The 144179-nt window shown below is 42.4% G+C and overlaps 1 protein-coding gene and 1 pseudogene across 4 annotated transcripts; one reads left to right on the top strand and one right to left on the bottom strand.

Annotated features, from left to right (window-relative positions):
• Nucleotides 1–27746: 27746 nt before the first annotated feature.
• Nucleotides 27747–63241, bottom strand: LOC127195518 (40S ribosomal protein S2-like; annotated as a pseudogene).
• A 7100-nt stretch (nt 63242–70341) lies between these two features.
• Ppm1b (protein phosphatase, Mg2+/Mn2+ dependent 1B) lies at nt 70342–131548 on the top strand. Of its 4 annotated transcripts, none has more exons than XM_051160632.1 (6): nt 70342–70484; nt 106116–106975; nt 115241–115358; nt 116277–116388; nt 116823–116880; nt 130967–131548. In XM_051160632.1, the coding sequence occupies exons 2-6, from the start codon at nt 106130–106132 to the stop codon at nt 130970–130972; spliced, it is 1140 nt and encodes a 379-aa protein (XP_051016589.1). In that variant the 5' UTR covers nt 70342–70484; nt 106116–106129; the 3' UTR covers nt 130973–131548. The 4 variants fall into 4 exon arrangements, with proteins under 4 accessions (XP_051016589.1, XP_051016537.1, XP_051016665.1 ...); XM_051160580.1 differs by lacking the exon at nt 130967–131548 and adding an exon at nt 129811–130205; XM_051160708.1 differs by lacking the exon at nt 130967–131548 and adding an exon at nt 127956–129047 and having other exon boundaries at nt 106116–106258.
• The last annotated feature ends 12631 nt before the right edge of the window (nt 131549–144179 follow it).

The raw sequence follows: 144179 nt of genomic DNA, 5'->3' as shown, positions 1-144179 counted from the left end.
CTTGGGGTCCTCGTAAGCACCGGGAAGGGCAAATGGCGAGAAAGCCAATGGTGAGAACATTTTTAAATGGCTACCTGACATTTAAAAATACTTTCAAAAAGCTGTTTTGTTGGCACTCCATGGTACAGTGTATACTTAGCCAGTGGAAGGCCCTAAGTTTGAAAGGAAAGCTTTTTTTTTTTTTTTAATTGTTTGATAGATGAATACAAACAGCAACATGAACCACATGTACAGCGTCCTAAAACATAAGGTGATTGCTCTGGTGACGTGGCTCACAGTCTTGAGCAATGTCCACAACTCAGCAAGAACTTTTGATGGTTAACAGGCTCCAGTGATAAGTTGGGAATCATTTAACCTTTAGCCACCAGTCAAGCAATATTTGTTGAGCCTATATGGTCAAGTACAATGTGTAGGGCTCTACCCGCAAGCAGTTACCTGGAAGAGAGGAAAGGAAGGCAAGGAAGGATTGGCATTTACTGAGTACCATATGTTCTGTGTTTTTTTTTTTTTTTTTTTTTTTTTTTACTGTAAGATAAAACACCAGTAGGCTGGCTGGGTGTGGTGGTCCATGCCTTTGATCCCAGCACTAGGGAGGCAGAGGCAGGTGAATCCCTCCTGTTCGAGGCCAGCCTGGTCTACAAAAGAGAGTCCAAGACAGCCAAGGCTGCATAGTGAAACCCTGTCTCAGAAAACAACAACAACAAGGACAACAAAAACCCAGTAGGCTGGAGAGTTGGCTCAGCAACTAAGAACACTAGTTGCTCTTACAAGCGACCCAGGTTCAGTTCCCTGCACCCACATGGTGGTTTGTAACCCTCTCTCTAACCCCAGTGCCAGGGGATCTGATTCCCTCTTCAGACCTCCAAGGGCACCATGCACACACATGGCACACCTGCATATGTGTAAACAAACACTCATTCAAAATAAACAGAAACAACCGGGTGTGGTGGCGCACTCCTCCTGTAATCCCAGTACTCAGGAAGCAGAGGCAGGTGGATTTCTGTGAGTTCTAGGCCAGCCTGGTCTACAAAGCGAGTCCAGGTCAGCCAAGGCTACACAGAGAAACCGTGTCTCAAAAAGAAACAAACTAACTAAATAAAAAGTAAAACAGCGCTGGGCATGGTGGCGCACATCTTTAATCCCAGCACTCAGGAGACAGAGGCAGGTGGATTGCTGGGAATTTGAGGGCAGTCTGGTCTACAAAGCGAGCCTAGGACAGCCAAGGCTACACAGAGAAACCCTGTCTTGAAAAACCAAAAAACCAAAACAAAAACCAAAACAAAAACCAAAACAAAATAAAAACCAAAACAAAGAAAACAAAAACCCATCACTGTCACTCTAAAGTTGCTGTTATTGTGCCCACTTTTATTTATTTGTTAGTTTATTTTTTACCCAGAGCCTGTGCATGCTAGGCAAGCTCTCTACAACTGGGACACCGATTCCATTATTATTCCCACTTCACACACAAATTGACAGAGAAGCTAATTAATTTTCCCAGGGTAGCATAGGACATAGGAGATAGTTGCTTGAGCTCGGGCAGCTGGGTATGGTGGCACACAACAGTTGTAATTCCAGCACTTAGAAGGCAGAGACAGCAGATCTAAGAGTTCAAGGTCATCTTTAGCTGTGTTGTCAACTCAACGCCAGCCAGGCCACCCAGGCCACAAGAAACTCTAGCTAACACACAAGCAAAAGTAACACATAAGGGAAATTACAAAGTGAATAGTTTGTTGGCTGCTTCTGTTTATTCTTCTAGGTCCATTCTCCCTTCTCCACTCATAATGAGGCCCCAGAGTCCAGTGACCCTGGCCTCTGCTTGGGTGTACTCCCGGGGAATCCTGGTAAAGGGAAAAGGTCAGAAGCAGAACTGAGGTGTCACAGCCTCAGGCTGTCTCTGGCTTGTGGTCACAGCTGTTGTGAGGTGGACCCTAAACATGCAGGTCACACTCTGTAGGTTCTGGTTGACCACACCTCCCCGTCACCCCTGCTGTCCTATGGATGGTCATGTAGCTGTGGGTTCCCCACATCCTGCCCACACCTTTGTAAATGGCTCTTTGTTCAACTCTCTTCAAATTACCCCACTTGAGTGTCCCATCTGCTTCCTGTGCTGTCCTGGCTTAGTATAAATAGGAGAGTAGGGTGCAGAGGCATTCCTTGTGGGTACAGAGCTAGTCACAAGTGGATCAGGATGACCTCTCCTTTGAAGGACCTCAGGACACTTACTCTGTGAGTGCCACCGCAGAGTGAGGTCATCCCTTCAACCTGGAGTGTCCTGGAGCAAGACAAGCCACTAGGGCAACAGTTCTCAGCTTGGGTCTCCAACCCTTTTGGGGTCAACTGGTCCTTTCACGGGGGTCACCTAAGACCATCGGAAAACACAGATATTTGGGTAATGATCCATAACAGTAGCAAAATTACACTTATGAAGTAACAACAAAAAATGATTTTATGGTTGGCAGGGGGCGGGGGTGGCTGTGGGGGGGGGGGCGTCAGAACATCATGAGGAACTGTAGTAAAGGGCCGCTGCGTTAGGAAGGTTGAGGACCGCTGCTTTAGTGAGTCTATTGCCTAACAAATCTTTGCCTCCTCCAGGAGGTTGCACGGAAATAACAGAACGTGCAGAGTTCAAAGAGGTGAGCCCTACAAGCAAATTGCTTGCACCGAAACCCCAGTCCTTCCTTTTACCCAGCATGCAGAAGGGACACTCGCACGCACCGTGTGAACCTGGACAGTTACTTAGCTTCTGGCAGGCCCTTCGAACGTTTTCATGCCTGAGGCTTCTCACGCCTAAGGAGGGATGGATAATGAAGTTTCTAGCTTGTGTTACGGCCCTATTGTTAAGGGCTATCTGACACAAACATGCGAGCCGCTGAAGATGAAGAGGCAGATGAAGCATGCACAGCCAGGGGGGCTTAGCAAAGCCAGATGGTGCGTGCTGGAGCAGATCACCACAGCTTGCTGGCCCAGAAGAGAAAGGCTCAAAGCATGGGAGGAAAGGCTCCTTCTGAGACCTATTGGCTTCGTCTTGAATTACATAGCTAGACGGCACATGGTGTCTTTGCTTTTATTGCTGTGAAGAGACATCATGACCAAGGTAATTCTTTTTTATTTTATTTTATTTTATTTTATGTGCATTAGTGTTCTGCCTGCATGCATGTCTGTGTGAGGGTGTCAGATCTTAGAGTTATAGACAGTTGTGAGCTGCCGTGTGGGTGCTGGGAATTGAACCCCGGTCCTTCGAAAGAGCAGTCAGTGCTCTTAACCACTGAGCCATCTCTCCAAGCCCCCAAGGCAACTCTTATAAAGAAAAACATTTCACTTAAACAGTTTCAGAGGCTTAGAGTCCATTGTCACCAGGGTGGAAATCACGGTGGTACCCTGGCCGACTTCGTGCTAGAGAAGCTGGGCACTCTACATCCTGATCCACAGGCAGCAACCCCTGCTGTTAAGGCCGAAGTCCAACATTACCAGAAAGCCCTGAGCTTGGTGTAAAATGGAGGACTCCCATTGTTGGCGAGACTTCCTCTTCTCTGCCTGGGGGATCCCGGACCCCACATCTCCTACCTGAAGAATGTCATGTAGTCCTCAGGGAAATTACAGGTCCAACTCTCTTTCTCTCCACAAGAATACATTCAGCAAGCACCTGTGATTCCTGGAATGCCTCCCCATGCAAATAAGGCACTTCAGTCAATGATCTTTGCCCACTGTGGAAATCCCTACTCCCTCCTCAAAGTTCTACATAACCCTCCATCACCCCGAATAAAATTGACCTATCTCCCTGAAGCTGATGCTGGGAGGTCATTTCCACTCATGTTCACTGGCCACCGAAAGCCCAGTTTGTCGCTTCTGCTCCCTTGTTCCTGAGGACCGGTGGCCAATGACCCCAGGGCTGAGGGAGAGCCGCACTGAGCAAAGCTTGAGCATAGGAGAGGTCAAAGCCCACCCCAACACTGACATACTTCCTGTAACAAGGCCACACTTCCTGTAACAAGGCCACACCTCCTCCAATAAGGCCACACCTCCTAATAGTGCCACTCCCTGTGGCCAAGCATTTAAACACATGAGTCTACGGAGGCCAAACCTATTCAAACCAGCACACATGGAATAGGTGCCTGTCAGAGGAACAGAACAAATAAAGCTATGTTGGAGCTCACACTATAGACTGGGATGTAACTTAATGGTAGAACCCTTGCCTAGGCATGCAGTGGCTCTATGCGTGGCTTGCAGCACCAAATAAGTAAGTAAACACACAGAAAACAAACAAACAAAAACAAAATGGTCTCCTACTCCCCTCCCAACTCCCAAAGGGCTTCCCCATGCAGGTGTCATGTCTCCCTCTTGCATCACTCCCCTACATCTCTATGGGAATATTTCATCAGCATCAAAGATGCTGGAGTATTTTTAATTCTCCTTTCATTGTCCAACCCTCTTCCACTTCTCTGGTTCCCTTCACAGCTGAAGTTCATTTCAGAATCATCCGTAGACGTGGGTTCCTTCTGTTATCACTTCAACATGATTTATTATTGGATCAGTCCTGGCCACTCCCTGAATCTGGGCTCACCATCTCTGGCATGCTCCATAGATAGCTTTACCTAATGGTCTCCATCCTATCTGTACCAACTTCTCAGCCACCTTCGGCAATGGAGGACACTCCTCACGTCCACATGTCATTCTCCTTTGGCTTCTGTAGATCTCCTGGACCAAGAATCTTCTAGCCTGTCACGAATCGCCATTCTTGGACCGTCTATCACTATTGTGGGTTTTTCTGTCGGGGAGATCATCTCACCCATTCTTGGCAGTGGCTCCGAAAATGTGAAGACACTTCAGTTGCTGGGTGACCAGCCATTTGTGAGGAGGCTGGTGGAAGTGGGAGACGAGACGGGGCATATGTGAGGGGGGAAACACTGGAGCTGGTCCCCAGTGATCTCTAGGCTCCTACATGAATGACCTTATGCTCTCACAGTAACCAGATGGTAACATTCACCACCAAGCTTTTATGGTCAACAATCCTTAATATTTTATGAGGGAGGAAGTAGTATTAGGAACAGTGTGGGGTTTATTAATTTCCCTAGCCAGGGTCACACAAGGAGAGGCAATACCCCGATGAGCACCTTCCCCACAGGCGTACTGAGGGGTCTGTGCCAGTGCCTTCACCTGGTTCAATACTCCTTTGAGCAGCTCAAGATCATAACGGGCCAGAGCTTTGTCACAAGGGGCCATCACCTCTACCCTTCTCCATTTTGACTGGGCACCATGCTTCATCTTTGGCAGAGAAATGGCAGGTGCAGAGCCGCAGTGAGGAAGAGGCAAGCAAACACAGGAAGCAAAGCTGCTTTTGATCTTGCGGGCAGACTTGGCCACGCAGGTGAGAGTCAGGATTTCCCGCGGTGAAGCTCCTGTGAGGGCACCTTGTGTTAGGCTTCAGACTTCACGGATTCTACGTGCCACGGCACTATTCTTAGGAGCCTCCAAAATAAAACCCATTTGACGGTGTTTCCCATCCTTTCTTTCTGCTCCCCGAAGCAGCACCCAGGACCTCTGCTGACAGCTGTTTGGAGGGGGATGTGCCTTTACTACCCATCCGGGCAGTTTCAGAAAGTGGGGATTCTGTTCCTTTCCCACCACTGCCCCCCCAATCCCAAGCCATCAACCGACCACAGGTGCAACTTGAGTTATAATGGGGGTAGGTCCTGAAGAGATCACTAGAGGTTGAAAATACCATACATTGGAAATGCACTAATTTTATGTAACCAAATTCGTGTCCTTCCTCAGCTGTGCAGCATGCTGTGGAATAAGCGACAGTTGCCACCCACTCACGACCTTGTCGCTGTATGGGAGCTCACTATTACTGCTCAGTGTCAAGAAAGAGAAACCACACTACACATCATTAGCCTACAGAAAGATGAAAACTGAGTTTTATCTGTGTTATGCTACATAACTAGGGGAATTATGCAAATGTATTTGCACTCTCAGAGCCTTGATTTCCCCAACTGTAAAATACAAGCAATGAGCATCATTTTATTAAATTTTTTTGTTTTTGTTTTTTGTTTTTGTTTTTTGTTTTTCGAGACAGGGTTTCTCTGTGTGGCCTTGGCTGTCCTGGACTCACTTTGTAGACCAGACTGGCCTCGAACTCACAGCGATCTGCCTGCCTCTGCCTCCCAATTGCTGGAATTAAAGGTGTGCGCCACCACGCCTGGCTTATTAAATGTTTTAAAGTCAGTGTTTTGAGGGATCTGGTGCACATGATGGATGCTTAGTCCTTATTAGGGAGGATTTCCACATAAATCCCTTCTCTACAAAAAGAATTGCTATTTGCTTCTGACCCTTAGCACGCTTTCAGCCATGAGAAACAGAAAATCCAACCGGCTGTGGTGGCACACACCTCCAGTTTTAGCATTTGGGAGTCTGAGTCAGGAGATTCATCAATTCAAGGCCAATCTGGGCTATAAAATGAGATATTCTCAAAAGCAATACCAAATAAAACATCAACAGTAGCAACAAAGCAAGGCTGAAATGACCCTACAAAAACAAATGGGTAATAAATGGACAGAGCGAGAAAGAAAATCCTACCGAGACTGCCATAACTATAAGAAAGCATCCAGAATCTCTGCTGATAGCCTCACATTCTTAGTAAGAAATCTAGAGAAATCTTGAGGTAGCACAGCCACTGTGCTGCCTGATGCATTCTTGTCAATGTCACAGGAGTTACCTGTCCATTCGCCTCCCTGTTCCCTCTTCAATCTGTCGATTTTTATCTGCAGATAGTCATGATTTCATGCCTGGCATGGCTCTAATGTCATGTGGAAACAGCAACATCCAACTGCAGAAGGGCTGTTTCCATCTTTGTTTCTTACCCCCTTGTATTTACATTTCTTTCTTTCTTTGTTTTTTGTCTTTGCTTCCCCCCCCCCCCCCCCCCACTCCTGCCTTCTTCAGGGCAGGGTATCTCTTGAAGTCCTGGCTGCGCTGGACTCCCTTTGTAGACCAGGCTGGCCTTGAACTCACAGTGATCTGCCTGCCTCTGCCTCCTGAGGGCCAGGATTAAAGGCATGCGCCACCATGCCTGGCTAGATTTCTTTCCTTTATTCCACGTGTATGAGTGTTTTGTCTGCATGTATGTATGTGAACTGTATGTGTGTCTGGTCCCTATAGAGGTCAGAAGAGGGCATCAGATGGCCTGAAACTGGAGTTACAGATGGGATGACTAGCTATGTAATATTAGAAGAGCAGCCAGAGCTCTTAACCACAGAGCCATCTCTCCAGCCCCATGTTTGCCTTTTTAAGCAAGAGACACTTTTGAGAATCTCCCAGTAGACTCCTTCTTACCCCATTGATCAGAATTACCCTCATGTGCCCATGTTTGAGAAAGAGAAATATAATCACTTTACATTGTTGTTTTGATTGGGTGTGCGTGCTGAGGCGAGGAGGATATCTTGCGCCCTGCTCCTTGCCGGCGTCCAAAAACCTCTTCTGTGCTCAGGCCATAGAGTTTCATGTCAAACTTTACATATATAGAGTCAAAATGCCTGGGGTCTTGACTCCTAGGAAGAATCACCCAGGAAATGTCCTCTGCAGCGAGGGACTGAGATCATCACCGAGGTGCCTGGCCCAGGCTCGCCACCATGGATGGTCAGGAAGAACAGTTGCAGAAACAGGACTTGGCAAGAGGCGAGAAACGCCCCACGTTGCCCTGGCATTCAGCTCCCAATTACGATTCCAGAATTATTAGCTTTGATTCTGTGAGAAAGGAACACATCAAAGCCAGAATCCTATGAATTAAAATGTTGACTAATCGAGCTAATTATAGTTCAGTCATCTGAATTTTCACACAATGAACTGAGTTCTCATGAAAGCCTTTCCTTAAGCAGGCAGCTTTGATGATGTAGCAGCTATTTATGTCCTAGAATCAACCCCCCCCCACTTGGCTGGGGACTCCTCACTGGGGGTGCCTTTTGCCCACCCAAACCCCTGATGGATTCAACCCCACTTTCTTGAACACTAAGGCAAGCTCCATGGAGACAGAGATTATGAAGATTCTGGGAGCTAGACATCCTTCCTCGGGGGCTATCTAGCCAGCATGTCAGGATGTCACAGTGGCATTCTCATTTTTCAAGTTTATTCCAGATTTTTCAAATACTTGGGTAATTTACATAGCCTAATTATGCTTCGGGGAGTGTCTTCTCCCTTAGTGCGTCTTGGTTATCCAAGTGGTGTAATAACTTTAATCACAGTTCAGCTGTCCCTTGCTGAAGAGCTAGTAATGTAGACTAAGTGTTTGATGAGCTAGGGTGCTGAACTTGAGGTATAAAGCAGCTTCATCAAGAGAGAATTCACTCATTCCAAACACCAGTCAGGCACCAAGAAAAATGATGTATTCAAGCATCCGCTCTCTCCCTGCACTGCCAGGGACATTTGTGATGTCTGAAGACATTTTAGGGGTGGAGGGACCTGTTGTGAGCTGCTGAACATCTTGTGGCACACAGTCCACCTAGCAAAGTTGGGCGTGGTGGCACATACCTGGCACATCTGCTCTCAGGAAGCCGAGGCAGGGGGATTGCTTTGAGTTCAAGGCTAGCCTGAGCTACTTAGTAAGACTCCGCCTCACAGAACAAAACAATCAGCACCAACAAAATGCCCACAACGAAGAATTGTCTGGCCCAAATGTTGCTAATGTCAAGGCTGAGACTCCCTGTTGTATGAATCACTTTCCTATTGCTGTGATAAACTGCAATGACCAAGGCAGCTTCTAGAATGAAGGGTTATGGTGACAGAGGAATAAGAGCCCATCACTGTCACAATGGAAAGCTGGCAGCATGCACGCATAGTGGCAGGAGCAGTTGAGAGCCCATATCTCAAGCCACAAGCAGGAGAGACTACAATCTGGGGATGGCAGAAGGCTTCGAGGCCTCAAAGCCAGCCCCCAGTGATATACTTCCTCCAGCAAGGCCACACCTCTGAATCCTCCCCAGACAATGTTACCAACTCTAGGCCAATAATTCAACTGCCTGAGAATATGAAGGAACATCTTATTCAAATTACTACACGTATGTAATGGGGGAGGGTTTTCATTTATATTCATATGTATATTCATTTATGTTCTCATTATGTATCCAAAGTGACAGTATCTTTACTTAAAAGTGTTACCTTTTAAGTACCCATATTTGTGCAGACTGCTTTACACTTGGCATTTCCAAAAGAATGCTAGCAATAAGAAGTGAATTGAGCTAGGCGTGGTGGCGCACACCTTTAATCCCAGCGCTTGGGAGGCAGAGGCAGGCAGATCGCTGTGAGTTCGAGGCTAGCCTGGTCTACAAAGTGAGTCCAGGACAGGCAAGTCTACACAGAGAAACCCTATCTCAAAAACAAAAACAAAACAAAACAAAAAGAAGTGAATTGAAAGCCGGGTGTGGTGGGTCACATCTACAATCCCAGCACTTGGGAGGCAGAGGCAGGTGGATCTTTGTGTGTTTGAGGCCAGCCTGATCTACAAAGTGAGTGCAGGACAGCCAAGGCTGCACAGAGAAACCCTGTCTCGAAAAACCAAAACCAGAAAAACAAACAAACAAACAAAAAACAAAACAACAACAACAAGCAAAAAACAAAAAACTAAAAGGGAAGTGAATTGAAGCCAAGCAGTGAAGGCACACATTTTTAATCTCAGCACTCAGGAGTCAGATGCAGGTGGATCTCTGAGTTTGAGGCTAGCCTGGTCTACAGAGTGAGTTCCAGGACAGCCAGGGCTACATGGAGAAACCCTGTCTAGAAAACCAAACAAGCTAGCAAACAGAAGAGGACTGACATAAGATGAATCCTAGTCTCACGTCTTATGGGGGATGATTAATTCTTCCTCCTCAATTCTCTTGCGTTTGGGTCCTTGGAACTTGATTATGGTGACAGCTGATTACAAATGTACATGCTAACTAGTGAAGCAGTCTCCCTGGGGACTATTTAAAAGGATGTTAGAAAGGCTGGGGAGATGGCCCAGTTAGTAAGGTGGTTGGCATGCAAGCATTAGGACCATAGTTTGGGTCTTTAGGACTCATACAAAAGCCAGATACAGTGGTATGTCTGTAATTCTAGCACTGGTGGGGACAGACAGGTGGACCACGGAACTCATTTGCCTGCCCATCTAGGCAGATCAGCGCTGTCCAATGAGAGACCATGTCTGTAACAAGAAAACAAAAGTGAATATGTAAATAAATAATAAAGGGAAAGAAGTGAGGGGGATGACCACTGGCTTCCACACACTTGCGCACACAGGTGTGTGCATGCCCAAACATACACACACCCACATGAGCATACACATACACTCTGTAACAGTTTTTCTGTCCATTTGACACAAGCTAGGGTCATCTGAGAAGAGGGGACCTCAACTGAGAAAATGCCTCCATCAGATTGGCCTGTAGGCAAGTCTGTGGGACACTTTTTCTCCATTAATGATTGATACGGGAGGCTTTAGCCTGACGAGGCACAGAGGACCTTGTGCTCACAGATAAGCACCAGGAGAGCTGCAGTTATTAAACACACCGGGCTGTTCCTTCACAGGGAGGGCTGTATACCTGTTATCTGCCCAGAAGGCTGAGAGCAGCCATGGTTAACAGTCTGATGACCTTTGCTCTAACTGTGTGGCTGAGACCACACCAGACCCTCCCCCCATGCCACCCCCCTTATCCGTAGCTTGCTTTTCTCAGTCAATCTATAGAACCCCTCTTTATGGAAGGTGTCACGTGTCCTTTACAAAGAGTTTCGATGTAGTCACGTCTGACCTTTATCAAGGAGATTTATGTGTGTTTTTATTGTGCACACGGGACTGAGTTTATTATCACCAGGAAAGTTTTCCCCAAATTGTGCTGTGCGTAAATATGCCCAAAATAAACTGCTTGGGGTCAGACTCCTGAAGTTTGGAGCAACACTTGCTAGCTACTTAGTCAGTCGTGTTGAACTGAGCTGCCTTCCTGCTGCTGGTGTTCTTGTCGCTCTGCTGGCCTCGGTGGTTGCGGGGATTCCAGAGTTAGCCCACTATGGACACAGTTGATGCCATCCACAGTGGGCACATGGTCCTGGTATTATAAAAAAGCAAGCTTAGCTGGGTGTGATAGCACACACCTGTAATTCCAGTATTCAGGAGGAAGGCAGAGGCAGGAGAATCTCTGTGAGTTCAAGGCCAGCCTCGTCTACAAAAAAGAGTACAGGACAGCCAAGGCTACACAGGGAAACTGTATCTCAGAAAAAAACATAACAACAACAACAACAACAAGCAGACCTAGCAGCCTATGGAAAGCAAGCCGGGAAGCAGCATTCCTCCATCGTCTCTGCCTCAGTTCCTACCTCTGGGTAGGAACCTTTTTGAGTTCCTGCCTTGACTTCCCGCAGTGATGGACTGTGACTTGGGACTTTGTAAGCTAAATAAACCCTTTTCTCTCCAAACTGCTTTTGCTTATGGTGTTTATCACAACAATAGAAAACAAACCAAAACACACCATAAACACACACACACACACACACACACACACTCACACACAGGCACGCACTCACACACACACATGCAGTACACAGACACACATGCATACACACATCACACACACCACATGCATGCACACACACACATACACCACACACACATGCACACACACACCACACTCACACACACACACGTGCACACACACACACACACACACACACACACACACACTCACACACAGGCACGCACTCACACACACACATGCAGTACACAGACACACATGCATACACACATCACACACACCACATGCATGCACACACACACATACACCACACACACATGCACACACACACCACACTCACACACATACCACACACACACACACACACACACACACACGCACGCACACACAGAGGTGGATTTGCAGAACATAATTGACTAGACATGTTTTTGAGATAAAAACCTCTTATAGCTGAAGCGCACTTGAACTGATTCCTCTTTCTCTGCCTCCCAAGGGCTAGGACTACAAGCATGTGCCAGTATACCTGGTCTGGCTAGAATAATTTATTTACTTATTTATTTTTGCTCCTGGGTATTGGACCTAGGGTCTCGTACGCGCTTGGAAGTGATTTGCCACTGAGCTACTTTCTCAGTTTTTTTGTTGTTTTGCAGTGTAATATATAACAATAAGAAATTCTAAAATCATGCAACACTCAAGTACAAATGAAGAGCTCTATTAAACTTAGCAGTTGCCAATGCGTGTTTAAGTCCACTGTCAATCCCTAGGTCTCCTGTGTCTTGTTTCTCCTTTCTCATGTTTCTTGACGTATTTGGGGTTTGAAGTTAATTTAGCATTTTCAACACTCTCGTAACTGTAAAGACCTTCTGTCCCATTTTTTCCTTTAGAAGAAAGATCACTTTTCAAGTTTTTTAAATGAATAGATGCACACAATTAAAAAACCATAATAGTATTAAAAGACTAATAAATCCGGGGACAGGAGTGGGAACCCAAACTTGAGTTCTGGCTCTCAGAAGCCAAGGCAGGAGGACTGAAACTGAAGTCAGTCTAGGTTATATAACCAGACCTTGGCTTTAGGAGAGAAGGGGCTGGGTGAGCGAGAACGAGAGCAGGACCGGAAATTCAACAGTCTGATTTCTTTATTTCTTCTTTACATGCTGTCATAAGTTAAACATTACGCATACAAATTATTTCCTACATTACCAGTCTTTTTAAGTCTTCAAAGCCAGCTGGGTGTGGTGGTGCACGCCTGTCATCCCAGCAATCAGGGAGGCAGAGGCAGGCGGATCTCTGTGAGTTCGAAGCCAGCCTGGTCTACAAAGTGAGTCCAGAACAGCCAAGGCTACACAGAGAAACCCTGTCATATATATATGTACATATATATATTCAGAGCCCATGTAAAGGTAAAAGAAGGGAGTCGGCTCCACAAAGTTGCCCTCTGACCTCCCTCCATCCACATTTGTGCAGTTGGCGCATGTGCTCACTGCCCTGTACCCTACATAACACATAAACACAACAGTAAGTAAATAGTTTAAAGATAGATGTACTATTTTCCTATAACAGTAAAGGAGAATTCCACATTCTTCATCTACCCCTTTCATTTTCCTCTACCTTTCTTTCAAAACAATTTGTTTTTGCTAAATCAGTACCTAATGTTTACCCACGTAAACTACGTAGCCTACTGTGATTAGACTTGTCGCTTCTTGTGTACCATGAGGTTAATAATTGTCTTGTTTTTCATTAGTGACTACTTTAAATTTCTTCCTTTGCAGTCACCTTTGGCCAAAAAATACTGTACTTGTGACCTAATTTCTCTTTGCAAAGGCCAAATTTAGCTGACATTCTGAGATTTTTTTTTAGCCCCTGGATGCCACATCTACCTTTCGACTCACTGATAAAATGCCGCAGCCTAGAGGCACAGGCCATTTCCCATGATCAACTGCGTCTCCCCCAAATGGGTCATTTATTCAGTCAGAGGTTGCTTTTCACTTGAACACTGAACAGCAGTCAGCTTTATTAGCATGCACATGTAAATCCTGGCCACTTAACAAGGTTCAGGCAGGAGGATTGCGTGACCCTGAGAGATCAGGGTGAGACTGGGCAACACACACACACACACACACACACACACACACACACACACACACGCAGGCACACTAAATCGATCAAATTTATGAATAAAAATATATGCACAGTCAGCAGAGCGCTGCCTCGCAAGGGCTCCTCTCCAGAAGCCTGCTAGCTCCTAAGGTGCTGATCGCAGCACCCTGACTGAGCCGATTTAAGCTCTGGACTTTGGGGGGCTGGGGGGGAGGGTGTGCCTAATCACAGCAGCTTCCGGGTGGCGATTTGTGTTAGCCTGTTAAGCCTCTGTCTATCTCCCTTTCCCACTTTGGAGCGGAGGAGAGTGGAATTTCTTGTCATTCCAAACCTGAGGCATTAAGGATAGACGTTAAGCAGTCTACTTTGTAAAATCACCAAGCATCAAGATCCTCCCCCAAATCTACTATTTCAGCAAACCAGAGGCACCCACAGATAACCGCAACTCCCTCGGTTCGGGTTCGGTTTCTTCAGGTTTAGCTGTGGCTTTCTGGGCGACTCTGCTCACATCTCAACCTGGAACACGGGGCCTTTGTGAGACTGACACAGTCCACAGTCCGACCTCACAGAATTTAGTTTTACATTCAGAAATACACGAATCACTGGGATAGGAGAAATAGGAAGAGTACAGACCTCTCCATCTTCCAGGGATGCATGTCTCGTGTTTACTTTAAAAGGGCTCCAGATCTCTGAGCAAACAGTGCTTACTTGGGGCACGGGGGAGTGGCCCGGGGAAAGTTGGGATTAAAAATTAATTGTGCTCAGTTTTCAAATTAGATCATTGTAGGCAGATGGCTATGAATCTTAATATTATTTCATATTTAAAATTTTGAGGAGATTTAAACTCTATTATTTACCAACGGGGCAAATTATGAACTCACATTTCAGCTTGAATTCTAACTCATCACAAGTGGAATTACAGGCAAGGAAAACTCCACCAACCCTCATCAGCTGTAAAGAACCACACCAGAAGCCAAGCAAACAGTAGGGATCCCTGAGCTGTTTTTTAAGGCTTCTAATTTCAGGTATTCCAGCACTGTCTCCTTTGGGAGTGAATTGGGGTGCTCCACATTTTCACTCAGCCTCTTTGTCCTTTGTGGTCCTCGGAGCTGGACTGAGAGAGCGGCCTCCCACCTTCTACCCAACAGGCCCATCAGTATCAGGCGTCTACACAGAGGCCATCCTGTCCTGTAAGTAAGAAGTCAACCATGCTAGACCCACCATAGCTGTAGGGAGACACAGGAGAAAGAAAGGGAACTGGGAGGCTGTGTGTGTGTATGGGGGGGTACCCACAATTAGGATTCCAGGCTGGAAGGAACTCACCCAATCCCAGAGGCTGTCCCTACAGGTGTGTTCAATTCATTCACAACCCAGCACTCAGGGAAAAGAAGCCTGGGACAAGCAGTGAGACCAGGCCTATTGTGTGGGCAATGCCATATAACGGGGAGGGGGATGTGTGTGTTCCAAGCAGCAGCACTGGTGTATGAAGCTGAGGCAACAGAGTTGCTGTTCTGGAAGACCCGAGAATTCATGGAGTGCATCTGTAAATCAATGGGGGCACAGACTTTTTTTTTTTAAAGGGGGGGAGGGGGAAACGGTAAGAGCAAGTGTCCTGGTTATTCTTCTATTACTGTGAAGAGATACCATAGCCAAAGCAAGTCTTATAAAAGAAAGCTTAGGGGATTGCTTATAGTTTCAGAATTTTAGTCCGTTATCATTATGGTGGGGAGCATGGTGGCGTGCATAGTCCTGAAGCAGTAGGCCAGAGCTTTGCATCCTGATCTGCAGGCAGAGAGGGAGGGGGGGCTTGGCATGGGCTTTTGAAAGCTCAAAGCCCACCTCCAGTGACATTTCCTTTAAAAAAGACCACACCTCCTAATCCTTCCAATCTTTTCAAATAGTGCTATTTCCCTGGTGACTAAATATTCATCTATGAGCCTATGGGGGCCATTTTTATTCAAACCACCACAAAAAGACAAAACATCAGGATCCAGGATAAGATGAGGGGTAGAGAGCCCTCAAGTAAAGGGGAAAGTGGGTCTGCTTCTCGTGGTTACAACAGACACAGGTCTAATGCTCTCAGATTTACTGTCCTCTTGCCTCAGCTTCCCAAGTGCTGGGATATAAGCATGCATCACCATGCCTGGCCGCACTTACTGTGCTGTTGAAGTCAGTGACCACCTTGACTTCCATTTCTAGAATAGCCTTTTTGACTTCCAATTTTAGGTCTCCAATGCAGGACTTTATTTTTTATTTTTTATTTTTTGAGACAAGGTCTCTCTGCGTTAGCCTTGGCTGTCCTAGACTCACTTTGTAGACCAGGCTGGCCTTGAACTCACAATGATCCGCCTGCCTCTGCCTCCAAGTGCTGGGATTACAGGCGGGCGCCACCACATCTGGCTTCAATGCAGGACTTTTTCCTGGACTCCAGACTTTTATACCCAGCTGCTGCTACACAAAGAAACTTACTGTTTTGACCCACCTACACCTCTCTATATATTCTTTTTTCTTTCTTTTTCTTTCTTTCTTTCTTTTTTTTTTTTTTTTCTGAGACAGGGTTTCTCTATGTAGCCTTGGCTGTCCTGGACTCACTTTGTAGACCAGGCTTGCCTCAAACTCACAGTGACCCACCTGCCTCTGCCTCCTGAGTGCTGGGATTAAAGGTGTGTGCCACCACGCCCATCTCTATATTCTTTATCTCTAAGTGGGAGATGGAGTCACCTTGAGTTTTCCTTCTTCTCACTGGTCACATTTAGCCTTCTTCCGTCAGCAGCTTCCTCAGCAGCTATTGCTCCAGATTCTCCCCCAGGTCCCCCTTGCAGATTCTTTCCTCGTGTTCTATGTCCAATCACCATTAGCCTTCACCAGAACTCACGTCACAGCTGGTTCACTCTTCTTCCTTCCATTAGTCCTACTCTTCCTTTGTCAGTCCTTCCTCCTCAGTAAGTCTTTGATTTGATCTCTCTTTGTTTCCATTTTAACCACCCCCCCAGTAAGATTAAAAAAAAAAAAAAAGCAGATCACATACTTCCAACATACATCAACACAGAATATATATTAATTAACATTCTAAAAGGGAGTATAGTGGGGGAAGTTCTGGACCAAAACAAGGCCAAAACCAGGCAGGGCAAACTCCAGACTCTGCATCTCCATGTCTGATGTCAGAGCTCTCTTCAGGTGTCCCACTCTTTCCAGCTTTGTTGACTGCAGCACGTATCTCTCTGTCGGGCTGGCTCTACACACTGTGTCAGCAGCAGCCCTTGACACGCGTCCACAACTCTGGCGTCTCCAACATCTCGTGGTCTCCATTGCAATCCAGGCTTTGCCTTCACAGCTGCACACATTGGCCTTTCCTGGCTTCTGTGAAGAGATTCCCGGCCATGCCCTAGCTTCTTCGACTTTTCTTACCCACAGAGGAAGACTCCACCACCCTGTACCCTTGATTCCAAAGCCAGAGCCATGTGGCTGAAGCTGTCATTTTTGCTAGGCCTGGAAACTGGCTTCTACCTTGAATTACATTTGTGCATTGAATTATGTTTCCATTGCTGTTTAGGCCTAGGAAGTCTCTCAGGCCTTTCCCTTTCATAGACTGCAAACTTAGCTGGTCAGCTCTTGCCCTGAAGTGACTGCTCCCTTTATTCCATTTTTGAATCAAGCCTTTCCTAAAGCGTCTCATCTACTTGGGCACAGAGCTTGGCTCCAATATTATACCTCCTGGTGCTCTTTCTCTTCTCAAATTGTACCCATTGTATTTTCCTTCACCCTGCTTGCTCTTTTACGTTGTTGTTCGGCACAAGAGTGACCGCTAATAACCACGCAACACAGTCAATGCTAGGCCGTCTTGAAATTGTCTCTGTCAATGACATTAACCCCAAACCCTTTGATTTAATCCCAGGCAAATTCTCTAGTCAAGGGCAAAACCCAGCCACGCTCTTTGCCAAAATACCACAAGAATGGTCTCTAGACCACTCACTAATATTCTCGCCCCCACTGAAACCTCTTGAACAGGGCCTCCCTAGGGCAAATCTTCCTCAGCATTATTGTCTTCCATGATCCTACGAGGATAGCCGGTTAAGCCCCACCTAAAGTGTTCAACTGCTTTTCTGGTCCAAAGTCCTCCATATTTCTCCAAAAATATGTCACAGCTGGTACCCCAGATCCTAATAGCAACTTCTGTCTTGCTAAGGAGCAGCCCTGCAATGAGATGATGGGCTTTCGAATCACCAAGCCTGTCTGAAAGCCAAAACCTGAGGTGACATGTTTGTGCAAGATTCTCATCTCCAGGCCCCTGCCTCATCAGCTACAAAGTAGCTCCCACTTCCTTGTAGCTGTTGTGAGCTGTAATCTGAACCCTCCTGTGCTGAACCTGACCAGTTTGCCATGCATCATAGTGTCCGGAGGAAGAAAGAACAGGAAGAAAGGTGCAAATAGGCTTATGGGCTTGTGGTCAATCACAGGAGGGGGCCATGTGGGTCACCATGGCCTTGGCAGAGAGATGACAGAGCTAGGTGGGGCCAAGGTCAGATTGTGGGTCTAGAGATGAAATGTTCACTCTGAGAGGAGCCAGGCAAGGAAGACTGAGCACGAGTGCCAGTGCTCTCAGGGAGGCTGTGCATTTCGCTATGGCAAGCCTTTCCTGAAACTTGGTACTCTGCAGACTTGCCAAGTGCCCTAAGCTAGGACTGGGCACTAAGAATCACATTTTCACCCTCACTCTGGAGCCTTGATGATAATAGATGTGGGAGAGCCTAGCTCATTGTGGGTGCTGCCACGCCTGGGCTGGTGCTCCTGGGTGCTAGAAGAAAGCAGGCGGAGCCAGCCGTGGAGAGCAAGCCAGCCAGTGGTGCCCCTCCACAGCCGTGGCGTTGCCTCCTGCCTCCTGGTTCCTGCCCAAACGCCCTTCCATGATGGGCGTGATTGGGACACGTAAAGTGAAATAAACCCTTTCTCCCCCAAGTTACTTTTAATCACATCGTTTTTTGTCAGAGCAATGAAATCCCTAAGGCAATGACTAAATTGAAAACATCTAGTAATAACTGTAATACAGAAAAAGAAGATCTGGAAATACAGCTCAGTGGTAGAGCACCTGCCCGGCAGGTGTCGAAGCCAGGAATCCATTCCCAGAAAAACAACAGCAACAAATCGGCTGACATTTATTTGAAAACTACTTGGTCCTCTGCTCTGTGGATTTCCTATTTAAAAAAAAAAAAAAAAAAAAAAAAATCCACTAGCATATATAACGGAGCAAAGGGACTTCATGGTGACCTTTCCATAAATGCTTATAAATGTACTTTGATCATATTTGCCACCCCCATTACTCCCTGTTTTACCATAGACTTTGTGGATTTCTACAATCTGCATATTTGTTCTTTAAACAGTTCACCTCACAGTGGACAGGCGCTCCAAGGAGTGAGTTTATGACAAGGCTTTCAGGGACTGCTGATTTCTTTCTGTGTCCCCGCTTCTCCCTTGGCCCTGAAATGTCTGACCATGCAAACATGTCCAAATTTACCAATAGTTTGGGCCTGGGAGTTGGTAGAGTGCTTGCCCAGCATCCTGGGTTCAACTCTCAATACCATATAAAAGAGCACAATGGCGCATGCCTATGATCTCATTATTGGGGAGGTATACGCCAGAGGGTTAGAAGTTTAAGGACACCTCTGGCCCACAGTGACTTCCAGGCCAGCCCGGGCCACACGAACCCCTGGTTTTTTTGTTGTTGGTTTTTGTTTGTTTGTTTTCTTTTTTGGTTTTCTCAGATAGGGTTTCTCTGTGTAGCCATGGCCTTACTGGAACTTGCTCTGTAGTAACAGGCTGGCCTTGAATTCACAGATATTTGCCTGCCTCTGACCATGTGGCACTGCCACCCTGCAAGACTCTTTTATTTTTGGTTTTTTGAGACAGGGTTTCTCTATATTATCTTGGCTGTCCTGGACTTGCTTTGCAAACCAGGCTGGCCTTGAACTCACAGTGATCCACCTGCCTCTGCCTCCCAAGTGCTGGGATTAAAAGCGTGCGCCACCACACCCGGAAAGACTCTATTTCTAAAAACAAAACAAAACAAAGAAAGAATTATTGATACAATGCAAGCAGCATCTTTATATCAACTTTTGCCTAGAAAGGGATTTTTTTAAAAAGGTGACTTGAATATGTAAAAAGTATGTATTTGCCAGGCATGGTGGCCCACATCTTTAATCCCAGCACTGGGAGGCATGGACAGGGGCATTTCCATGAGTTCAAGGCCAGCCTGGTCTACAGAGTGAGTTCCAGGAAAGACTGGGCAACAAAGAGAAACTTTGTTTCAAACCCCCAGAGGCCTGGCAGGTTAAATGACAAACAAACAAAAGGCAAGATAGAAGTCTTCACGGTCCTGGCCATTGTGTGTCCTCTATACACGCACGTCTCCTGCCACCTTCCTCCAAAACCAGTTCTTACTAAAATGATAGCGTTAGAGCTGTAGAGACGGCTCAGCAGTTAAGAGCCCTTGTTGCTTTTCCAGAGGACCTGGGTTCAATTCTCAGCTCTCTCAGGGCAACTCACAGCTGTCTGTAACTGCAGTCCCAGGGGATCGAACACCTTCTTCTAGCCTCTGTGATCACACACACGCAAGCACACGCACGGGCAAAACACCCGTACACATAAAAATAAACCTGAGAAAGAAACAAGAAAGAAAGCTCTGTGTTAATAGAATATTTTCCTTCCCTCCAACTGGGAAACTTTATAAAGTGGTTCATGGTCCTCCTTAAAATTACCTAATTGTAAAAGGACTAAAGACTAAAGGGACTTCCGTTCCCTCTGGACAAAGAAGTGACAACTATTTTAATTCAATCATCTCTTCCTTGGAAATTAACAGTTCATGTCTCTACTGATTTAACACTCTGTCCCTGTGATTGGTGGGGTTTTCACACAAATAATGAGGACAGGCTGTCCCGAGATTATTTAACCCTGCTGGTCTTCTGGTTCAGTAGATTTCTCTAAACAGTAACAGCCCATTACATGGAAAACTCCAACAGAGGGAGAGAGGAGAGAGAGAGAGACCAACATCTCCATCTCCCTCTGTAGTTTAAACACATGCAGGCTGGGGAAGGCCGTAGTCTATGTGAGGCCCTGTTCTGTGCCCATCATCACATAAGCAATGGCTGACTGTAATTCCCTAAAACCAAGGCGGGTTTAGCCTGTGCTGTTGACTGTGCTTCTGAAACCTTAGAAATTCTTATTTTTTAAAAAAACACAATGTATTAGGACAGTAAGCTGAGAGCCTGGGCGAGGATCTGTGAGGAGAAAGACTGCTGCAGGTCTTGGTTTTCTTTCCTGAGTCCTTGGCTCTGCGTTAAGAGTAGGCTAGAGCTGTGCTTGCTCAAGGCGGTATCATCTTGCTGTGGTAGAAATTATGACAGTGGCCTAAATTAGGCACCATGACTTCAGTGTTGGAACAAGGATGAGGGAGGGAGGGAGAGATGGAGGGAGGAAAAGAGGGAGGGTGGAGTGGCTGTTTAAAGTCCAGTAAGTGGAGAGTGGATCGATCGGTGTGGTGTCTGGGGAGTCTTCCTATCACCTGGGGGGGTGGTGGGGAAGCCTTCATGTCCTTTTATCCCCTGACATCTTAAGGACAAGAAGTCTTCCAAATTATGGAAGACACAAAAGAAAAGAAACCGCTCACCGAGCTGCGGGGAGGGGGAGGGAGGCCTGGAACTGGCAATGCAGGTGACAGTCGTATGGGTGCTGAGGAAACAGTGGCACCCCCGACCCTGTCCGCGATGAACAGAATTTCAGTGTCATCTGATTGCAAAGGCGACTGAAGTCGGTCTCTGGGATCCACCTTGGCACTCCTGTACCGTCCAGAAGGCAGCCCTGTACCATCAGCAGGATCCAGCCTGCCAGCTCCCCACCTGGGCCTCGCCTTCCGTGTTGTTTGTTTCCTTTCTTCACTTAAATTCTTCATAACTGGCATAGTGGAAAGAACATTGTTTGCCCCCCCCCCCGTTGCTATAGTTTTGAGGAATCACTTCTTTCTTTTATCTTTTTGAGGGGTGGGGTAAGTAGGGTTTGAGGCACTGCCTCAGGTAGCCCAGGCTGGTCTCAAACTCTGTAGCAGAGGTTAGCCTTAAACTTCTTGGTCCTCCTGACTCTACCTCCCAAGAGCTAGGATTACAGGCTTGGATGCCACACCAGGCCCATATCACTGGAGACTCAAGTGTTCCTTATAGTTCACAGCAATGACACTAGTGAGGATGACACGAAGCAAAAAGTGTGAACACACTATGACTCCTTTTACACAGAACACAGCACAGGGAGATGTTCCGTTGAGTGCAGTATGGACCAGACGGGTTTCACCCTCCCAATGGCCAGTAAGGCAGACATTTGCCACATCCCCGTGTGTAGAGGGGCAAACAGACAGAAAGCACGCGTAACTTCCTGGATACTCACAGACAGCTCACGGGGTCGGTACAGATTGAGTTGGGTTCCCTCTCACTTGGTAGGTGCTGATACCTCAGCCACACGGCCGCTGGGAACGTACTGCCTCTCTGAAAATGAGTGTCAAGAGAACAGAGCTTTACTAGGCTCACACTAAATCACAGTACCCTATTAAACACAGTAGACTGTACCAAGGATCATAATTTACAGATAAAAAAAAAAAAAAAAAAAAAAAAAAGCAACAACAACTCAGGACAACGAATCTGCACAGAACTGCAGTCTTCTATAGGTGAAAGGGAGCTTTGATAGGACTTTGATCCTCAGAGGCCCCACCCACCCCAGGCTCTGTTTCCATCTGTTTTTTAGTTTCCCTTCCTGGTAGCATTGTGCAGACTGGCTGGGAACGGGGCTCTTTGCTACTGGGCTCCTTCATGGTTACTGAGCCCTGCTCTTGACAGTTCACTGTAGATTCCAGTCGGGGCTCCCGACCTTGGCTCTCTTTAGTCCCATCTCTTGGCGCAGTGTGTCCAGTGTAATAAAGGAGAAATATTAAATACCAATAATCAAAAAGGAATCAAAGAAAGAAATGACTTAGGAAAGCACACAGGCTCGCTGGACACCCAAAGGCAATGGAAGTTTCACGCAGTAGAAAATGATGATGGCACAAAAGTAAGAAGAAAAGTTTGGTTTTTTTCATTTTCATTTTTGTTTTGTTTTGTTTTGTTTTGCTCGTTTTTTTTCCCCTTGAGGAAAGTCCTCAGTATGTAGCCCAGGCTAGCCTTGAACTCAGTCAGGATCCTCCTACCTCTGTCTTCTGAGTGCTGAGATCGCAGGTTTTGACAGGATTTGGAAATGATAGGAAAAATGCCCTGTGCTTGATTAGGCAAGGGGCCCGCAGGGGGGAGAAGACCGTGTTCTGGAGGGGTTCATGAACTGTCATGAAAGAAACCGAGGGACCGAAGGTTGAGGCAGTGACAGCCATAAGACTAGAATCTTGGGTACTTAGGAAGGGGCCATCATCTCACCCAGCCTTTTCCGGGTGAGGTGGGGAAGGCAGGGAGGTTAGAAAACCGTCCATGGAAGCTGGTAATACCCAAGGGGATTGTTAGACACAGGGGACCGGCCCCGGAGAGTAGCCCTGTTTTGTGTCTTTCTCCCTTTTCTTGTGATGAGACATAGATAGGTAATGCAGCAAGGCTCCCGACACTAAGCCAGGAACTGATTAAAACCCACACCCCACTGCCTTGGGGCTACTGGCAGCAGGAGGCTCTGCGGTAGGTGACTAGACTTAGGGTCTTAGGGTTATTTCCTCCCGCAGAGACGAAACTAGCCGTCCCTCAGGATCAGAGCTTGGAGGCTTTGGGTAGCTGATGATTCGCCTCCCTTGGGGATGGTAGCTGAATAAGCCTTGGCTGTGGAAACCACACCACGCATGTGCTGGGTGCTTGAGAGACTACAAATGCTGAAACAAATGGCCTTTGAAAGCACTGTGCCTTAAGCCCAACGGAAGCTTGCCGCTCTCGAAGTGTTTGAACATCCCAGGAGCCTCAATTCTTTCCCTCAAGGAGACCCATGGTCACATGAGGCTCTCTGGCCCTTGGGCGTTAATTTCTCTGTCTCCAGTACAGCAAGGACTAATGACAATGTGGACATTTTAAAAAAGGGCTATACTTAGGACTAGCTCATAGCCGTTCCCCTCATATGACCTCACACAGCTCCAAGGGCTGCTAAGAAACACAGTTGTGTGCTGACCAATGGCTGCTGGTCATATGCTATGGACAGTGTTTTCATCCCAAAAACTGGGAAAAAGAAGGTAAGATGACCAGTCAAAGACGTTTTAACTTAGAAAGTTAGGTGCTACAATGCCTCTCTAGCCAACTGGGAGTGGTGGCATATGACTGCAATCCCAGGACTTGAGAGGTTGAGTCAGAATTTAAGAGAGTTAAGTGCTGGGCTCCTAGCACACATACAAGCAAACAAATGTAAGGAAAACCTCAAAAACTTGTTTTAACAATACCTCAGTAGATAGAACTTGTTAAAAAGCTTCAGCCAGGGCGCTGGAAAGATGGCTCAGTGGTTAAGAGCACTGGTTATTCTTCCAAAGGACCTGGGTTCAATTCCCAGCGTACCCACATGGTAGCTCAGAGCTGTCTGTAACTACAAGATCTGACACCTGCACATCTGACACCTGCACACAGATATATGTGCAGGCAAACACCAATGCACATAAGATAAAAATAAATTATTAAAAAAAAGAAGCCAGGTGTGGTGGTGCACACCTTTAATCCCAGCACTTGGGAGGCAGAGACAGGTGGATTGTTGTGAGTTTGAGGCCAGCCTGGTCTACAAAGCGAGTCCAGTACAGCCAAGGCTACATGGCTGTACTGTCTCAAAAACAAACAAACAAACAAAAACAAAAAACAAAACAAAACAAAAGCTTTGGCCAGAAATTCAGCTATAAATGGGCCAGGACTTAACTCATCATTAATAAAACCTATTTTTGATTCTCCTGAGCCAGAGTTCCACTATCCTCCTGCCTCAGGCTCCTGAGTGCTGGGATTACAGGCTTGTGCCACCATACCTGGCTACTTTTATTTATTTATTTTTTTAATTAAGAATTTTGGAGCCGGGCATGGTGGCGCATGCTTGTAATCCCAGTACTCGGGAGGCAGAGGCAGGCAGATCGCTGTGAGTTTGAGGCCAGCCTGGTCTACAAAGTGAGTCCAGGACAGCCAAGGCTAACTCAGAGAGACCTTGTCTCGAAAAACCAAAAACCAAAAACCAAAAACCAAAACAAAAAACCAAAAAAAACAAAAAAACCCAAGAATTTTGGTTGAGTAGTGGTGGTACACTCCTTTAATTCCAGCACTCTGGAGACAGATGAAGCCAGATCTCTGAGTTCAAGGCCAGCTTGATCTATCTATAGACTGAGTTCCAAGACAGCCAGGGCTACACACAGAAACCTTACCTCAAAAAACCAGAAGAAAGAAAAAAGGATTTTTGCAAACAGTATACATAATATTAGTAGTAGTAAATCATGTGAGAGTTTCAAACTTTCTCAAACAAACAGAATAATTTAATAACATAAATGAATAGTGTTCATTGCTGTATATTTTGGGAGTGTTTGGTTTAAAAAGATCTTTTTTTTTTTTTTTTTTTTAAAAAAAGACACATGCACAGTCATAGGGAAGGGGAATAAGGGGAAAAGGGGAGGGAGGGAAGAATGGGAGGACACAAGGGATGGGATAACCATTGAGATGTAACAAGAATAAATTAATAATAATAATAAAAAAAGACACATGCACACTGTGGAGGTTTGAATGAGAATGGTTCATGTATTTTGAATGTTTAGTCACCAGAGAGTGGATTGAAAGGATTAGGAGGTGTGGACTTGTTGGAGGAAGTGTGTCATTGGAAGCACACTGGCTTTGAGGTTTCAAAAACCCACACCAGGCCCAGGGTCTCTCTCTGCCTGCTCCCTGCCTGTGAATCAGAGTGGAGCTTTCAGCTGCTTCTCCAGCTCCGTGCCTGACACATATGCTGCCCACTGTAATGACCATGGACTCGCCCTCTGAAACTGTAAGCAAGCCACCAATTACACGCTTTCCTTTATAAGAGCTGCCTTGGTCATGCTGTCTCTTCACAGCAACAGAGCAGTGACTAAGAGACACACAAATGCAGTTAAGACTGAAAGAGAAGCAATTATTGTCCAGTAGTACCACTGATTGCCAAATGGGTTGTGTAAGAAAAAAAACTCGGGCTGGTCAGAACGTACGGGGGTGGGGGTGGAGGGGGGGCGTGGAAGCAGGTTTGAGCAAAGGTGCTGAGGCAGAGGTAAAACGTTGACAGGCATGATGCATGGGGAAGCACTACATCTTTGCAAGTTCTAGAAGCAGAAGGGAGCAAAGCAGCCGAGAGACAAAGTGGAGACCTTCAAGGGCAGGTAAGTGTCTATCGGTCTCATTGCAGCACTGAGTCTTGATGGAAGGGAAGCGAGGACCAACTAAATTTGAGAGACAGCAGAAGCAGCAGGTAGCAGCTAGAAACGGTCAGTAACCGTAGACAGTGATGGAGTGCATGCTTAACGAGCAAGAGGTCTGCAGCAGGCCATGAAAGCTAGCTGAGCTCTCCTGAAAACCGGTTGTAAGATTTTATTCCAGGGCTGGGCGTGGTGGCGCACGCCTGTAATCCCAGCGCTCGGGAGGCAAAGGCAGGGGGATTATTGTGAGTTCAAGGACAGCTAGAGCTGTTACACAGAGGAAACTCTGCCTCCGAAAAATAAAATAAAATAAAATAAAATAAAATAAAATAAAAGATGACCTTGACAAACTAGGTATGAGTAGGCCTAATTTGTTCCTGTCCCAAAAGTCTGGCGAAGGCTAGAAACAGCATTTATAGCATTTGTGAATACGTGACTAAATAAACAAGACATGATTTCCAGATTTTAGCAAGAAAATGTAACTTGATACAAGTGGAAATTGTTTGTTTGTTTGTTTGATTTGAGACAGGGTTTCTGTGGAACGCTGGCTGTCCAGGAACTCACTCTGTAGACCAGGCTGGCCTCAAATTCACAGAGATTGGCCTGCCTCTGCTTCCCGGGTGCTGGGATTAAAGCCGTGCACCACCACCACTTGGGTACAAATGGAAACAGCTTTAAAGGCATTGCAGACTTGGGGAAATTTGCTTTTCTCTAGTAGAGAGGTGGAATTGGTGGTAAATAGCATGAGAGTTTCCTACAGATGCCTATAACAAGGAGAGTCCATTCCCATAGATAAAAATTCTTTCTTCTTCCCCTTCTCATTTCTTACTAAGGATGTCCTGAGCCCTCATGGGAACGTGCAATAGGAAGGAAGACCGACGGGGCTGGAGTTCCGTAGTCCTGGGTTCAAATGTCACCTCTGCCAACCACTGACTGTACTCCATTGAACATGTTTTTTTTTTTCAGTTTCTCTGAGTCGTCTTCCACATTGTGTGAGAGTCAGAAAAGACTTCCTACATATGGATAGATGGGATAGTAAGATGGAGTCGCAGAGGGGAAATGGCATGCAAAACTGAGTCTAAAAGTAGCAGTCCTATTTCCGAGTCCTGCCACTGAGTTTCCACCAGATATCACGTGATAGTGAGAATGAGAGTTGAAGAGTAAAAACCTTAAGCGGGCTTGGGGGTGGGTCTTTTCAGTCTAGAGGTAGCATTTTGAAAGAGTTTGTAAGGTACTGAATATTACAAAGCAATTAATAAGCTAGCTTTGTTGCTTAATTTTCTTTCAAAAACAAAAACAAAAACAGAAACAAAAACTAGCAGAGGGACCAGCAAGATGGCTAAGCTAGGAAAGGCATTTGCCCCAAGCCTGAAGACCTGAGTATGAATCAGAGAAACTACTCCTACCAGTTATCTTTCCAGTCTCCACATGAGTGCCATGACAGGCATATGCATGCATGTGTACACACACACACACACACACACACACACACACACACACACACACACAAAGAGGGGATGGAGGGTTGGAAACATTTGCCGGGCTGGTGTTGTAGCTCAGTTGGCAGAATACTTGCATAGCTTGCACAAGCCCTCTGTTGATACCGAGAACCTCACCGACCCTAGTGTGGTGACATGTACACACACTGGAAGGTGGAGGCAGAAGGATAAGACGTGCAGTCATCCTCAGCTGTGTAGTAAGTTCAAGGCCAACCTGCCGTTTGCTTTTTAACAGACTTAATTCACTTTATTTTTCTTGTATAAAAACCCTCATGTGGTAGCCACAGCTGGAGCCTGGGTTCTCTGAACAGAGACTCTGGTGTGGGTTTTCACAAGATGATCAGTGAATTCCTGATAAGGAGACTTGATGAAGACAGTTTCTTTCCTGAGGTTGGGGTTTAGGTGTAGGTCTTGGAGATGGCCTTGGCAAAGTTGCCCAGGGTGGCAGTACAGGCCCTGGCTGATGTGTAGCAGTCATCCATACCGGCCATCATCAGTAGCTTCTTGGCCATAGGAGCAGAGATGATGGCAGTGCCTCTGGGGGCAGGGATGAGATGCGCCAAAACACAGCCACAGCGGCCTGTCACCTTGCACAGAACAGTATGTGGCTTGCCAATCTTGTTCCCCCAGTGGCCTCTCTGCATAGGGATGATGGAAAGCTTGGCCAAGATGATGTCCCCTTGGGTAGCAGTGGCTACCTCCTTGGAGCACTTAACACCAAGACCAATATGACCATTGTAGTCCCCAATAACAATAAAAGCCTTGAACCTGGTTTGCTGGCCAGCCCGTGTCTGCTTCTGCACTGGCATGATCTTGAGAACCTCATCCTTTAGGGATGCGCCCAGGAAAAAGTCAGTAATCTCGGATTCCTTAATGAGGAGGGATAACAGACAAATCTCCAAGGACTTGATCTTTATGTCCTTAACCAGGTGGCCCAGCTTGGTGACAAGGATCCTTTCCTTGTCTTTGGCCTCCATGAGCCCCACGGCCTTGAACCTGGCTACTGCCTTCATACCTAGGACAACTGCCAAATCCTCCTCAGAAGCCGCTGTGGCCTCTCCAGCTTTGCTTCCCCCCCCCCCCCCCATCTTGTAAGTTCCAGTGATCCTCCTGTCTCCACCCACTTCAGAGCTGGGGCTTACAGGCATAAGTGCAATGCCTGGATTGTTACATGGGTGTTGGGATCTGAATCGGATCCTCATGGTTATGCTTCAAATGCTCTCAACTGCTTACCTATCTTTCCACCCAAAGAATCCCTGACTCCACGGCCACACGGAATCATGTTTACATGTCTAGCCTCTTTCACAGTCCCATGGAGATATGAAGATAGTGGGAGAAAATTTCATCCAGAAAGAGGATGCCCATAGCTTGTCTTTTCCCTCTGGCCAGTTGCCTGTGGATTCAACAGCTGCAGCCAGAGAAATCATCTGGTGCCTCAGTACTGAGGATGCTGAAGCAGCAACATTCAAGGATGTTGATCCGTAACAATCCCAGACACCCTCATTGCTTGTGTTTGTTGGGGAGACGAATAAACTTCGGTCTGCTGTTGCTGGGATGGAGGTGTTGTCACCCACAGATGAAGTTAATCCTAACTAATACAAACCAAGCCTGACATACAAAAACCCCAGCTATCTTTGAGCATTTATTGGAGGGTTTATGTCATAAAAAGTGAAATCAAGGGGCTGGAGAGATGGCTCAGTGGCTTCTTTTCCAGAGGTTATAGGTTCAGTTCCCAGCACTCATATGGCAGCTCACAACTGTCTGTGACTCCAGTTCCAGGGGATCTGACACCCTTACACAGACATACGAGCAGAGAAGGAGAAAGAGGAGGAGGAGAAGAAGAATAGAAAGAAAGAAAAATGAAAACAGTGGAGGAGATAAATTATACATACAAAGCTACACAGAAGACAACTAGGAAGGAAATGTAGCCAAACTTTACCTTATTGGTTTAGGGTTACAGACTTATAGATAAGTTTTTTGGTTTTGTTTGTTTCAAGACAGGGTCTCACTATGTAGCCTTGGCTGTCCTGGAATTCACTCTGTAGAACAGGCTGGCCTCAGACTCACAGAGATCCTCCTGCCTCTGCCTCTGGAGTGCTGGGATTAGGGACATGCGCCACCACCATCGAGCCCTAGATAGGCGTTTTTGCTTGTTTCGGTTTGTGTGTGTGTGTGTGTGTGTGTGTGTGTGTGTGTGTGTGCGCGCGCGCTTCATGATTGCTTCTTCCCATTTATTTCAGTGGGAAAAAGTATACCTTACTTCCACCCTTTTCCCATTGAGACAGTATTTTGTAGCTTGCTCTTTGCTACTAGAAATAGCTTTGTGTTTCCAGTTTTTCATAATAGCTTTGGTGTGTGAGTGTTGGGCCTGGGGGCAGGGGGGGGGAGAGATTATAGAGTGAGGGTCTTGAGCAATAATCTAAATAATTGGAATTAGATGCAACTGTTCTGGGGGAGGAGGAAAGGCATGAATTTAGGCAATACATTTTTCAGGATTTTTTTCCCCTAACGTTTCCCTTCAGATTGGTCAAGAGTTTATTTTCATTGAAAATTATTATTTTGCCAGGTGTGGTGGCGCATGCCTATAATCCCAGCACTCGGGGAGGCAGACACAAACAGATCTCTGAGTTCGAGGCCAGCCTGGTCTACAAAGTAAGTCTAGGACAGCCAGAGCTACACAGAGGAATCCTGTGTTGGAAAAAAAGAAAATGATAATTCAGGACGGGCAAGATGGCTCAGCAGGTCGAAGGCTTGCCTCACAAGCCTGATGGTCTGAGTTCGATCCCTGGAACCATGGAAAAATGAAAGAAGAGAGCTAGCCCCACAAAGCTGTCCTCTGACCTCCACCAGTGTGCGGCGTCATGCACACAACCACAACCACCACCAACCACAACAACAACAACAAAAATTGTCTAAAATATAGAATAAATGAAATGAAATTTTAATAGGCTATAAAATCATAGAGTCTTATGATGCAAATAAAACCCATAAAGGGATCAAGAGAGCTAGAAGCATGTATTTTTTTAAAGAACAAAAATAATTTTTTATTTTTAATTAAATGTGAATAAAACCCCAATTTCTGTAAAGGGATAAATGTATCTGCTATTATCCAGATTAGGAGATAATGTGGATAATTGTGGAACTATTACCATTTGTTGTAGTCACATGCAAAGTTGTTTAGTTTTGATAAAAAGCAATAGTGTCTACTGATGTCCCACATGCTCCCTAATTTTCAGGTCAGGCTGTTGGAACCATGAATACTTTTATTATATATAACATATATATGTATATATATTTACAAATATAATGTAGTGCATATTTATGTATAGTATATTGTACATTTATTATATACTGTATAAGGTATGGTATATCATTTATAGGTGATATACATATATATCCTGAATATATATAATATGTATAAAGCGTGCATTATTTTTCATTATTTATGTAATTAATTTCTCCAATTTTATGGAATAGAGGGAAAATTTGTAGGGATATTAAAACGTTGAGCAGTGCTATAAATGCTATACTGAAGGCTGACCATAGCAGTACACATATGTAATCCCAAAATTTGGGAGGCTGAGAGAGAAGGATCCTAAGTTTGAGACCAGCCTGGCTTATATAGAAAGCCTCTCACTCAAAACAAGCAAACCAGCTAACTAACTACGTAACTAACTAGCTGATCTGATGCATAAAACACTAAGTGAGTTCCTACCCTCCAATATTAATATAATTAATTAGTTGGTGCTATCACTATCCACTTTCCAGCTGAGGACAGTGATGTGCAGGTGAATTAGATTTTCCCATCACTACAAAGTAATATGTGGTGGGTACTCAGGCAGCCTGAAGTCAACCTTGTTTGAGGAGAGTGTGGCTTTTGCCAATTTCAAGAGGAGGGGGAAAAAAAAAAGGATGGAAATTTCGGGACAAGTAAAGTCCCAGAGTTCTGTGTAAACGTCAGCCACCTTAACTTGGGGCAGCCACTCAACCTCCTGGGTCCTGCAAGAGACTGCTTCTCATGCATTTCTCTTGGCAAGGCAAGACAAGTGTCCCTGTCACACCTGGGGAGCAAACTCCAACCCAGAATATGTTCAAGGTGGAGCAGCCTAAGAGGTGAAAGCTAAGCGTTCTCTCCCTCCAGTTCTGCTCAAAACAGTATCACCCCATGTGGAAAGAAATGGGACACTAGAAAAGCCGAGCGGAACAAAAGAACAGAAAACGAATTCACCTTCTTGCCTTAGCCACTGCAGGCTCAGGAATGAGTCACACCAGTTAGTTTTGTGGGCTTTCCCTGACTCCTTTTTAAATAGCCACTCATAGTCATAGTAGGCAAAACACGGCACAAACACTTGAATAGCTTTAGAGGGCTAGCCAGCATCACACCCATTCATGGTCAAAGACACTGTAGGGGACAGTGTGCTATTTTTCTCACAGATGGCTTAGTTCCAGGCCTGGGCTGGACAGAACTCCGGTTAGAGCTCTGATTTTGCGTCATGCTTTTGGTGTCAACCTGATCCGATGCAGTGTCATGTTGGATTCTCAAAACAGCTCCGTGAAATCAATAGGGTTGGTATTATTGGCCCCATTCTGCAGATAGGAAACTATTTTTAGGTAAGTAGGCCAAGGTATTACTGCCACCCTCGTTTTATGAATGAGGAGACCCACTTTATACAAGCAGCGTGCTATGAATAGCTGTGACAGGGACGCAGACCCACAGAAGGCACACAGAAACTTGAGGGATTGCTTAAAGCTGGAAAAGGAGTGAAACACAGTGCACAGCTGGGATACTCGCGGAGGTTGCGGGTTTATCACTGCTTTGTAGTTACCACATTCTCATAAACTGTTCTGAAGCTAACAGACACCCGCCCCCCCCCCCCAAGCCTTGGTATGTAAAGAGATGATTGACAGGACTGTCCCTTACATGGTTCCATGCGTCACCACTCACATGGAGATGACGCCACCCCCATAGCATTGGCTATGAGTGGCAGCTGTCCCTTAGACTTGCCAAAAACTTGACCCTAAATCAGAGGCACTACATAGACATTACAGAAATCAACCACGTAAATCTCTGGCTTTGTCTTGCGTCCCCTTGTCCAGGCCATCTGCCATCCTCTGCGGTGACTTCTGTCCTTGTCACCTTTTCCGGGTGTTCAGCTTTCCCGTTTGCTTATATTCTACTTTAACTGAGTCTTTTTTTTAAAGATAAGGTCTTACTGGTCTCAAACTCCCAGTGATCCTCCTGCCTCAGCCTTCCTAGTGCTGTCCCTGATCTAATAATTTATCTTTTTACATTAGTCTTCTGTGTTTTACCTTAGCAATTTGACTCTTAAGTTTTACATCCTTGCAAAGACTGTAACTCTGAGAACAGAAACTATTTCTATTTATTTTCTTTCTTTTGTTCTTTCTTTCTTTTTTGTTTTTTTTGTTTTGTTTTTTTGTTTTGTTTTGTTTTTTTGGTTTTGGTTTTCCGAGTCTCTCTGTGTAGCCTTGGCTGTCCTGGACTCGCTTTGTAAACCAGGATGGCCTCGAACTCACAGTTACCCGCCTGCCTCTGTCCCCCGAGTGCTGGGATTAAAGGTGTGTGCCACCACCGCCTGGCTTGATTTCTATTTCTTTATGGTTCAAGCTTTCCTGTACTTAGTGATAAGCCCAGTAGTTAAAGTACAGTTTCAGTTTTCTTTAAAAAAAAAAAAAAGTCATTTAGTTAAAGCACACACGTTTAATCCTAGGACTCAGGAGGCGGAGGCAGGCAGATCTCTGTAAGTTCTAGGCCAGCCTGCTTTGTATAACAAGTCCCAGGATGGCCAGGGCTACATAGAAAGACTCTGTCTCAAAAACCAAAACAAAGCAGATTTGGAGTCATTTGGTATTAGTGTGGTTAATAATCCTAAGTAATTGTAGAAATACATTAGTTATTCTACGAAAAAAAAAACCACTTCTCTTTAAGTTTACTAATGGGCTTATATTTCTTCTCTCTCCCTCCATTTCTCTTTCTTTCCTTTCCTTCATGACAAGTTTTATGTTTCCCAGGCTGGTCTCAAACTTACTATGTCACTGAGGGTGATTTGAACTTCTGATGCTTCAGCCTCCATCTCCCCATCTCTGTGGTTGTAGATAGGCACCACCATTAGGGGTTTATACAGTGCTGGGGATCAAAGCCAGGGCTTCCTGCATGTTAAGCACACACACTACCAACTGAACGGCACCCTCAGCCTTACTGTATATACAGTGCTCTGATGCTAGAGTTACTGTTTGCAACGTTTGTGCCTTTATTTGGTGACTCACGAGCACGAACAAAAGTGAAATCTAGTTAGTGTTATTGCTTGCTTCCAGAACAAATTCAAAAATAACGGCCATTCCAAGCTATTGAATTGTATTTCCTAAGAGTGAGGATATCACGTAGTTTATCAAACTTAGATAAGCACACAGTTTACGTAAATGTCAGAACTCTAGAGGAAATCTAACCTAATGTAAAACAAACATCGGTTCTTTAAAAGTTTGTCAGAGGTTGGCTCCAGTTACATGTAACAGAAATTTGACTATAGTAATAGCTTAACCATAAGGAACTGTTGTGTTTTGTTTGAGTCAAACGCTTCTTGCTTTGTAGCCCAGGCTGGCCTTAAATGCATAATCCTCCTGCCTCAACCTCTGGAGTGCTGAGATTATAGGTATGCACCAGCATGCTTTACTCCTGAATAGTTTTTTTTTTAATTAAAAATTTAAAAAATTTATTCACTTTACATCCCTATTGTAGCCCCCTCCCTCTTCTCCTCCCAGCCCCACCCTCCTTCTCTTATCCCTCCTCCCCCTCCCCTAGTCCTCAGAAAGCGGGAGCCTTCCTCCTTTATCATCTGACCCTTGCCTCTCAGGTCTCATCTGGACTGCCTGCATCCTCTTCCTCTGTGGCCTGGCAAGGCTGCCCCACCGAGGGAAAGTGATCTGTGTGGGCACCAGAGTCCATGTCAGAGGTAGCCTCTATTCCCTGTACTATGGGACCCACAAGGACACTGTGCTGCCTGTTGACTGCATCTGAGCAGATGGCCTAGGTTCTCACCACGCATGGTCCTTGGTTGGTGCAACAGTCTCTGCAGTACCCACCTCCTCTGCCTGGATTTGTTGGTTCCATTGGTCTCCTTGTGGAGCTCCTGTCCCCTCCAGGTCCTTCTATCCTCCAGCTCTCCCATAAGACTCCCTGCACACCGCCCCAAAGTTTGGCCGTGAGTCTCAGCATCTGCTTCGACCCTCTGCTGGGTGGAGTCTGTCAGAGGACCTCCATGGTAGGCTCCTGTCCTGTTTCCTCTCTTCAACCACTTCCGGCGTCTGTTCTATTGTCCTTCTGGATGAGAATTAAGCATCCACCCTAGGGTCCACCTTGTTATTTAGCTTCCTTAGGTCTGTGGACTGTAGTGTGTAATATCCACTTATAAGGGAGTATGTACCATGTGTGTCTTTCCGGGTCTGGGTTACCTCACTCAGGATGATCATTTCTAGTTCCATCCATTTGCCTGAAAATTTCAGCATTTCCTTGCTTTTAATAGCTGAGTAGTATTCCATTGTGTAGATGTACCACCGTTTCTGTATCCATTCTTCAGCTGAGGGACATCTAGGTTGTTTCCAGATTCTGGTTATTACAAAGAAAGCTGCTATGAACATAGTTGAGCAAATGTCCTTGTTGTATGGTGGAGCATCTTTTAGATACATGCCCAGGAGTGGTACAGCTGGGTCTTGGGGTAGAACTATTCCCATTTTTCTGAGAAAGCACCAGTTTGATTTCCAAAGTGGTTGTACAAGTTTGCACTCTCACCAGCACTGGAGGAGTGTTCCCTTTTATTCGTATCTTTGCTAGCATGTGCTGACACTTGAGTTTATGATTTTAACCATTCTGATGGGTGGTTTTTGGTGTTTTAAAATACCAAAAGGCCTAGAAGACTAGACAGAGTTGTAAGACGAAATGAATGAAAATTTAGGATACTCAGCTGGTAAACACAATGAATACTATTTTTTGTTTGGCTTCCCCTGCCCCCGCCCCGCTCTTTGGTTTTTTCCTGAGACGGTTTCTCTGTGTAGCCTTGGCAGGCCTGGAGTCACAGAGATCTGTCTGCTTCTGCCTCCCTGAGTGCTGGGATTACAAGTGTGTGCCACAGTGGCCAGCAATGAATACTATTTTAATGTAAGCATGTAGCACACACAAGTTTTAGAGAGAAACCTTCATTTTTTTTCTACCAGAACTGAACTGCATGGACAGTTCAAGAACTGCAGCTACGATTAGCTGCAAAGGTGACCAAGGAGTGAATTATTAAGTTGGCTGCTCCCCCATCCTGAACAAACTGGGTTCCCATTGCAAAGAATGAAGAAAGACTAGCTGAAGTAGACAATTTACACTATTTGCTGTGAAGGGAAACATAGTCCGAATATCCATCTTGAACTCTGTAGTAGTCTCTCAGGCAAACACTGTAAATCTGAAAGGCGAAGGAAACTGCAGAGAAAGAGGTTCAGCCACTTGTCTTAGCCACCCTGAGGCCACTTAAATGTCTGAGATGTTATTTCTCATAATTTTATGTTCTTTGATGATTTTATTTATATTTGCTTGTTTGCTTGTTTGCTTGCTTGTTTGTTTTTGAGACAGGGTTTCTCTGTGTAGCCCTGGCTATCCTAGAATTGACTGTGTAGACCAGGCTGGCCTTGAACAAAGATCTCCCTGCCTCTGCCTCCGGAGTGCTGGGATTAAAGGTGTGTGCCACCACTGCCTGGCAATGATTTTAATGTGTATCTCTGTGTGTGTGTGTGTGTGTGTGTGTGTGTGTGTGTGTGTGTGTGTGTGTGTGTAGGTGTTCATGCCATGGTCATCAGGCATGCCAGCCTGATCCTTTACCTACTTAGCCATTTTGATGGCTTGGTTGCCCCTACTTTCAAGAATATCTTTGATCCTCAATACTTTTGGAGAAATCTAAAGATTTTGGTAGGTCTAACCAAAAAGTAGAAATGGTGTCTCTAGAACCAAAGCCATAATTCATCTGAGTCTCTGTTGGAGTCATGATTGTGTTAAACTGCTCAAGTCTGTGAAGGAAATTCATCTAAAATATCGATTAGTGTGACTCTCACCTCCATGACCCAAACCTCATAGGCCTGCTAAGCAAATCTCCTCTGATCCAACACACTTTACTGTGTGATTTTTTTTCTCCAAGATAAAAGAATGCTACACCCATTTTCCCCTTACTCCCTTCCTCTATGACTGTGTCTGAGGGGGACCTCCTCCCCCTGTATATGCTCATAGGGTATCAAGTCTCTTCTTGGTAGCCTTCTATCCTTCCTCTGAGTGCTAGCAGGCGTCTCCATCCAGGGGACATGGTCAAATATGGGGCACCAGAGTTCATGTGAAAGTCAGACCCCACTCTCCACTCAACTGTGGAGAAAGTTCTGTCCATTGGCTAGATCTGGGTAGGGGTTCGAAGTTTACTGCACGTATTGTCCTTGGCTGGTGTCGTAGTTTGAGCAGGACCCCTGGGCCCAGATCCGCCCGTCATAATGTTCTTCTTGTAGGTTTCTAGGACCCTGAAGAGGTATTTCCTAACAAAACCAAAACCCCTTGTGCTTCATGTATGTACGTATGTGTGTGGCACACATGTGTGAGTGTGTGTATGTGTGTTTGTATATGTATGTGTTTATATTATGTGTGTGGGTATGTATGTGTATGTGTGTTTGTACATGCATGTGTTTATGTGTTTATACATGTACACGTATTTGTATATATGTGTCAGTGTGTGTGCTATGCTTATGTTCACTAATATGTATGTATATACGTGTGGGAGTCAGACAACCTCAGATGTCATCCCTTAGGAAGTTTCCCACTTCTGTTTTTATGACATGACCTCTCATCATCAGCTTGGCACTTGCTTTGCTGTGACCAGTGAGCTTCAGGGATCTCTCTGGCCTCATGTCCCCGCAAGGGGATTCAAAGCATGTGCCTCTACCTCTGTGTTTTGTTTTTGTTGTTTTGTTTTGTTTTTGTTTTACAGGAGTTCTGAGGATTAAACTCAGGTTGTCACACTTGCAAGGCAAGCACTTTACCCACGAGCAGTCCCCAGCTCTGTTCATTGAATATAACATCCCCAAAGTAGTGTCAGATGGTGACCTTTGCCCATTTCATTTTTTCTATACTGATAAAGAGCTATATGTAAAATAAGAATATAGTTCCACATGAGTATTTTTAGTATCACTACTATACAGAAATATACTCAAATAAAAACAAATACTTAGTTTTACTAAGTCCTCCCCTTTTCTTACGGTCTAGTTACCCGTATATCCTTTGTTATGTCTCCACTAAAATAAAAGTTTCGTGTCTAACTGAATAAGCAGCACAGTTATTTTTGTCAGAGTAATAAAAGTGAGTGCTTTCTCCATTTTTGGGAGTGGTGTAGTCTTTAGAAACTCCCAGAAGGCGTCATTCAGATAAGGTCACACCAAATAGAAGTTTGGCTCACTGGATTAAAAATAGATAGGCACAGTGACTCAGCAGGTAGCTTGGTGCTCTCGCCCACTGAGAACATCCTAATTCTTCCTTGTGGTACATCACAGAGGCGTGTTCCAGAGGCTTTGCGGAGATTAGCTCATTTGGCTACTAGAAATAAGATCACAGTATATCTAGGACGTTCTGGGAGATGCGATGACCCCGAGACTATTTTGGGTCAGACTCTAGCTAAGTATACATAAACGTGCATTCAGCATACCTTTGTGAGTCGCTCTTTTCTCTGACTATGTTCTGTGTCAAATTCTGGGAGAAGTGTAATTAAGCCCACATTCAAAATAAGAATTTGTCGATGGTGTTATGCTGAAGCCGAAAGTGAACAAGAGAATCAGGTTACAGAGAGAACTTGACTGAGCTCTGATTTCTAGAACAATGCCCGCACTGTTTTCCCTTACATGAATGTCTCTGAGATGCTGGAAAGCTCACTGATGGACTGGGGACGTCTTGTAAAAGTGTCCCACTCTCTGACACCAAGGAGAGGAGAGTGACACTGACAACCTGAGTTTTCTGAAACAACCCTGCCATACATTTCAAAGTCACTTTCCCAAAGTTTACCTATAATCCTTTTTCCTTCATCTAGGCCTCTGTCAGTCTACATCACCCTTAGAGGGTATATAAACCCACTGGTCTTTTTTGTTTTTTTTAATAAGCCCTTTGGATGTTTACTTCCTTTCTTGGTTAGGTCTTTTTTGGTCAACTTGACATAAATTAGTCATTTGGGAAGAGGAAACCTCAATCGAGAAAACTCTCTCTTTGTATTGGCCTGTGGGTAAGCTTTTGAGGCATTTTTCTTAATTAATGATCAATGTGTCATGGCCAAGCTCACTGTAAACAGAGCCACCCTTGGGCACATGGGCCTGGGGTATATAACAAAGCAGGCTGAGCAAGCCACCAGGAGCAAGCCAGTAAGCTGGGTTTCTCCATAGCCTCTGCCTCAGTTCCTGCCTCCAGGTTCCTGCCTTGAGTTCTTGCCCAAACTTCCAGTAGTAATTTAGTGTGACCCTGAGAATGATAAGCTGAAATAAACCCTTTCCTCTCTGAGTTGTTTTTGATAATGATGTTTTACCACACCAATAGAAATCCCATGACATTTTCTCTCCTTTTCTCCCAACAGTCCCAGACAATCAGGGAGCATCTTACACATGAATAGAGTGACAGTTCTCCTAAGAGGGGCATGAGGAGAGGAAGGCACTATGGTTTGGATGTGTCCCCCCAAAGGGGCATGTCTTGGAAATCTGATCCTCCATGCAACAGTGTTGAGAGGCAAGGCTAGTAAGCAGCGAGTAGTCACTAAGTGTCTGCTCTCAGGAAGGTGGTGATGTGATCACGAGACTCCTTTTAATCCTTGTAAGAGCAGATTTGTTTCAGGAGTGGGTAGTGTCCTCTCTGGTTCACTGTCTTACTGCCTCTTGCCCGTTCACATTCCACTGAAGAGAGCAACACATCCTGAGAGCTTGTACCAGGCACCAGCAAGATGCTATTGGGCTTTCAGTCAAATATATTTCTTTTCTTTATAAATTCACCAAATTTGATATACTATGACGGTAACACAGAACAGGCTAACACAGAAGGCCCATTCTCCTTCCAAAACATCTCTCTGTAAATTATTGCCTCCTGCTAGGGCAGCGCTTACAGCTACTACTGATGTAGGTGAAACTTAAAGTAATGCATCTGATGTTGTGAAGGACTTGTTAACAGATTTGCTAGGAGATGTCAAGTCACACAAGTGGAATTTAGCGAAGGGAGCGCTGCCTCCAAAATAACAAAGACATGTAATGTGCTAACCGGGCCTGTTAGGGGTGAGGAAAATGTATTTACTCACCAGGATTAACCAGCCACTAGGCTCCATTCCCCTAATAAGGGACAGGCATTAGGACCTGCTCCCTGATACCTGTAATGGCAGCTCAAGGACAGCAGTATAGGGTCACAGTCAGCTACAGGTTTTGGTGTGCCATTGGGGTCCCCTGTGCTCATGAGGAAAAACGTAATTTTCCAAGTGGACAAGAAACTCTGGGTAATCACTATGGGGAAGAACACTGGTATACTTAAAACCATTCTGGCACTAGGCAATAGCTTTGCTGTGTAAATCCCCTATCTGCCTAAGTGGCCAGACTTGCGTGCAATCTCCCCTTTCCTTAAAATGTTGCAAGTGTAATGGGGGTCAGGACCTGAAAGTGATTTAAGGGTGTCAGTGCCTATGGAATATATGAGCTTAAGACATATGTATGTAAGGACCATTCTGTATTAGAGGCTGACTCGTATTTGAGTGTTAGCCACAGTTAGCCAAGTGCTTTAGTAAAGTGCTTTTTCTTCCTCTCTAAGTGTGCACCGATTCTTCACCTACAAGGCACATTATTTCTATAATACTATCCTTCATCAACATTAGCACACCAGCACCCATCTAAAACTACCCTCTTGTTCTCAGCCTCCGGATGTTAAGTTCTCAGCCTCCAGGTGTTAAGTTCTCAGCCTCCAGATGTTAAGTGCTAAAGAGCCAAAGACAAGGGAAATTGAGTCTTGAGCCTCTTTGAGCTTCATTTAGTCTCTTACCAGGCCACCACCAAGCCAGCAGATAAGCAAGCTATGATAAGAGGGAAAAAAAGTGGAGACTACAGGTCCTGCAGCAGACATCCTGCGAGCCCGGAAGATGGAACAGCTTGAAGAAAGGAAGACGTAGAGGCTTTTGAGAGAAGAGAAACACAGTGAGCCTGACATGGGCAGAAAACAAGTTCTTTTATCATAGAACTTGCTCTGCAGGCCTCCAGGGATTGACCTAACTGGGCAGTGAGGGAACGAAGAAAGGACAGACACACAGAGATATGTTCGGAAAAGATGGGATAAGGTGCTCTGGGCTCTCTGTGGAGAAGCTGCAGTACCCTGAAGCTTCTGGGCTCTCTGTGGAGAAGCTGCACGTTTACTATATACCATTGAACAGGGCTGTGGTGTTATTGCTGAGTAAGGAGACGGATCTAGCTGATCTTGGCAGGAGTGGGCTCTGTAGGGGAGCAATCTTCAGGCTGCAAATATCTAAGTGTGAAACACCACTGTAGATAGTTTCTGCACGCACTATCAATATCTGTACACGGACCAGAAGAAGGCTTTGCCATGCCCATGTGTCTGAGCATGGGAGTCTTTGACATGGCTGTGCCCATGCCAAACAATACACAGTCCCTCAGGACTTCACCTGTTCTCTTACCCTATGGGTAACCTGGGAAACACTTCTTCTTAAGCTAAGCCTGTAACCAGACACATGGGGTTGAAGCTAACCTTTGGCAGACAGCCCATTTTCATTTTGGGCTGTCTAGAATTGTTGGATTTACCATAAATTCTCTGTTTCCTGTCATATGAGGATGTCTCCTTAGTCAGAGAGTTAGCCAAGAGTAAGAAAGGTCTAATTAATAGAGGCTTATAGCCAGGGCTACATAGTGAGACACAGTCACGGTAAATAAATGCATAGACACATAGAATAAAAACAAAAAAACAAAGCTTACAGTGAGTTCCCATTGTTATGAGTAGTGTCTATAGGGATGGTCTCAGACCAGATTGTATCTACCTGTGTTTCTAAATCCTTGTCGCTATTAAGAAAGAATTTAGGGATAAGGCAAAGGCAAGGAAGTTTAATGTTGGGTACCCAAGGGTGAGTGTGGGCTTCTCAAGAGAGTGATTCATAGCTAGGATTTAGGGGAGTTCATAAAATAAGCAGACTTTAATGAGGGAGGATTATTCATGACTGTGGGCTGGGGAGTGGAAGGCAGGAACTTCCAGGACTGGGTCAGGATTTTTTTGGAACAGGGGTTGTTGCCTCTTTTCTATCTTAACATAAGTTTTTCCAGATGTGACTTGGTATCAGCTGTGTGATGGGAGCACCCAGCTTTGCAAGGCTCTTGATAAAAGATGAGGTTATAATAATGCAAAGGACACTTGGCCACCAGTTTTGAGAGGCCTTGAGTCTCTGTGATTGGAGTGGTCACATGACATCCTGCCGCAATACAGCTCTGTGGTTGCCTGAGCCTTTAAGCACGATGTAGTTCGTGTTCCTGCTAGTCTCTCAGCCCACCTCACAGTCTCATATCTGCATGTCAACACAGGAGTCTGGAAGGCTCATAAGGCTGGCGCATGAGCACACCGCAACCTCAGTAGTTAACCTGTAAGTTATCTTTACATTAAGGCTCCGCCCCAGAGTTCTGCAGCCATTGGGGATGGTTTGAGTTTGTCTTTCCAGGGGTTGTATGCTCAGAGTCTGGCACTCAGGGTGACAATACTGGGATGTGGTGGGACTTTTAAGAGCGAGGGCCTAGCACAGTGCTTCCGTGACCTAGTAATTTCTTTGCTGTTGTTAGGAAAGAAAGCTTGACGAGCACATTGCACAGAAGCAGCAGGCAGGGCAGTAACTAGATTCTACTTTGACTTTGACCTAATGATCTCTTGAACAGTCCACCTCTGGCTCGGGCCACACCTGTCAAGTGGCGTTTGAGAGGCTTGAAGCCAGGGCTACATAGAGAGACGCTGTCCCATACCAAAACCAACCAACCAACCAACAAACAAACCAAAAACAAAACAAAGGCTCCTACTCTCAACATTCTGGCATCAAGAATAAGCTCCTGACACAGAACTTTGGGAGACTCTTTAAAACCATAGTATCAGGCCTGGCAAGATGGCTCAGCAAGTTAAGGCTCTTGCTGCCAAAGCCATGCTTGGTTCCTGCTGGGATCTACATTGTGGAAACATAATACTGACTCCAGCAAGCTGTCCTTCACATGCACGTGCGCGCGCGCGCACACACACACACACACACACACACACACAAATACATAAACAAATAAAATGTAAAAACATAATTCCCATAGCTGTAACATTAAGCATAAAAATATATCTTGGGCTTGGGGTTGCTTTGCTTCCTTTTGTGAGACAGACAGGGTCTCACCATGTTGCACCGGTTGGCCTGGAACTCCAGGTAGAAGACTAGGGTGGCTTAGAACTCACAGAGCTCCACCTGCTTCTGCTTCCCAAGTGTTGAAACTAAACGTGTGCACCACCACGGCCAGTGAAAAACCATAGAGTTAAGTCTATCTATGCATGATGGGAAACGTGAACATGTCGGGGAGGTGGCGAAGCCCAGAGCTTTGCACACGTCATCGAACATTCTATCAGAGAGCTGCAACCTGGTGCTCACATTAAAAGTAAATAAATGACAAGGGAAGTGGGTGAAGTAAGTCTGAGACCTCAGAGTGATTGTAAGGCCGGATCTAGGGTAAAAGCAAGAATAAATGTTCCACTTACTGTGAAGGAGACTCTTCAATTCTCTCAATCCCCGCATGATTTACTTCTCTGTCCTTTTCCAAAGGCTGTAAATCTTTTTAATGGCTAACCAAACCTGTGGCCAGTGTCCACGATCAGGGATGTTTTCTGTGGACCTGGGAGCTCTCTTTGAAATCTAATCACTGAAGATGATGGCTCTCCACCCACCCACCCACCCACCAGGCCCTGAGGGATGCCTGGGCTTGCCTGCCTTGCTGTCTGACTGTGGAGCCTACCTATCCACTTAGCCACAAGAAACATCAGATTCTTTTTGGTCTCTGCAAACCTCTCAAGTGAGCTGAGAGTTTGCGTCTCACATCCTGATTTAATGCGCATTTGGTAATAGAACAGTTCTCTTTCTCTTCTTCTTCTTCAGGGAGAGATTTTCCTGGGTTGGGAGGGTTTGTTGGTAATTGTGTTTCCCCAGGACTAGTGTAGGCTGACCTTTTCTACAGCTGACGCATCCATGCTAAGCAGTTTTCAACCAAACCATTAATCTGCTCCACTTCAAGTAATAACAGAGAATGTGTGTGGTGGTGTCTTAGTCAGTGTGCTATTGCTGTGAAGAGACACCATGGCCATAGCAACTGATAGAGGAAACCACTTAGCTGGGACCAGCTTACAGTTCAGAGGGTTAGCCCGTTCTCATCACGGCATGGAGCATGGCAGCCTGCTGGCAGACCTGGTGCCAGAAAAGGAGCTGCGAGTTCTATTTCTGGATCCACAGCTGCAGGAAGAGAGAGGGACTGGGGCTGGCTTGGGCTTTGGAAACCTCAGAGCCTACCCTCAGCGACACACTTCCTCCAACAAGGCCACACCTCCTAATCCTTCTCAAGCAGGGCCACTCCCTGATGACTAAGTATTCAAATATATGAGCCTATGGGGGACATTCTTAGTCAAACCGCCTTAGACATAATTAGAAGTGGAAACAAACAAAATTTTTCATTTTCCTTCCTTTCTACCTTACTACTAAAGAGGTAGAGGGATCTTTTTGCTAACCGAGCACTGGAAATTAACTTTGATCTATATCTTTCCGAACAGGTGTGCCTAGCTTTTCTCCCACAGGATCGCAGTCTACATACGCTTATCTGCTTGCCGCATCGGAGCCAACAAGACACACTATGTTGGCTGATACGACTTCATTTCATTTTTTATGCTTATTTAGTATCTAGTAACAAAAACATTCCCGATTTTTAAAAACCATTTTCTTCTAGCTATTGAATTCTTTCCAGATTTGACCTCATTTACACCAACCGTGCCGCTACATGCACATGGAGAAGCATCTGATTTTCCAAGGAGGAACACTTGAGAATGGCTGCCTAATTCACACACCCACAAAGAGCATATGAACAGACATCAGCCTTAATATAACACTACCGATACTCAGTATCACTCATTCTAATTGTTGCCAATTGGAAAGGGCAACAATGCACTGTTTTTTAAATTTGCATTTTTCTTTTCATATATTTTTGTGAGCATCTGTATTTGTCATGTTTCTTGCCTAATCACGCCCTTTCATTGACTGTCCTATAAAAGTAACTTTCATTCTCCTGATCTAATTGTCTTCTCAGAGGCTTACTATCCAATAACTGGCCCTTTAGTTCTTTCAGAACTCTGGCTGGCTGGCTCCATTCAGCTGTTCTGGCTCAAAACTCCTCTCCAAGCTGACTCAAACTGGCTTCTCTCAGCTTCTCCTGAATTGCTCTGCTTCTGAACTCCACAAACTCAACCGAACTCAACTGAACTACACTGAACTGTCTGTACTATACTGTATTGTACCAAAACCAACTCTACTGTCCCATCTTTTCTACTGGGCTCTCTGCTGTGTTGTCCTTTCTACTCTCTCTGCTGTACCCTGCTCTACTGTCTCAGCTTTACTATACTGCTCTTAAGTAACTTCTCTTTCCTGTCTGTTCTCATGAAAGTTGGGTGTATCCTACTCTGTCAATTCTTTCCCTGATTTGTCACTTTGTCTGTCCCTCAATTAGATGTCACTTTCAAACATGGTTTCTTCCTTCTACAAACTAACTTTACCATCATTGTTTGGAATTAAAGGTTGGCACTACAAGCATACCTGCATTCCATCCAGAGAGATTAAAGGTGTGTCATTCCAGCCAGATGTGGTGGCACACGCCTTTAATCCCAGCACTCAGGGAGTGCTGTGAGCTCGAGGCCAGCTGGCCTACCAACTGAGTCCAGGATGGCCAAAGCTGCATAGAGAAACCTTGTCTCAAAAACAAAAACAAAACAAAACAAAAACCCAAACCCAAACCCAAAACCAAAAGGTATGTCATTCCAGCCAGATCACATAGACCTAGAAGGTCTTTGCATGTGATCTCTTGCCAGAGCAGCCATGTTACTGGATTAAAACTCCTCTTCTTCCTATTCTTCTTCCTCCACCTCAACCCCTCTTTCTGTCTCTCTTCCTTTTCTTCCTCTCTTCTTTTCTTTTCTTCTTTTTCCCTCTTTCTTTTTTTTTTTGAGATGCTACAGTCTCTAAACTAGCTTAGGACTTTGCAGCCAAGACTGGATTTCAGCTCATGCTCCTTCTGTTTCCAGAGTGATAGTATTAAGTGTTTGTACCATCATATATTTACTTATTTATTATAATTTACAGCATAGATGATCATTCATGCTTTCCTACACTTAAGCTCTCCTTGTAAAATCTTCTGATTCCCCAGTGTTGGAGCTGGTCTCTCTATAACTGTATAACTCAAATCTGGTTGCCTCACCTTCATCTCTTAGCCATTTTGATATACTCCTTATAATTTTATGTATTTCTGCCCAGCTGAACTTTTTTTCTGGGGACCAAATCCAGGGACCTATGCATGCTAGGCAAGGGGTTAACCAGTGAGCCACACTTTCAGCCCCAAGGCAAATATGAATCTTAATTATGAAAAACATTATGATGGGGTGAAGCTAAGAAAAATCTAGAGGGGAGCCTGGCATGGTGACAGTGCACGCCTTTAATTGTAGCACTCGGGAGCCAGAGGCAGGTGGATTGTTGTGAGTTCCAGGCCAGCCCAGTCTACAAAGTGAGTCCAGGACAGCTGAGACAGCATAGAGAAACCCTGTCTTGGAAAAGAAAAAAAGAAAGAGAGAAAGAAAGAAAGAAAGAAAGAAAGAAAAGTCTAGAGTGATCCAGAAGAGCCATATAGTTACTAATTTAACAGAGGGAGATTACATTCTAATGGAGGGTAGAAGACAGCAAGCAAAGAGATAACACATATTAGTGAAAAGAACTGAAAAGAAACATTCAGTACGGAGGAGGGGACAGACTCCAGGGAGGTGCTGTTTTAGTAGGGTGGTCAGGGAAAGCTTCAGTGAGAAGCTAATGTTTAATGGGGAGAAAATGAGGAAATAAACCTCATTTGAGAGAAAGTGTCAGGAATCGCTCTCTAGGCTAAGGAAATAGCAAGTAGGGCACGGGAGAGCGACCTTGACAAGTTTAAGGACTGGAGAGGAGTCACGTAAGGTGGAGAAGAGTGGGGAAAGGGTGGGGTGGGTGGTGAGAACTGAAGAGGACAAGAGGAGCCCCCACACAGGGAAAACTGTAGGTGGATGCAGTACATTGGCTTATTTGACATCTGGTTTTCTTCCTCCCAGAACCCTTATTTAAAAGTCTAATTTGGTTTTTTGTTTCTCCATTTGGGCCTGGCTGTCCTGGAACTCACTTTGAAGACCAGCCGGCCTAGTCAGTGTCAATGGCAGCAGCCCCGTCTCTGTAGCTTGGTTTTGCCACAGAAGGAGCAAGTGTCCTTGGTGTGCTCACTGATTTGTCTTTCTTCACCATTGTCTGGAGAGAGGCACTGCAGTGGGGCTTGTGTTTATGACGGTTCTGATGTCCTTGGAGAAGGAGCCATGTTGTGTGTGAAAACTCTTTCTAATCAAAAGCTGAGCGGCTGGGAGCAGCTCAGTTCTACACTTCCTTGGCACGCTTGGTTCCTCAAGTATTGAAGTGAATGTGGGAACACCAGAGTGAGAGATGAGACCAGAAGGTCCCCATCACCAGAGAGTCTACCCTTCTGCAACACCTGGTACCATCTGGACGCACTTGACTTTCAAACCTGAGGGGATGTGCTATGGTTCGGTCACAATTGTCTCCCATGGATTTTCATGTTTGGACACCTGATCCCCACCTGGTGTTGCTGTTCTTGGGACGCAGGGACCAGCCTTGTAGAAGTGGGTCAGTGGAAGGCAGGCCTTGAGGAGGATTTGCCCAATTCTGCTCCCAGCTCCAGTTTCTCTGCTTCCTGGTCTGCCCAAACGTGACGTATTTCAAACATACACTCCAAACACCATGTAGGAACTCTACCATGCCTTCCACACCAGGGAGAACTGTTATCTTTCAAATCCTGAGACTAATAAGTAAATCCTTTTCCCTTAAGTTGCTTCTTCTGGTATTTGAGTATAAGACCAAAACAAAAAAAGAAAAATGAAGAAAGAAAGAGAAAAAAGGTAATTAATTAGCGTGCAATTAAATAATGGATAAAGGTCAAAGACCCTAGGAAATGTCATACAATGTCCAGGACAGCCCCTATCACAAAGATTTATCTCATTTAAAATGCCAATATGGCATGATGGAGCAACATGAGTTTGAGGTAATGAGAAAAGATCCCAAGCAGGATGGAACGGTCAGACACACAGCACTGGGGAAGCAGGACACACAAGAGTGTGAAAACACATAGGCAGGGAAGACTGTAGCTTAAAATGGAGCCATGCCAAGGGGTCAGGATGAAGAACAGAGATGCTGGAGGGCATGGTTGCTTCCTTCTGAGTTTGAGGTGTGAAATGGACACCTCAGTATAGTTCCAGAAGTAAGGGCCGAATTCTAGACATCAGTTCCCGCCCCCAGACCCATCCTATCTGCTAGAGCACCTCAAAGTCTCTATCTGCTTAAACACTCAACGACTTCCTGTCAAAGAGAGCCTTGTCCTCTTGTTTCTAAGGCCCCAAACACATTCTCAAACTCGACTCTAGATAACAATGTTTCTGGAACATTCTCTTCCTTTCTCCCTAAGACAATCTCCAGGACCTTGGAATTACTTAGAAATCATTGCCAAGGTCAGCCATCTGAAATCAGGAAGTAGCTTCTTGGGTTCTAGAGCACAGTAAGGCCGTGACTGTTTCTCTGCACAGGAGGAAGGAGCGTGCCTGGGAGTTTTCATCCCGCTCCATCACTACCGGGGGAGCTGTGAGACCTTCTTCCACTGCAGGGTAGAGCTCAAGGATAAAATACTCCCTTAGAATAATTATACAACACTCACAAAAGTCTACCTGACTTTTGCCAGAGGCCAACATAAACATTTAATATTCTGGTTATTGACAGAACCGCCGAAGTATAACATTTTTAAAAGATTTAAAAATTTTTCATTTTACATGTATGGGCTATTTGCCTGTCTACTATATATATGTACCATGTGTGTGTCAGGTGCCCAGGGAGGCCAGCAGAGGGTGTTGGATCCCCTAGAACTGGAATTATGGATGGTCCTGAGCCACCATATGAGCACCAGCAATGGAACCCAGGACCTCTGTAAGAGCAACATGTGCTTGAAATTGCTGAGCCATCTATCTCTCCAGCCCTATAATCCATTGCCTATATGTTTGGTGTGATTTCCCAGGCACACTTCAGAACTGTTACAAATATTTACATATTTTTGTGAAGCTGGTTTTTTTTGGTGTGTGTGTGTGTGTGTGTGTGTGCATTTTTGTTGTTGTTTTGTTTTGATGTTGGGGACTGAACTCAGGGCGTTTTCATGCCAAGTTAAGTGAGCAAGTGTTCCACCACTGAGCCACTACCTCTCCCATCCGAATTTTCTCTAAAACGTTTACTTTGAAAATTATCCAACTCGCATGGGCATGGTGGGGTACGACTATAGTTTTAACTCTTGGAAGGCAGAGCCAGAAGGGTCATGAGGCCAAGGTCATCCTTGCTTATATAGTAAGTTCAGGGACCAGCCTGGGGTATGTGAAACCTTGCCTCAAAGTGGGGGTTAGAGGTGGGAATCAAACCTACAAAACTGTGAAAAAGTAGTACAATCAAATGTATCCTTTACCCAATTTCCTGTCTTTATGTCTATAACCTTGTTTCATCTTCCCATCTGTTTCTACATTATTTTTTAAACTAAATCACTTAAATATTATGAGATCTATATAGTAAAACTTTATCCTTCAACAGTTAATATATATATCCTAAGACAAAGACATTGTTACAAAAAATTGTTCTCCCTACATTAGAATGACTGTCAGAATTATCTAACACATACTCAGACCTTAAAAGTTATTCCTCAGATGACCTTTAAAATTACTTTTCCTCAGCCAGGAGTTGTGGTGCACTCGGGAGGCAGAGGCAGGTGAATCACTGTGAGTTCAAGGCCAGCCTGCTTTACAAAGAGAGTTCTAGAACAGCTAGGGCTATTACACAGAGAAACTCTGTCTGGAAAAAAAAAAAAAAAAACCAAAACAAAAATAAACAAACAAAACCAAAAAACCCTAGTTTTCCTCTAGAATTTAACTGAAGTTCATGTCTGTCTAGACTTATCTAACTTGTAAAAGTCATTTGTTTTACCCTTCTTGGTTCTATTTATGACACTAATATTTTTTCTTTCTTTTGCTCTTTTTGTTTTGCTCTCCCCTCCTCCCCCCCAGATAGATTTTTCTGTGTAGCCTTGGCTGTCCTGGAACTCACTTTGTAGACCAGGCTGGCCTCTGCCTCCTGAGTGCTAGGATTAAAGGCGTGTTCCACCGTTTCCTGGTTACTTTTTTTTTTTATGCTAGCAGAGAAAATAACGGGCTTCATTGTGGTATTTTTCATATGAAACTAATATATATATATATTGGCTTTTTGAGACAGGGTTTCTCTATGTAGCCTTGACTGTCCTGGACTCACTCTGTAGACCAGGCTGGCCTTGAACTCACAGCGATCTGCCTGCCTCTGCCTCCCAAGCACTGGGATTAAAGGCGTGCACCAAGACTGCCCAGTTGACCCTAATATTTTTAAAGATTGTAAGCCAATTCATTATAGAATGGCCCACAATCTAAAGTCAGTTTGTTTCTCTCTGATCAGTTTAAGGTTAGAAGAAAGCTTGGTGTGGAGAGTCATGTCTGCTGCCCTAGCACTCAGAGCACAGAAGCAGGTCTTGAAAGCTCACGGCCAGCCAGGACTGTATAATGAGACCCCCATCTCAAAAACCTAAGCTGGATGCTAGAGAGATGGCAGCTTTTAATCCCAGCCCTAGAGAGGGAGAGGCAGGAGGATCTCTGTGAGTTTGAAGGCAGCCTGGTCTACAGAATCCAGGCCAGGGCTCTGTTACACAGAGAAACCCTGTCTCGAAAAACCAAAACCAAGCCAAACACCTCCCTGAAGGTCTGTTACACAAGGTTCATGTTCAGCTGGAAAGCATGCTCCCTGTAGGCCTGCAACCTCAGCTGCTCAGAGAACTTGACGTTCTCCCAAATTAGTAACTCCCTTAGGCAATAGGCAATAGGCAAGGCCGGCACAGCTTCAACCTGCACCTCAAGGAAATCCCGTCGATCAAATACCAAGGCTCGCCATCCAGCTCTGTCTGTCTGTCTGTCTGTCTCCCTCTCTCCCTGCCCCCCTCTGAGTGTGTCTGTCTGTCTGTCTATGTGTCTGCCTGTCTGTCAGTCTGTCTTTCTCTGTGTGTGTGTGTGTCTGTCTGTCTATGTTTCTGTGTGTGTGAGAGACAGACAAGCAGACAGAGAGCAAACAAACAAACAAACCCAATAACACAAAAGAAATGAGGCACTTAGGACAAGGTCCAGTAAAAATAAAACAGCTCACTCAGATCAGTAAAGATCGCAGCCGCTGCAGTTGTCAGAGCCATCTAAGTTTAGGGCTAGCAATGGCTCAGTGACAGAAAGCTTGCCTGTCACGTGTTGAAGTCTAGGTTGAGGGATGGGAGGAGGGAGAAAGAAAACTTGCTGTGTTTAAGATACTGAAAGGAAAAAAAAAAAACCCACAAGCTTTAAAAATATGAGTGAAGAATATAAAACTGTGTCACAACATGGTGAAGACTGGCTGGGGGACACTCACTGGGCACTGCTAGCTGTGCAAACAGGAGGTCTTGAGTTTGGGGTCCCAGCACCCATGGAGGATTCTTGTTCGCTTCTGGCCAATCAGTCTAGCCAAATAGGCTGAGCTTCAGATTTAGTGGGAGACCCCAGGCCTCCACATGCCTGCGTGTTCACCTGCTCACAGACATCTACACACACACACACACACACACACACACACACACACACACACACACACACACTGCATACATACCAATAAAATATGAAAAGCCGAACAGATATTTAGAGATTAAAAACGTTAAACACTAGGCTGGAGAGATGGCTCAGTTGGTAAGAGCACTGATTATTCTTCCAGAGGTCCTGAGTTCAACTCCCAGCAACCACATGGTGGCTCAAAATAATAAATAAATAAATAAATAAATAAATAAATAAATAAATAAACACCATCTTGAAGACTAAAAGATGGACCAAGGGTGAGAGCAGATACAGCTCCCACCTCTTCTAATCTCATAGATACAGTTTCTGAAGGCAGTTTCTTTCTTTCTTCCTTTCTTCCTTCCTTCCTTTCTTTTTTTCAAGACAAAGTTTCTCTGTGTAGCCTTGGCGTCCTAGACTCACTTTGTAGACCAGGCTGGCCTCCAAGTCACAGCGATCTGCCTGCCTCGGTCTCCTGAGTGCTGGGACTAAAGGTGTGTGCCATGACACCGGGCTCTTAAGGCCGTCTCTAAATCCCAAAACATGCTCAGAGCCCAGCCTTCTCTCGCCAGTTCAAGCCTGCTTTGATCTTGGGGCCTCAAGTGGAGGACTACCTTGCCAGCTCCACCTCTCCTCCCCGCCTCCTCTCTGTGTCCCCTCCTCTGATCCTAATTGCTCCATGTACCGTAGCAAAGGAAGACCAGAGTGAAAAGGAAAGTGGCTGCTGTCACTGGGTCACTGGGCATGAGTGTGCCCTGGGCATGGAGAATGCCCAAACCTGGCCTTTCCTCTAAGATGTTTTCTCAGAGGTTGCCTTTCTTACTCAGCTGCTTTGAGGATAGCTGTCACGCACACAGCACTTCTCTGGCTATCTGCTTTCCATGGCTCTCTCACCCTAGGTTTGTACTGGTTCTTTTACCCACGAGGTTCCTTTCCAGATGACCCAGGGCTACATTTTGTACAGATTCCCCCCCCCCCCCACCGCCCATTCCTTGGGACTAAGTCACCTTTACTATTGTCATGAGAGTCCTGTTCATAGCTGACACCCTTGGGCATTCAGGCGATGGTTTCGCCACATGCCTGCACTTCAGACTCAAGTCATTCCTCAGACTCCAGCGGGCATTTTCTAGAGTCTCTCCCTGATCTGAGGCATCCAACCCTGTGTTCTGTGCAAGCTACATCTCAAGACACTTGAGTTTGGTTTGAGGTGATGAGGGGCACCCTCCCTGCCCCATGTCAAAGTGAAAGTGGGAGAACATCATTTCCAAAGAAACCCCCAACTCCCAGTCTCTCCACTCACAGGTTCCCTGTATTCCAAAGTCAGTGTGGGGTTCACATTTGCCACAAGTGTTTATAATCCCTTAGCAGACCCAGAGGGACTGATCACCTACTGTGTCGGTTTCATTTGGGGATCACTTGTAAAACAAACATGGAAGAGTGCCATTTGAGGGTCTTGTTTCATTGGAATTTATCCCAAATAACTGAAATCATTGTGTGTTTAAGAAAAAGTTGGCAGTGGAAAGAATACATCACGATTTCTTCTGTGTAAAAAATTTGAGGATGAAAATGTTAAGCGTGTATATGGGAGAGAAGAGACTCGAAATGGACAGCACAAAGGGCTTGGGTTTAGAATCTATAGAGAATTCATAAAAATCAGAAAAATGTGGGAGGCGGAGTCTTAGACAGGCCCCGCATAAAAGGAGCTGTTCAAATGACCAAGGAAAATAAAAATGTGCTCAAGCTTGTTTGTTGTCAGGGGAAAGCACACTAAGATGGCTGTGGGTTGCACACACATGGAAGAATAGCTAGAGATGATAAGATTATGAAGAATCTAGATTTTTCTATCTCAGTAGTGTGAAAGCTTAAGTTAATAAGCAAACATGCTGAAATACTTCCCACAGTGCTAAATGATAGGCTATGTATAAATGCCTGAAAACATAAATTATAATAACAAGTATACCGGGCGACAAAAAAGGTCAAGGCTAATTTTATTGTTTAGATTGTTGCTTTTCAGGAAATCATCTAGACAAGAACATATAGCTCAGTGGTAGAGCACTTGCCTCACATTCATGAGACGCTGGGTTCAATCCCTGGTTCTATAGAAAGAAAAAGAGAGATGGTGGGGACAGAGAGAGAGAGAGAGAGAGAGAGAGAGAGAGAGAGAGAGAGAGAGAGAGAGACTCCCTAGTGATGGTCAGGATACAGAGACGTTTTATACTATTTAATCCTCGTGAGTCACCAACAGATTTTGTACTCTATAGCCACACAGACATACAATTCTGCAAGACAAATTTAGAAGTCTTTCATGGCAATGAAATATCGGCATCTCAGCACAACCGCTGCGCCTCAATGGATAATTATAGGAAAGCTTTTTCCTCACTTTTAATCTGGCTGTCTCAGTTACAACTATTTTTGCTGCGAATAGTAACCAACACAAAGTAATTTAAGCAAAAAAGAATGTGGAGATGGCTTACAGGGTTCAAGGCAATGATACTGCTGGGCTCTAGGAATCAGAGACACTGAGCCTTGAGGAATCCGGAGCATGCTTCCCTCTTTCCCTCCAGTCCTCCCAGGATGTCTGCGACTTTCTTCTCTCTCCCTTTCCCTGGCTGCAGCATGGGACCTGGTGGCTCTGAAATGGGTCCAACTCGCGGCCTCTCCTCTCAAAAGACTGGTCCAAGCTGATGGGCATTTTCTCAGTTTTTAAAAATTTATTTTTATTTCATGTACATTGGTGTGTTGCCTGCATGTATGTCTGTGTGGGGGTGTCAGATCGTCTGGAAGTGGAGTTACAGGGAGGAGTGAGCTGCCATGTGGTTGCTGAGAATTGAACCCGGCACCCCGGGAAGAGCAGCCAGTGCTCTTAACCTCTGAGCCATCTCTTCAGCCCCATTTTCTCAGTTTTGAGTCAATATTTAAGGAGAAAAACAGTTTGGCCTGTCTTGGGAAGAATGCCACCCTGGCCTGGTCAAAGGGGCAGGAAAAAAAAAAAAGTGGGTTTTATGATGGGTTCAATCTCTGGCACAAAGAAAAAAGTAAATAAATGAGTGGGTTATGAGTTAGGAGGACACTCATGACAGCTGTTATTACAATTTTACACACAAATATTTTAACTTTAAATTATTCTTTCTTTTCTATTCTTCCTCCTTTAAAAAAAAAAAAAAAAGATAGGGTCCTGTGTCCCAGGCTGGTCTTGAGCTTGGTTTGCAGTCTAGGATGATCTCAACTTTCTGGTCACTCTATCCCTCCTTCCTAAGTGTTGGGGTTGTAGACATGCACCATCTGACTAAGTTTATGAAGTGCTGGGGAGCAAACTCATTGGTGTTAGCCAAGCACTCTACCAATTGAGCCACACCCGCAGGCCCTTTTCTCTTCTTTTTGAGAGCTTCTCTATGGAGCCCAGGCTAGCCCATAACTCATGAGCTCAGGTGATATTTCTGTGTCAGCTTTCTAATGTAGCTGATACTACACACATGAATTCTACATTATTATTAATTATTATTATTATTAATGTCTTATTGTTATTGTTATAGTTTTATGGGGGGTAGAAGATAAGAAGCAACGATGATCTAGTGTCTTACTGTATAGCCTTGGCTGGCCTGGAACTCACTAGGGAGGCCAAGGTCCCCTTGGACTTGTGAATTTCCTGCTTCTGCTTCCGCAGTGCTAGAATTACAGGAGTTCTTGTACCAGTCCAGTGGCCTGCCCTCTGTGTCTCCACCCTACTCAGAATGCTGCCACAAGACATTATTCTTGCTACCAGGTGACAGCAAGCTGGGTCAGGGATTGCTATTACAAACCCATTATAAAGCAATCATGCTTCTTCTCCTAGACATTGAAGAGTGGGAGGTGACGGCTGGGTCAGTTTCCCATGGGGCAGGTATATTCTAGGCCATGGAAGGTCGTTGCTGGGGTAACCGTGAGAATAGGTGAACAGTCAAGAGAAACTCACCCCATTAACACAATGAACGTGAACAGAGGTAGAAAGAAAAGCCATACCACCTTCCAAGGAGACACTGGCTGGTCTCTAACCTTCCAGACGCTGGTTCGTGTAGTTTGAACTGCAAGTCTGCAATCAGGAGGCACGAAAGGCTCCTGCCTGCTGACTATGGACGCCTGTCTAGCTAAACTGACTTAAGTGGATTTATCTTCACTGTAGCCAGAGGATCAGAGAGAATTAAACAACATGGTGAGAGTCCCTCTCACCCTCCTCCTATTACTTGAAGTCATTGACCTTGAGCTCTGGCCACAGTTGTACAAAACCAGTTGTTCTTTGTGGATTTTCCTATAAATCATCGAGGAGACTGAGAGTGCCATCATGTTTAACATAAGGATGACAGTGGATATATGATATAAGGGTTTAGTGTCCTGTCGAGAGGAAAATATGTAACACGTCTAAAACAATGGAAGACAGGTTTAAAACAGTACATAATAATGCATTGCACCGTAAAGAACAAGGGCCGGGTGATGGCTCAAATGGGTAAAGCACTGGCTGCACTGGAGTTCGAATCCCAAGAGCCCACATACGAACCACGTGGTACCAGCCTGTAACCGCAGGTCATGGAGGGCAGAGCCAGGGAATCCCTAAAACAAGCTGGCTTCACAGACTATCCAAAGCAGCAAGCTCCAGGCTCAAGACGAGCCCTTGCCTCAGTTGGTAAGATGGAGAGCTATGGAGCAAGACCTCTGACGTCAACCTCAGGTGTGGGGGGGTGCTCTATACTCACCTGCACACACATGTGAACACGCGTGTGCATGATCACCACACATGCAATATGCAACCAACCCTTTATTAATTGCACAGCACCGTATCATTACAGCCATGTTGCCGCAAAGAGCATTAGATCCCTCAGAACGCAGTGGACAGAGACTCTCAGGAGGCAGAGGCAGGAGGATCTCTGTGAGTTTGAGGCTAGCCTGGTCTATATTTTAAGTTCCAGGACAACCAGAGCTACATAGAAAAAACAAAACAAAACTCCCTCTCTTGAAAAACAAACCTACAAAGGGAGAGAGAGAGGAAGATCAATGCAGACCAAAGAAGTTCAGTTGTTGGTGGTAAGAATTCCTTTTTTTTAAAAAATGGCTCTGATTACTATTATAGTTAGTGTTGGGTCCTGTTTGTCTTAATGTAAGGGTGGGAATCAAAAGATTCTTTTTTTTTTTCTTTTTCTTTTTTCTTTTCTTTTTCTTTTTTGGCTTTTTGAAACAGAGTTTCTCTGTGTAGCCTTGCCTGTCCTGGACTTGTTTTGTAGACCAGGCTGGCCTCAAATTCACAGAAATCTGCCTGCCCCTGCCTCCTTGAGTGCTGGGATTACAGGTGAGCACCACCGGGCCTGGCTTACCTCTCAGACCTTTCATAGCAGCATCTCGATGCTGGGAGATTAGTGTGTCCTGGGTCCTATCAGCTATTTGTCCTATTCCGTGAAATACTTTGAAGCAGACATTAACAATCCCATTATATTCCTAATGTTGACTTTTTGACTATTCTGTGTCGTCCTGACTGACAGCAAAAGAAGAGAAACACGATCACTGAGATAGTAAACAAATGTGCAACAATGTGCTTGACTCTGTAACCTGACCACCTTATCCTAAGCAAACAGAAGCAATCTTTGAAGGCTACTGTAAAAGAAATTTATAATAGTGCTTGCACATATTCCTCTAACACACACACATACATGACAGCCAGGGGAATGAAACAAAAATATGTTTTTTTCACAGCTTATTATTCTGTTATTATTGTAAATGTAGACATGACCTATATACTTATTAGCAGGGGTCATTATTTGGTGTTATCTTACCATGGCCCTACAAACTTTAAAAAAAAATTTTTTTATTAATTTATTCTTGTTACATCTCAATGGTTGTTATCCCATCCCTTGTATCCTCCCATTCCTCCCTCCCTCCCATTTTCCCCTTACTCTCCTCCCCTATGACTGTGACTAAGGGTGACTTCCTCCCCCTTTATATGCTCATAGGGTATCAAGTCTCTTCTTGTTTTTGTTTTTGTTTTTTTTTAAGATTTATTTATTATGTACACAGTACTCTGCCTGCACGTACACCTATAGGTCAGAAGATCACATTATAGATGGCTGTGAGCCACCATGTGGTTGCTGGGGATTGAATTCAGGACCTTTGGAAGAGCAGCCAGTGCTCTTAACCTCTGAGCCATCTCTCCAGCCCCAGGTCCTACAAACTTTTATTAGAAGCCATGAAGTGGTTGTTTTTTGTGGATACGTGGTCACTGTAATAGAGTTCGGGTCATCAATTGTGTTCAGAAAAATACAGTAAAAATGATGCTTTAAAGGGTGGGTATCCCTTCCTCTGATACAGCCATTTCCTGTGCCCAATTCAGACTTAAAATGCAGACAAGAATAAAAGAAACCCAACTGGAGGATTTTTCACACACATCTATCAATTTTGCATGCCGTTTAAAATGGTGCCCAGAAAAGAATAATTTCCTTTGAATCTTTAGTGTCTTTGATCTTTTTACTTCAAAGATAATCAATTAGCTTTTAATTACTTTTTCAAAAATTATGTATCTCTTCAATTTCTACTTAGAATTAAGAATTAAGATATACAAAGGGTCTACTTGTTAGGTAATGGGAACACCAGATAGTAAAATTTGTTCAAAGTATATATTTTTATCTATCTATATCTATCTGTCTGTCTGTCTGTCTGTCTGTCTGTCTGTCTATCTATCTGAGACAATGTTCATCCTGTAGCCCTGGCAGGCCTGGACCTCATTATGTAGCCCAGGCTAATACAGGACACATTTCTAGGAAAGAGCAGAGGGCTAGAAATGGAACCCTGAAAATCCTGGTTAGGAGAGAGGACTGGAGTGATATAGCAGACATGTTGAAGATTGTAAAAGAAAATGTGACCTGGGGTCCATTGTCTAGTATTCTTGGCTTTTTGTGTGTGTGTTTGAATTTTTCCTAATAAGGAAGTTTGAGGCGGGCCCAGTGGTGTGAACTCACCACTTCAGCTGCTGAGAGACTGAGGAAGGAGGAGAGCTTGCAGGGGCTTAAGACCTATGGGCAACATACTAACTGTTCACCTCAGAAGCAAAAGGGAGTTTCAGACAGACAAAATGACGCCCAAAATCTCACCAAGAAAAGGCTCCCATTTCCTGTGGTGGTGCACACATGTAATCCCAGCACTCAGAGAGGCAGAGGCAGGAGGATCTCTGTGGGTTCAAGGCCAGCTTGGTCTATGTAAGCGAGTCCAGGACAGCAGAGGCTGGCTACACAGGAAAACCCTGTCTTGAAAAAACAAACAAAAAAGAAAAAATAAATAAAAAACCCAAACAAACAAACAAAGTCTCTGACTTCTTTCTATTACTGTGATAAGATACCCTGACTTAGAGACTTGGGGACAAAAAGGTCAATTTTAGCTCACAATTTCAAGTTAAAGTTCACCATTGTGAGGAAGCCAAGGCAACAGGAACTGAAGCGGGTAGCTGCATCACTCAGACACTAGCGGAGAGAGAACCAATATGTGCCAGCCTAGGGTTCAGCACACTTTCTCCTTTTTAAACAGTTCAAGATCCAAATCTAGGGAGTGGTGCTGCTCATTTTAGGCCATGCCTTTCCAGCTCGACTGATGTAAGCAAGACCCGCCCCCCCAACACACACGCCCATGGGCCACCTAACGCCTACAATCTTCCACTGAGTCTTCTTACCCAAATTATTTTTAATTTAGATCAAGATGACAGTTAAAACCGCATCACAGTCCCAATTCCCAGGCAGCAGCTTCTAACTGAACTAACTCTTCAGTACCACGTGGATCCATGCCCCACCCCCGCATATAGGCCACGAATTAGACTGTGGCAGGAAGGATTCAAGAATTTTTAGCTGTCATCAAGGGTTCGTTTTCCTGCAGTGCCTAGCACCAATCTTCCCTGGCTGCTGATCCAGAAGAACTACATTGCCCAGAGCCTGAATCTGTCACCTGTGAAGTCCAGCCTTCCTGTGGCCCTTGAGACACTTTCTTTTGACCCATTACCTAACGGTTTGGGACTTCACTACTAGCCAGCCACAGGAGGCTTTTATCTAAAGGAGCAGAGATGTGACCCTCATTAAGAAACATTTTAGACTAATAGCATTCAAGTCCTGCATTTCTCTCTCACCATGAGTTTTTCATTGGTAAGTTTTCTTACCACCCCTTTTTCCCTTGCCTGTTCATAGAAGAATCTACCCAGGACCTGATGTCCTCACTCATCGCTGTTGTGTCTACCTGGACCTCAGGTCAGCTCAACCTTGGGAGAGAAAGAAAAGTAAATGGGAAAAGAGAAGTTGCAGATAAAGAAAGGAAAAAAGGGAAAAGTATGTTTAAATGTTTCCTTTTGGTTTTGGAGCTAAGAAAGGAAGGATGGAGGGTTAGCTGAGAGAAAGCATTTATTGTAAAAGAAAACAACACGTAGCAAAGTGACTGAAAAACATAAATGAACTTGGCCATAAATGTCACATGTCACACTCTTTACATGAGTGGCTGCTATTAGAGTTTTGCACTGCCAAGCCCATTTAAGCCTTCTTCAGTTTGCAGCATTTACCATTGGGCACCCTGTGGAACGTCTTTCTGGTACTGCCCACGCTGTCACAATCCTAATCTCAATCATCTCTTGTGCATGACATGAACTCTAAAACACAAGGAGGGGCTGCCTCTGGGGCAACTGGTTTTGGCCTCTCAGGCTATGTGGATTGCATGCAGGATGAAGATAGCTTGATCAACTTCCTGTCTTAGGAGGAAGAAGGATGGGGTGGGGGAGGCACACCCAGCCTTGGATGGTGGCTTTGAGGGAAGAGAAAGCATCAACACAAACTCCTTGAAATCCTCCAGCGGCAGTTCAGTCAACCGTTACTGTGCATCCATTGCATGCCTTGCACAAAAGCAAGGTGTGGTTGTTGAACTGCACATTACTGTGCACAGCAGGAGTGTCTCATCCTGGCCTTTTGGGTTCATTTTGCTATGGAGTCTCAGTGGATTCCTTCTCAGCATTGTTGTTAAATACATACAGTTGTAAGATTACCAAGGGAACCAATGACTGCATTCAGCAAACACATTTATGATACAATAATATATATATGTGTGTGTGTATGTATTTGAACATTTATTGGTAGAAGTGGTGTTCCTTTTTTTTTTTTTTTTGCAGTGCTGGCATGAGAACCCTGGCCTTCAAATCCTCAGCCCTAACCACTATTAATACAGAAAATAAAAAGATCTAGTGGTGGATCTAGCAGATCCTACAATTTCAAATTAATTTGAACTGAATTTTCCGTGTGTGTATGTGTGTGTGTGTGTGTGTGTGTGTGTGTGTGTGTGTGTGTGTGTACGCTCACGCGTGTGTAAAACCCTGCCTTTGTTAAAGAGTCTAGAATGTTGATTAACTGATTAGAACTTGGTGTCTGTGGAGAATTAGATCCTTGCCCCCACCAACCTGGGCTCAGAACTATATATTTTCCATAAGAGAGAAAAAAAAAAGTGAGGAAAGAGACATTTAAATCTCAAAAATTTTCTTTGACAGCTGGCTTAATAGAAAACACATGGGTATGTTTCTGCATTCATTGTGTTACAATAACCATGCTAGGAAGCCCTAGGGTACTAGACTTCTGTAGAGCATACTTGTGAGGCAGGGAGTTTGAAAACTGTGTGGCCTCAGGCCACCAGACTATTTTCTGAGATTTCAATTTAGAAGTTTTCCCCATATACCCATATACTTGTTGCTGTTACAATGTGTATGTCCTTTAGCTGTGGAAAAGGACCAAAGGACAAAAGTAAATATTTAAAAAATGCAAATGTTATATATATGCTGGCTACCTCCTGTCCCCGCCATTTGCCCCGTGGCCCTTCCATCTTGCTCTGTGACCTGTAAGGCTAATATCAGGATCCTTCCTCTTGGATTAGTTACTTCATTGCTATGGCAACATAACTGACAAAAAGCTATGTGGGAAGCATTGGTTTTGGCTCACAGATCCGTCATGGCCAGCCTGGAAGGTATGGCGACGGGAGCGGGATGCAACTGGTCACACTGAGTCCACGCCAGGACTGCTGGTGTTCACCGGGAGCCCCCCCCCCCCCATTTCTCCTTTACATGGGTTGAGGACCTCTATCCAAGAGTGGCATTGGGTTTCCCCATCTCACATGTCCTAACCTAGATGCTGTGTCATCCTCCTGACCCTGTCAAGTTGACAGTTGCTACAAAGCATCACCCTGGGCCTTGGGTTCCAGGTAGTTTGGGCCAGTGGGTGACTCTAGCAGGGGATGATAGAGAAGGAAACGGTGAGGCTGGGAGGCGTACTTTCAGTTGAAGAGGGTTCCTTTTGTCTCTCATCCACAAATCAGAGTCTGTAGGAGGAGACCTCCTCTCCTCTCCTTTTTCTCCTCCTGTTTTTACCTTTTGAACACAAGATGAATCTCCTACCTTGACCTCCCAAACAAATGCTGGGAGGCATGAACCACTGCTCCAGTCTACCCGAGGCCTTCCACCCCTGTTTCTGTAGCCTTTTCTTCCTCTCATCCCCTTGGACATATGAATGAGAGCTGACACGGAGCTCTGCAAAAAACACTAGGGTCTAGACTTTACGATTGACCTCTGCCTTACTTGGAAATAGTCCTTCATTAAAAGCTGCCTAGTATTCCAAATCTGACTGTACTGTTCATTTCCTGCTGGGCTCTAATGCATTTGGTGAGGGGATGAATTATGTACAGTGTAGTGAAAGCATTATCTGCAGCATTGGGTCCACTTGCTTTTAACAGAAGCTAGAAAATATGAAACCTCAGGACCTCAGACCTTGAGGTTCTAAATGGCCCTGGGAGGAGAGGCCCAGCTATGTTGAACACCAACTGGTGCCTGAACAGTCAACCATCTTGATGCTACCTCCGTTTGGGTTTATTTCCATCTATGCTCATGAGTGCCAAGGGGGCCATGTTCCTGGTACTGACATTATCAATAGCAGGCCATGGATCCTGAGTAGCCCATGGCAGGGTGGTGCTGGAGATGGAACTCGTGGCCTCACGCATGCTAGACAAATTCTCTACCATGGAACTACATCCTCAGCCCAATCCAGAAGTGTATATACATACATATATGTGTATGCATGTATATATATATATATATATATATATATATATATATATTAGAAGGTTCAAGAATAATCCCGTAGTTGTTCAGTCCATGAGGCTGGATGTCTCAGCTGGTCTTCAGTAATACTGGAATCACACAGAAGTAGGCTCTTATGCCAGGAAAGGAATGGACTTGCCCGAGAGGGTGGGAGCAAGCAGGCAGAGTGACAGCTGCCTTCTTCCACGTCCTTTATATAGGCTCCCGCTGCCGGCAGGTGGTGTGGTCCAGAGGAAACCTGCTCTTCCCAGTGCAAAAGGTCTGAATTAAAAGTGGGTCTTCCCACTTCACATAGTTGAATTCAGAAAAAACTCCCTCATAGATGCACCCAGCTGCTCGGATACTAGTTAATCCTAGATGTCATCCGGTTGACAACTAAGAAGAGCCATCGCACCTGAGCAGGGCGCCAGCATCATCCGGGAAACGCGGACTCCTAGATCCCCAACGCTGAGCTATACAACTAGAAACTCCATCTCTGGAGTCTCGCAGTCTAGGCGTTAGGGACTCCTCCAGGTGACTCTGAAGCTCTGTTATCCCCAGGATCTCTGCTGCAAAGCCATCTGTGACCCAACACTTCCTAGACTTCCTCATCTGCTTCCGCAGTTAGGGACAGCCATGTGACTTTCTCACCTCGCCGCCGCTCTGAATCTGGGGATCTTAACTGACTCTGCAGTAAGTGTCCCTATAGTGCCTTTGCTCCTTGAGAGATCACTGGCCACCAATACCAATCCCTAGCCAAGCAAATCCTGCCCTTCCTAGTGCTGCCGCCCTTTAATACAGCTCCTTGTGTTGAGGTGATCCCCAAGCATTAAACGCCTTCCTTGCTACTTCATAAGTGTAACTTTGCTACTGCTATGAATCATAATGTATCTGGTAACACACAGATTGAGAACCGCTGCTCTAGAGCTTTTTAGCCACTCTGCAGGCTTGCTATTACTCACAGTCAAATACAGTGAATATTTTGACCATTATTTATTTTATTTTATTTTTGTTTTTGACCACTATTTAAAATACTTCTAATAGAGTATGGTTTAAAGTTTAAAAAGACATTTCTCCTCAAGATGGCAAGAACTTAAATGTGATTTTAAATATTGTAATAAACGCTGACATATGTGGGGCTGAGAACCAGTTTCTTATGGTTTAAAAACAAAACAAATTTATTGTAGTGTGTGAGCTTTTGTCAGAGGCTAGAAGAGAACACTGGGGATTGAGTTGTGGTGTGGGTGCTGGGAATCCAAGCCTGGTTCACTGAAAGAGCCATTTCTCCAGCTTCCTCTTAGGCATTTTTTCTGTTTGTTGGTTGGTTGGGTTTTTCAGAACAGGGTTTCTCTGTGTAGCCTTGGCTGTTGTGGACTCGCTTTGTAGACCACGCTGGCCTCGAACTCACAGCAATCCACCTCCTCTGCCTCTTGAGAGCTGGGATCACAAGCATATGCCATCACATTTGGCTGTCTTCTTAGGCATTTTAAAGGTAATGCTTTGACAGAATAGTTTACTGCTTGCTGAACATCCACACACCTAGCATTCACCCCCACAATTGTAAGTGGCTTTTGTTTTGTTTTGTTTTGTTTTTTTAAATAAGGACAAATGCCATTTTAGGACAGTGAGGGTTGAACATTTCTGCGAAAACAGAATGCCTCATTTATGATGGATCATGTATGTGAGCACAGCACTTGGGAGGACGAAGTAGCAGGGTTACTCTGAGTTTGAGGCCAGCCTTGGTTATGAAGTAAGCTGCAACCTGAGCTACACAATAAGACCTTCTCTAAAGGCTAAAAATGCCCGCCATAGTACCAGACTCAGTGGATTCTTTTTCCCCCCTGAGAAAGGGTTTCTCTGTGTAGCCTTGGCTGTCCTGGACTCACTCTGTAGACCAGGCTGGCCTCGAACTCACAGAGATCTACCTATCTCTGTCTTCCAGAATGCCACTGTGCCCAGCTAGTGGATTCTTTTTGTTGTGGTTGTTTTGTTTGTTTTCATTTTTTAAAGATAGGGGTTCTCTCTGTGTAACCCTGGCTGTCCTGAAACTTACTCTGTAGACCAGGCTGGAACTCAAGAGAGATCCTTCTGCCTCTGCCTCCCAAGTGCTGGAACTTGCTCCCAAGTGTGCCACTACCGCCTGGCTTCAGTGGATTCTTGATGCGTAGCCAAGGATAGCCTTCAACTCCTGATCCTCTTGTTTCTATTTCCCAGGTGCTGAGATTTCAGGTGTGTACCACCATACATGGACTGTGTGCTGCTAGGAGTTGAACTCAAGACTGTGCATAATAAGCAAGGACTCTACTAACTGACTTACTCCTCCAATCCTGGAATGACTAGATATATGAGGAAAATAGACAGTAACGGATATACATCCAGTTGCTGGTGGTTGAGTGCCAGCCTCCCATTTGTAAGGACTTAGGATCAACCCAGTAGCTCGATGTACTCAAGTCAGGGTACTTGAAGTGTGATACCAAAGTGCAAGTGCCTCAAGCAATCTCAGAATTTGTATGAAGCAGGCGCACAAATAGATAAGACTTTCCTAATGCAAAACATATGAAGATTTCTATTGCAAAGTAGCTGTCTTAGGTTGTGCTACACACGCATGATGCTCTATTTAAACTCTGGGAAAACTATGTGCTGTTGGAAGCCCTGTAGCCAGGATGGTCTTAGGGATCATCCAGGTTCGTTGAAAATTTGATGATCTGATATTTTATTTGCAAGTGTTTGCAGAATCATGTGAGTGGTGAGGCAGAGTATGCTTTTAATCCCAGCACTCTGGAAGGTAGAGGCAGGCAGATGACTGTGAGTTCAAGGCCAGCATGGTCTACAGAGTGAGTTCCAGGACAGCCAAGTTTACACAGAGAAACTCTATCTGAAAAACAAACAAAAAAACCCACAACAAACAAACAAAAACAAATGAGGTCTCTTACTGGTCTGAAGCACCTACATTAAGCTAGGCTGGTTGGCCAGTGAGCCTGTCTCCACACCCCCAGTGCTCGGATACAATCCTACACCACCAAACTCAGCTTTTTATTATACACGTTCTGGGCATGGGACTCAGACTGCAGTGCTTGGAAGGCAAGCTCTTTATGACTGAAGGCATCTTCCCAGCCTTGATGCCTCATTTGAAAAAGAATCCCAGAGCTGGATCAATGGTGCACACTTTTAATGGAGGCACCCGGGAGACAGAGACAAGTGGATTGAAATAAATAAATAAATAAATACATACATACATACATAAAAAAAGAAAAGGACATGACTGCTCCTATGTATGGTGGAAGAGAAAGTTTATTATAGACATGTGAGAGAGCATAGGTAGAGGCAGACACATCTGGGAGAGTCCAGAGTGGTCATGACCTTTAATCATGTTGGCAGAGGGGAAGGGAGAGAGGGTAACCAAGTACAGCAGCGAAGAGGCCAAAGGTACAAAGATGAGCAGGCAGGCAAAATGTCTGTATTATATAAGGAAGAGCCTCTGGGGGAAGGGCAGCCCAGCCCCTGAGCTGGGGAGTTCAGGGTACCCTACAACAGGTAGGGACTGAGGGGCTCTAGGGGAACCTGGAGTGCAGGTCTACTTTATATGTTAAACAGGCACCTTAGCAGCTTCTCTCTGGTTTTGAAACTTAACAGGATCTTGGTGACACTGAGGTAAGCACGGACTACATAGGGAGTTTCAGGACCGCCAGGGCTACATAAAGAGACCTTGTCTCAAAACAAACAAAATTGAATGCCCCAAAATATAAAGAAAAAGAGCCTCTGAGTCAAAATGATAGTCACCTTACACTTAGCATTATTTCAATTTGAAATGACAGACTGGGGAGTAATGCCCATTATAGGAGTGTCTACAGCACTGCATGTGGTTCTAAGGAAAGGTATTGTGACTGAAGCAACCGGGCTCAGCATGTGGTTATGAAATCATCTCAATACTAGGTAGTTGCAGAACCATTATGAGGGCACTCACTGCGTATGGCACATCCCATATCTACAGAGATGCACACTACTGTTTAAACTTAAGTCTCTTTCTGGGCCTTCTTTAAGGGTTTAGTGTTAAACATGAGTAACTCACACAAGATAGTTAGCCTAATTGTTTTTGTCCGTGATCTCATTGTAGTCGTAGGCACAAACAACTCAGTATATTTTATTTTTATCGATTAAAGGATGAGCTGTATGCAATCATCATCAGCCCAGTTACATTACTGAACTTCAGATTGCTTTTTAGGGTCGGCCAAAGCAAGCGAGAGGGAAGCGAGCAGGGCAGAAAGTGCTCTCATGTCCATTTGTGCTCCTCAAGGGCATCCAAGGGCTTTTTTTGTTTGTTTGGTTTTTAATCTTTAGCACAGTCCCTATTTGGGAAGGTGTGACTTAAGGAAACACATTCTACAAGTCATTTAAATAACACTTCCTAAGCTGGCAAATATGGGTCTGTGGGTAAAAGAGCGTGCAATCAAGCTGATAGCCTGAGTTCTTCTCTGGGATCTACATGATGCTAAGAACTGACTCTGTGGTCCTTGGACTCCACTCTACACACATACACAGACACAGACACAGACACACACACACACTCACACACACCCACATGCACAGACACACAGGCATACACACTCACATGCACACACACACATACATGCACAATTCACATATATACACACATGCACAGACACACACTCACATACATGCACATACATACATACATACATGCATGCATACACTCACTAAACGTAATAAAAATGAAAAGCTTTTGCTCCCATAGTGAGGGCCCTTGAAAAGATAGTGGGAACTATTTGGGCTTACTTCCTTTTCTTTACTGATGTTCACCCTACAGTGTACAAAAACAGAGAAAATTTTATGGCTGTCTCCAATTCTCAGTGCTATAGGGTCTAAGAGTTGGTATGCTAAAAAACAAAATAAAAAGCAAACAAAAGCCCCAAAACAACAAAATTAAAAAACAAAACCCAGTACCTAAAGAATTATTTTTAAAATTACCTTTTGAAGCATGGTGGCTAACACCTTTAATCCCAGCACTAGGAAGGCAGAGGCAGGTGGATCGCTGTGAGTTTGAGGCCAGCCTGGTCTACAAAGCCAGGACAGCCAAGGCTACACAGAGAGACCCTGTCTTGAAAAACAAATCATAAAATTACCTTTTGAAATTCAATCCCCAGAATCACAAGAAAGTAAACATTCGCCTTTCTGAGCTTTCTCCCCAGAGTTTGGAGTTTTGTAGGCATGAGTGAACCTCGGAACCTCAGGAGACTCTGCTTGCCCACTTTCCTGTATAAGCACCGCCTGGGCTGCTAGATTGACACAAACCATCGTCACCTGAGAGAAGCAGCCATTGAGGAAATGCCTCCCTGAGATCTAGCTGTGGGCCAGCCTGTAGAACATTTTCTTAATTAGTGATGGATGGGGGAGGGCCCTGCCCATTGGTGGTGCCATCCTTGGGCTGGTGCTCCTGGGTTCTATAAGAAAGCATGCTGAACAGGCCATGTGTGTGCAAGCCAGTTAGCAGCTCCCCTCCATGGCCTCTTCATCAGCTCTCCTTTCCCCGTTCCTGCCCTGGCTTCTTTCAGTGAAGGACTACAACGTGGGTGTGTAAACCCAATAAACTCTTTCCCTCTCCGACTTGCTTTTTGGTCATGATGTTCCATTGTGGCAACAGAAACCCTAAGACACTATGCTTAAGCTTGAGCTTCCAGAAAAATCTGAATTGCAATCAAGTGTTTATTTCTGCCACTTTCACCGTGGCAATTGTTTCAGAAATATACCCTTCTCTCCAAAGCCGAATTAGCACTCTCTTGGATCTAAGCTTAAATTGTCCCAATTAACTTTTTAACTTAGGTATGAATGAGGTTTAAAACGCCTTTCAAAGACCTGTGTAAATATGTGCGTCTTTAAATTTTCTTAAGGTAAATGTTTATGTTTAAATGCTCTATTACTTTCATATAGAGGAATTAATCTGGTTCACTTTTTTTTTTTTCCTTCGAGACAGGGCTTCTCTGTGTAACTTTGTAGCCAAATCTGGTAGCTAGATGACGGCTTTCTTCACCTGCCTTGTAGAACTCCTGCAGTTTATTCTGGATTCATCCCGGTCTTTGTGAAGCCTTCCTAGTAGTCATACCCGGAGGGAGAATCCTTTATGTCATCACTACTCTCCGCACACGTTTCAGCGATCACCTACCATGCCGGTCTGGGACTGTCTGCCACTTTTACTTCTGTATATGCCTAGCAAACAGCAGGTGCTCTTTAAGAGAGGAATAGTGAGTGTCAAGACTCTGAAGACAGGAGTTTTAAAATTTAGCGCCAACAAACAAAACACCGAACTGCCAAGGGCTGAGAGGCAGGCCGGTCAGGGTAAAGACGGAAGAATAATCTGAACCGTAATAAAACCATCCTGAAGGGACTATCGATCCCATTTTCTCAAGTGATTTTTTTTCAACCTCCTCAACTTCCCGCCCACTCTCCCCTGCTAGAGACAGGTCACGCAGGTATCCCCAACAATGAGACTCTGATTGGCCAGAGATGATTTCATTGTTAGGGCACATCCGGGCCTTTTCCCTCCCAGCAACACCTCCCCAGAGCCCTACGCGCCCAGTTTTCCACTCCCGCGTGCGCCCCACCCGTGGCTGGAGCAAAACAACACCTCTCTCTCTAGGTCTTTTTTTTTTCTTCCGACCCTCTCTGTGCTCTCCGGTCACGTCTCTACGCCGAAGAGAGGCGTCTACCTCTTCCAATGAGGGCCCAGGGGCACTTTTCTAGCCAATCAGGAGCCGGTTCTCTCCACCTATAACTGGGCTGCCCGTTGGTTCCTTGGTGGCGTTCGCCTTCCGCGAGGCTTAGAGGTCACAGAAGTGCAGGGCCGTAGACTCCGGGCTTGGCCATCTCCGAAGACGAGCCAATCACTTTTAGGATACTTTTGCGCGTTCATTTAAAAAAAAAAAGCCGGAGTGACGGGCTTGGAAATTGGTTTAGGGACGGGCAAGCCGAGGAAGCCAATAACCGGAGGGTCAGGCCTCCGTTTGGACCAATCAGACAAAGGCACGGGTCTCCAAGTGGGCGTAATTTGACTGACGGAGGACTCTACCAATGGCTACTAGGGTGGGCAGGTCGGTGACGTAGGGAGGTAGTGCAAAGCGGAGGCGGGGCTGAACAAAGTAAATGATAATGAAGGGTTGGGCCTCACTGGTGGGCGGTGTTTGATGGATAGTTGACCTTGCCAATTAAAGACGGGCACCGGCGCCCAATGGGAAATTAAAGACTCAGAGGCGGGCCCGCGTGGGCGGGGAAAGAAAAGCACAGCGCGTACTGGGGGCCAGGCTGGGCGGGATAATGAAGATTGACAGGCTTCTCAGCAAACTGGGAGCCGCGGCGGCGGGCACGGCGTCCCAATGGGTGTCCGCGGGGGGCGGAGCCCGAGTAGGGGCGGGGAAAGACGGCGGTGCGGGGAGGGGGTTGCAGAAGGAGCGGAGCGGCCGTAGCTCAATGGCGGAAAAGCCGCTGGTGCTCTGACCGCCTGGTTCCCTCCGCCTCCCCCTGGCAGTTGCGGGGGAGTTTCCTGCCGGCGCGGCGGGAGTCTCTGTTTCTCCGTGTCCGGTAGCTGGAAGATGCTCCAGAGAGATCAGGCTGCGGCGGAGGAGGTGGCGGCGGCCGAGTCGGCAGCGGCGCTGGGTTGGAGGGAAGGCGGCGGCGGCGGCGTGAGGGGCCGGACGGTGTAAACAGCCCGGGCGGCGGCGGTGGCCGAACCCCCGAGGGCGAAGCGGCGGCGGAGGCAGTGTCGCGTCTCGGGAAGAAGCCGGGGGCCGCGGGCGGCTGTGCGGCGGGCGAGCCCGCGAGACCTCACCTCCCCACTTAGCCTCAGGTAAAGGCCGCTCGGTGCCCGGCGAAGCGGGGAACGGCCGTCCCGGTCCGTCCAAGCCCGCGCTCCCGAGTTGCCGGGCTAGGCCCCGGGTCGAGCCGCCCCCTCCGCTCGCGCTCGAGGCTTCGGGGGGTGGGGGGCGGCGCGTGGAGGGAGTAGTTTGCCGGGTCGCGTGGAAGTCGGCCGCTTCCCCTCGCGCGGTGGCGAGCAGGCAGCGCCCTTGGGCGCGCGGGCCACCCCAGGCCGCGGCTCACCCAGCCCCGCACGCCGCGTTTGTAAACAGCTTTCCGCGTTGCTCTCCCGGTCCCTCTCTGTCTTCCCCTGTGCTCCGCTTCACTTCCTTGCGAAATCTTTCTGTCTTTTCTGTCTGTGCCTCTCTGGGCCTCTTTTCTCCTGTGCTTTAAACCGTTTCTCTTGCTCCTTCTAACCCGACTCTCGGGTCGTGTCTCTCTGTGCCCTCTACCCCCACCCACTGTCCGAAAATTTCGTGTGTTGTGCTTAACAGTGGATTTCTTAAATGGTATTACTGTGAACTCTATCTCAAATTTGCCGGAGGGCCATTAAGAATAGACCGATCAGTATTATGTGGTGGGTCACACTTTTAAATTTAAAAGCCTTTAGGAAAGAAAGTCTCATTAAGCATAGTGAGAAAAACCCTGAAATAAATTTCTAAATGAAGGGCGTGATGAATGTTGGAGCCATTTTTTTCTCTTTTTTCCCTTCTTCTTCTTTTTCTTTTTTTTTTTTAAAGTTGCCTGACCTCTAATATACTAGTTTTAGCACCTTTAGGAAGTTTGCCCATCTTTTTTTTTTTTTTTTTTAAATGCTTAAGTATTTGATAGCTGCCCAAATTCATCAGTATTCAAGCGCTTCTAAAAACAACTTGGAAACTTAAAAACAACTACGAGGCTGTTTTGGTAAGTCACAGAGAACTTTTAAAATAGGCCCCACATGTTTAATGTATCAAAATTAAGGCTGGCATGAGCCTTGTAAAGGGATTACGAGGGAATTTGAGTTGTCTTCGTGTAATGTGCCTATTTTGGGAAAAACATTCTTTTTCTGTTAACAAAGGTTTACAGCTACAGTGATGTGAGAATTACTGAGGCTTACTGTGGGATTAGCACAGGAACTCTTTATATTTTAGGGGCTGTGTGGATGGAGAAGTGGTAGATTGTGCAGGGAAGAGAGTGTAAGTCACAGTATGTTCTGGGCAATGGCAGAAACACGCCATGGCCACTGAATGTTCATAGATATTATTTCATTTACTTTCTCTGTTGCAATGACAGAGTTCCTTTTGCGGGCCTGCATTGAAACACACTGTCTCTAAGTATGGAGGTTATTCTGATTTTTATAGAAGTTTCTAACAGTACAGATTTACAAAGATACATACTTGCTGTAATACCTAGAAGGTAATCTTTTCTTTAAGATACAACCCCGGCAGTCCTGAAACTCCTTGTGTAGACCACACTAGCCTTGAACTCACAGAGACATGCTGACCTCTCTGTCTTGCAAGTCCTGAGCTTGAAGGTGTGAACCACCACATCCAGCTTGATGGTGATTTCTTTTTTCTTTTTTCTTTTTTTTTTCAAAGAAATGCTTTTGTGGTCTTTCCAAATAGACAGTGAGTGAGCGTGCTGTTGGAGGAGTTTTGTTTCTTTTTTGTTTTGTTTTTTGTTTTGTTTTAACTGTCATATTTAGTGCAACAGTCGCCTCACCCCCACCCCCAGATTGTTAGATATATATATATATTTTTTTCTTTTGAGACAGGGTTTCAAAATGAACTCATGCTGGCCTTGGGCTCACTGTGTAATCCAGGCTGGTGTCAAAGTGATTCTCCTGCCTCAGATTCTTGGGACTATAGTGTGCCACCATACTTGTCTCTCTCCTCTGCTCTCATATTTTAAAAAGATTTATTTTTCATATTGTTTGTAGTGTGAATGTTTGCTTACATTGTGTAATCGCTCCACACGCACCACCACATGTGTGCCTGGTGCTCGTGGAGGCCAAGAGGCAGTGAGGGGCCTTGAGATCTCTTGGCACCGGAGTTACAGGCAGCGTGATGTGCCATTGCGGTGTTGGGAGCCGAACCCAGGTCGTCCAAAGACTAGCAAGCGCTCTGACTGCTCTCTAGCTCCAGAGCTCTCTTTCTGCCTACAATTTGAAATCTTCTGGTCCATTTTTGTTTGTTTTTAATGCTTGTGTTTTCTCTTCATTTGTTTTTTTTCTCTCTCAGAAAATCCTAAACCAGTTTGTACCTGCTGCCTTGTTGGGTTCACCTGGAGTTGTGTTTTCCCTTGACCTTTCGTATTTTAATCAGTACCTCTCCACTTTCTTGGCCGTGGCTCTTGAACTTGTTGGGTTGCTTATCCTCTTAGAAGTGATAGGCAGAGCTTCCAACACCTGCGTTCTAATGTTGGCTAGCTGGTTTCTGTGATGGTTACGTGAGGAAACACTTTTAGTAGCCACACTTAATAAATTAAATCACCAAAAGGAGTGAGAAGGCATCTAACTAGCCGTGCTTATAAAGCAGTTGATTCATACATTGACATGGCCAGAAAAGAGAGCTCTTGAAGCCTGGGATGTTTCCTATGATGTATATTTTTTGAGTGGATACCTTTCAATGACAGTCTCTTGGCAGTTTGCCATAGTATCACTTAGATATGGAGATTTATTAAAAATGAGCTGAGCCAAGAGTATGAAGGTCCATGTCCGTGTACATGAGTTGGTGAATATTTCTTTTACTGTGTACAGACTAGGAGTGAGTGTTCTCCCTTTCCTGCCGTTGATGCTGTACATATGTAGTTTATGTTTCAGGAGTATATTATGTGTAATCATTTAAAAGTACATTGTAACTTTACCTTGCATAGAAAGCAGTAAAATAATATAATCCCGATAGTGGTTTATTCTCCTGGCACTCGGGAAGCTGAGGCAAGATAATTGCAAGTTCCAGAGGCTACAGAGGAGGGCTACCTTAAAAAATGAATAAAATTAACTTCTTAGACTGTGTATTTTATGTTTTCTGCAAAATACAAATTTGATGATACTGGGTTTTTAAAAAAGAAATTAGGAAAAAAACCAATGGTTTATACAAGGGCTTTTGGTTATTTTTGGTTGTGTGTGTTTTTTAAACAAATTCAAAAGTTAATAGAATTTATTCATATATTCATTTAAGGTATGATTAATGGTAAGAGATTTGGAAGGATGTGATTATTTTAGGTTTTCAGTGATTCTTCCTTGTTGCCATTTTCCTTTTATTACTTTATAAGTGAGTGTGTGTGGCAGCAGTGGGGAGCATGCCTGCCCTTGTGCTACCTGCCATGGTGTGTGAGTGGAGATCAGACTTAGGTTTGTCAGGCTTGGTGCCAGCTGCCTTTGCTCCCCAAGACATCTCTTCAGCTCTCTCTTATCTTTTACTTTAGGGAGCTGATTCAGTATTAGAATGATCCTGAATACTGCTACTTAAGGTTTATTGTAGAATATAGCTAGTAATGTTAGCAGAATTGTATTAAGAGGCTTCATTAGCTGAGGATATGAGATAAGAGTCTTGGGAATTTGGGCAGACCCCAAATCTGTGATTTAGACTACTGTCCATATTACTGCTCTGTAAGCTCAGTGAAGGTAAGATAGAATAAGTTTGGAGACTCTTTGTTTTTGTTTTTAATACTTGATGAATATATAAGACATTTTAAATTGACAGGAACTTAGCAGTTTCTAGCAGTTAAGTTAATGAGTACACATGAAAAAATTACAAAAAGGTTTTTTTGGTTTTGTCTTTTGGAAACAGGGTCTCCTTTATTTCAGGCTGGCCTCAATTCTGAGGCTGTCCTTGAACTTCTGACCCTCTGCCTCCACCTCTGAGAGCTTGGGTTACTGGTGTGCACAGGCCTGTCTGGTTTGTGAGATGTGGCAGGAGAAAGGAAGGACAAGGGTTTTGTGAATGCTACACAGGTGTTTGGTAGCTGTTACTTTTGGTGTTCTCACTGTACTAGTATCTTTAGGTAGTCATTTTGAAATCACTGTGTTTATGGCCCCCTCCCCCCCCCCCATCCCTTCCTGTCTCCCTGTTTTCCTGTGCTCATGGTATGGAACCTAGGACCTCAAAAATACTAGAAAGTACTCTTCATCACTGAGCTACAGCCCCCCCCCCCTTTATTTCCAAGTCTTTATACAAGTAAAACATTTCTAGTCTGTCTCCATGTAGCTTCAGTTGAGACATTGATCTGTTCAGCATCCATCTCTAGTTCTCCCAGAAATAGCACTCTGTGCATTGGCTTTCAGTAGAGTGATCAGGCAGTTAGGTCAGTGAGGATACAAGAACCTTTTTTTTGTTTTTGTTTTTCAAGACAGGGTTTCTCTGGGTAGCCTTGGCTGTCCTGGACTAGCTTTGTAGACTAAGCTGGCCTCGAACCTCGCAGGGATCCACCTGCCTCCTCCTCCCGTGTCCAGATTTTTATGTAATACTTTGTTGGAGATTTAATTATTAATTAATTATTTAAATAATTTAATAACACCTAGTATCCTGGAAAACAGTGAGTATCGTGTGTCACTTTTTGTGGATTGAATTCAAGGTCTCATACATGCTAGACAAGCAAACCATCTATCCTGAGCTACATGCCCAGCCCATAACTTTTTCCCTCCATATTTCAGAGTGCTGTATTTCCCCAATTTAATTTTAATAGAAGCATGCTGCTTCTGAATTATTATTATGACACAAAACACATCTGAAGTAAAGTGACCATATATATACTATCTTGGCATAACATGTACCTTTGCTTATTTGTTTGCTGGGGTTTTCTTTCAGGAGTCCTACAGGGAGGGATAGCTCTCTCTTTCTGGCTGCCTCTAGAACTCCTAAGTAGACCATGCCTCAGACTTAACAGAGAACTTTTTGCCTTTGTCTCCACCTCCCAAGAGCTCAGATTAAAGGATGTAGACCACAAAACCCTGCAACAGTAGATTTTTAGTTTTGTTTTGTCTTTTTTCAGACAGGGTCTCTCTGTGTAGCCTTGCCTGTCTTGGACTCGCTTTGTAGACCAGGCTGGCCTCGAACTCAAAGTGATCCATCTGCCTCTGCCTCCAGAGTGCTGGGATTAAAGGCATGTGCATGGCTTAACAGTAGATGTTTTAAAATGTTAATTTTAATAATTTAACTTCAAGAACTCAATAGCTTGATCAGTTGTACTTTATACACTAGACTTAGTTTAATTTGAAGGAGTTTACCAGTTTGAAGCTTTTATGACTTGCCAAATTGATCTGCCTGTGGACATGTGCATGTTACAGGGATTGAACACTGTCCTTGCACCAGTGTGCCCTAACAGGGAGCCCATTCTGGGCCTTAAAATACTAAATACCTTATTATTAACTTGTTAAGATTAAAATAGATTCAATGTTTTCTTTTGGAGAATTTTGAAATGTCAGGTGTCAAGGCCAGTCTAGGTACATAGTGAGACTCTGTTTCAAAAAAACAAAACAAAACAAAACAAATGAACAAAAGAGTATCATCAAGATTGGGTTTTTGACTTTAACTTTTTGAAAGTTAAAAATCTTGACTTCAGAAACATCACTACCTAGCAACTTTGTATTTGCGTGCAGAACGGGACCTCAGTACACAGGGTCTGCTTCTTCGAAGCAGTCTACAGTTGCAGGTACTTTTTTGGGATGGAAGCAATTACTGAGAGAGAAAGGGAGGACAGCATCTGCTCTAGGATGTGATTTTTATTTCTTTAGAATGACCTTCACTACAGTGAAAAATACATTGTATCATAGGAACAGGGAACTGTTTTAATGAAAAACTAAAAAGGTGGTTAAAACTTCAGGTTTATAGAGTAAAATTCCTAATAAAACAAAGTGAAGCAAGTGGGTAGTTTTTATTTTGATAGGAGGTGGGTGTTTGAGATGAAGCAAGATTGACAAAGATGAATTTTAAAAATATTAGTATTTTATGGGTAGTGGTGGCCCAGGCCTCTAATCCCATCACTCCAGAGGCGGAGGCAGAGGCAGGTGGATCTGGGAGGCCAGCCTGGTCTACAGATCGAGTTCCAGGACAGCCAGGGCTACATGGAGAAATCGTGTGTGTGTGTGTGTGTGTGTGTGTGTGTGTGTGTTGGGGAAGATGGGGGCGGATTTCAAAGTAGTTTTAAACTTGAGGGTACTTAAATGAAATTACATTTTATTTCCTTGATTAGGTGTGAAGTGCTTCAAATATTGAAAAGGGATAATTAATAGATGTTCTTATGAATTGGACAACATAGGCCCTGATCAATTACTTGAGGGTATTTAAAGTTTCTGTGGGGTGTAGATCCTACACCAAATAAAACATTCACCTCTGAGGTAAGGGCCGGTATTTCTACTGCTTCTAGGTTGTCCTTTATCATTTCCTACAAATGAGAAAAAAATTAACCCAAAATGATACCAGTTTAATATTTGGGACTCTTTCTGTTATTTTCATTTACTCTAGGCTGCAACTTACAGGATGTAAAAAGTTTACAGTGGCAAAGTATTTAATATGCAGCTCTCTAGTTACTCTTGAGTTCAGTGAGTGTGGGCTCAAGGTACTGTTTCAGGCCCGGATGAACAAAAACTCTAGAGTTCACTGTACTGCTGAACTTCTTTTAGGCTGGCTTCAAACATTCAGTGACTCTTCCAGGAAGAATTATGTTTTCTACACACATTTAAGAACTGGTTAGAACTTTACTGGTTGTTTTTGTTTGTTCTCACTAGTTGCCTAGGCTGCCTTGGAACGCCTGGGCTCAACTGATCCCCCTGCCTCAGTCAAGTAGATGAAACTAAAGGTTTGTGCTACTGTGTCTTGCTGAACTTCACTAGTTTTCAAAAAGGAAGGGAAGAGTTTTTGTATAACTGGACAAAAATTGGAGTGTGTTAAGCAAGGGGAAATTGGACTTGAGAGAGACACTGATTTCAGTTTAGAGTGAGACCCAAAGAGAGAGAATCAGCCCTTAAACTAGGAACATAGATATTCCCACTTAATAGCAACCTTGAGAGAGATGAGTTTCTAGAAGGGAAAGTGGGTGAAATGGTAAGGTAGTGAGAAAAGGAGCAGTGGGTTGAGTGGAGAGTGGTCTGCCTCGGTTGTGGGGCCCTGGGTTTGATCTTCATTCAGCACCACAAAAAGTAAACCAGTGCCTTGGGAATGTCTGTAGAGTGAACCGGAAGGGACCTTGTGCTCTTTCCGGTTTTTAGTTGAACAAAGCTGAATGATTAATGGCTCACCAGTGGTGTCTGGCAATACTGTCACTGATGTGGCTTCTACTTTTGTTCTCTGGCTGATAAGGCCAATTTGTTTTCAGTTTCGTGTGCTCAGATTATTTGTTTATCAATGCTCCCTTAATTCCATGACAATCGTCTATTAACTGAGCTGTCTTTGCGCTTTCTGTACTACTGATTTCTGCTTGAGGTTGTCGTCCTGCCTACGAAGCAGGTGCTTGCTTCCTGCCTTTTGTAGCCGCAAGCTCTGCAGCTTTTTATGTACTGGTAAAGTTTGGTAAAGACGTTTTTCTTGGGATTACACAAGCATTCCACATTAAGCTCAAAAGATCTGAGTTTTTGTTTTTATTTTGATTCATGATGATCTTTTCATTTGTTAGTGAAATTTTGTGGTCCTCATTGTTGCAGTGAATCAAGATTAGGTTTTTACTTTAGAGTGAATTTACTTGTATTTATTTACAGTGTAAAAACGAACATTAGTTCCATTTATGACATAAGAGGCCATATTAATTGCATCCAAGTAAACCTTCAAGGTTCCCTTTTTTGGGGAGGGACGATGGAGATAGTACTCGGCTTTGAGCTTGCATTCTAATATTGAGCTGCACATCCAGCCCTCTACAATTTGTTTAATTTAACTTATAGCTTTAATGATTGATGAGCCTAAACTTGGGAAACTGGCTTTTAATTGGGTCAGTAGTGTCTTGAACCAATTGTAAAGTGTAAGAACAAATTTTTGCTTAATATAATAGTTCTCAATTTTGCTTCATAAACAAAATCTAGTTTGTTAGAGTAGTAAATGTTTGTAAGGGTCAATAATGACTTAGGTTGCTTTATTGCACTAAATATATATCTTGACTCATTTCCAAGATAAGTCTATTTGTAGCTGAGGTTATTTCCTCCTCTGCTTTGATGCTGTAGTGTAGGGTTTTTTGTTTTTGTTTGCTTTTTGCCACTGTCTTTGCTCACATGATTTTATTTATATTTAGACATTTTTTATGTGTATGGGTGTTTTTCCTGCATGTATGTGTATTGCATGCATTCAGAGCCTATGGAAGCGAGAAGAGGGTATTGGATCCCCAGGAACTGGAGTCTGGATGATTGTTAGCTTCTTTGTGGATACTGAGACTTGAACCCAGGTCTTCTCTGTCAGTAGCCGATGGTCATAGCCACTGAGCCATCTCTCCAGCCCTGCTTGATCTTAAATAAGGGTGATCACCAAATTTGGACACACAGATGTCTATACAATAATTCATTGATAATTTATTACAGGGTATTTAAAAATAATGTTTTCAGACACTATGATCAACATATAAAAATTAGTGTGTCTTTCCAGAATTACAGTGTATGGACAAATTATGAGAGTCAAGTATTATATGTTTTGGATTTAAAGGATTGGAGCAGACTAGTTAATTATGAAGAGCCTACTGGAATCATATTGGCTTTCATTTTTAAAATGATTAGGAGGATTTTATAGTAAATCTCAGTCTGGATTAACCCCATTTCAAATTCTTACTAGTCACATATGGCTGATAGCTACTGTACTTCACAGCTCTGTATTCTTGACTATAATTTGTTATTTCGAATATCTTTTGTCCCTTCCAAAATGGTGAAAATGATTGTTTTAGTGTGGCTTTAATTTTGTGTTTCCTTATTAGGGAATTTGCTTTTATTTCCCTCAGAGGTAGTTAACATTCTCCTGTTTTCTTGGCCATAAGTTCCTTTCTGTCTGTGTGCCGTTATCATTTGTCTCACCGCCTATGTCTGTGTTTTAGAAAATGATTAAAAATGATTGTAGGTATATGAACATGTAAGTACTTTGCAAAATACAGGTGTTTGTTACTATGCAGTTTTAGGGATTATTTACATTGTGTGTCTCTATAAAGTGATGATGGTAATTAAAGATTTTTACCTAAAGATAGTTTAAAAGCACCCCAGTAGTTTAAAATACATTGAAATGAGTGCTTAGAATGATAGTACTTGAATGTTAAGTTAATTTAGTGTTTAAGGGGTGGGAGGGCAAGGTGATTTCATTGTAACTTTGTATTCCTTTTCATTAAAGAAATTAAGTAATTTGTTCTTAGTCTTGTCCCTAAAAAAACTTAAGGATCCCTAAGAAGAGCCAGGCTGAATGGATTCTGGTTAAGAGCCAGAACATTCTCAAATACAGCTGTCGGGCTGGACTGAGAGGGACTGGGTGGGGGTGGGGGGCTGCTTCATGTGCATCAGGAAAGACAGCAGGTGATAGGAATTTATTAATGTGCCCTCTGTTTGCAGTAAGTGGCTGCTTACCTGGGACTCACTAAAGGGAAGTAGTGAGAGAGTAGGATAAAGAGTGTGGGATGACATTGTTTTCAGGGTGCCTTAAAGGGTTGGTTGGCTCATTAGATAGTTTAGGAGAAGAAGTAGACTGTGAGGTGGATGTGACAGTGTATTCCTGTGTAGGGCATGGCAGTTTAGAGCTGAGGGCCTGATTAACCTACACTGGCTGTTTTGTATTTAGTGGCCACTTGTTTTGTTTTTTGGTTTTTATTTTTTCCTTTTTTGGAGGCATGAGATGCTGTCTCGTCTTTCTTTGGACATTTAGAGTGTTTTTTATTGTTTATTTTATTTTATTTTGAGACAGGTTTTCTCTGTGTAGCCTTGGCTGTCCTGGACTCGCCTTATAGACCAGGCTGGCCTTGAACTCACAGTGATCCCCCTGCCTCTGCTTCCCAAGTGCTGGGATCAAAGGCGTGCACCACCACGGCCGGCTTACAGTGTGTTTTGAGAAAACAAAACTGGTGGGTGGGTTAGATTAGAGTAACCCATTAGGGTACATGGGTAGTCAGGTTAGTCCACTGTGGGGCGGTGCTGCTGACCGTGGTTACAATGGTAATGAGAGGGACGCTTAACCAACAGCACCAGTGGAACATGGGGACTTCAGGAATAGTGGTTGGATTTGTATCCGAAAAAGTTACAAGAAGCTTGTCATTAATACCAGTAGGTAGGTTGGAATAGCAGGTTGTTTGGGTAAGAATTTGCTTTAGTAAATTAGTAATTGGACAGATGTAGCAGCTTTAAACTTACTTTGTAAAATTTACAGTTCATCTGTGAAGTCAATAAGGGGTAGTTAAATCAGAGTGGTTGCAGAGGTAATGCAGGCTGAAACTTAAGTATTGTTTGGGGGCCCACCTCTCTGTTCAGCTTAGGAAAACAAAGTAAAATGAATGAATATGAGTGTTAGTTTCCAGAAGGGAGAATTAGCAAGAGTGAAGTGCTATGCTGTGCAGTACCTGGCCTCCAGCCTCCCTCTGGGACCACCCCGATAAACAGGCTAATTCAGGCAAGCAGGACATCAATGTCCGCGTTACCTTCCTGGCAGACTATTGATTTAGAAGCTGAGATGGCTGTTTTTTTTTTTTTTTTTTTTTTAAATCATGAGGAACTTTCTCAGTACCAAATACGTTAGACATGCTGGACCTCGTACTGCTGTGTTCCAGGTTAAATTCTTTTGTGGTATTAAGACTGTCGCCGTGCATAGTTAGATTCTGTTCTTTCTCTCGTCACTCACTGCTTTTAAACAAAGCACCAAAATGGAGAGTCAGACCTACAAAATAACATTTTCTCTAAATGACTCATGAGTCCTTTGCTTGTCCCCCCATTTTTTTTTTTTTTTTTTTTTTTAATAATTTGGATCTTTTCATCTGGGAGGGAAAAGATGACAGAAAGCTAGAATTCAAGCTAGTGCACCCCTGAACTTGTTTCACTATCATTCCTAATTGAAAACTGTTGAGGCAAGGAAGAGCAGTTTTTTATTCCTAGGCTTGGTGAAATTAAAAGGGTGATCTCTGTCACTGTTGGAAATCAAGCATGAAAACATGGCGGAGTCCAAAGTAGCACTAGCCTTTGTTTTGTCATCCAGGTAGTTAAATACAGATGCAAAACTATTTGGTTCTAATACTACTAGCTGAAAAAAAAAAATAATTCTGGGCAAGGGAAGGAATTTTTCCTTTAAAATATTAAATGTTTAAACTTCAAGCTTTTAATGTACACGCGCTGTTTGCTGATGGGTTCCGTATCCTTAAACTACTTTCTGGAGGCTTTGTTTCAGTCTCTTTAAATCCCGAAGTTATGAAGGCAAATAAAAAGGAAAGAAACAAGGCAGATGATGAACAGCATACATAGATCTCAGACGTATTGTGGGAACTGAAAGAAACCAGGCACAAAGGAGTGTATGTCTCAACCATGAAATTCTAGAGGCAGAACTACTGTATTGAGAGCAGATCACTGACTGCCCGAATCAGGGGAGGTGGGTTTAACTAGGGACAGCAGTACTTGAAAGAGATGTGAATGCTCTGATCTCTGTTCAGTGGGCACAGTTGTAAGAACTCATCAAAGTGTGCCTAAAATGGACGAGTCTTAAATGTCACAAGTCAAAGCCCAAGCAGGCTGTTCAGCAATGGGTAAATTGGACAGCAGAGTGGAACTGCACAGACTGGAGTTTCATAGTGAACTCAGCATCTTTAACAGCAATGCACATGCAAGAGAAGAACATTCAAGTAAAGGGGCTCACACACACTCTCGGTAATGCTGTGATACAGTCTGCTCTTTGTTTCTCCTTTTTTCCCTTGGGTTTGTTAGTTTGGAAATAAAATAATTTAAAGGAATGCTTAGATATAGTAGAACCCAGCTTAAAACACTCCAGGATAGTAATTTTAAACACTAGAATCCAGTGGACATACATCACCTGTTCTCTTACAAGTTTGTTTTCAGTGGAAAAACACCACACACCCTTGCACAAGTTTGTTCTGCACACCCTTACACAAGTCTGTGGGATCAAAACCAAGACGTGTTCACACCCACTACATCAGATATTTGTGCGGATAGTAGATTACATAGTCTGCAAGCTTTGCTCTCCTGTTTTGGTCTGAATAGGTCTGATCTTAAGTATGAGTATGCCTCATTGTAACCAAGTTGTGATTTATACATCAAGTACTGATTTAAACAGGTAACCTGCAACATCCTCAAAGTCTTCTTGTTTTGTTTTCTTTCTTTTGGCTTATGGTCTTTGGTTTTTTAGAGACGTTTCTCTTTGTAGCCCTTGGCTGGCTGTCATGGAACTTGTAGACAAGGCTGGCATTGAATTCACAGAGATCCACCTGCCTCTGCATCCTGAGTCCTGGGATTAAAGGTACGCATAACCACGCCTGGCTTTTTCCCCCCTTCTGAGAGGGTCTTCATAGCTTAAGTTGGCCTGAGCCGTGTAGCCATTCTCCTGCTTCAGCCTCCCAACTGCTGGGATTACATGTGTGAGTCACCATGCTTGTACTGCTGTCTCCACTCTCATCTTTAAGGCAATACCAGACTTTTGAGAATTTAAGTAATTAGGCCAGAGTTACAGTCAGAGTAAGTGGCTGAGCCGGTCATTGAATTGGTCTTTTTCCTGGTCAGAGAGGAAGGGTGGCAATCTGAAAGACAAGGATTTCTGTAAAATTTTGACCCACAATAAATGGACTTTGGTGCCAACGAATCTGAAATCTTTTGTTTTTATAGCTAGCAACAGCAGACATGGCTTCTTAGCTGATGGCCATAGTGACCTTCCAACAGGATAACCTTTTGTACTCAGACATTTTCTTCACACCTAACATCCTAAGTCGTCGTGTTATTTGTAAATTTTTGTTCACAAATCATTTGTAAAATTTGTTACAGATACTTTCTTTCATTGTATATTTTAAGTATCACTTTTAATATGGCGTGGAACACTGCTGTCAAAGTTTGACGACAGTTTTATTCTCTTTCCTGTGTATTCAACTTGGTCTTTTTGCCTGAGGTGGAATGGGTTTTTCTTTTTCCTTTCTTTCTTCTCTTTTTTTTTCTTTTCTTTTCTTTTCTTTTCTTCTTTCTTTCTTTCTTTTTTTTTTTTTTGGAGACAGGGTTTCTCTGTGTAGCCCTGGCTGTCCTGGACTCGCTTTGTAGACCAGGCTGGCCTTGAACTCACAGCGATCCACCTGCCTCTGCCTCCCGAATGCTGGGATTAAAGGTGTGCGTCACCAGGCTGAGCTGGTTTTTCTTTTTAAAAATATAATAGTTTAGCCAGAAAATGTTCCAATATCATCTTTCCTGGGTTGGTTTACCCACCTTTCAGTATGTTGTTTAGTTTCTCTTGACTTTAGTGTTTAGCATTTACTTTGTTACATTGCATTGGCTTCCTCTTATCTGTGAACTATCACGTTGATACTGAATCACCCTCTCTTCCCCCTCCCTGTGTTGGAATTTCAAGAGTGTTTGGTTCAAACTACTGCTTCATATCATTTAAATACAAAGAAGGGCATATTTTCTAGTCCTGGGAATCAGGGAGATAAGTACCTTTATCTTGAGAGCTTTTTATTCCAGTTGAGAGTGGGAAGAGTGAGGCTGAGGGGTCTGACTTTGATTGCCTGAATTGATACCTTGATAGCTGTTCACCTTTCCCTAACCTCTCTACCTCTCTGTGTAGGTGCATGCAATGTGATTATCATAGAACCTTTCTCTAGGGTTGGTAGGGGCATTGAGTAAATGATGGAAGTTGTTCATGGTTGTTCTGTCTGATGAAGTACAGTTCTAGAGCAGTTTGACAGTTGATCACTTCTTCCTCTGTAAACATTTCTTTGGCCTTTAAGGGTGCCATTCTCTTGAGTTTCACCCCCACACTCCCTGGTTGCTGAGTCTCCTTTTGTTGTTGTTGTGGTTTTTGTTTGTTGTGAGACAGGGTTTTTCTCTGTAGTCCTGGCTTTCCTGGACTCATATTAGACCGGGTTGGCCTCAAACTCAGAGATCTACCTGCCTCTGCCTGGGATTAAAGGTGAGCTCTGCCACGCCCGGCTCTGGTTACTGAATCTCAGTAACCTTACTTTATTTTTCCCACCTCTTGACCATCAGATGTTGCAGTACTCTAGAGCAGTGGTTCTTAACCTGTGGGTCGCGATACCAGATATCCTGCATTATTGCATAGTTACATTATGATTCATAACATTAGCAAATTTTACAGTTACAGAGTAGCAACAAAATACTTTCATGGTTGGGGGTCACCACAACATGAGTAACTGTGTTAAAGGTTTGCAGTCTTACGAGGGTTGAAAACCACTGCTCTCTCTAGAGCTTGTTTCTTCAGACTCCTCCTTTTTGATGATACACTTAGTTTTAGTGGACTTAGTTGCCTTTTACATACTTCTAAGCATGTCTTCAAATCCCAGCCCTCTCCTGCATAGCATAATCTTATACCCAGCTGGCTGGATGAAGAATTGGCACTGCCTGACATGCACTTTTTTCTTTTAGGTTGCTGTTGTGTCAAAGACTAAGTCAGGATTTTTAAACTGGAGCCTCACCTGTATCTGGGGTGTGACATAGCTATATCATATTATACTCATTGTAGGAACCCCAAAATACTGCCAAACTCTCTGCTACCATTTCTCAGTTGTGTTGCTTTATTAAGCCTTCCACTGCGTCCTGTAATTGTTAATGAAGAAGATATGTTAGTTTGTCTGGGTTCTACAGTTATCCAGATTATCATAGGCATTTTTATGGTTTCTTGACTAGTGACCCAGTATGTTGTAATAGTTTGGCCTTTAAATTTTTTTTTCCAGGGACTGGAGAGGTGGCTCAGAGGTTAAGATCACTGACTGCTCTTCCAGAGGTCCCGAGTTCAATTTCCAGCAACCACATGGTGGCTCATAATCATCTATAATGTGATCTGATGCCCTATTCTGGCCTGTAGGTGTACACGCAGACAGCACACTGTATACATAATAACAAACAAAAATTTAAAAAATTTTTTTATTTAAATTATACAGTATATACTAAAAGTTTTAAGAATTAATTTATTTTATGTGTATGGATGTTTTAGCTATGTGTGCATGTACATACACATGCATTACTTCTAAAGGCCAGAAGAGGGCGCTGGATCTACTCAAACTGCACTTAGAAATTGTAGCGAGCCACCGTGTGAGTGCTGGGAGTCAGAACACTGGTACAGTGGAAGAACAATCAGTGCTCTTTAACAACTGACCTTCTCTCCAGCCATATAGTTTTGATGTCTGTTTTCTTTTGGTTAATGAGGCTCATCCATATTCTTGCCTGTTTTAGAACCATATGTCCATAATTAAAAGACAAACAGTCTAAAAAAAAAAAGAAACGTCCATAAGTGATGGTAAATCTTTAGGGAAATTCTCACTCTGTAGCCCAGGTTATCCTTAGGCTTACAGCAATTCTCTTGTCTCAAGGTCTCCCCAATGCTGGGATTAGGGAGCCGATAACTAATTCTTCTTTTGTCACTTTCCTGTGTTGAGAAGTTCTAGTTTAAAGTTTATCAGGCAGTAAAGTGGGCTTGGTTCTTGTTTGCTTTTTTGTTTTGTTTTTGCTGTGGCTGGTATACATACATACTCTGCTCACAGCTCAAACCTGCCTGTCGTTTGCGTTTCAGACATACTGTTCATAGCTAAACAATGATGACACTCTTTTCCAAGTAAACTTTCTAGCAAAGCAGAATGCAGCTGTCAGCAACACTGTCCTTCTCTTTTATAGCTGAAGTGATGATTTCCTTCAAAGGGAATCCTTAAATCCTTAAAACAGGATTGCTCTTGCCCTGAATCTGAAACCCTTGGGCACAGTGTAAGGTCCATGTAAGATGCTTTCCTAGCGTGGGTGAAGCTCTGGGTCTAACCCCAGCGAAGGGAAAGTGATGCTGGCTGTGCTGCCAGACTAGGAAAAAGAGGCAGGCGTCCGCCTTGTGCTCTGTCTCACATGTGAGGTGATTTCACAACACCTGTGACCTAATGACTTGTTTTTTCACCCCCAAATTTCACTTTTGAGGAATTTTTAAAACTTCAAATGCTTTTATAACTATGAACAGTATTTGTTGGCTGTCAGAGCTGGGTGTGGTCAATGTCTACTTACCTAATTTATACAATAAAAGTGATACAATCATTTTATTAATTACTTGATTGTTCAAATTCTTTTGAACTTTTATATGATTATCTAAAAAATTCTAAGTAATCTTGCTGATATTTTGAAGAAAAATTACTTAAGCTTTAATACTAAATCATTAAAAATTGAAAGGCAGCCTTGGTAGTTCACTCCTTTTCTAATCCCAGCACTTGGGGAGGAGAAGCAGGAAGCTCTTGGGCTGACCTTTCTCAGAAAACAAAAATAATAAAACTTACTGTGCAATGCCTGCCCTTGTCACCAAGCCTGACTTCCCGAGTTCAGTCCCTGCACTCTGCATGATGGGGAAGAATCAGCTTCCACAAGTTGTCCTTTGACACATGTGCGCACATGTGCACATGCAGATAAAGCATAATTTTAAAAAGTTGGTGAAAAGGATGAGACCAATTGCTTAGTTTCTGTGTGTTTGCTCATAGAGGAGGGTATGTGTTCTTTTTCTCTGCTCTTTCAAGCAGTTGACAGAACTAGATTTCAGAATTAGTGCAGCCATTTGTGAACACTGTAATAGTAATAGCTGTTGATCTGTCTAGCAGCAGGTTGGAAGTAAAGGGCACTGGGCTAGATTATAGAAATATATCTTGATAATCCCTCATACATGGTCTCCTCAATTAAAATTTGGAACTAGAAAGCAGTTTATTTGTAAGAGTTTTAAAAATTCTCTAGCTCTTTGTGGTATGTGTGTATCTGCATACACACGTAATAAGTAAAATGCAGTTTTAAAAAAATGGAGGAAAGAATGAAACCAACTGTTCAGTTTCTGTGATTTTACTGGTGTGGAGGTTGTGTGTTCTCATTTTATAAAAACTGGGTTATAAGAAAGATTTAATTTGTCAATTAGCATGTAGATAATACGTCCATATCTAATATTCAAGTCCAAACAGACTGGGCTTAGAATCTTTTCTTTACCTGAAAATGAGTAGATTACGAGAATAAATCAGGTAAGCAGTATTGATAGAGAAGTTTACAGACTTGATAAAAGAGTAAAACCTCTTACTGTGTTATTCAGAAAGGCCATGGACCTTAACCTCAAAGCAGTGTTTAAAGTGCTATTATCTCTATACATGCTCAGTGGTATGTACACATGAACAAAGTGAATAAATTAAAAACTTCTTGCACTCCCGCAGTTCACTGATGGTTTAGGCCAATTCAGAGACTTGGATCTGGGCCTGAGAGGTATGTGAGCTTGTAACCAGGGCCAGCTCATGACCCCACAGCCAGCTCTGCTGTCTGCCATGGGTGGTAAGGGGCAAGGGTGGGGGGAGGGAGTCAGCTCACCTGTGTGCATGTCCCCCTCCGCAGTCAGGGTCAGCTGTACTGTGCTGCCCAGGTGAGGTGCAGGGACAGCTTTCCTGCTCCCATGACGCTGATGTTATGTCCCGTTCTCCCACCCACTGCAGGTGGTGAGGGCAAAAGGGAGGGGAGGTAATTTCTCTGCTGCTAATGCCACTGCACAGCCTCTGCAACCGCTACATCCAGAGTTAGCTCTACTGTGCTGCCCAGGCCATGTGCAGGGCCAGCTCTTCCACTCTCATCTCCTCGGGGTCAGCTCCTACAGTGTGCTCCATGATGCCCAGAGGAGGGTGGGGCCAGTTCTGCACAGCCCTCAGACATCAACATGTCCCAGGACTGCCTCCCAGACCCAGGGCTGTTCGCCTTGGTCTTTGGTGCTAACAAATCTCTGTTACTACGGGGCCAGGGACCCAGAGGTGGCGTCACCAGCTACTCACACCAGGCTTTCCCTCACTACCCTCGAGTCTCCTGTCTGTTTCTCTTTCATTTCTCCACCACTTACCAGCTTCTCTTTAGAGGCACCTGGGGTCTCTGTCTCAAGAGTGCTGTGGCCCCTGCTCATGCATATGGCACTGGGCAGGTGTGATCCCATTCTCCCTGCACACCCATCCTTCCCCCCTGCCCCCCATTTTGTTTTTGTCTTTTGATACAGGGTTTCTCTGTGCAGCCTTGGCTGTCCTGGACTTGTTTTGTATACTAGGCTGACCTCAAACTCACAGCGAACCACCTTCCCCTGCCTCCTGAGTGCTGGGATTAAAGACGTGTGCTGTTGTGCCCGGCAACATAATCTCATTCTTACCGCCCAAAGCACTTTTTTAACATTTTAAATTATGTTTAGAAACAAATCAAAACTAGGCTGAGAATGCTGGCAAGTGCTTTTAATCCCAGAACTCAGGAGGCAGAGGTTATAAAATATGTTCTTTTTATACAATGATTTGCTGATTATAAATTTGCATTGATTTTGAGAAAATACTAAAACTTAAATAGCTATAAAGTCTTCTCCACTCCCCCTTTAAGACAGTTTTTCAGTATTTACCCCAGGCTGGCCCAGAACGCCCTGACCTTTTGTTTTGGCCTCCTGCTTGTTGAGATTATAGGCACATACCATCAGACTATCTTTTCTCATTCTTCTTGAAAGTAGTTTTAAAGAGCTTTCAGAAAATTGAGTAAGCAGATACATTTAAATGAGCTGATCTTTTGTTTGTAAGTGTTAGACCAGACTTCTGCTAAAACAGAAGTGACATTTATTTTAACTAAACAGTTTCTGTTCTACATATGTGTTTACATAGCATTTTCACACTCCATAATAGAACAGAACAAACACCCTTTGGAGGGTATTACTTTAAAATTTATCAAAGATATGGATATTAATGACTATTAATGTACTAGAATGATATTTTACCCAGCGAAGAGTCTCTGTAGTAGTGTATGCAGGCTATTTGAATAGTTCTACAGCCTAGTTTTAACTTGAATAATGATCCATGATCCCGTTAACAAAATCATAGTAACATTTTTCTGTTTGCATCCAGGTTCTTTCTCAATCCTTTTCTTCCAAAGAAGTAATTACTAAGAACATCTTTATAGTCATTTTAATTTTTACACTAGTCAAAACATGTTTTGCATATTTTTGCTACATACTCATTTTGAAACTTGTTAGCTATAAATTTTCTTTACAGGGTTTCTCTGTGTAGCCTTGGCTATCCTGGAACTCTCTTTGTAGAGCAGGCTATCCTCAAACTAACAGAAATCCACCTGCCTCTGACTCGTGAGGGGTGGGATTAAAGGCTGTGCCATCTCACCCAGCTAAGTTTCCTAATTAAAATAATAATAATATTATTACACTGTGGCTTTGTTTTTAAGATTTAATTATAGTGATACATGTGTATATCAGCCATACTTTTAACTTCTGTAGTGTGTTACATTATGTATAATGTTTGCATTTTCTTGCCGTCTATAAGAATTCCTTTGAAAAGACTGTAATAACAGTTTTGCAGGAAATTACTTGCATGTTTACCTGATAAAATTTTGGGGATTTCAGATACTGTTTTGGTTTCTGGTTCAATAGTGTGACCTAGTTTTTTCCTTTCTCTGGGAATGTTTAGGGTTTCATCATTAATGCTAGTGTTTTGAAACTTCACTTAGTTTTTGGTTGTGCTTCTGCTTTCAGTCTTCATTTGCAGTACTGGCTAGCCAGGGAAACTTCTCAACTATTTCTTTGATAAATTTCTTTCTTCCCCTTTTCTATTCTTTTGTAGTAGTTAGATATTGTACCCTCGTTTGATTGACAGCTTTCTTTTATTTTCTCTTTCTTTCTGAGAGAATGTGGGGAATTGCATTTTGGGGGATGGTTTTCTCAGCCTGCCTTTTTTCCCTTTAAGACAATTTCTATCATTTTAATTTTAGCCCCCCCTTCACACATTAAAATTGTATATGCTTATGAGGTACAAATTTGTGTGTCTGTGTGTGCTTTTGTCTCTAATCCCCATGTATTCATATGATGTAGAATAGTTGGAGTAAGCTAATATTTATTACCTAAAAATACTTCTAAAAATCTTAATTTTATTTTTAAAAAGATTTACTTTATTATAGGCATGTGTTTGCAGATGTGTACACACGTGTGAGTGGGTGTGTACAGGTGACTAGATGCTTGAGAAGGTCAGAAGCTTTGGGTCCTTTTGAGCTGGAGTTACTGTAGGCAGTTGTCAAGTGCCCAGCATGGCTGTTGTGAACTGCACTTGGCTACTCTAAGAGTAATATGCGTTCCTAATCCACGAGCCTTCTCTCAAGCTCCTATATTTGTTTTTTGTGAGGTAGGGTCTTGCTGGGGAGTTCAGGATAGCCTTTAAGTTATGTTCCTCCTGTCTTGGCCTCCTAAGGTGTTGGTTGGGATTATAGGCGCACACCAGTGTAGTCAGTTTAAATACATGTGTCTGTCTGACTGGGTATTTCTATCCCTTCACCAATACCTCCCTGTCTTAGAGTCTCTATTACTGTGAAGGGGCACCATGAGCATGGCAGCTCTTTAGTGTGTGGGGGGGGGTGGGGGGTTTCGAGACAGGGTCTCTATCTGTTAGCCTTGACTGTCCTGGACTTTCTCTGTAGACCACGCTGGCCTCGAACTCACAGAGATTCACCTGCCTCTGCCTCCTGAGTGCTGGGATTAAAGGCATGAGCACACCCATCCCTCCCCCCGGCCCCCATTTTGTTTCTGTCTTTTGAGGCAGGGTTTCTCTGTGCAGCCTTGGCTGTCCTGGACTTGTTTTGTAGACTAGGCTGACCTCAAACTCACAGCGAACCACCTTCCCCTGCCTCCTGAGTGCTACATAATCTCATTCTTACCACCCAAAGCGACTCATGGCAGCTCTTATAAAGGAACATGTTTAATTGGGGTTTGCTTATAGTTTCAGAAGCTTAGTCTATTATCATGGCAGGAAACATGGCGGCATACAGACAGACAGTGCTAGAGGAGGAGCTGAGAGTTCTATATCTTAATCCGCAGGCAGCAGCAGGAGACTGTGCCACACTGGGCAGAGCTTGAGCATGCAGACCTCAAAGCCCACCCTTAGAGTGACACACTTTCTCCAACAAGGCCACCCTTATTCTAACAAGACCACACCCCTAATAGTGCCACTCCCTGTGTGCCTATGGGGGCCATTTTATTCAAACCACCACAGTCCCTGTCCTCTCTCACATACCCCATCTACCATTCTACTCTGCTTCCAAGTTCAGTGGATTTAGATTCCTTACCCAGTTGCCCTCTGTAACCTGCAGGTTCTTCATCTCTGGATCCAGCTAACTTTGAACTGGAGATATCTATAGGGGAAAATACCAGAAATTCCACAGTTAGAACTCAGATTTGCTGCTTACCTAGCTCTGTACAGTTAATATTACAGCAGTGGTTTGTAGGCATGCTGCTGGAGCCTCTGCAGGTGACGTAGAGCCTCAGTTTCCAGTGTTGCTTGTTTTGTTCGTTGTGTACTATAGTGTGGCCTGTACTGGTGATATTTGTTCTGAATGTGCCCAGAACTTCTTTATTGGCATTTACTGCACAGTGCAGCATAATAACTATATAGTATTAATTACATAGTTACTGTAAGCTATTTGTGCCTGGCATATTTCACTTGATAAAAGGTTTATCTGTGTTCTTATAAATAACAAGTTTTTTGTTACTTAGTGGTTTTTTAAGGTGGGTGATATGCTGTTGTGTGCATTGGTCATATGTTCATCGCTCGTGATGGAAGCTAGGGAGACTGGAATTCTAAGCATTTCATAGAGTGTTGTATTTAAGCAGTTTCTAAATCAGTCGTCTGAAATTACTGAATATTCTCAGAGTTTGTTACCTTCTTTAGGTTTCCAAGATTTCTAGAAGTTGAGTTACCAAAAGCGTTTCAGTATTTACACATTCAAACTTATATACACACACATACATAACATACATACATACATACATAACATACATACATACATACATACAAACATACAAACAAATAGTGTCTCATGTAGTTCAGGCTGGTTTTGAACTCACTTTGATCTGTTGCCTCTACCTCTGTGGTAGAGTTATACATGTCTGCCTTTGCCTGACTGCAAACTTAACTAGGCTTTTAGGAAGGCTTCTCACCTTTGTCTATAGCAAACTGTGGTATATGTATGTCTATATTCAGACTGTATATATTAACTCTTCTGTTACACACACACTTTTGTCTCTTTAAAAAACATGTTGAAGCCGGGTGTGGGTGGCACATGCCTTTAATCCCAACACTTGGGAGGCAGAGGCAATTGGATCACTGTGAGTTCGAGGCCAGCCTGGTCTACAAAGTGAGTCCAGGATAGTCAAGGCTGCACAAAGAAACCCTGTCTCGAAAAACTTAAAAAAAATAAAAAAAGTTGGAGGTTGAACACAAGGCTTCCTGCATGCTCAGCATGTTCTCTCAACGAGCGACACCTGCAGATTTTTAATCTTGTCTTTTAAGAAATGGGACTTAACCTTCCTTCCCCTTGAATCTGATTAGGTCTAATAACTTGCTTGTAATCTACAGAATGCAGTACAAATGACACTAACTGCACAGTAACAGTAAGCTGCTCTATCTCCTGAGAAAGTCCTCATAGTGCGAAGGTCCTCAAACGGGCCCACATGTATGTACTCCTTGGGGCAGTCCCTTGTGAATCCCTGGCTAACGCCCCTCATCCATTACCAGTCATGTAAATGAGCTTCAGGCGACTTGTCTCCTTGGCAGATGCCTGTTTCTGTTAGTATGGGAAAACTCACCAGAACTGTTCAGCTGCACTTATTAATGAGCAAATGTTGATATATTAATTTTTTGAGATTTATTTTTAAATTTATGTATGTGTGTGTGAGAGAGAGAGAGGGAGGGGTGGGGGAGAGAGAGAGGAGGGAGGGAGAGAGAGAGAGAGAGAGAGAGAGAGAGAGAGAGAGGAGAGAGAGAGGAGAGGAGAGAGAGCGGGACGAGAGAGAGAGGAGAGAGGAGGGAGGAGGAGGGGGAAGAGAGGAGGGAGAGAGAGAGGAGAGGGGAGAGGAGAGAGGGAGGAGAGAGAGAGAGAGAGAGCGTGCAATGTACACCATATGTGTGCAGGTGCCGGTGGAGGCTAGAGGGTGTCATATCCACTGGAATTGGAATTTACAAGTAGTTGTGAGCTGCCTGATAAGGTGCTGGGAACTGAATCCAGATACTGTGCAGGAGGAGTAAGTGCTCTTAACTGCTGAGCTATCTCTTCAACCCCTTGACACATTATTAGCTGAAACCTGTAATTTATTCATATTTTATTATTTTTACCTAGCTCCATTTTTTTGTTCCAGGATCCTACATTATGTAAATATACCCCATTATGTAAATGTGCCAAATTATATAAATGTTCCACATTATATTTTAGTCAGCATGTCTCTTTAAGTCCCTTTTTGCCTGTGATAGTTTATCAGACTTTTCCTCCTATGACCTTGACACCTTCAAGGAATACTGGTTAGATATTTGTAAAATGTCCCTATATTGTGATTTATCTATAAAATGTCCTATATTGTGATTTATTTACTGCCTTTCTTATGATTAAAGGCTATAGGTGTGTGTGAGGGAGAAAGACCACAGATGTAATGTGCTGTTTCATTGTGTATCAAGTGATGAACTTGATATGGACATGATTTGTAACAGTTGCTGCTGACCTTGATCACTTGGCTTATGGCGATACTTGTCTGCTTAGTGGTGATTGTGCTCCCCTCCCATCAGTCTCTTTGAGATGGGGTTGCTATGCCTACTCCACTTGTGATGGGGAGGAATGTAGTGCTTCTCTTCTTTAAGGACAGACTGTTATATGTATAAGGTTTCAAGATTTTGTTTTCCCCATTTATATTTTATTATTTTTATCACTATGGATTTGTGGATACTTGTTTTATCTTTAGGGATATAATGCAAATACTATTTCTCAGATTGTTCATTTAAAAAATTATGTTTCATATACCTTAGAAATGGAATTGTCCAATCAACAGTTCACACTTACTATGCAGACTCACTCGTTTTGTCCACCAGGCTGGCCTCTGCCTCCCGAGTGGTGGTATCGCAGGCCTGCACCGCCACACCTGGCCTAATCTTGACGTTTTTTAGGACAGATTTCTATGACGCTATAGTATGACGGGCGAAAGCAGATGGGATTTCCCTGTTAGCCTAACCTTATCCAACCTACAGGTGGAAGGCACTTACCTGGGAACTGCCTTTCCTTCCCTCCATGTGTGTTTGGGTGAGGGTGCAAGCTGACCTCGTTTCACATAGCCAAGCCTGGCCTTGAACTTGTGATCCTCCTGCTTCAATCTCCCAAGTGCTGAGAGTACAGATGTGGGTCACCATGTCGGGTTTATGTCCTGCTGGAGCTCAAGCCAGGGCTTCCTCATGCTAGGCAAGCACTTGTCAACTGAACTGAATCCCCCCACCCCCCAGCGCGCCCAGTATTTTCCATGTTTAAAAAAAAAGCAAACTTGCAGTGTTAAAGTAATTTTAGACATACCGAAAAGTTATGAAGGCAATGCAAAGGATTCTCTCAGACCTTTTAACCTGTTTCTATAATGTTAACTTTTTATATTATTGTGGTATAGCTGTCAAAACTACAAATGCTATATTGTTAATATTCTGTTAACTAAACTTGAGACTTTATTTGGACTTTACCAGATTTTTCTAGTAAGCTCCTTTGACGGCACCACCCCCCACCACCCACTGTACAATGACTGTTAAGAGTGCTGGAGATAAGATTCAGCAGTTATGAGTGCTTACTTCTCTTTCAGAGGACCTGAGTTTGACCCCTAGCATCCACATTTGGGTAACTTGTGGGCCAGGTGGGGGTGGTGGTACATGCTTGTAATCCTAGAGGCAGGCGGATCTCTGAGTTTGAGGCTCGCCTGTTCTATAGCATGAGTTCTAGGACAGCCAGGGCTATACAGAGAAACCCTGCCCCGAAAGACAAGAAACAAATAAAACAAAATTGCTTGTAATTCTAGCTCCTTGGGATCTGATGCCCCTGGCCTTGGCACTCATGGGCATATACTCACAGAGACACACATAATTAAAAATAACAAAATAAACAATATTATAAAAGAACGCTAACCTTACTGGCTTGTTACTAGGCTTAAATGACACATATATGCATCTTGATAGTGTTTGGCTTCTAGAATTTATAAGAAAGGAAATATCACTGTTGTTGCTTAATTATTTTCAAGTTAAGAGAACAAGAACTTTGGAAGAAGTCTTTTTTTCATGAGCCAGAGGGGTGGATCCCTGACACTACTTCATCCTTTTGATGGGATGGAATTGACAGATTGTGCTGTTTTTATGCACAGCCTGCCAGCCTCCACACGTTCCTCTACTACAAGGTTGGCAGCTGCAGGGAAAGGAGTTATGCACTATCAAGATATCTTTTGTTGAAGCTTTTTAAAAGTTTGCCTAGTGATATTTAATTAAATCTTTATTTACACACACATACACACAAACACGACTATATATTTTTTAAAAGAATATAATTTAAAAGAGCTAGGCATCAAGCATTTAAAGTAATTCCTTCCATACATAAGGACTACAGCAGTATTTACTTAATATGACTACATGTTATTTTGAGCATATGGCTCAAAATTAAGATATAGGAAGGCTGTAAATGCCTTCTTAGGTATCATGGTTGTCTCTGCAGAGATATTCAGACAGACCTGCTGCAGTTTGCCTCATGATGCTATAAAGAGTGGACAGTTCTTCTCTTTAGGCATATGTTGTTAAAAGTGGGAGTAATTTGTAATTATTTGTAAATTTTACAAATCGTAAATCATTTGCAATTATTAAGGAATAAAGGGAGAATGAAACTGTTTAAAAGGAAGCTCCCCCTCCCCGCACACACACATTAGAAATTTAAATTGTCTAGGGCTCAAAACTTAAAGTATCTAGGTATGGTTATTCAGGAAGAGGGGATTTGGGCAAACCTAGACAAAACAGAGAAAAGGAGATTCATTCAATGTGGCCACATTGGGAAGATGAACAATTAAAGAGGCCCAGTGACATTGAGTCCAGTCTCAATGACCTGACATGAGATGTAGTTACAGTTTTGGTCAAGATATAGACTCATATTATTGTCTTCAGTCTCTGCAAGGTGAGCTAACAAGATGTCATAACCATGTGAGATAAGCTCTCTGTCTAATAGACTCTAGGACCCTGGCCTTTTCCTTCTACCAGCATGGACTCCTCCTGGAAATTCTGAGTTCTAAAGGCACAAGTGTTTCTGCTTAGAATAAGACAACCTGATGAGTTGTTAAATTAACTGTAAAAGCCTATTTTTATGGAAAATTTCAGACATATAAGATTCAAATAGAATGCATTGTGTTGGAGAGATGGTTCAGTGGCTAAGAACTCAAACTAGTTTTGTAGAGGACCCAAGCTGGGTTTTCAGCACCCACATAGGATGGCTCACAGTGACCTTTCACTCCAGCTCCATGGGATCCAGTGCCCTCTTTTGGCCCCCTCAGGCACTTTCACATATGTGCACATGCTAACAGACATACACATAAAAAGTGTATTGAACTTCATTGTGCCTGTTACTCAACTCTTACAGTTATTGAGATAGATAGACCTATTTGAAGAAAGTGATCTATAGAGTCTCATAATTTCTATAGCCTCGTCACTAGTCATATAGCAAACTTGTTTGCATTTTTATATGGGCAAATCTTTTAAAAAATATTTTATTTAATTTTAATTTATGAACATTGGTGTGAGGGTGTCAGATCTTGGAGTTAAAGACAGTTGGGAGCTGCCATGTGGGTGCTGGGAATTGAACCCAGGTCCTTTGGAAGAGCAGCAGGCAGTGCTCTTAACCGCTGAGCCATATCTCCAGCCCCTATTAGATTAAATAGGAATATAAACTTTTCATTCTCCTTTGTGTTGCCATTTTTATAAGTGGTATTTATAATCTACTGTTTTAGTGGAGTAGTTAAATTTCTAATTTATATTCCTTAACCCTGTTCTCTTGCATACTCTATTTTTATTTCAGCTCAGAAGGATAATCATTTCTGTTATCGTTGCAGACAAAACAAACTGATGCTTCTTGGTTTTCATGTATTTATAAACAATAGGTGCATTCTGATATACAGGCATCCATGGGTGTTTTAATTCATTTATTTACTCTGTGTGTTTGTGTGTTGTGTTGTGTTGTGGCTCAAACCTAAGCTGAGTGAGCGCTCTAATAATACTGGCCTACACCTCTGAGCCTGTTTTAAAACCGAGATAGGAGGGGAGTGGGTCAGTATGTAAGTTAAGTGTTAGTTGATAGATGGTTGTGATTCTGTTTTTAACTTGACTACATTCCTCTCTTTAGCAATCCTAAAGGTAGTCTTTGGGAGCTTGTGTGTCTTAGAGCAGTGGTTAAAACCTGTGTAGATGGTGTGAGGTCTTGGTTTGAGCCTCAACGCTGGGGTGGTTGAAAAGATCTCCATGTTAACTACAACCCTGCTTTTTATCCACGGATCTGCTTTCTGGAGCAGATGACTAAGCCCAAGAGTGAAGTGTTCACCATCACTGCTGAAAGATCTTCACTTTGAGCTTGTTTCTCACTCACCTCCATTCCAACGACTGTCCCTTCTTCACTGCCTATCCCCAAAAGATGTACTTTTTGATTTTCCAATTTCTTTTTTCTGTTTGTTGTTTGATACAGGGCCTCTGCATGGCCGTGGCTATCCTGAAACTCACTATGTAAACCAGGTGGGCCTGGAACTCACAGAAATGCATATACTTCTGCCCGCCTGGTGCTGAGATTAAAGGCATGTGCCACTATCCTCTGCCCAGCCACCTGTTTCCTAAATAGACCGTCAGCCAGTCTGCCTGTCCTTGTGTTTGCGGGAGGGCATGTGGTCATGGTGTGCTCTGTAGTGTGTTGGTCTTAATTCTGTGCATGTTTCTTCCTGCTTGTGTCTTGTGTATTTAGAGTGCCAGTGATTTAGTTTGGGGCATTTAAGAACAACGGAATACGTTCTTATGTTTAGTCCTTTAAAAGTCCATTCATTCATTACATGAGACTTTATAGGTAGATAATACAGGGAGGCAAGCTTGGATCAGGTAACACTTGCTTTTTGATCTTTAGGGAGGGTTTCTTTTTTGTTTGTTTTGCTTAGTGTTGCCATCAGAATGTTCCCTATTAAGGCAGGTATGGTGGCTCATATCTTTATTCTCAGCACACAGAAGAAGTTAGGGCAGGAGGATCTGGAGTCTGAGGCCAGTAGGCTGTGTGTCAAGATCCTGCCTCAAAACCTAAAAACAAATTTAAAAGTTTTCAAATTAAACAAGTTGGTTGCTTCTTCCCTAAAAAAGCAAACAAACAAAACCTAAATCTGATAAATAGTTATGGTATAATAAACAAATTTAGTTTTGATTAAAGTTTCAGTAAGAAGGTTGGTTTGTAAAATACATAAACATAATTTAAAGCTGGAAATAGTTCATTTAATTGTCTGTGGTAAACTATTTCTCATCCAGTGCAGGATGAAGATAAGTATGTGTCTGAGTGTTCTTAGTGTTCATACAGTAAGGCACATTTGACTCCAAACAGTGAGATATTTGTCTCAGGGTTTCTGTTGCTGTGATTAAAAACACCATCACCAAAAGGAGTTTGGGTAAGAGAGGGTTATTTCAGCTTAACAATCAAGGAAAGTTAGGGTAGGAACTGAACCAGAGACCACAACTACCTGCTCAGGCATGGCACAGATCATAGTGAGCCGGGCCCTCCCACATCAGTAATCAAGAAAATCTTTAATTGAAGTTCTCAGGAGTCAAAAGCAGGTGGATCTCTTGTGATTTGAGGCCCTCTTAGCCTACGTAGTGAGTTCTTCAGTAGTCAGGGTGTTATGTCCAAACTGCTAGAATCCCCCCAAGACCAGCAGGAGTCCGAAGCCATCTGCAAAAGCAAAGTCCAGCATGCAGCGATCACCATTGGGATCACCATTTAGACAAAATGGCAATCCCAAGGAGAGCTCTCAGGCTCTTTTTAAAGGCATGCAGGGGAGTTCCAAGGGAGGGCTTGGTGACCTTTAATATGATTGGAGCATTCAAACTGAAAAGACCGGAAAGGTGTGGACAACCTTAATCAGTGGTCATGAGTTAATCATAAGACTTCTAGACTGACAGTAAACTAACCTTGAGAAACCTTATCTTCCTCTGGCCAGGTGGCTAGGCCGTCCCTGATTGGCTGCCCATTATCTGTGGTATCCCCAGTAACCACCGCACACATTTCTGAAGAATGGAGGCTCAGGCCTTCTCCAAGCTAAAAAGAACCTGAAGCTTGTCATGGAGTCTGCTAGACTTATTAACCTCAGGGCTACATGGAGAAAAGCCAAAAATGATAGATGCATAAGAAAAGGGAGCACCCCCCCCACCCCCCCAGTCCACGGGCTTGCCCACAGGCCAGTCTTATGGAGGCATTTTCTTCATTGTGGTTCTCTTTTCTCAGATAACCAGGGCACCAGATTTTTTGCCGTCATTGTGGGAACTAGTGTGATTTTCTTCTAGAAGCTGGGCATAGTTGCTCACACTTAGGATCCCAGCATTAAGGAGGATGAGACAGGAGGGTTGCTGCAAGGGTAAGGGTGCCTTGGGCTGTAGAATGACATACTATCTTGAAAACAAAACAAAGCAAGCAATAGAGACATCTTTGTAAAATCCTTAATGGATTAATTAATTGGGACTAGTTAATCATTTAGCAGAAGGAGTCAGTCTTTAGGAAGCCCATGTCTATTTAACTATGTTTCTTGTGAGCAGTACCCTCGTTGTGTACAGTCCTAACTATTCAAGAGTTGGCAGTTCATTTATTATGCAGACTCTAAACCCAGAATCTCACAACAGGAAGAGATGTTCTTTTCTAGAAAAGCAGATATTCCTGAGAGTTAGTAATCAAACTTAGTGTGCAGACATTCCTCTCCCTGTTTCCCATTGCTGGTTGCTGTGAGATGGTGTGCTAATCGCATGTGTTTGTACTGTAGGGACAAGTACTATACATTTCGAAGATCTTTTGAATCTTTTAATTCTTTGAAGTTTAAATGTGTGTATATACTTTTGTTTTCTGGGCTTCCTATTACATGGTAAATTTTAGAGTCATTTCAGAAAAATCTGGTACCAATAAGCCTTTAAAAAAAAAAGATTTATTTACTATGCATACAATATTTTCCTGCGTGTAACAACTGCAGGCCAGAAGGGGGCACTAGATCTCATTATAGATGGTTGTGAGCCACCACGTGGTTGCTGGGAATTGAACTCAAGGCCTTTGGAAGAACGGCAAGTGCTCTTAACCTCGGAGCCATCTCTCTAGCCCCCAATAAGCTTTTTAAAAAAAGCATATAAATAAGTTTTCATACCCAAAATTTGTAAATGATGCCATGAAAAGGAAACTATCAGTTGTTAAAATGACTTTATGACTCTTTTTTTTTTTAAAGATTTATTTATTTTATTTATTGCATATGAGTGCTTTATCTGCAGAAGAGGGTATCAGATTACATTATAGATGGTTGTGAGCCACCATGTGGTTGCTGGGAATTGAACTCAGGACCTCTGGAAGAGCAGGCGGCGCTCTTAACCGCTGAGCCATCTCTCCAGCCCCGACTTTATGACTCTTAATAAATAACTAAACCTTACTATGTACCTAAAAACAGAGTTAGGTGTCATGGTACATTCCTTCAGTCAGTCCTGGCCGCTCAGGGTTCTAAGGCATGAGGAACAGCAGGTTCAGTTTGGGGTTTTGCTTATTTGTTTTGTTTTCACTGTTTGTTTTGTTTTGTTTAAAGGCTTTTCAAGACAGGGTTTGTTTTGTTTTAATCACTTTACAGACTGATATCAACCCAGTCCTACCTTCACTACCCCCTCAGCTCATCTTTCCCTCCTCCTCAGTGAAGAGGGGGCCTCTAAGATATACCAACCTACTCTGGCGCTTCAAATAGCAGGACTAAGTGCAAAGGATCAGAGGTTTGAAGCCAGCCTGGACAACACAGGATACTTGTAACCATAAACAAACAAACAAACAGACAAACAAAGCAGGTACAAGTCTCTTCCCCACCTCTCTTGATTAAGTCAATTTTATTCACTCTGTGGAGACCCTAAATCCTACTGTTTTCCCTTATGAGGGAGCCAGAGGTGTAAGACCTCTTTAATTTGACTCAGAATAATTGAGATAAAATAAGATCTTTAAAATTTTTGTAAAGGTAGAAGATATCTAAAAGGAAGTAAATACAGAAGTCAGATACCTAATGTAGTTTGTGCTTTTCTTGTGGGAATATACAACTTCCTTGTGTTATGACTCAGATTGCCTTCTTGTGGTACCTTTTAGCATGTTAGGAATTTCTGTTTACTTCAACTCAAAGGAGAATGTGCCCATAAGAAATATATTGCATTTATTTAGAATGGAGTATTGGTTGCTTACACCACTTCTTTTTAAACTAATTTAAAAAGAAAAAAGTCAGCAGGTATGACAACACAAGCCTGTAATCCCAACCCTTTGGCACCTGAGGAAGGATTGTAGTAGATTTGAGAGCTGCCTGACCTAACAGAGCTTATTTGTCTCAAAACAAACAAACAAACAAAACCAAAAAACAAAAATTGTTTCTTAACATTTAGTACTTGTGTACATTGTGTGTGTGTGTGTCTGTCTGTCTGTCTGTGGAGGTGAAAAAAGGATAATTAAATATGTAAAGTAGTATGTTATAAGTGTTGGTAAAGTCTTGCATTTTTTATTTTTTTATTTTTTGAAGCAGAGTCTCATAGTATAACTCTGGTTGGCTTGGAACTTGCTTTGTAGACCTTAAACTCAAAATGATCTGCCTGCCTCTGCTTCCCTTGATGGTACCATCAAGGGAACTTGGGAGATGTTCAGAAGCTCCAAACCTGGCTTTTCAGGAACCTTGACTTGGCAGAGGTAGAAAGGAAAGACGAAAGAAAGAGTTTTTTAAAAGAAAGAAAGAAAAAACAAAAGGAGGTCCCCAGGCATGGTGGCACACGTGTTTAATCCCAGCCCTCAAGAGGCAGCAGCAGGGGCAGGTGGATCTCTTGAGTTGGGGTCAGTCTGATCTACAGGTTAGCCAAGAATACAGTTTGTTTGTTTGTTTGTTTGTTTATTCATTCATTCATCCATTCGTTCGTTCATTCGTTTATTTATTTATTTTCCAAGACAGGTTTTCTCTATGTAGCCTTGGCTGTTGTAGACTCATTTTGTAGACCAGGCTGGCCTCAAACTCACAGCCTGGGATTTTCAGTGCTCCAAATTGTGTTAAACAAAAATAGTCAACACTCTTGATTTTTGCGTCTTTAAGAATCAATTACATAAATGTTTAGTATACCATTTTTTTGTCTTTATGTTTTAAGTCTCTTGATCTTTAGAAAACAAAACCAAACCTATTTTTGATGTCCTCTTGTTTTCTACATTGTCAGTTTTATATGAGTGTTTATAAATATAAACCACTTACAGCATAACTGATAAGATCAGCCAAAATCTGTCTTCAAGGCAAGAGGCTTAAACTTTATAGTTTCTGCTCTTCCTCCATTCCTCCCTCCTCCCTCCCTCCCTTCCCCCTTCCCTCCCTCCCATTTCTTTATGCAGTCCCAGCTGGTATAGAACTCACAGAGATACATCTGCCTCTGCCTCCCAGGTCCAGCTTCTATCTTTTTTCTTTAAAGGGGTGAGTCACTTTTATTTTGTGTGTAGGAATGTCTTGCCTGCCGGGCATGGTGGTGTACCCCTTTAGTCCCAGTATTCGAGAGGCAGAGGCAGGCGGAGCTCTGAGTTTGAGGCCAGCCTGGTCTACAAAAGTGAGTCCTGGACAGCTAAGGTTACACAGAGAAACCCTGTCTCGAAAAAAAACAAAAACAAACAAACAAACAAACAAACAAACAAACCAGAATGTCTTGCCTGCACGTATGTGAGGGGGCTGTATGGGTGCATGGTTTTGACAGGGTTGGAAAGAGCATTGGATCCCTGGGAACTGGATTTACGTGATTGCTGAAAATACAACCCTCTGGAGCCATCTCTCTACCCAGTCTATTCATTTTTTAAACAACCATAGTTACATTTAAATCAGCCTTAAAGCAGATCTGTGCTTCTTAATGTGTCCTGATGATTGTTACTGTAAATGTCGCAGCTCGGCTGTCCAGGGAAGTAAAAGTGCTTCCCCAGCAGCACAGAGCACTGCCCTGTGGAAGAAGGGGATTCAGAGACGCTGAGGAAGGACAGAGGCCAGTGTGCAGCCATACAAAGAAGAGTCAGCTAAGATCAGGGTTCTTATGTTTGGTTGTGAGTCTAGCCTTTAGCGGCTGAGCCATCTCTCCAGCCCAAGATTAGGTTTCTTATTCTTTGTTGGAGAGCTTGTCATCAGTAATGTTTAGCTGTATATAGTTTTTTGGTTTTTTTTTTAAGTTATAGGAACTTAGGTGGAAATGCTTTGCTGCTTCTTTCATGTACAAGTTAATACAGGAAAGACATTTTAAGCCAGAGCTCACAAAGTCCTGTTAGGGTATTGTCAGTGTGTTTCATTTTCTAAAAACGGTGACCTTAAAATTCGGTAAGGGTTTTGCAGTATTTATAAATTAAGTGGAAGTGACCAAGACTGTGTAATTTACCACACAACGTTCTTTTGCTGTTAAAGAGGAATTTAAATTAGTGCTGCTAATTTGTCAGCAGTATGCAGATGCATTTGGAAAACACAATACACTGTCTCAAGGTAATGGTTACTTGTTAGCAAAGTAATGTTTTAAAGATAATGGTATTAGAGAATATTTAGACAGTACTTGTTTGAGAAGTTTGTTTTATGATTTTTAATGGGGAAAAATCCTCTTCTGTCAATTACATTTTATTTACTTACTTATTTATTTATTTATTTATTTTTGGTTTTTCGAGACAGGGTTTCTCTATGTAGCCTTGGCCATCCTGGACTCACTTTGTAGACCAGGCTGGCCTCGAACTCAAAACGATCCGCCTGCCTCTGCCTCCCGAGTGCTGGGATTAAAGGTGTGTGCCACCACGCCCGGCTTACATATTCTAAGTCCCTTCGTAGGTATATATTTTAGGAAGTAATGGCATTTCCTAAATATAGGTGTATATATTGTAGGGAAAATGTATACATGTACAACAAGATTGTTCCAAAACATTGTTATCTACAATAAGAAGAAAAAAGGAAATAACTCCAACATTAATTGGTAGTGGAGAATATAAGTTGTGCTATAGGCATGTAATTCAGTATAGTGAATGAACTGAATTTGGCTGTACCAGTGTAGATGAACATTGAAGGGTAGTGTTGAGCAAGAAAAAAGAACGCATCCTATATCACTTCCTAAGTGTATGCAACTAAGTTGTACAGGAAATGGTTCAACTACAAGGAACACTAATTGCAAATGCAAGGTCTTGCCCACTGTGGATAGAAGAGTCCAGGAAGAAGAAAAGGAGCTTTCCTGGCCCTGATATACTTTGTGGTAGGGGCATGGATTATATTGTTTATTATTCTTTAGCCACTTATGTACACTTTATATATAAAATAATAGTGAAACTTTATAATGCTTTAAAAATAGAATCCCAGCTTTAAAATAAGATCAGTTTGGAACTTTATCAAAATGTTAATTTGTAAAAGAGTTTAAACTCAGTTGGGTGCTGCTCATTCAGAACTTTGAATCTAGAGCAAGTGCCTTCAGAGGGAAAGTAGGTTGTAAATCAGTACAGTAAGGAACAGTATTGGCCCAGGAGCTTGTTTTGTTTTGAGACGACTCTTGGTCTTCCTGCCTTACCCTCACAAGTATCTGGGAGGATGCTACCATGCTGACCTGAAGTAAAACTTAGCTTAGCCGAGCTGTCTTTGAGCTCAGCTGCTGTACATTCTTCTAATTTTTTGAGGTGTATTATCCAAGCTGGCCTTGAATCTTGATCCTCTTTCTTCCATAGTGCTGGATTACAGACATGCGTCATCACAGTCAGTTTGCATATTTTCATCATCAGTGTACTTTTGGGAAACACTGATATCAGCGGTTTTGTAGTTCACACCTTTAATTCTAGCACTTGGGAGGCAGAGGCAAGTGGATTTTTCTCTCTGAATTCTATTACATAGTAAGTTCCAGGACTGGGTGACATAGAGTTCATAGCCCCCTCTTCCAATGCACACCCTGTGCGTTCCAGTTAAAATATAGAGTTTGCAGCCCGAGTCTGCTGCACAGAGTGTGCGTTGGAAGAGGGGACTGCAAACTATATTTTAAAAGTTAAAGTTGGGGGTCATCTTATACACTGGAAAATACGGTAATTGGATTCTGTTATGTGCTTGATATAAAAATCGGAATCTTGAAGGCTAGCGAGATGGCTTAGCAGTTATGAATACTGCCTGCTCTTCCACAGGACCCAGGTTCAATTCCTAGCTCTGTGTGGCAGCTTACAACTGCCTGTAACTGTAATTCCAGGAAATCCAACACCTCACATTAGACATACATTCAGGCAGAACACCAATCAATGCACATAAAATAATAATAAAAGTCATTTTAAAAAACTCCGTGTCTTAAAAAGAACTTCAGGAAGCTTCTGTTATCCTAGTAAATCAGGTACTGCTGAAAATGCACATGAAATGAATTGGTCCAGAATAAATGGAGCACTGTAGGTAAATATAAACATATAATTTTTTTTCTCTTTCAGATTCATTACTAAACATGGGTGCATTTTTGGATAAGCCCAAAACTGAAAAACACAATGCTCATGGTGCTGGGAATGGTTTGCGTTATGGCCTGAGCAGCATGCAAGGATGGAGAGTGGAAATGGAAGACGCGCACACAGCTGTTGTGGGTATCCCTCACGGCTTGGAAAACTGGTCGTTTTTTGCAGTTTATGATGGTCATGCTGGATCCCGAGTGGCAAATTACTGCTCAGCACATTTATTAGAACACATCACTACTAATGAAGATTTCAGGGCAGCCAGCAAGTCAGGCTCTGCCCTTGAGCCCTCAGTGGAAAGTGTTAAGACTGGTATCAGAACGGGCTTTTTGAAAATTGATGAGTATATGCGTAACTTTTCAGACCTCAGAAATGGGATGGACAGGAGCGGTTCAACTGCAGTGGGTGTTATGATTTCACCTACACACATCTACTTTATCAACTGTGGTGACTCCCGAGCTGTTCTGTGTAGGAATGGACAAGTCTGCTTTTCTACCCAGGATCACAAACCTTGTAATCCCATGGAAAAGGAGCGCATCCAGAATGCAGGAGGCAGTGTAATGATACAGCGTGTGAATGGTTCATTAGCAGTGTCTCGTGCTCTGGGGGACTATGATTACAAGTGTGTTGATGGCAAGGGCCCAACAGAACAACTTGTTTCTCCAGAGCCTGAGGTCTATGAGATTCTAAGAGCAGAAGAGGATGAATTTGTCGTCTTGGCTTGTGATGGGATCTGGGATGTGATGAGTAATGAGGAGCTCTGTGAATTTGTTAAGTCTAGGCTTGAGGTATCTGATGACCTGGAGAATGTGTGCAATTGGGTAGTGGACACTTGTTTACATAAGGTATGTAAGCTTTTTTTATTTGAACTATTGGTTTTAAAAAGACATGGTAAGTAAATTTAAGCAAACTTTAAATTGTGCACCTTTCACTATTTTCTGTAAAGAACTGTGTATTTCCAGATACTTCAAGAAGATTAAACCTTTTTGCCAACTTTACTTGCTCCAGCCTCCTAATTAAAAATTAAATGGCAGCAGATATCTTAAATTTATTGAGCTTGAGTGTTTTATGGCTTGGTGATATTTCAGAAGTTGCCATATAGAATGATGGCATCTGACCCAAATTCTTTTTCTTTTTTGTTTTTTTGAGACAGGGTTTCTCTGTAGCCGTGGCTGTCCTGTTTATAGATCAGGCTGGCCTGTAACTCACAGTGATCCACTTGCCTCTGCCTCCCTGGGTGCTGGGATTGCAGGCATGTGCCACTGTGCCCAGCTCTAATCCAGATTGTTAATGTTGACAGTAGCCATCTTACTCCTGATTTTAAAACATTTATGCAGTAAAATTGTGTTGTATTAAAATAACAAGAGCATCAGAAAATACTGGCAGACTTACCAGAAGCTGTGCTAAGTAGAATTGTATTCTGATCTTCATAGCAGCTAAGATAGAAGCTAATAAGCTATATCTCATTTTCTGTCAGTAAGATCTAAGATGAGTTTACATCTAAGTGCAAGCAGAATAAAGTTAGTATATTACTTACATAGAAGGCAATCAAAATTCTTTTTGTATAGATGTTATTATCTCTCATTAAAGCCTAAAGCCTTGTGGGAAATGTGATCCTACGAAAGATTCTTTTGAAATTTTTATAATGTCTGCATTGTAATTTGATGCAATAATAATAATAACAACAACAACAACCAAAAACCCCCTAGATTTATAGATACTTAACCATTCTACCAAATGTCTTTACATTATTTAATTCTTGGGCCAGGTGTTGTGGTATACACAGGTACCTGTGAAGGTAGGTGGATTTCTGTGCATTTGAGGCCAGCCAGGGCTCTATAGTCTTTTAAAAAAAAAAAAAGGAGGAGGAGGAGGAGGAAGAGAAGGAAAGATCAGTTTCATTCATATGAATCTCTCAGCAGCATCTATATAGAAATTATTTAAAGTTTGATTTAATTGGTGTCTAGATATGTGAGCTAAGTGCTCTGTGCTGAGGATGCTGAGGCATAACTGGCCTGTTAAAGAGTGTGAAGCTTTGATTCTGTCTGCTAGGCAAGAGTCTTTCTGTCCTGTGCCATGTACAGAAGTGTAGACATAGTCAGCAAGCCTGTAAGAAGGATGTCTGACAGATCGCTGTGAGTTCGAGGCCAGCCTGGTCTACAAAGTGAGTCCAGGACATCCAGGGCTACACAGAGAAACCTGTCTCAAAAAACAAACAATGACAACAACAACAAAAAGGATGTCTGTAGCCAGGGAGATGGCTCAATGTGTAAATAAATCTCCAGACCCATGTAGTAGAAAGAGATAACTGACTCCCACAATTTTATGTGGCCGTCCTCCCCCTTGCCCTCAGGAACTTTTTTTTTTTAATGTGTCTTGGTCAAGAAATAGATAAAGGGAAAAATCTGAAGAAGAAGGAAAGCGGGAGGGAGAATCCCTGGAAATACCAGATAAGAGTGAAACACCTTTTTTTTTTAACCGTAAAATGAGAAGAACCAGCTTCTAAAAGAGACAAGACTGTAAGACCACACTATACAGATTATAGAGTTTCAGTGGGAGTACTTCAGCTTCTATCATTTTTACTGTTAATCTTTTTTATTTCTTAGGGTGAGTTTAATACAAAAGCCATTAACAACTCTAAAAATGTCTCCTTAGGCTCTTCAATAGATAGAGTCTCTACCTTGTACCTTTTCCCCCCCCTCCCTACCCAAATCAGCTATACCCCATTATTGTGTGATCTGGTTTTTGTTTGTTTGTTTTTTCTTTGTTTTTTTTTTTTTTTAAATGAGTTTCTTTTTGAAACTGGGTCACCATACTCACACTCCGGCACACATGCACGCACATGCGTGCCAGCTCCAAAATCTCCCTGCTCTCTCTATGGTATTACAGGTGTGTGTGTGGTCAAACACAACCATTTTACATTATGTACTTTTAATTGTTTATATATTTACATATTTTTTTGTCATGTGTGTACTTAGGTATAAATTTGTCCTCCCACCCCCCAGTGCACACGTGACAGTCAGGAGACAGCTTGATGGAATTGGTGCTCATTCCACCATGTGTGTCCGGAGGAGTCAAAATCGGGTCATTAGGCTTGGCAGCAGATGCCTTTACTCCCTGAGCCATCTTGATGGCCAACTTTACAGTTTTGTTTTGTAACCTGCCGGAAAGTGCATGCTATTTTTATCAAAGTGAGGTTCATTGTATGTGCTTTTATGCAGCCTGCTTTTTCCAGCAATATGTTATAGAGAGACCTCTCTTGTTAGGGTTGTAAACTTTGTCATGACTGCAGAGCATTTTAGTATTTGAATAAGGTGGTCATGAAAGAACAGCCAAAAGTTTATCTGATGGTAATTTGGACTAAAGTTTCGTTTTAGTACAAAGTATTGTATCCTGAAAGCACGCTAGTTTCCAGGAGCTGTGACTGCTCTTTGGACGAGATGGAGTGATGCTGGTGGCGCATGTTAGCAAGATAGCGTTTATCAGTTTAAAGTGACTTAGTACCTATGGCAGCGGCGTTAAAGATACAGATGCCCTGGAGCCTTAGCAAGGAGGGACAGGAACAGACAGGAGGCTCATTCCCCTCTAGTGAAACTGATGATCATCATAGTTCCTTTGAATGAGTCTGCATTCAGATTGAAGTCAGTTTTGAAAAATGTGGTTGGTTTGTGGAAATTATAGGTTTGCTCATTTTTTTCCTATCACCTGAAAGTTGGAATTAAGCTACTGTTTCCTTTTTTTAATTCCATGGTTTTGTTACTGTACTTGTTTGTATTATAAAACAAAAGGTTAGTTGTATTATAAAGAAGAATATTATTACTTGGAATGTAGAAAAATACATATGTTTAATTTAGAAGTATACAATTGTTACATATATTTAATTCCATAGCAAACAGAGATGCTGAGTGCATGTTGCCTTCTTTTAAGTGGAGAGCCAAAGAAGATCCAACTAAGTAGTGTTTTCCCCCAAGTGAGTGAGATGAAGTCAGTGTTTTCTATGCTGGTGATGTCTTAGTAACATACACACACTTTTGTGTGATAAATCATTGTATTGATTAGTGCTGTGAAGAAACCCCATAACCATGACAGCTCCTACAAAGGAAAAGATTTGGGCCTAGCTTACAGCTCAGAGAGTTAGTTCATTATTGGCATGGTGGCATGCAGGCAGACACAGTGCTGAGAGTTCTACATCTGGATCCACAGACAACAGGAAGAGACAATGACATACTAGGCCTGGTGTGAGCTCCTCAGACCTCAGAGCCCTACCCCAATGACATACTTCTTCCAACAAGACCACACCTACTCCAGTAAGGCCACTCCCACCCCCCACCCCCCTAATAGTGCCAGTCCCTATGAGCTTAGGGAGCTTAGGAAGCTTAGGCTGTGGTGATCACCAATGGCAGAACCATAGTGGTATTGCAAAATCACTGTTTTCTGTGAGTCTGTGCTGTTTGTTCTTTGCACTTAACAGCTACTTTAGCCCAGTTAATTTTTACAGCAGCCATATGATGGTAGTTGACTTTAGGGTTGTTAGTCGTGAATCATTTTTCAGGTTGCCTTTTAGCAGAGTTGTTACAGGGTTAGATGTTGATTCTGGTCAGGTGTCATCTGACTTAAATTAGTCCCTGAGAAAACGGGCTTTCCATTTTATTGCTCTTCTTGGTGTTTATTGCCAACTAATTCAGGTTTCATAAAGTGTATATAACTGCCATTTGTTACATTTTATGACATATAAGTCATATGTATTTAATCTTCACAGTAATTGGGAGAAAATTATTTCTAGTTTACAAGAAATTGAAGCTGTCATTAAAAGATAGTTATTAGTAACAAAGTATACTTATGTGGAATAAAAACCAGAATTTAAGTTTTCTGGTTCGAGTTCTTTTCAGCACTGATTATCAGAAAAGTTTGATTATATGTGTATATGCGTTTTGGTGCTTTGTGTCTGAAAAATTGTTTCCCAGTGTGGTGGGAGGATTTTTCCCCTTCCTCAATTGTTATTAGATTAGTAATTTTTTTTTTTTTTTAATAAATACAAAAGTGTTTGGAAGTTAAGTTGCTCATCTTTACATCCCTTTCTAGTCTCATTGCATTTAGGGTTTACCACTGCTTGTGGTTCTATCTGCTAATACACATTTATAAGCATAAAGATAGAGTTTTGTTTCTGTGTTTTACAGAAATGGATCATGATATGCTTGCTGCTTTTTCTTGCATTATAAAAGTCAGCATTCCTGAGCTGGGCAGTGGTGGCACGTGCCTTTAAGCCCAGCACAGTGGATCTCTGAGTTCCAGCCAGGGCTACACACAGAGAGACCTTGTCTCAAAAAACAAACAAACCAGAAAGTCATTTATTTCTTGAAGTCATTCTTTCGAAATATTTGATTTCCTTAAATTCAGTTATGTGCAGACATTTATATGAATCAGAAACTTTAAACTCAGACTAGATCTAGTCATTTGGCAAATTTTAGGAAGGTTTTTTTTTTTTTTTTGAAAACGTAGGGTCATTCTGATTTATTCCTACAACATGGAAAATGTCCTTTATGTATCTCAAAATAATTTTAGTTCTAAGCTCAGTACTTACTTTACTGTAATTTATAGAAAATATCTTCATAAAAAGTACAAAAGTAAACATAGAATGTTGGAGTGGATGTAGTTAGCAGTTTCTTTTAAATTGTTTTTTACATTTTGTGTGTGTGTGTGTGTGTGTGTGTGTGTGTGTGTTGTGTGAGACAGCAGGTTGAGATTTAGGGGAAACATGTATTAATTGGCTCTCTCCATCATGTGGTTTGAACATATAAGTCCAGTATAGCTTAGTTATATATAGAGATATTAATCCTTTCTTGGTCATGTTGCTGTAATTTTTTCACAGTGCACCTTAGCCCAGATTAATTGTTAACCAGTTTTAAGTATTATGTGATTGCATTCAAACCTAATGAATCTACACTTTCTATTATAAAATATTTTTATCTTATTATTTTGAAAATGCACTTACTGCTGAGACATGTATTCCTGTTGTGTGTACTGTACAACCTCTCAAACCTTGGGACACAGCCTCCTTATCTCCTAGATCACACTGATTTATTATGAGGATTTGCTTTCATTGTAGCAGTCTCCCGAACTATCACACATGCTGTGTGAAGACATTTCTGGGCTCTCCTTTTAATCAAGCAACATTCATTTTCAGAACCAATTGTGTCAAGATCTCTTTGCCTAAATTTAGAAACCCTTGGTGGGACAATACCTTTTTTGACTTAAGTCGTTAGCTGTTAGTGCTCAAATTCTTGAGTGTATTACAGCTATCTACTGAAGAAATATTGAAGAAAATGTATTGAAATAAAGTTTTTAAATAGCTAATTATTTTTGTTGTTCAGGATAGATTTTTATAAAAATAAGTTTCAACCTTGGGCTTAATAATGAAAACTATACTGATTATGCAAGAATAGTTTGTCCTAATAAATGGGGAGCCTCTTTCTCAGTTGCTGTGCAAAAATTGAAACGTTTGTATAAGTGTTTAGAGACAGTCATCTTTCTGTAGAAATAGAAAGAAGCAGCATTGAAATCACACATGACTGAGGGCTAAGTGTAAATTTCTTTCAGTTGAGTTTTATAAATGATAGGGTCTATGTTTTGTAAGAATCAAGTGGAACACTTATAGATAGCATATTGATTAGGAATTGTTTAATAATATTCTTGGTATTAAAGAATTGGAAGTGGGCCAGGAACGGGGATTCACACACCTGTAACCCCAGCACTTCTAGTGTAAAGACAGAGACAGGCAGGTCTCTGTGTGTTCAAGGCCAGCCTGGTCTACAAAGCGAGTCAAGACAACCAAGGCTACACAAAGAAACCCTGTATGAAAAAAACAAAATAGGAAGTGGTTAGAAGATACTTTTTCTCTAAGTGTTCATAAAATTGTCTTAAAAATCAGTCATGTTTGTTGTTTTGAATATCTATTGTATAGTTTAATTTTTCAATAGTTTACCTGTATTCATATGATATACTTACTTGTATGTATAGTCATGTAACCAAATACAGCATTCTTAATAGTATTTCATAAAAGTTGGGGCTTTCATTGAGTAATTAAAGTACTTTGGCCAATGTTAGAGCCCTGGTTTTCCAGACATTTTAGCACCTGGTTATGTATCTACCAAATCTCAGGACTCTGTAGAGAGGCTGAAGCCTAGAGAAGACCTTTCCCTGCTTCAGACTTGCCCCATTGTGTTGGAAGGGGGAAAGCAGTCATTCTTTTGGTCATGTCATGTTGATTCTCAGAAGGTGGCAGGTCTGAGCCACATAAAGCCAGTGTAAACTCTGGCCAGAAAGACTGAAAAGTCTAGAGTGGGTATAACCTTGACTTTTTTACTCCTCTGGGCAAGCTTCATTCTCAAACAAAACTGATCACCACCATTGATGAGTCTTTGAATGCTGAAGAGGAGGAGCAAGCTTAAAAGTATTTCTTAGGCTTAGTAACACGTTCCTGCTATGTTGGTGCTTGTGAGGGAGAGGGGGAGGAGCATGAGTTTCCTGAGCAGCGTAAACTGTATCACATGGTGAGGTTATCTCAAAGACAAAAACAATAGGCTTGACCAGTCGGCAGAGTTCTAACAGTTTCATGTTAAGATACTCAGAGCTGGGCGTACATCTATGGTTGCAGCACTCAGGGAGGCAGAGGCAGGTAGATCTCTGTGAGTTCAAGGCCAGCCTGGGCTACAAAGTGAGTCGAGAACCATGAGGGCTACACAGAGAAACCCTGTCTCAAAAATTAACCAAAAATAAACCAAACCAAACAAACAAAAACTCAATTATACATCTAAAGAAAAGGTAGATTTTTAAAAATTTATTGTTCAGTCATGGCATTTAGAATGTATTCTGTACTTTTTAAAAATATAACTTCTAAAGCCATTATTAAAAGGAGTAAAATTTATCCTTATATAAAACAAACTGGTTTTGTTTAGGTTTTTCTTTCTTTTTTAAAAGAGTTACTTATTTATTGCATATACAGTGCTCTACCTGCATGTATGCCTGCAAACCAGAACAGGGCACCACATCTCATTATAGATGGTTGTGAGCCATGGTTGCTAGAAATTGAACTCAAGACCTGTAGAAGGGAAGACAGTGCTCTTAGCCACCGAGCCATCTCTCCAGCCCTTTTTTTGGTTTTTCAAGACAGGGTTTCTCTGTGTAGGCCTGGTTGTCCTTGAACTTGCTCTGTAGACCAGGCTGGCTTCAATCAAACCCAGAGATCTGCCCGCTGACTGCTGGGATTAAAGGCGTGCACCACCACCACCCAGCAAAAGAGACTGTTTTAACTGCTCTCTAAAGATTCTGGGATTAAAAAGTTGTCAATATTGACTGAGGCAGCACATGTCTGCATTTCTCAGCACTTGTTAAGGCTGAGGCCAGAGGATTGCAAATTCAAGGCAATCCTTGAAACCCTTTCTAAAGCAAAACAAAAATAGAAAACCCTGTTGCCAGGTGAAGTTTATAACTTGGTAACCCAAGCATATCCCACTGTTTACTGGAACTTCAGAACCATTTAAAACATAAATTTCTTTCTTTTTTTTCTTTTTACAAGCAATGACCATCACATTTTTTACAATCATTTATTTACGAGTGTGCAGTGCATGTGTTATGTCAAAGAATAACTTTTGTGAGATGGTTTTTTCCTTCTACCATTTAGTCTTTTGAGTTTCATGACAGCAATTTCCAGCAAAGTTGAGTAGACTTATGTTATGTGACTAGCATGAAATTTCTCCAAATGTTAAAAGGATGTTTTAGGCTTAAGCCACTCTTAGGATTATGTAATTTTGGACAGCAACAAAAAAAAACTTTAGAAGCTATAATAAGTATGAAATTATCTTCACTTCTCAGGCTGTGAACTAGGGGGTAAAAATAGTTATACAGAATTAAAATCCAAGAATAACTTTATTTATACGCATACCTAGATACCTTTTAGGGTTGTATTTTAAACAGTTCTTTGAAGTAATAATATCTAAGATAAACATTCTAGATGACTAAATTTTAATTGCTTAAAGTAACTCTGGAACTAAGTAGTGGACGATTGTTGAACTATAGAAAAAATTTCCTTTTTCTTTTTTTTTAATATGCAGGGAAGTCGAGATAACATGAGTATTGTATTAGTTTGCTTTTCAAATGCCCCCAAGGTCTCAGATGAAGCAGTGAAAAAAGATTCAGAGTTGGATAAGCACTTGGAATCACGGGTTGAAGGTAAGGCAGGTGTTTTGCTTTTCTCTAGGAAGGAAAGAAAAGGTATTCTTCCTTTCTAATCAGATGACTCTTTTAAATATTTCTTAGTGGAAGAAATTACATTAAAACAGAGGCTTTAGCAATAAACAACCCATCTGCCTAAGACATGCTGTCTTGGGTCAGTGTGTCAGTGTAAGGAGAGTGAATTTTCTTGCCTTTTTAGCTGTCTGCAGTTATATCCAAAACAGTATGTTTACAGATGTTTGGGGGCTGGGGCTAGAGACCAGTCTATAATTTCTTCACTCTAAGTAAGCCCTGCTTATAGACCTGAAATAATCTTGTCGTCTCCTCTACCCCGCCCCACATTTTCATTATTTATTGTGTTATTAATGTAGCTGCCAGATGGTAGTGGTGACTGTTAATGTACCAGACTGCACTTGTTCTCATTTGGGGAGATTTGTCTCTATGTAACATGTGACAGTGTTATAGCTAACTAGTGAGTAAGAGCTCAGGGACAGCACTTTACATTGTAGTGTCCAGGACTGTCCCACAACAAAAAATGCCTGGTCCAGAATATAAGCAGTGGCTCCCCCTACCCCCTAAAAATGCCTGAGATAACCAAGTTATAGAAGAAAATAGTTAAATTTCAGGAGTATTGGTCCGTAGTCCACTAGCTCCATTGGACCTGAATGAACAAGGCAGAATAGAATGTGAAGGAAGCAGGAACATGTTTCATGGACTGTAAAGCAAGGTGCAGGGAGGTGGGTAGACCAAGTAAAAGATTATCCTTCAAAAAAACCATGCCCTCAAGTGAGGTGCTTTTTCCAGTTAAATAACCCACTCATTGCTCATTTAATTCTAGTTTATATTTTATGAAAATGTTAGAATGAACATGTGTGTGTCAATGACTTTTTTAAAGTCTTGTTTCTAAATTTACAGAAATTATGGAGAAGTCTGGGGAGGAAGGAATGCCTGATCTTGCCCATGTCATACGCATTTTGTCTGCAGAAAATATCCCAAATTTACCTCCTGGGGGAGGTCTTGCTGGCAAGTAAGTAGAACAAAAAGAGCTAATTTTTATTTCATTCAAAGTTAGTGATTAAATCATTTTGAGTAAGAAATCAGAAGTAGATCACCTAGAGGTGAAAGACTTCATGTAAAAGATGGGAGTTTGTAAGAGGTTGGGTGTGGGCGTTCATGTGTGTGTGTCAGCACAAACTAGGCAGAATGGCTTCTCTGCTTATGTCACATCATCGGACACTTTCATCCATTGAGTCATTTCACGAGCCCAGAATTTTTTTTTTAAACATTCTTTGAAGTCTTTTGCTTAATAAGAACAAGTAGATTTTGTAAGATTAAAAATTATTATGAGTAAAATGTGGGAATTGATCTCTGCAAGTTTTTAGTGTGGCATTTGTCTTTGTAGTCAGGGCAAAGTATTTGAAATATGAGCTTAAACTACATAATAACAACATATCTTTTTAGGCGCAATGTTATTGAAGCTGTTTATAGTAGGCTGAATCCACACAAAGACAGTGACATGGTAAGTTTTAGTTTATTTCCTAAATATTTAAAGTAAATTTATAATATAAATACCAGACATGAATAATCCACATAATGATGTCTCCATATAATAACTGACTACTGTTTTTCATTTTATGGAGTCAGTTAAAATTTTAGAAAATATATTAAAGCAGAGACATAAAATTCTGTTTTATGGATAGCATTGCTGTCATTTATCTTTGTATCAGATAGTCTTTTTTGTTTGAGTTATCTCCGCTTTCTCCCTGTGTGTCTGCCTTTCTTCCTCTATCATACCTTCATTTTGAGGCAAGAATTTGCTTTCAAATAACTAACTTTTTTTCAGCTGCCATCACCCAGAGGTGAGATAGTGATGCGTTGTGACTGTGTGAGTGAAGACCTGAGCTCCAGCCCTTTAGTTCCTACTCTGCCAGCCCTAGATGAGCTGTAGCTACGCTCTTCAGAGCTGTTAATACTCAGAGCAGACTCAGGCTCAATTTTAAAGCTAGTTAATCAGGTAGAATTATTTTCTGATAGGTTTTTCAAATTTGGGGGTATCTAAAAATAAGTGATGTTCGGTTTTTTTCCTTTCTCCTTCCCCCCCATCCCCCACGAGGCAGGGTTTCTCTGTGTAGCCTTGTCTATCTTGGACTTGCTTTGTAGACCAGGCCGGTCTTGAACTCACAGAGATCCTCTTGCCTCTGCCTTCCAGAATGGTACTAGTTTTAATACATGAGTTCCAAAGCATTAAGCATTACCATACTTGGTAATGAAATTCCTTGAAAAGAAATAGACTCACCTTCATATTTGCAGTTTCACTTGGTATATCTAGAGAGAGTAGCTAGCACATAGAATTTTTTTTTCTTATCATCATTGGTTGCTTTCCTAGGATTCATTATTGAATAAATACAATGTCTTAATAAGTATAATATCAAATGTAGTAGTATATGGTTTTAATCCCAGCACTCGGGAGGCAGAAGATGATCTCTATCTGAGTTTGAGGCTCTGTATCTAAACAAAACCAAAACAAATAATAATAAAATATTTCACTATTAATGCAGTTCTAGTGAGTTGAATAAAAATGACATTGCTAATAATAGTATACTTACTCAGTAGTAGTGATTTTGAATCTTTCTTTTGTGGCTATCTCATAGTATTAGAGGATTATATCCAAAACAGTGAGCCTTAATGTGAAAATACGGATGTGAGAAATTCAGAGACACCTCAGTCAGATGTGTAGAGGATATTGACAACTGAAAGTCTGCTGTATCTGAGAAGTGACAGCCATGGCACATTCACCACTGTCAGAAATAAGCCTTCAAAATGTAGTCACTGACTGTTAGCCATGGACATTCTCCTATTTTCTCCGTTATTTCAGAATTTAACTTTGGTAGGAAGTCCTTTAAAAAAATTATATCCTTCTGAATTTTTTAATTCCTCAAGAAATCTTTTACTCCAAGAGTGGGGAAATGTTACTATCTCTACATCTCTTTCTAGCGTATACCAGAGATGATTTGAATTTTTAAGGAGTAAATAACTATATGTGATTGATTAATAAATAGACAACAGAACCTTGAGTTTAAGAGTAATGCATAAGCTGTAATACTTGCCTTAAGTAAGATTCTCTATGGCTACATAAATTTATGATTACATAATTATCTATGTATAAGCTTTCCATTGATTTTTAACAGACTAAACTCTGGCAGTCAAGCATAGTGAATTGATGGAGGAAGGCTCATGATCCCATGCATATAGTCAAACCACTACCTTATACTTAACACACATACAAGTAAAGATAAAAGGTATGTCTTGCAGTTGGTAAAAATGACACAATGCAGAATTTGATGGGCTGGGGCTATTATGCTGGGGAAGAACATTTACTTAATACATACTAGGCTCTGAATTCAGTCCCCAGCACCCAAAACGTTTGAGACAAAAGTTAGCATACAAAAAGTTTGTATGAATCTATATGAAGAGATGAGATGAGGAAGGTGGCATTTCTCGTGGAGGACAAAGACCCCTCTAACCAGCTAGAACAGAGAGCCGCTATGCTGAAAAATAACAGTGGGAGTGGTTGCAGAACTGTTGCTAAGGGAATGGCCTTTTGGATTGTTGAGAGAACAACCCATACCATGTGTTAGGACTCTAAGCATGGTAGACTAAACCTGTCACGTGTAAGCACTCCACCCTGGTGTGGTGACTGAACCAGGACCTTATTTATACATGCTAAGTGTATAGAAATAGGCACTGACCCTTTTTCTGGTTTTCGAGACAGGGTTTCTCTGTGTAGCCTTGGCTGTCCTGGAACTCCCTCTGTAGACCAGGCTGGCCTCGAACTCCTAGAGAGCCTGAGTGCTGGGATTAAAGGTGTGTGCCACCACCTCTTGGCTCTAACACTGAACTGTATCCCTACGTCATCTGTGGCAGTTCTGTCATCTTAACATTTACTATAGTGGATTGTAGATTCCAGACGTCAAGTAGTTGTAAGATAATTGAATAGAGAAGATGAATTAGTCTAAACTTACTATTAGGCGATGCTAGAGCAGAGAAACATGCTCAGTCACGATACGAACTGACTTTGCACACTTGAGTCCTATTTGGGGAAATACTACCATATTCTTTCAGAGTAGCCACAGCTATGTTGAGCAGGTTGCCACTGGTAAGAATGGACTGAAAAACCAGAGAAGCAAGAGTGCAATGAAGTCTAAGCATTCGAGAGCTCTCCGTAGCCCTGATGTTGGCTAATAGCAGTCCACAGGTAGGCACAGTGTTCCATAAGTGTTTCTGTAGAAAGTGTCACCAGGACTCAGAGGAGCAGGAGTCTGGTACAAATACAGGAGAGTGTTTGAAATTTTTTTTATAGGGTAAGCTTTTTTTTAGGATACTAAAAAATGGTTTAGAGTTAAAAGAAAGCGAATTCACAGTTAAGTCAGATTTTAACTTAAAACTATCAGAGTTAGAATTGTTCCTTTTCTAAATACTTTTAAGTAATACCATTAGAAAGAAGCATTTTTTTTCCTGTCCCCACCCCCATATATTTCATATAGGCTGGGTTTTTTGTTTGTTTGTTTCTATCTTGTTTTTGTTATTGCTAGCAGGGCTGTATGTATGTAGCCCAGGCTAGCCCTCAAGGACTTAGTTGAAGCTACCTTGAATGCTTGTTCTTTATACATGCCTTCTTCATCTCCTAGTGCTAGAATGATAGCCATGTACAACTATACCTTATTCTTACATTTTCTTACGTTTTATATTTAAAGAAAAAAGAAATAGATAATAAGAATATGCCCAAAAGTCCAGTTGGATATCAACCAGAGATTTAATAATTTAAAGATACTCAGAAAGCTTAATGAAGGCTTAAAGGGCTCTTAAGTTGTTTGCAAATGGTGTTCTTAATGATTTCTTTTTATTTTTTATGTGTAATGGTGTTTTGCCTGCATGTATGTCTGTGTGAAGTTGTCAGATCTCTGGAACTGGTGGTGTAGACAGCTGTCAGCTGCCATGTCAGTGCTGGCAATTGAACCAGGGTCCTCTAGAGGAGCAGCCAGTGCTCTTAACCTCTGAGCCGTCATTCCAGCCTCACCAACCGTGCTCTTTTAGTTCCGCGTTTTAGAGCCTGTTCAGTCTTAATAATGAAAATAATGTTGATAAGTTCCTGGCTGAAACAAAAATCTGTTAAAGAATCTGTAGGGAGTGTTAATCAGGGAGTTTGCAAATACCCAGAGGTTGTATACGTGTATATTCTTTGTTAATGAATTTATCTGTGGTTTTCACCAGTTTCTCAAAGGAGCCAGTGTCCTCAACCCCCAGAATAATTGTCTAAAGGATTCTTCCTTAGACTGTAACATCAGGAAGTAAAACTGCATTTTAGTATTAGTTGTTCTTAAAGTAGCCGGCACCTGAGATTATACCCTTCTCTCTTTCTCAAATGCTGATCGTGAGATTGGAGCTGAGCCCGATTTACTTTGCCTATAACCTCAGCACCCACAGCAGTCAGTAACAGAAGCTCAGGACGTGCTTTTGGGGGGAGGGGTGGGTGTAGATGCAAAGCCCCCAGCACAGTCCTCTTCTTGAATAGGGAAAATCTTGTTCATTTCTAATAGTTGGTCTAAAATTCTTTAAAATAACCTTTAAAAGTAAGTTTGGATAGATACCTTAATCATTAAAGCCTGAGGACCTAAGTTTGACCCATGGGGCATACATTAAAAATGGGACAGAGGTGCAGAGCCGAGGATCCTGGCAGCTTAGTAGCCGATCAGTGGGCTCTGTGTTCACTGAGATTAAAGCTGAGTGGAGCATGATTGAGGAAGACACTAGACATTGACTTCCACCTACATGCATGCACATATATAAAAACAAAATGAAAAAAACATAAAATAATAGGTGCTAAGTGGCCAGCTTAGTATAGTGATTGCCATGGAAGTGTGAGGATGTGAAGACTTCTTTATCCATGTGAAAATCCAGTTATGGGGGTACATGCTGGAATCCTAGCACTGGGGAGGTGGAGATAAGAGGCCAGCTGGCATAGCATAGCCTGTGAGTCTCAGGTTCAAGGGACAAAATTCTTTCTCAAAAAAATTGACATCATCTGAGCAGTGACACAAGAAGTTGACCTCTGTCCTGCACATACACCAAACAACAGTAACAAAAAGAAGCTTGCTGGGCTGGAGAGATAGTTAGGCTATTAAAGGCCTGGCTTCCAATCAAAATGTCAAGAAGATTGCCAGTTGACATGAAAGTCTGCATTGTTTGTGTATTGGTATATAATGTGTCTACTTGTTAATGTGGGTATGTACAGTTATGCATGCATATGTGTACATACTGTGTAGGCCCAAGGTCATTGGTTAGGCAACTTTCCTCAATTGCTCTCCACCTTTATATTTTTTGAGACTTTTAAAATTTAAGTCTCTCATTAAGCCTGAAGCTCATCAGTTTGGCGGACTGGCTGGCCAGTTAGCTTCAGGAATTCACTTATGTCGTATGTGTGTGTCTCTGTGTCTGTCTGTGTATGTGTCTATCGATGTCTCTTCTGGAACCACCAGTCATGCTCAGCTTTTTACATGGGTTCTGAGGGTTCAAACTCGGGTACTTGTGTTTGCTCAGCACCTCCTCAATCCAAAAGACGGTAGTTTGTTTTCTTTCTTTTTTGGGGGGGTGGGTGGGTTTTTGTTTGCTTTTTCGAGACAGGGTTTCTCTGTGTAGCCCTGGCTGTCCTGGACTCACTTTGTAGACCAGGCTGGCCTCAAACTCACAGTGATTGGCCTGCCTCTGTCTTCCGAGTGCTGCAATTAAAGGCGTGCACCATCATGTCCAGCTAAGAGTAGTTTTCAGAACTTCCTATTTCTATACAAAAAATGTTAGGATCTTTCCTAAAAGAAGGTTCATTAGTATATTATTGGCCAAGATAGCTATTTAAACTGATTTTTCAAGAATGTATTTTTCAAGTATTAATTTGAACTTCTCAATTCTTGTGCCAAATTGTACATGTATGTTGTGTGTATTGTTTTTATGTACGATAAGCACACAGTGAAGGAAGCTGACTCTAGTACTCTGTGTGTATCCGTTGATACACAGTTGTTATCCCTTGATAGCCAGAAATTACAGGGGCCTTGCTTCTTTCATGCAAGACAAATTATTATATAAGTCTCATGTTTCACTGTTTTGAAATGTTTTTTTAAAAGAAGAATAGTTTATAAAGTAGCTGAAATTAAGCATTCAAGTCCAGCCCCCTATCAGTTTTTAAAAATTCAAGGAAATATTTTAAGGAGTTAGGGCTTTAACTAAATTGATAGAGTACTTGCTTAGAATGTCTGGAGCTTTGGGTTCTGTCCCCTTTGCCACATAAACCTCGTACAACGGCACATGACTGAAATTCCAGAACTCAGAAGGTAGATGCAAGAGGATTAGAAGTTCAAGGTGATTCTGCACAGCATAGTGAGGTGTGTATGTGTTTGTGTGTGGGGAGTGGGGGCGGGGAGGATGGAGAATATGAATGAATGAGAATGTGGGCATATGGAAGTCAGAGGACAACGTCGGGTGTCCATTTTCCCTTCTGTGTTTGAGACAAGGTTTTTGTTCTCCTCCGTGTGTGCTGGGCTAGACGGCCTGTAAGCTTTGAGCAGTTGTCTTGTCTTTGCTTTCCATCTCCCTAGGTGCACTGGTATTATAGGTGTGTGCTTTTCTATAGATTCTGAAGATTGAAATTCAGGATGATAGGTTCTCCAGCAAATGCATCTACCTACCTAAGATTGAGCAACTCAGCAGCCTGCTAGTTAATCTGTTGAACGTGCTTAGATTTCGTGGCCTTTTTACACTTTACCTGACTTACTTATTATGTTTTATTTGAGAGGAAAAGGGTTTGGGGGGGGGGGCGGGTCATGTGTTGTGTTTGTTCTCACAGAAGCCAGAGGAGTCTGTGAGGCTCTTTTGAAAGCAGGCGTCTTAATGCATCCAGCACTAGCTTGGCAGGCAGCAAAAGCGCCAGCTACCCTCCTGTCTCTGCTTGTCACAGCACTGGGGTTACAGACATGCACAGGGCTATGCTCTGCTTTGCTGTAGATACAAGGGCCTGAACTTGGGTCCTTAGGCTTGAGCAGCTAGTGCTCTTACTCACTAAACCCTCCTCCAATGCCAACGATGTGTCACTATTTGATTATTAACCTATGTTAGTCTAGGGAACCATTAGGGAAAGTTAATTCTTGTCTCACTATGTCTTAAATTTTTTGCAGACAATAAAATTTTACACACACACACACACACACACACACACACACACACACACACACACACACACACACTGTTTTGCCTATAAGTAAGTTCACCATGTAAATGCAGAAGAGGGTTGGAGCCTCTGAAGCTGAAGCTCCAGCTGCAGCGTGGGTGCTAGGAACTTAACCCCAGTCCTCTTTGGGATAACAATTACTCTTAATTACCAAGCCATTTCTCCAGATCTCCGTAAATAATAATTATAAACACTTGTTTAGTTTTGTTTTTAACTTAAATCATGGATGTTTTACCTGCATGTATGTCTTTGTACTACATGCATGCCTGGTACCTGAGGAGGCCAAAGAAGACATTGGCTCTCCTGGGACTGGAGCTACAGATGGTTGTTAACCGCCTCTATGTCGATGCTAGGAATTGAACCGGGTCCTTTGGAAGAATAGCCAGTTCTCTTTAACTACTGAGCTATCGATCTCTCCAGCCTCTTAAACATCCATTCTAAATAAGTATCTAGATACCTGGTACATTTCTCATGCAAAGTTGTTAATTCACCATAATGCATTCACTGGAGCATTCGGATTGATGTTTTTTCTGTGGGCACAGATCTGAACTCTATCCCTCATTAACACAAATCTCTTCACTTGTTACAGTGTTATTTTGAGGAGCCTGTGACCATTAAATGGCCGTATAATGTTCTAGCACAGATGTTGATTTTCCCCTCCTGAGTGGTATGAGGGATATAGAAAACAGTAGAAGAGGAAAGTCCATTCTAATTAGAAAGACTGGGAAGCGTGCAGGATGGAGTTAGTTATTACAATAGGTACATTATAGGTGCACTGGATGACTTTTAAAAGTTCAAGTAAAGAAAGCACAACCTAGGTAATAGCTTCTTGTGATAAGAACTGAGATAGTTACAAAATAGTATTTTGAAAACTGTAATTGCTAGGGGCGATGTTTAAACCAGCTGCCTGTAATCTATTCAGAACAATGGGAAAATAAATTTCCCATCAGGCAAAATGATTTTTAACTAATTAATTTATTTACTTTACATCCTGACTAAATGATTTTTAAATATGATTAAAAGTTTTTAACATTCATCATTTTGGTGTAGTGAGTTTGTGATGGCAGCTATTATAAAGGATCCTGGTGTGTGTGTGTGTGTGTGTGTGTGTGTGTGTGTGTTTGAGACAGGGATTCTCTATGTAGGCCTGGTTATTCTGGAACGCACTCTGCAGACTAGGCTGGCCTTGAACTCTCTGAGATCTATGTGCTTCTGGTTCCCAAGTGTTGGGATTAAAAATGTGCACTCCCACCACCACCCAGCAGTCCTTTTTTTTTTTTTTTTTTTTTATATATACTGATTTGGTTTAGTATATTTTTAAGAAGATAGCTACTCCTTCACCAGACAGGGTTGGTGCATGCCTTTAATCCCAGTACTTGGGAGCCACCCTGGTCTACAGTGTGAGTCCCAGGACAGCCAGGGCAAAGGAAGTACTTTAACCCACTACAGTGGACTCAGATACAGTAGCCTTACCACAGTTTGACTTGAAATAGGCTTAGTTACCCATGGCTGTATATCAGAGTTAAGAAATAGATGATAAAATACCTAAAGTCTCTGAACCAGTGTGTCTGGAAATACAGCTTTGGTGTCTAGATCATTTGAAAGCTTTGCACATGATTGTGCAGTAGCTGCTCTGCATGTTCGTCATTTGCATGCTCGAAACAGGTGTTTATTGATGTCCTGCAATTCATTTTTAAAAATAATAGGCAAGCCTTTTGTTTATTAGAAATTTTGGTGAAATCTTTCACAAGATCTGTTTAAAGACTGACAGTGACTGAAATGCACTTATGGCATTCAATCATAGCCCTTCCTAAACACACTCAGCTGGGGGAGCACATTTTTTAGTAAAAGGGAGTGTGTGTGTGTGTGTGTAATTTATGAAAATCTTAGCATGCAACTTATTCCACGGAATAAAGTTAATTTAAGGGTAATTTGACAGTTAATATGCTTGTAGAAAATAGGAAAATCAAAAGAAAAAATTATAACCCCTACTCTCCATTATTCTCTGTCATTTCACTATTATAGCATCATGTTTCTTATCTTTCTAAGGACTTTAAGAACTTTTTTTTTTTTTAAAGATTCGTTTACTTACTATGTATACAGTGTTTTGCCTGCATGTGTGCCTGCATACCAGAAGAGGGCACCAGATCTCATTATAGGTGGCTGTGAGCCACCATGTGGTTGCTGGGAATTGAACTCAGGATTTTTGCAAGAGCAGGCAATGCTCTTAATCTCTGAGCCATCTCTCCTTTCCAGGAACATTCTTAATAATATGAAAAAATCTTTTTTGGGGGTGGGGGATGGGAATTCAAGACCTAAGTTTTCTCTGTTTGAGCTCTGGCTGTCCTGGACTCCTTTGTAGAACCAGGCTGGCCTTGAACTCTGCCTCCCTAGTGCTGGGATTAAAGGTGTACACCACCACTCCTGGCTTTTAATTATTTTTATTTCATGTGAATGGGTACCTTTCTGAGAGATACGTCTGTGTATCACTTACATTCCTGGTGCCTCAGGAGCCAAAATTGGTTTCAGATCTGATGGGACTGGAGCTATAGACAGTTGTGAGCAGCCATGTGGGTTCTGGGAGTCGACCCGGGTCCTCTGCTGAGCAGCCAGTGTTCTTAACCATTGAGCTAGCTCTTCTGCCTCTCTCTTTTTGCATTTAAATATATAAAAATAAACAACTCAGAACACACCAGGAATTACCCACTGGTTCTTTACTTTTTGTCATGAGGATAAAATTTGTAAGCACTCATGTCTGTCCTCTTTATTCAACACTACCATTTAGTTTGTGGGCTTATTAATGCTATATTTCCAAAGATAGTTACGACTTAAAGCCTCTGTCAGTAACCTGTTTTGTTTTTATTTTCCTAATAGTTGGGGATGAAAACTTCCAAATAGGTTAAAAATTGAAATGACAGTGAATACTATGTAGATTCCAGTTGTTTGCATTTTGCTCGCTTGCTTTGTTTATTTTAATGTCTGTGCATTTAAAAAGTGTCAGATCTTTTTGTTACTTTTTTTAAAACAAGTTAAAGACATCACAATATTTTACATGTTAACGTTTCAGAGCATGGCTTATTTTTGAATGAGAACATTTTTCTGTATGGCAGTAAAACCTTGATCTTATCTAGAAGGATGAATGTTTCATAACACCATGAAATACCAAATCCAAATAGTCTGATTTGTCCCTGAAATCACTGTACTGTTGTTTTCAAACAATCTAGTCAATCATCTTGGGTGTGACTGTAAGCAAGCCTTCATGTTTTGTGCTGGATGTCAACTTTGACAAGCTTCAGCCAGCTTTCCTGTAGTCCAGCCTACTTTCTGGATTTGCAAGATTGTTTGCTCAGTATTTCTCTAGCTTAATCTCCATCCCTGTTCTCTGGTACTTAGGGAGTCAGCACTATTAGGTTCCTAGTACACAGTGTGGAAAGAATTCAGGACGCCACTCATTTATGGTGTACATAAAGGGTGTATGTGTGTGTAAGGCTGTCCTGATGGTGCATGTGAGGGAGTATATGTGTAAGGCAGTCATGGTACGCTTGAGGGGACATGTGTGTAAGGCTGTCATGATGCTGGGTTACATGAAGGGGGCATGTGTATAGCTGTCACGATGGGTTGTGTGGGGGTACGTGTAAGGCTGCCTTGAGCTCAGTTCGTCAGCTTGCTTATTACCTCATCAGCACGGATTATGAGATCCTTTTCTGCTAAGAAGCTTATGTAGACATAATTTTAGAAACCGATGGAATTTACAGCATTTAATGTTTAAAGTAATTAATGTTTTATCTAGAGATGATTTTCTTGAAATAATATTTTAAGACAAAAATAATTTTATTTTCAAAAGTTTTTAAATCTCCAAAAGAATCAAGCGTAAATTTTTGTAGTATTGCATTTGTATCTTTCTTCCTACTCACCACTTAGCAGAACTGAAGAAACTAACATTCTGTCCTTTCCTCGCTTAAAATACTGTTTTCCCTTTGAACTAAGTCATGTGAGCCAGCAATTTTTTTTTAAGTAAGCTATTTTAGGAAATGTTTGTGTTCTTGTTGAATTTTAAAAGCAAAGTAAGTTACAGATCAAACTTCAAATGGTAATTCAAATCAGACATAAACAGCTCATGGTAATTGGCTAAATATTACTTGATGTTACAATTTAAAGTTTTTATTAATCTGCACAGGTAAGAACTGATACTTAATAAAAATGTTCTGATAATTATGTTGCTTGTGGTAGAAAAAATAGTGCTTTGTGTGATGTGTTATGAAATCCATGTGATATCCTAGTTTGTCTACTGACACTGGGGTCTTGAATCTTAAAAAAAGGCCTCCGAGGAAGCAGAGGAAAGTGGATCACAGGGGAAATTGGTGGAAGCTCTCAGGCAAATGAGAGTTAACCATAGGGGAAACTACCGACAACTTCTGGAGGAGATGCTGACTAGTTACAGGCTAGCTAAAGTAGAGGGAGCAGAAGGCCCGGCTGACCCAGCTGCTGCAGCTACTTCTTCGAACAGTGATGCTGGAAACCCAGTGGCAATGCAGGAAAGACACACTGATTCAGAGAGTGGTCTTGCTGAATTAGACAGCCGTAATGAAGATGCAGGGACAAAGATGAGTGGTGAAAAAATATGACCTTTTTTTGGGTAATATTTTTGTGATCTTGATTTGACAGTTTTTACTTAGGAAGTATAATGTGTGCATTTATATAACCATTTTGTTATTTGAATCTTGGAAAACTAGTTTTCATATATTCCTATAGCCTTGTTTTTTTTTCAAGGCTTTTGCTTACACCTTTATGATAGTTTAAGATTGACTATTTATAGTATTTTGAATTTAATGAAGTTATATGTCATTTCACATTGTATGCTAGAAAATAGGTTGCCATTATTAAATTTAGTTTAATTCTTAATAGCTAGGATTAGAGATTACTGATTGGAAAGACAACTATACATTGTGAAAAAATTGTTAATGTAGAATTAACATTGCTTATGTTATATACTTGTGTAGTTAGCTTTGTAATACATTTGTGTTTACTTAGTATTTTAGTTCTTCAAAGAATGGCTGGTGCTGGCCTATATTTTCTTTCAGAGTTGATATCTGTGTGTTGTTTGATTTGTTTATATTTTACTCCTCTGTAGTTTTATTTTTAGAAATTACTGAGATACTGGATGTGTGGTTATTTTTCCTTTCTCTGTATTCTTTATAAAACATTTTTTAATGAACTATGTATTCATATAGCTTTCATTTGTGTATTCTGTATAGCTTACTATACACATAAAAATGTATGTCAACTAAGTGTTTAGAATGAAATTATCAGTGTTTATGTCCAAATAAAGCATGTGATGTGGAATAATCTATGCATGTTGTACTTTTTTTTTTAGTTTTTATTTATTTAACAATCAGGTTTGGGATACCGGAAAACTAGTCCTATTAGTTAACTTTGACACATCTTTTTTTTTTTTTAAATCAAAAAAGAGAAAAACGTTTTGATTTAAAAATTATATAAGCCTTACTTATTCAAAAACAACTCAATTCTGCTACCCCTTGTGTGGTGCAGAGTACTCATCTTCAGACAGTTTGGCACATGCAGCTATTTAAGAAAGTTATCCCATGAGCAGTTAATATAAGTATTCATCAGGTATTGATAAATGTTAAGAATCCTAAGCTATTATAAAAATAATTTCGAGTTTGCCTTTGCTAAAATGGATATTTTAAATGAAGAGTGGCATAAGTTCTCCGAAGAAAATTTTAAACTTTCTTTGGTTTGTTTTGTTTTTGGTTTTCTTCCTCCCCCCCCCCCCCCATACATTAACTTATATATATATCTGTTTCAAGTTGCTTAAGGTACCATAATTTAAAAGTTTGGAATTTTCGGATATTGTAGCTGATGTTTTGTTTTGATACATTTTTTCCAAACCAGAATATCTTAAGATATTTTTGAGAAAGGGAGGCCAGTCGGTGGCCAGGGGAGGGGGAGATCCTAGCCTCTGTCTGTCAGACACATGCTCATCATGCACACACTGCACAGCACACACACCTCTCTGCTGAATGCTCTTCCCAAACAGGAAGGAAGGAAGGAAGGTCACTTGTTCAGCTAAGTTTGTTTTCTTTTGAAATTCAGCCCACCCTGCAAGTGGTACAGGTACATAATAACAATATTCTTCCTTTTCTCTTCTTGTAGGGCGCTGGAGATGTAGAAGACTCATTGGTAGCCTTATAACCTTCTAAAATGCTTTTGATTCTGAAAATTGGGGGAAAACTTTTAATCACATTTTCTTCAATACAAGGGAAAATATTCTTTGGATTCCCACTGTTTTGTGATATGAGCAGAAAACTCTTAGCATTTCCCATCATTTGTTCATATTTGTATTTCTCAGTAATCGCCATTCATAGCATTGCCTGTACTCTACAGTATTTTTTTGCCAACCTCAGGCATCTGGTTACAATTGTATTGGATTTTTTACCTTAGCGGGGAAATACGGAATTATTTTACCACAAATCAACAAGTGTGCCTGAGGTGCATGGGAATATAGTTAGCTATACTCTGAAGATACTTTATGGTTGTTTTTTTTTTTTTTTTTTTTAAAGCAAAACAAAACACGGCATATAAGCATGTAAGAGTAACGAATTGTAAGAAAAGTTCCAATTTTTCAGTTCACTAAATTGGAAGCCTTTTGTAGTTCTGTGGCTTGGAATTTTATTTGATCAATTAACTATAGGATATGTATTTATTATTGTTATTTAAAGTTTTCCAATTTACTTGTATTACCAAACTGGGTTTTCCAATAATGTTCACATTGTAATGTTGCCTTGCTTCAAGACATGGCGTCTGGCAATAATACCAGCCCTCACAAACTTTATGCATGCGTCTACTAGACCCTTCAGCTCACACTAGAAGATCTTTTGAAACCAAATGAACTAATTTATGGCTATTTATAATTTGCTTTGTTATCTTACAACTTCAAATTATTTTAATTGATGAGATTTGCCTTTATAATGTAAATTGTGATTTTCTTTTTGTTTTACATGTGGGTTTCTATAGTTTTAATTTTTTCAGCTTTTAAGATACAAGTTTTATGTAATTTGATATAATTTTAATTGTTATTTTTAAAGCTCAGAATATCACATCAGAATACTATAAATACATTTAAAAGTATCTATTTTAGATCTAAGGAAATACAGAGATATTTTCATGGGCTTAGTACCTTTCATTTTATAACATTGGGCACGGTACAGAGTGGCTGTCACATAGGTACTTAAATTATTTAGTTATATTTTTACAATAACTTTGAGTTCTTGGGTTTTTTTTTTTTATGTTTTGCATGTATTAAATTCAGTGCTGAACATGAAGAGTAAAATATTTATCAAAAGGAAGTTACTGGAGTTCGGGGAATTAACGAATGTATCCATTTGTACATGGTTTACCTGTTGCGGATGCTTTGTAAACATTTTGCTATATGTTATAATTGTGTTTTAGCAGGTTGTAGTTGCCCTGGTGTGTACCTTGTGTGTCCTATGTGAAATGGAGTTCGTGGTATTTTCTCCATCATTTCCCTGAGGCTGTTTCTGGGGAGCCACACATTTGAATACAGACAGCTTTCTTGTCACTTGATTTCTTGTGCACCTGATTTTTGCTCTAAGAGGAATTACTGCCACAATATATTTTATTTATTCTTTAGATTTTAGCCTTGTAAGTTAAAGTGCTTTACATGATGGTGTTAAAAGCTACTTGTCCCTTTATTGGGGAATGGGAGTTGTTAAAAAATGGGAAATGAAGAATGCAGAATGGTTTATTGTTTAATCTGTCCACTCTGATCCGACCCTGTACGGATAGTACCTTTCCAGTGTGGTGTGGCGATGTTTCATACGATGCAGTGAACATAACCACCTTGTTACCTAAATAAAGACTTGATTTTAAATCAGTGTGACATATTACTCTTTGGTGTGATTTTCAAAAATAAAAATGCAACTTTGGTTGTGGTTTTAAATATGTATCATTGTCATACTTGTGAAAATATTGGTATGAACATAGATGAATTCTGACTGTAAAGAGGCATCAGACTGGGTAAGACAGTGCTAGTAATGAACTATTCCTCTGCTCTAAGCACCTGTCAGTACAACTCTTAAATGGCTAGGGTCCTTGAAGTAGAAATGCTGTGTGTGTAACCTAGCAAGAGAAATCCATGTTTAGTTGTGAACTTTACAGTCCAGTTATTTGCAAATTTTAATTTCAGGACTCATTTATAATTTTAAATTTCAAATATCCCAAAGAACCTTTTGCTTTTATGGAGTCTATTGATACTTACTGTATTAGAATTTAAAGCAGGCATTTTGTAACTTTAAAACTTCATGCTAGTAGCCGGGCGTGGGGGCGCACGCCTTTAATCCCAGCACTCGGGAGGCAGAGGCAGGCGGATTGATGTGAGTACGAGGCCAGCCTGGTCTACAAAGCGAGTCCACAATAGCCAAGGCTTCACAGAGAAACCCTGGCTCGAAAAACAAGGAAAAAAAAAATCAAAAAACTTCATGCTAGCAAGATAACATTGGTTTCTGAAATTATTTCAAAGAAAACAATAACAGAAAAGAAAATATGGCACCAATTTTTACTTCAACATTGGCCTGGATTTTTCTATCAGCTTTTTAATGCCTTTTTTCTTTTGCATGCAGTTAGTCATATTGTGACTTGTTTATTGAAATCTGGCCTTACACAGACCTAGCTAGGAGAGAGTGTGTGGACTTTAAAGCCTTTCCTTTGAGAAGAGTGTGTGTGCTGCTAATGTGAAGTCCCTTGGGTCTGTCTTGCATTTTGTGCATGTTGGTCATATGGAAAAATACTAGTTCACTGAGTTGCTTAATGCTTTTGAATGCTGACATTTGTATTATGTAAAATTTATTTGCTAATAAAATTGATTTTTTTAAAAAAATATTTTAAATATTGGGAAGCGATCAAGCTCATAATGATGGAAAGAAATTTTCAGAATTTTAATTTTCTTTTGAAAGGTGAGATTTTTATCATTGGCAACAAATACTGTCAGTTTTCCTTAAGTGACACATTTGCTTCATTTATTGTAGAGGTGATGTCTCCTGAATAATCATAGCCTGTCAGTCATTCTTTCACATTAGCAATGTTTTTCCCCCATGAAAAGTGCCTAACTAGTCAGGATGCAGCTCAAACAATAGTGCCTTGGAGCCAGGCAGGACTAATCATTTCATCACACGGGATATAAAAAGATGTACACGAAAGAATAGAAGTTTCTTTGTTTTGAAGTGACCTTGCTATATAGCCTAGATTGGCCTCAAATTTGGGGTCCTTTTCCCTCATTACTTTGCTGGGATTGCAGGTATGTGCCACTATACTGGATAGTTGGAAAATGCATAAGTTTTGGTTTTGTCTTCTGTTTTTTTTTTTTTTTTTTTTTTTTTTAATGGGTTTTGAGACAAGATCTCTCAGTATAGCCCAGGCCTCAATCAAACCTGTAATCATTTTGCCTCAGCTGCCCAAGTATTTGAGATTACAACCATGCTACTTCACTTTAATGTGCTAGTTAAAGAGAAGGTATTTGATAAGATTTGGTGGAGGCAACTCAACAGTGTTCATGAAAATTACATTGTAATTTTTACATAAACTAGGTGGTCCCTAGATGTGCAGCGAATCCAATATATTTAAAAGGTAGTCCAATATAGTGATCATTAGCACTAGAAGTTAAGTAATTTTATTTTAGTGTCTCTGATTTTCTCCCCCACCCCCACCCCCACTCAACCTTTCAGCTTTGGGAGGGTTCTTTTGTTGGTTGCTTTGGTTTTGGTTTTTAGAGATAGGGTTTCTCTGTGTACCCTGAACTCACAGCAGTCTGCCTCCCTGAGTGCTAGGATTACAGATCATAGAGATCTGCCTGCCTGTGCCTTCTCCCCAGTGCTGGGATTAAAGGCATGTGCCGCAGTGCCCTGCTTGGGAGTTTTTCTTTGGGCCCAGAAAAAAGACAGGTAAGTGTTTTGGTTTATTTGTCCTCTGCTTTTGTTCTGCTGGAAATTGAACTCAAGATCTTCAGTGAAACAGGAAAGAACTGTGCTTAGTTACTCCTTCAGCATGCCGGGCGTGGTGGCGCAGGCCTTTAATCCCAGCACTCAGAAGGCAGAGGCAGGAGGATCGCTGTGAGTTCTAGGCTACCCTGGTCTACAAAGCGAGTATAGGACAGTCAAGGCTACACAGAGAAACCCTGTCTTGAAAAACAACACACACACACAAACACACAGAGAGAAAAGAAAGTTACTCCTTCTGCCAAGGGCTTTGTTTTTTTTGTCCTCTCCCCTGTTTTGATGATTTATTTATGTCAGTGTGATATAGAAGTAAAGCTCAAGCTCTCCCCGGTGTGTTATAACACCCAACAACTGTTACATAGGTGCACATTCTCAACTCCAGTGCACCTCTGCTTTTTCCTATTCAAGTCTTCCTACTTAATTCTGACTGGCCTCAAACACAGAGATTCACCTTCTGTCTCCTGAAAGTTGGAATTAAGGGTGAATAAACACCTACTAATTTTGAGAAGATAGAAGTTGGAAGTCAGTTGGTGTAAGTAGTTAAGACGAGGCAGATGAAATGAAAGATGTCTACTCTCTTGACCACTTCCACTTGCTGAGGAGGCCTGGAGACACTGAGAGGAAGGGTAAGCAGGCTACCAGGATGAGACCTCATAGGCTGTGACCATATGGTAGGGGAGAAGGTCCCCTTCTGTCACAGGCCTAGGGCAGGGGAATAGGGGGAAGGAGGGTGGAACAGGAAGATACAGATGAGATAACAACTGAGATGTAATCTGAATAAATTAGTTTTAAAAAGACGCTTGGAAAAAGCACTTGTCTGAAGTGTGAGCAGTGTTGATCGTCAGTGATTTAACTGACTGCCTGGTATTGTGATCTGCTTGTAAGCAGAAGGTGGGGAAAGAAAAATGGTGTTCTGGAAAGTGATAATCACAAGCTATTAGTGCTGGGCTTGGCTGAGACCAGCTTGAATGACATAGTTGAGACTGTCTTAAATACAAAACCATTGCTCCTTCCCCATAGAGCCAGCCACCGCGCTTTGTTTGGGTATGTTATGGAGAGGACCTAGGGTCAGGTCTAAACTTTGTTTCTTGTGTATCCCCCTCTTCTAGAAAGTGAGTGGTTAAGTGTCGATAAAAGCAGGCATAGTGTTTAGTCTTATGACTGTGCCAGTGTACTTAGCACCTTGACCATTTAAGTATCAGTAATTTGCAACATCACCCGCCATCCTGCACATCCTCTTTGAGCATGTCCTAATACTGCCTGGTGCTGCTAGAAGTAAGATGACTGGGTCATTGAGCATTCACATCTTCCGAGTTGGAAAGCATTGTACTAAAGATTCAGATAGGTACCACAGCCCCAGAATGTCTCCATTCCATCCCATCCTTGTCCAAACCTTGAGTTTTGCCAGTGAAGCAAGCATTCTCCAGTACCTCAGACAATTCGGATTCCATGTAAACATGTGCATTGGCCTTCTCAATTTCTCTGCATTCAGTTCTCAATTCCCTTCCAATGCTGTTCTTTTGAGTCAGCCTCTCCCATTTGCCTTTTTAACATGATTACTAATCCTTGTTCTGTGAGTTCAAACTCTCCCAGTCTTTGTTTTCATCTTCGGTTACTTTGCATATAACTTCCCACATGTAACTTCTCATGATTTTCTTATGTTTTTATTTGGGTTTTTGTTTGTTGAGGCATGGTTTTACCTTGTGGGTCTAGAACTCAACTTTATAGGCCAGGCTGGCCTCAAGCTCGTGACAGTCTTAGCCTTCCCAATGCTGGGGTATGTGTAGAGCTGCTTGCCCAGCTCTTGGGTGGTTTTTATATTTTGTTTTTCCTTTTGCTTAGTTTTAACATAAGTGATGAGAGTGAGAAGGGTTAGTCCAGCAAGCTATAGTCAGCTGTTGGCAAGGCTTCACTATTTCCCAAATCTTTCCGTGGATCACTATTGCTCCAATCAGTCTTGGATGCCACAGTGAGAAAGTGGGAGGGCCCACTTGAATTCTAGAGGAAACCTTGACTACAGACAGAAAGATTCCCTCTTTCAAGAGGTTTTTTTTTTAAATTCATGTATGTCCCTAGATTTTTTGATCAGTAGTTTTGATAATTTCTTTTCCACGTGGCTGTTGTATCAACACCATGCCTCTTGTCAAATACTGGTTATTCAAACATGCATGACCCATTTTTACTATCTATATTCTATTGACTTTTGCCTAAACTTGTCCAAAGTCACACTATTGGTCACTAAAGCTTCAAGTGCCATTTCCTGGTGCTATGTGCTGTCTTCATTTTACTTGAATTTAGTTCTTAGTAAAAAATGGGATTAATTGTGTACTCTCTTAATAAGTCTACTTTTGAATCTAAAAATGGGCACCTCCTGATGATAATTATATTTCTGTTGGTATATATGGTGTGTGTGTGTGTGTGTGTGTGTGTGTGTGTGTGTGTGTGTGTGTGTGTGTGTGTGTGTGTGTGTGTGTGTAGGCCTGCATGCTACAAAGTACACATGTAAATGAGGGGACATATGGGGAAGTACTCTCCTTTTACTATGTAAGTCCCAGGGATCAAACTCAAGTCAGTCTTACTGAGAGGCTTCCTTAGCTGCTGAGCTGTCTTGCCAGCCCCTTCTGGTGTGCTTTTGAACTGTGATGTGGTGTATGGCTTATTCAATTTTTTCTGCCCCATGGATCCCTTTTTTCCCTGATTCAGGCTTAGTAATTCCTTGCCAGGCTGTGTTACAACCTGGGGCAAAGTCTTAATAATCAAAGTTTGGATATTTATCATGGTTTTGTCTTAGCTTTTTATTATATTTTAAGAAAATATCCCACTTAATATATTGGATTCCCACCCCTTATCTTCGGGTCAAGTGTTCAGACCTAATCCCAGCTGATACATGTCAGTTCCTTTGAAGTGACTGTCTCTACCAAAGAAGGCTAACTCCATAGCATACTAGTATCCCTCGCATGGACCTTGAGTACCTCGAAGGAGGAAGGGCATAGTGGTGCTGCACCAATTTGGTCAGGCTTGTTCCTATTTCAGTTCACAATTGAGTGCTATATACTGTTTGTACTGCACTTGCTACGTTAAGTACTGCTTAAAATTCTTTCTGAAGGACTAACCTGACTTAGCATATATGTGAAAGTCTAAGCCTTAGAAAGCACTTAGAGTACTATGGAGTGAATTTTAGTAAAGCCTTGTTCTGTAGTTTATCTTTTTGTGGGAGGGTCAAGATCAGGTTTCTCTGTGTAGCGTTGGCTCTTCTGGACTCACTATATAGACCAGGCTGGCCTCAAACTCACAGAGATCCGCCTGCCTCTGCCTCACTAAGTGCTGGGATTACAGGGGTGTGCCACCACACCTGGATTGTCCGTTTTCTTTACGATAACAACAAAAGAATGCATGCACTCTTAGCATTGGAGCATATGCACAGCTTTTGAGTATATCGTGGACATATAAAAGTGCATTAGTACAGAAGCAGTGCACGTGAGCTTTAGAAGACTGGCTACTTTGGTTGAGACAGGAACTTGCTGTGTTATCTTCAGGCTGTGCCTGAGCCTCCAGTGTTTTGGGATTTCAAGGTGTGTGCTACCAGGCCCAGCTAGAAGAGTGATTACTCCTTGACAGGCATTGGGAAAAGTAAGGGTGCCATTACAGAAAAAGAACGGAGCATCAACACCAGTGAGATTTGGGTAGCAATTATAAAGTGAGTGAATGTTGCTTTCTGTAATTTTTTTTTTTCAGTTCAAACTCATTTTCCTTTTATTATAAAAGTCCAAGTTGCCATTACATGGTTTTATACTCAAGGGACAATGCATTCCAATAAAATGTTGCCAGGTAACTGTTTTAGTCAAGTACCAGTAAATCCTTAGGAAGCTTATCAACAGGAGCTTGTACTTTATTGATGCCCAGGTCTGTGGGGTGGATATCCCCAGTTCATTTACAGTCGATCGCATTTTCTGGCCATGTACTGGAATTTTTAAAAAAGCATTTGAATGAGAACAAAATACAGAAAATTAAATGGTTCTGAATTCTTCCAATCATGGTGTCAATTTGTATGCCAGTAGTGTAGAAGAATTACCCCCCCACACACACACACTTTTTTTTTTAACGTCTCATTTCACACATTGCCAGTTTGGTGAGTGAGTATCATATTTCTCTGGTTATTCAGTTATATAGTGTGGAACTTACGAACAGCCTTTTGCTAATATAGTCCATTAATGTTCATTTTTCTTTATATTTAGGAAATTAACCATTAGTCTTGCATACTAATGAATTATTCCCTCTATCTCACTGTAATGCTGTTTATGGCTTGTCAGTGTAGGATACTGAAGGGCGAGACTAAGAGGAAAGGTTACTTTGTCCATTCAGGAATAACTAAATTTCTAAAATAAGCTTAGTTTGCAGTGTCCTCTAATCTTAGATGATGCTGTGGTTTTCTTCTCCTTGGGTAGCTTTCCTTTGTGTGGGATAAAAGCTTTCTGCTGTGATGCGAGATGTGCTACAGAGGGCTAAGAGGCTCAGGTCTGAGCAGTCCAGCAGAATTTGCAATGATCAAAAGACTTACCCTTGAGGTATTGTTTTGTTTTGTTTTAGCTTTTTGAGAGAAGGTTTCTCTGTGTAGCCTTGGCTGTGCTGGACTCACTTTGTAAACCAGGCTGGCCTCGAACTCACAGCGATTCACCTGCCTCTGCCTCCCGAGTGCTGGGATTAAAGGCCTGTGCCGCCACCACCCGGCTTGAGGTGCCATTTTTAAACTCAAACTTGGTGATGCTTTTTTGGTTTCACTCTAAAGTTTTGAAGTAATTTACATTAACTGCAAAGATCTTACATGTTAAACTTGATGAACTTTAAGGAGTCATTTACATTCAAAAGTTTTAGAATGTTATCATTTTCTTCAACAGTTAAATCAGTCTCCAATTGCATATTCTGACAATGTTTTCCTATTATGAGTAAGTAAATACAGTTTTTCCTTTATGCCTTTGCCCTTTTTAGTAAACACAGATGTAAACATTTAATACAAGTGGAATTTAAGGATCAGAATCTAATACAGCATCTTCCTATAATGCTTTCGTTACCCCCTGGTTCCAGCTGTTGCAGAAGCCAGCCTTTTCTTACTCTGTATATTTATTGTTGCATTTGGTTGTATTTTATGGACATTCTTTGTCACTCTACCTTAGCAATATCGTGTCATCTTGAATATCAGTTTTAGTATACAGTTGATGATCTGCCCCTTATTCTACTTTTATTTTTTAAAAAATGTTGAATGTTTTTACTCCTCAGGATGAACGTTGGATAATGTGAGCAACATTTCCCTGTTGGCTGTGTAGATACAGATTAATTTGCTGGCTGGTGTATTTTGAGCAGGGATGAGGTCCATTTCAGGAAGATGCTACATCTTTCTAGTTACATAAGTTACATAATATTCCTACTACAATTTCCCTTTCCTTTATATAGGATAATTTCTTAAATTATTATCTTATTTCATATTTCTTAGTGCTATTATGAATGAACTATCCTCCTATCCCCAATGTAGGGCTTAGCTATTAGTCACTTAAAAGCATATGGTCTCAATGTCTATCATTTCCACCAGATGGCAGCCTTGGGCACATCCATTTGTAAACTCAGCTGAGAACTCTTGTGACAAAACAGTGGCTGATCAACCTGACCCACCAAGAGCCCAGAAGTACAAAGAAGAACAAAAAGTTTTGTTTTTGTATACTTGAAAGAAAAAATAATTCCAGCGTTACATCATTACAGTGTCTGTTCTGCTGTGAGCTCTAATTTTCTAGCCCCTCAGAGAAGGTGGAGGGGGGTCCCACCTTGTCTTTCAAAACCTTGCTTTTCCATGTTCATGCAATAAATGCTTGTGGCTTCTTGGTAGCACTTGTGCTTTTATTCCAGGGACTATGGTAGTAGAAGTTTTAATCTGTCCCTAACATTTCCTTCCCCCACCTCCTCACCCTGTGCACCATTCAGAGCAGTGGAAGCACATCTTGAGGGGTTTGGTTTGTTCCATTCTTAGCTCCTGATTCTCACCTCTTGAAAGGAGGCAGTGTTTGCATTTACCATGAAAGAAAGAGGTGTGTACAGGAGAGCAAGTCTTCACTGCAGGCCTTGTCTTAAAGACTTGTAGTGAGGAATGCAAGAAACAGATTTGCTTGCTCGGGCAAGTTATTTACTGGTGGGTACGCCTGCAAATTAATTAATTAATTTACTTTTGAGATGCTGTATCGCCTGGGCAACCTTTCTGTTGCACCAGGGTTCAAACCCAGAGCTTCACTGGCGCTAGGCAAGCAGTCTACCTCCACACACACACATTCCTCTTGTGCGGTCACAGTTTTGTTGATTAGTCGGCGTTTCATGCCTCCAGCATAATCATTCTGAGAGACGGAATTCCGACTCGAAAGTACAAAAGAGTCTGGCAAGAAAAAAAAAAGCACATTTGGTCACTGAGGGCAAAGCCATACCAAAGCTAGTATTGTTTTTTTTTTCTAGGTACTGTGAAGCAAATTTTGTGATGGAGATCGTCTCTTTGAGGAAAAATTGGGAAGGTTTCCTAGATGTTTCAGATCTCTGGGTGATTGGGTTTTGGAGTTACACAGAAGAGCAAGCTTCAGTGTGATGGGTCTATTTCTGCATATTTAATCTGCATGGTTAATGCGTGTTGAGATGCATTTGCTGACAACACTTGGCTGGTTTTTAGTGGGCCCAGATACATCTTTTAAGTGAAGCAGAACTAGAATTGGTTAGAATTAGCTGCCTTTCATGTGTTGGAATGAGAGAGGTAGCCAAAAGCACAAAGCCACCACCCAAATGCTAACAAGGTGGCTGTATAAAATACATTTTTTAAAAAGTTCCTTTTTTAAAAAATTGAATTCAGCTATCAGGGCTCAAAAGTCAAAAGGAGACAGTAAAGCGTAGACGTCATATGTAATGCCTGTTTCAGCATGTGTGCTATTTGCCAATTGAAAATTTTAGCCTCAAGGTGGGTCACAGGTAAAGTTGCTTGTCACCAATCCTGATCTCTGTGTGCAATGCCTGTGACCCACATGGTAGAAGGAGAGAACTGATTGCCCTAAGTTGTCCTTTGAGTTCTAAGTACATTCTGTGGTGGACATGTACAGAAGCATACCCCACACACAAAGTAAATGTAATTTAAAAATTATTTTAGGGCTAGCAAGTTGGTGGTTTAGAACACCAATTGGAAATGGGTTTGGTGGCGCACGCCTTTAGTCCCAACATTCAGGAGGCAAAGGCAGGTAGGTGGACACAGAACTCAGTCTTGAAAAAAATTCACAAAATAAACAAAACCCATTGTCCAGGGTTCTAATCCTAGCGCCCACGTGGTTGCCAGTCCTAGAGAGTCTGATAGTCCCCAGTGCTCTCCTGTCCTCCATGGGTACCCAGAGGATCTGATTGTCCCCAGTGCTCTCCTGTCCTCCATGGGTACCCAAAGGATCTGATAGTCCCCAGTGCTCTCCTGACCTCCATGGGTACCAGACATGTACATGGTGCACTGGCTTACAAGTCAGACAAAACACCCAGTAAGCTTAAGATGGAATTAAAACAAAACAAAACACCAAAACCTTTAAAATGTGAGTAGTGGGAATTGAGCTCCAGCCATGGTCTTGCCTGGCATGTTACTGCCAGCTGTCTCTACAGCATCTCAGCCCTAACCTTTTAACTTAGGTTTATAGCTATTTAGTTTTGAGTGAATTTTTAGCCACTTGTCATGTGTTCCCTGTATTGTCTGCTTATTGCGTTTGTTCCTTTTTCTACCTCTTGATGTTAATTTGTAATGCAGATCTCTACACTCTGGAATGGCATGTGTCAGAGGTATTACAACAAATCTTTTCCTCCAGGTGTATGGGCTTTTCTGTTCCTGTCTTATTTCTGAAGTAAAGCTTACTCTTTTTTGACTCTTTCTAGGCTCTAGTATTTATATTTTACATTATATTTAGGAAAACTTAGAAATTTCATGATTATTTTGTATTTTAAAATATATATAAATTTTATTTTTTAACTTTTAAAGTTGATATACATAGAAATTATTTTGTTCAATTGTCCAACACTACTTACTGATCTTTTTCTGTCTCTGAATTGAATGTTGACTTTCTACACTTTAAGCTCTTTTATACTTCTTTATATACATTTATATATGCACATACACACATAATCATGGTTACAATTGTTTTTACCTTTTTTGTCTTAATTGCAACTCTATTTTTGTGTAGTTTCTGTTTCATAATATAGTAGGAATAGCCTCAGTTACCCTGAGAAATGTCAAAGCTCTTGACAAATTGACAAATTACTTCGTAGCCTTCATTTGACAAGTTACACTGCACCCTTACTTGAACAACTGTTACTTTAAATAATTCTTTCCTAGTGTGATAGAAAATTGTTATTTAATTCTTTGATACAATGAACTGTTCTGTGTGAAATGTCCATTTAAACTATTCCACGTTTTTTGCTGAAAATTAATGTTTAAATTGATGGTATGAAACTCCATAATATGTACATACACATAAAATCTACCAGCATAGACATGTCTTTCATCTTAAAGGTTAAGTGTTTTGCTGTACTTGTTGCTAGCATTTTCCTCAACTTGTCTTTTGCATACTCAATAACTATGCCTTGTGATTCAGTAAGCTGAAAGGCGATACTCGATTGGGTCAAGCAATGTGCTCATGATTTACTTTATTGTTAAAAGTACCCTCCAGGCCAGACCCTAGCTGTTTAGTCCAGTTCACACATTCTGCAAACTCAAGGGCTGTGGCTGTTCTCAGTCACAGCATGTGCTGTGACATCCAGCTTTCTGTTCAGCGATTAGACCCTGAGATTTCCTATTAACAATTTTCTATCATTTAATTTACGTTAAGCCGACTGTGGTAATGTGTGCCTGTAATCCTACTACTTACGAAGTGTAGGAAGGAGGCTAAGTGTCATTTCTTTACAGTCTTCCTACCCCCCCCCCCCCATAATTATTGAATTCTAAGAAATGCATCCTGGAGATACTGGGCTCTGATCCTTCCTGTCTGTTACGTCTGACCCTGAATTCTGCCAAAAGTGTGTGCTGTTTGCCCACAGGCCCAAACACTTAAGGCCCTGAGGTCACACCATAGCTGAGGAAGTTCAAGGCAGGAACCTAGAGGCTGAAGCTGATGCAAGCCGTGGAGAAGTGCTGGCTTGCTGGCTTGCTCAGCCTGCTTTCTTAGAGCACTCAGGACCGCTAGCCTAGGGATGGCGCCACCCACAGTGGGCTGAGCCCTCCCACACCACTCATCAAGAAAATGTACCACAGGGAAGGGCATTTTCTCAGTTAAGATTCCCTCTTCTCAAATGACTCTAGTTTGTGTCAAGTTGCCAGAAAAGCCTTTAAAATTGTGGCTCAAGAGTCTGGAGAAGATGGCTCAGTGGGTCAGAATGCTTGCTGAGCAAGCAGGAGGGCTTGAGATCTTACCCCAGCACCCTAGTTAAGAGGCTTGGTGTGACTGTGCATGTGCCAGTGACCCCAGCACTGTGGCAAGGCAGAGATGGATTCGGGGATTGCTGAGGCGCTCTGGTCACCAGCACAGCTCCAGCTTTTAGTGAGACCCTTTCTCCAAGGAATAGGCAACGAGTGATAGAGCAGGATACCTGAGGTCATCCTATAGCCCCAGTTCCTGCAGTTTTATGTACACACACACACACACACACACACACACAAATATTTCCTGTAAGGAAAGGTCAATTTGTATTGAAAGTGGTCATTATGTATTGGTGGATAAAGCAGTATCAAAACATGAAAGTTCAACTTCTTTGATTAGCCACCTCTGCGTTCAAGGCTACCTCACCCATCATAGTGACTTCCAAGTCAGCCAGGGATACACAGGGGGACTTTGTCAAAACAAACAGCATGAAACTACTTTCAAGCCGGGCGTTGTGGCGCACGCCTTTAATCCCAGCACTTGGGAGGTAGAGGCAGGTGGATCGCTGTGAGTTTGAGGCCAGCCTGGTCAACAAAGTGAGTCCAGGATAGCCAAGAACGCATAGAGAAACCCTGTCTTGGAAAACAATAATAACAACAACAAACTACTTTCATCACAAAGACATTTCAAGTGTAATTAATAATGAGAAACACCATGTAGTAAGTAGATGCAGTTTATGAGGAGGGATTTGGCGTCTTTGTTTTTTAAAGACTATATTAGACAAGATTACATTGCTCATTCCTCTATACTAAGTCATTCTACAGAAAACCCTTTAATGTTAGGCATCCAGACAGTGTCCCTCTTTTAAAAGAAAACAAAGGCAGTGGAGACAATAGGAGGAGGGGGAGCTGCTACTGAATTCAACCCCAGATAAAGGTGGAAGGAGACAACTAACCCATGGTGGTGTCCTCTGACTGCCTCATGTGCACATGCCCACCCACCCCACACACAATATACAATGATAATAAAGTTTTAAAAATAAAATGTTTCCTATGTGGTCAGATAGGCCCTGGAATACAGCTGATAATCTCATTCTTGAGGCTTGGGAAAG

This window comes from Acomys russatus, chromosome 1 (assembly GCF_903995435.1).
Source record: "Acomys russatus chromosome 1, mAcoRus1.1, whole genome shotgun sequence".
Classification (NCBI taxonomy): Eukaryota; Metazoa; Chordata; class Mammalia; order Rodentia; family Muridae; genus Acomys; species Acomys russatus.
The sequence above is the reverse complement of the archived record's forward strand: the minus strand, read 5'-3'. Positions and strand labels throughout refer to the sequence as shown.

Excerpts from the sequence above, each read along its gene's own strand:
- Ppm1b (XM_051160565.1), top strand. The coding sequence starts at position 106,130 with ATGGGTGCATTTTTGGATAAGCCCAAAACTGAAAAACACAATGCTCAT. Across the intron at positions 115,359-116,276 it reads CTTGGAATCACGGGTTGAAG|AAATTATGGAGAAGTCTGGG; the intron begins GTAAGGCAGGTG and ends CTAAATTTACAG. Across the intron at positions 116,881-127,955 it reads CACACAAAGACAGTGACATG|GCCTCCGAGGAAGCAGAGGA; the intron begins GTAAGTTTTAGT and ends TCTTAAAAAAAG.